The sequence below is a fragment of the Mirounga leonina genome, unplaced genomic scaffold (assembly GCF_011800145.1).
Source record: "Mirounga leonina isolate KUSES-001 unplaced genomic scaffold, KU_Mleo_1.0 Mir_170, whole genome shotgun sequence".
NCBI classification, from domain to species: Eukaryota; Metazoa; Chordata; class Mammalia; order Carnivora; family Phocidae; genus Mirounga; species Mirounga leonina.
Window position 1 is genome coordinate 19989463 of NW_023270433.1, and position 140963 is coordinate 20130425.

General features: G+C 45.1%; 7 protein-coding genes and 1 long non-coding RNA gene across 15 annotated transcripts in view; 4 read left to right on the top strand and 4 right to left on the bottom strand.

The window, feature by feature from the left end:
* Positions 1–494: 494 nt before the first annotated feature.
* Positions 495–4593, top strand: HDHD3 (haloacid dehalogenase like hydrolase domain containing 3). 3 transcript variants are annotated; one of them, XM_035016015.1, is made up of 2 exons: positions 495–759; positions 1849–4593. In XM_035016015.1, the coding sequence occupies exon 2, from the start codon at positions 2275–2277 to the stop codon at positions 3028–3030; it is 756 nt and encodes a 251-aa protein (XP_034871906.1). In that variant the 5' UTR covers positions 495–759; positions 1849–2274; the 3' UTR covers positions 3031–4593. The 3 variants fall into 3 exon arrangements, with proteins under 3 accessions (XP_034871906.1, XP_034871907.1, XP_034871908.1); XM_035016016.1 differs by having other exon boundaries at positions 2120–4593; XM_035016017.1 differs by having other exon boundaries at positions 2271–4593.
* A 348-nt stretch (positions 4594–4941) lies between these two features.
* BSPRY (B-box and SPRY domain containing) lies at positions 4942–57476 on the bottom strand. Its single transcript, XM_035016009.1, has 9 exons — positions 56637–57476; positions 51075–51244; positions 50332–50437; positions 45868–45968; positions 19781–19879; positions 12470–12700; positions 11341–11366; positions 7518–7642; positions 4942–6026 (listed from the first exon to the last, which is right to left on the bottom strand). The coding sequence occupies exons 1-9, from the start codon at positions 56782–56784 to the stop codon at positions 5500–5502; spliced, it is 1533 nt and encodes a 510-aa protein (XP_034871900.1). The 5' UTR covers positions 56785–57476; the 3' UTR covers positions 4942–5499.
* WDR31 (WD repeat domain 31) lies at positions 32450–50712 on the top strand. Of its 5 annotated transcripts, none has more exons than XM_035016014.1 (9): positions 32450–32495; positions 41172–41301; positions 42977–43051; positions 43870–44014; positions 44534–44634; positions 46098–46165; positions 47137–47278; positions 48906–49068; positions 50552–50712. In XM_035016014.1, exons 4-9 carry the CDS (start codon positions 43930–43932, stop codon positions 50710–50712), a joined length of 720 nt encoding a protein of 239 aa, XP_034871905.1. In that variant the 5' UTR covers positions 32450–32495; positions 41172–41301; positions 42977–43051; positions 43870–43929. The 5 variants fall into 5 exon arrangements, with proteins under 5 accessions (XP_034871905.1, XP_034871901.1, XP_034871902.1 ...); XM_035016010.1 differs by lacking the exon at positions 32450–32495 and adding an exon at positions 40231–40723 and having other exon boundaries at positions 41169–41301; XM_035016011.1 differs by lacking the exon at positions 32450–32495 and adding an exon at positions 40231–40723.
* A 46-nt stretch (positions 57477–57522) lies between the features above and the next one.
* On the bottom strand, positions 57523–62298 carry LOC118017794. Its single transcript, XR_004681239.1, has 4 exons — positions 62258–62298; positions 59468–59646; positions 58125–58251; positions 57523–57560 (listed from the first exon to the last, which is right to left on the bottom strand). It is a non-coding gene; the product is annotated as an uncharacterized LOC118017794 (long non-coding RNA).
* Positions 62299–68848: 6550 nt separating this feature from the next.
* Positions 68849–69588, top strand: RNF183 (ring finger protein 183). The gene has a single exon (XM_035016019.1). The coding sequence runs from the start codon at positions 68904–68906 to the stop codon at positions 69558–69560; it is 657 nt and encodes a 218-aa protein (XP_034871910.1). The 5' UTR covers positions 68849–68903; the 3' UTR covers positions 69561–69588.
* A 3488-nt stretch (positions 69589–73076) lies between these two features.
* Positions 73077–91320, bottom strand: PRPF4 (pre-mRNA processing factor 4). The gene is made up of 14 exons (XM_035016018.1): positions 91150–91320; positions 90210–90387; positions 87264–87450; positions 84179–84266; positions 83699–83778; positions 83440–83533; positions 82667–82761; positions 81461–81519; positions 80377–80500; positions 78646–78735; positions 75134–75256; positions 74917–75024; positions 74698–74816; positions 73077–74191 (listed from the first exon to the last, which is right to left on the bottom strand). The coding sequence occupies exons 1-14, from the start codon at positions 91174–91176 to the stop codon at positions 73998–74000; spliced, it is 1566 nt and encodes a 521-aa protein (XP_034871909.1). The 5' UTR covers positions 91177–91320; the 3' UTR covers positions 73077–73997.
* Positions 91321–91332: 12 nt separating this feature from the next.
* On the top strand, positions 91333–99294 carry CDC26 (cell division cycle 26). Of its 2 annotated transcripts, none has more exons than XM_035016020.1 (4): positions 91333–91517; positions 93775–93888; positions 94356–94477; positions 98863–99294. In XM_035016020.1, the coding sequence occupies exons 3-4, from the start codon at positions 94397–94399 to the stop codon at positions 99037–99039; spliced, it is 258 nt and encodes an 85-aa protein (XP_034871911.1). In that variant the 5' UTR covers positions 91333–91517; positions 93775–93888; positions 94356–94396; the 3' UTR covers positions 99040–99294. The 2 variants fall into 2 exon arrangements, with proteins under 2 accessions (XP_034871911.1, XP_034871912.1); XM_035016021.1 differs by having other exon boundaries at positions 91394–91517; positions 93775–93880.
* Positions 99295–102048: 2754 nt separating this feature from the next.
* SLC31A1 (solute carrier family 31 member 1) overlaps positions 102049–140963 on the bottom strand; it is a 40597-nt gene continuing 1682 nt past the window's right edge. The window contains exons 2-5 of the mRNA XM_035016023.1: positions 109529–109686; positions 108851–108923; positions 106574–106742; positions 102049–105413 (exon numbers count right to left, since the gene is read on the bottom strand). Coding sequence (XP_034871914.1) covers positions 105212–105413; positions 106574–106742; positions 108851–108923; positions 109529–109621 — 537 coding nt within the window. The 5' untranslated portion in view covers positions 109622–109686 and the 3' untranslated portion in view covers positions 102049–105211. The remainder of the gene's footprint in view (positions 105414–106573; positions 106743–108850; positions 108924–109528; positions 109687–140963) is intronic.

Here is a 140963-nt window from a genome sequence, read left to right on the forward strand (position 1 = left end):
TACCGACTGGAGACTCAAACCAGAGAGGGGCAGCGCCTGGCCCAAGTCCACACAGCACTCAGCAAGCCAGGCCGGGACCCAGATCCCCCTCTTCCCAAGTCAGCCTGGAGACCTCCCGGGAGTGTCTGGATCCGAGGAAGGCGGAGGGGTCTGCGAGAAGTGGAGGAGAGAGAAAGCGCCCAAAGGGGGAGAAGTCGGCGAGGGCGGGCAGGCAGAAAGGGAGGAGAGTGTGCAAGGTGACCCAGAGATGCGGGGAGCGGGGCGGAGGGGGCGGGACGGGTAATGAGAGGGAGACGGAAAGGAAGGGGCAGCCGGGTGACCGAGGGCGCCGGGGGCGGGGAGGCAGATGAGGGTGCGACGGGAGGGAGCGGAGAGGACTATGGCAGGGGAGAGGTGGGGGGAACCGCGGGCGGAGGAGAGGGGCGGGCAGAGGGCCGGGGGCGGGGCCAGGGGGTGGGGCGTGAGGAGGCGGGTCCCCGGCTCCGTGGGGGCCGCAGAGCGCCTGCGCAGCTCTCCGGAGGTGGCTGGCTGCCGGGCTTCCTAAGGACTGGCCTCCGTCCGGGTCCGCTGTGTCTGGATCCCGGGAGGCTGGGGACCGGGGGTCCGCCCCGAGCGGTCGGAGCGCGCCGGAGCCGGGAAGGGGCCCCCAGGAGGCCGGCCGCAGCCACGTCACGCCCAAGGTCACGCTGCAAATGGCAGCCGTGGAGATCTCGCTCTAACAGCGGGCTACCTGGACTTTGTCCCCATCGAGCCCTGGAGGTGAGGAGGAAGGCCGAGAAATTCAGGCTTGCAGCCCAGAGGCCTCAGCCCCGGCTTCCAGAAATGGAAGACGCTGTGGGTCGGGAGCCAGAGCTCTTTGTTCTAGTCTTAGCCGGGCCCGTGACTCCCGGCGTGGCTTTGCGCGAGTTCCCGCCCCTCACTGGGCCTCCATGTACCCACCAGTAAAGTGGGAGGGTTTTTGGAGGGCTCTCCCTAATTTCCAGATTGACTTAAATTCATTTCCTTGTCAGACTTCCGCTACGGCTTGCCCCCGGCTTCGCCAGCCACTGCCCTTCCTCAGCAGCAACTTGGCTGTACTCTGAAACTCTGGACCCTCAGGTTTCCCCCAGACCACCTGGGATTGTCTGGAATCGACTGTGTGGGGCAAGAAGCTGCACCCAGCCTCCCGACAGCAGGCTGAGGACTCGCTTCTTGGGCATGGAGTCAGTAATCCTTTTACTGGCTCCCCACCTAGGCAGACCTTGTTACCGCCAGTAAAGACGCATCGGAGGCTTAGAGACAGGACCTGGTTCTGTCTGCCTTTGGCTCTGTGCTGTGCCGATTCACCCAAATCAGATTGTTTTAAAATCCAAATTTGTCTAAGCATGATGCAGTAGAAGGGAGCACTGGCCAGAGTCTGGAAGTTTGGGTTCTGGTGCTGGCTGTGTACCTTAGGCTAGTATCTGCTCCTCTCTGACTCAGTCTTCCCTGATAAACAAGGGGTCTGTCACATGGTCTGCAAGGACCCTGTGTCTTTGGTATTGTTAACAATAGTAATAGCAATCATAATTGTTTCCTTACCTTGACCTACAAGGCCCTGCCACAGTGGGCCCTGTCTACCCAAAGCAGCAGACTTGCCGTTGACCTACCTCGGGCCTTTGCACTTGGTGTTTCCAGTGCCAGGAACACTTAACCACCTCCATTTCCTGCATAGTCATTCTTCAGATCTCCCCCGAAACTTGACTTACTTAGGAAGTTCAACACAGATGGGATCCCTGGGTGTATATCCTTATGGCACATGCTGACTTTGTTATACTTCAGTGTTTGTATAGTTCTTTGTCTAATATCTGTGTCTCGTATTCTTTAAAGCCTGTAAATGCCAGGAGGGCTGGAAACCTATCCTGTTCCCTAGCATCTAGCACATAGTAGGTGCCCAGAAATTTGTGGAATGAACGGATGATCTCATTTCATGCAACAGTCTCGTGAGGTTGGCACATCGTGCTCCTCTTCAGTCAGGAGACAGAGATTCAGAGAGTGACACTCCTAGGGTCACACAGTAAGTGGGAAGTGCCAGAATTTGAACCCAGTCTGGCTCTGACCCCAAGGTCTGAACTTCTACCTCACTGCCGTCTCATTCCAGGATCTTCTGCTGTGAGGACGTGCCACAACTCTGGCCCACAAGGCCCGGAGAGAGAAGACCTTTAGGTTGTGGCGGGGGGGGGGGGTCTTGTCCGGCTCAGTTTCTCTTTAACCCCTGGCGGACTTAGGGTGCACTTGCCCCCCTCCGACAGGCCCATGGCGCATCGGCTGCAGATACGACTGCTGACGTGGGACGTGAAGGACACACTGCTCAGGCTCCGCCATCCTGTGGGAGAGGAATACGCCACCAGGGCCCGGGCCCACGGGCTGGAGGTGGAGGCCGCCGCTCTGGGACACGCCTTCAGGCAGGCCTACAGGACTCAGAGCCACAGCTTCCCCAACTACGGCCTGAGCCAAGGCCTCACCTCCCGCCGGTGGTGGCTGGATGTGGTCTTGCACACCTTCCAGCTCGCGGGTGTTCGAGACGCGCAGGCTGTGGCCCCCATCGCTGAGCGGCTGTACGAGGACTTCTGTAAGCCGTGCACCTGGCAGCTGTTGGAGGGGGCCGAGGCCACCCTGAGACGGTGCCGAGAACGAGGTGTGAGGCTGGCAGTGGTCTCCAACTTTGACCGGCGGCTGGAGGACATCCTGAGGGGGCTGGGCCTGCGGGAACACTTTGACTTTGTGCTGACCTCTGAGGCTGCCGGCTGGCCCAAGCCTGACCCCCGGATTTTCCGCGAGGCCTTGCGGCTTGCTCGAGTGGACCCGGCAGGAGCAGCCCACATTGGGGACAGTTACCACTGTGATTACAAGGGGGCCCAGGCTGTAGGGATGCACAGCTTCCTGGTGGTTGGCCCAGAGCCCTTAGACCCTGCGGTCAAGGGTTCTGTACCCCAAGAATGCCTCCTCCCCTCACTGTCCCATCTCCTGCCTGCCCTTGACCGCCTGGAGGGCTCACCTCTGGAACTTTGAGTCTGACGAGGGAAGTCGAGGGAAGTCGAGGGGAGTGGCTCCAGCCAACTAGAAAGCTCCTTCCTTTCTGAGATCAGGCCTTTGCCTCTCTCCCTGCGGCGTCCACATGCGTTCTGACTATAAAGCGGTGAATGCAGGGCTTTGAGCCCGTCTCCACGCCTCTCAGGTGATTTATTTGTCACACCTGTGTCTTTCCCCACCCCACCCCCCACCCCCACCTACAAGATTCACTGAGGGCCCAACTAGCTTCAGAACCGGGCACATTCAAAAATTTGTTTTAGCAGCAGGGCCCTATTGTTATGGGAGATCTTACTGGAACCCCAATGTGCAAAACAGCAAAAGCAAGAAACTTCTAGGGTTGAAACAGGTTAGCCCCACAGTCGGGCCCTGAAGCCTCTATGACTCCCTGTGGGAAGCAGGAGATCGGAGGAGCTTAGTTTGGAAAACTGGGGTGCTAAGCTGTGCTGTAGGGACATGTCCTCTAGGACTATATAGTGTAAATAGGATCTCAGAGAAGGAGCACCCGAATTACATCATGAGAAGAAACTTCTTTCATGCTTGCCATGTGTTAGTCCTTTACATGCAGATAGAACCCTCAAAGCTACCTAATGGGCAGAGGTAGCGGGGCGTGCACTTTACAAATGAGAAACGTTCAGAAGTTAAGTAGCCTGCCTGACGTTGCAAGGAGAGCTGTGGCCCTCGAGACGGTGCAGTGGTGATCGTGGGAGAACAGGGAGGCTGTTCCACAGGAGGCCGGTTTTGAAGAGCACCCAAGTCACAGGTGTTAGCACGGAGGTAGGAGAGCACAGGGAACGGGGACAGGAGCTTGAGGTGGCAGGAGTGTAGGACACATGCGGGGAATGACTAGAGACTGAAGGAAGTAGGCTGGGTTTTAAAAATTCCATGTCCCTTCCTGCCTCTCCCCTCTTCACACTCCTTTCACACCTGCTTGGTACTTACCAGACGCTTGTATTCCTTGCCTACTGCCAGGCACACACACGGTGTTAGGTTCTGGTGCCAGCTGCTGGGGAGGGCTCCCGAGTGGCCCCGAACTGCGGTGACATTTAGGTGGGCAGAGGAGTAAGATGCTTTCCTGGCAGGTGGCCCATGAACTACGGACCGAGGGCTGCCATGGAGAGTTAGATTGGCAATTTGGGGGCATGGTGTGGGGGGTGCCTTCGGGTGCTGGGTAGAAAAGGTGGGCTCTGACCCAGGATTCTGGGCAGAGATTGTGCCCATGTGAGGGGAGGGAGGCTCTTCTCAGACTTGGCCAAACTTCCAGGTTGGTACGAAGCCCAGGTGACATTAATTCCCAAGTATCAGGCAGTGAGGACGTGGGTTGAGCTATACTCTCAGAGCTGCAAGGGCCTCAGAAGTACCTGAACCGAAAAAGTTGCCATTCGATCTGTGGACTGGATCTGATCTACCCAGTGTTTGGAGTAAATTATTGAGCAAACTTAAGAGTGGGGAGGGCTCTGGCCCCCATCTTTGAGCCCAGGGGCCTGAAGTTGAAGGTAAGATTGCCTCTGAACTGTGTTCCTAAATAAAACAGGAATGTGAGCACCACTGTTCTGATGTGACCTCAGAGAACAGGAAGGGACTCGGCCCGGGGTTCCAGCAATGCAGGGCCCAGAGCCGTCTCGGGGCTCGAGTGGCTGTGTGCGCTGAGCCGGGCGTGCGCATGAGGGTGAGGAAGATCTCTTTCCTAGCAGGCGTACCTCTTTAGATGTGAGCTGGCACTTGGGGGATGTGCCCAATTTCCCACAAAGAACATGGAAGAAACTTTTCAGTCTTCTAAAACCTTTAATAACAGACGTGTTCCCTACGTCTGGCCCTCCTACTCCCTCAGCTCTCTGGGGCTTGAGGCCCTCACTCCGGGTCTCCACATTATGTCGGGGGGGGGGGCCACGAGCTGCGGGGAGGGGGCAGTTTTGGGGGTGTTGCAGTCAGGTTTCCTCCGGACAGGATCCCCTCAGTCTCCTGAGCCGCCAGGCTGGACCTGGTGGGGGGACACAGCCCCCCCCAGGCCAGAGTCTTCTGGCCAAGAAGAGCCTCGCAGGAGTTCTGAATCAAAGCCAGGGACAGGGCTGGAAGGCAGTGCTTTTCCAGAAGAGTCTACCACACACACCCAGGCACCTTTCCATCCACCCGTTCGCTCGCCAAGTATTTCTTGCACAACCGGGCACCGGGCACCAGGCACCATGCTGGGTGCCAGACACGATGTGGTGAACAAGACACCCACGGAGGGCCAGATGCCTGGTGGATTTGGGAGACTAAGGCCCCGCGGGTAGCAGGCTCCCCACAGATACCCAGCATGTCACGGCTGAACCCAGACCTGAAATGGATCCCCCACCCTCCTAAAGCTGCCCATCGGGCAGAGGCAACATCGGGGGTGGGGGGGAGACACTGGGTAGGAACATGGCCTGGACGCGTGGTGGGGAGCAGACCGGGGCTCCCGGTGGTCGCGGATCAGCGGATGATGGAAATGGTCTGGTCGGCCACCGCAAAGACCGGGAAGAGGGGCCCCGAAAAGGGCACGTGGTGGGCGTGGAGCACCGTGCCCGAGGCCGGCTCGTAGAAGAGCAGTTCCTGCGCCTGCAAGTCTAGAAGCACGCCCAGCTGGGTGGGGCAGCGCAGCAGCCCCAGGGGCTCGTGCTGCCCGTCGTGGGAGAAACGGAACTCCTGGTCGTAGCGGGAGAAGACCCAGGAGAAGGTGTTGTGGCCCAGACGAGAGTCACTGCCGGAGCCCTTGCGGGGCAGCTGGCCCAGGGCCACGCCCACCTTATAGGCACAACTGTTCTGGACGTTCACCATCCAGGTGTGCAGCCCAGCCTGGAAGGAGGTGGCCGCGAGGGCATTGGGCCAGTGGTCAAAGCGCTCGGGGGCATCTGCACAGGCCTTGGACTTCTTGGCATTGAAGGTCAGGGTCCTTCGATCATCTGACAGTTGCAGGAAGGGGCTGACGGTCCTCTCGTCGATACGCACGTCCTCCGTGCCTGCCAGGACGAATTCTCAGAGTTGCCCAAGGCCCACCGTCAGCCCTGACCCGGTCCTGTCAGGCAGCAAAAGGCTGCCGCACCACCCACCAGTAACGTGACCTCACACAAGCCCTTTCCTCCCTCTGAGCCCCCAGCATCCTCATCGGTAAAATGGGGATCAGTCGGACTTATCACAGGGTGGACGTGAGGACCAAATGGGATGATACATCTAAAGTCCCTAGCATTAATTAAGTGCTCAATAAGTTGTGGCCATGACAACAATAGTTATTAATTATTAGTCTAGGACCCTCATCTGTAAACTAGAAAGAAGGCCCAGGGAGGAGAAGCAAGTTGCCCAAAGTCACACACCTAGTTGGTGGCAGGGCAAAATGAAGACCCAGCATTTTGCTCCCACATCTAGCACCCTGCACCGATCACAGCGCATTCCAGTTGAGGCCTGTCTGCGGCCTCCAGATCAGATCTGTCCGAGGGGCAAGGCCCCGGGAGCTAGGAAGCATCAGATCCGTACTTCCCGTACTTCCCAACAACTCACTGAATGGGACTGCCGGCAATCCGGCGCACTCTGATACGAGTGTGCAGAGCAGACAAGCTGGAGCTTGCGCCAAACATGGGAGGCTAACACCCAAGGAGGAGGGTTAAAACTGAGGAACAATTCGGGGCACCTGGGTGGCTCAGATGGTTGAGCGTCTGCCTTCGGCTCAGGTCATGGTCTCACGGTCCTGGGATCGAGTCCCACATCGGGCTCCTTGCTTAGTGGGGAGCCTGCTTCTCCCTCTGCCTGCCACTCCCCCTGCTTGTGTTCTCCCTCTCTCTCTCTGGCAAATAAATAAATAAGATCTTAAAAAAAAAAAGCTAAGATATTAAAAAATAAAACAAAAAACAAAACTGAGGAACAATTCAATCCATTACCCTAACCTCTTTGTGATTCATGCAAACACCACAACCAGGAGCACAGAAGCTTCCACCTAGCTTGGGAGATTCTGCTTGGGGAACTCCCGCACTAAGTGGGAATTCCCGCGGGAGAAGACCGTGTCGCGTTTACCTCCGTGGCCTTAGCACTCAGCACGAGGCCAGGCCACAGCCGGCCTGAGTTAGTGGTTAAGTAAGTGAGTCAAATCCAGGCAGCTCAATTCTTGCTCCAGATGCTCTCCAGCTGGCCAGCACTTGTATCTTCTTAAAGAGAAACTCAGTTTCCAAGAAATAATACTAAGCTGTCCCACTCGGGCAGGACAGAGCTGTGACTTACAGGAACAAGATTTTTCTTAGAGCCAACAGAGCAGGCTGGGCTGGAAACCGGAAGGACCTGACCCAGCCGCCCCAGGCCCGTCCAGACCTTGGCTTCACCGACAAGCCTGCATCTAGCATCACTGTTTGCTTTAGCTACCGTGCCAGATGTTCTGTTCCCCAGCGTGACCCAGCAGCACACCCCAGCCGTCCAGCCAGCCGCCCAGTTGTTCCCCCTGGTGCTGGGCTCTACCAGCTCCTAACCTGAGAGGGACCCGAGAACCGCTGTCACCCAGAGTTGGGTAAGTAGTGGGCTCCGAATGCACTTCTCATTAAAGTTTAACTTGTCCGATTCCTGGGGATCCAAAATGCCCTCTGCTTCCTCGGTCCTTGTGGAAGGGGAAAAAAAAAAAAAAGACAAATTCAGGAAGGTTCTGGAAATGGATCTGGATCAATATAGGGTGATGGGAAAGGGACAGAAGTAAAATCTTCTTCCCGTGAGGGTGACACCAAGATTGGCAGCCAGGCCCCACACAGGAGCCCCCTAAAAAGGCTTGAGCCAAACAGAAAGCAGGGCTTTCCCCTTGTGTCCCCCAGGAGTCTTAATTCCAGCAAGGCGGACAATTTGCAGGGAGGTAAATACTTGGTACCGGTATTGGAACTTGGAGTTGGTCTGCTCTGTAGGAGAAACAACCTGCTGCGTCTCTTAAGTTAGCAGCAGAACAGGGATGGCACCTGAGCCTCTTACGCACCAGTCTTTCCACTCCCCCGTCTTATGTGGAGAAAATCTTGCCTCCTTCCAAAACCTACTGCAGCAAAACCTATTGGTTCAGTAAGAAGGTACAGCCATTCCTCTGCTCTTAAAATGCAAATACCCTTGGGGCACCTGGGTGGCTCAGTTGGTTAAGCAACTGCCTTCGGCTCAGGTCATGATCCTGGAGTCCCAGGATCAAGTCCCATATCGGGCTCCCTGCTCAGCAGGGAATCTGCTTCTCCCTCTGACCCTCCCCCCTCTCATGCTCTCTCTCTCATTCTCTCTCAAATAAATAAATAAATAAATCTTTTTAAAAAATGCAAATACCCTTGAGGGATCCCACAAGAAGGGACTATCAGTTATCACCCCAACCATAAATTAGTTCTAGCGCTTTGCTCCCAGTAGCTACCTCTCCTCAGCTCACAGGGGCACTGGGTTTGGCTGGAGGGAACATGGGAACGTAAGATGCCTAGGAGGGGAGAATTACCATTTATTAAGTATCCAGTTTCCTTTATAGACTCTCATGTAATCTTTGCTATAACCTGGTAGATAGCTGTTATCCCATTTGACAGGAAAGAACAGAGATTCAGAGAAAGCACTCAGCTAAAAAGGGGAGCTGGGTTCAAGTCCTGCCTCCATGCAAAAACAGGACAAACCCAGTCTGGAGTCCAGGCACTGTTCAACATAATTTTCCCCTTGATCTAAAGTGAAAATGATCAACGGGGTGTAGGGCAAAGGAAGGGTTCGCCAGAGACCTGTGCAGACCTCTGAACTGGGTTCTGAGAAAGAGCTTTCCCACCGCCTGTGACCCTGAAGATGGCTTTGAGATCAGGCAGCAGTTCTGAGAGCACATTCTCTTCTCCAATTCTCTGGCTCTGCCCATAATGAAGGAGCAGGGAGGGACAGTGGGGCACAGCTCATGGGTGCAAGCTCTTTGCAAGACTTGTCACTGACTGTCCTGGCTTGGGAAGAGCAAGGTGACCAAAGCCCTAGAAAAGCTAAGAGCAGGCTCTGGTAACAAAGGCTCTTTGTGGTCAGGACAAGAGAGGGGCTGTTGCCATCTTCCCAAAGCACTGAAGCTGGGGCTGGGGGGGCCCCAACCATCAGACGGGGAGGAAAGAGGAACGAGCCCATGTCGGCCGTGCTGAGCCAACCCAAGGCAAATCTGAGGACAGTCATAGACACTAGAATCTAGACAACTAGCTGGTCCAGCACCTCATGATTCAGAAGGGAAAACTCATGGAGACGCCGGGGTGGCTCAGTCGGTTAAGGTACTGCGTTAAGCGTCTGCCTTCAGCTCAGGTCATGATCCCAGGGTCCTAGGATCGAGCCCCGCTGCTCGCCCTGCTTGTGCTGTTCACTCTCGCTTTCTCTCTCTGACAAATAAATAAATCTCTCTCTCTCTCTTTTAAAGTATTTTTTTGTTATTGTTGTTTTAAAAGCCTAGGGAATAAATTCCAGATTAAATCAGGAATTCTAGCGGGCTCCCTCCCTGCTCAGCAGGGAGTCTGCTTCTCCCTCTGACCCTCCCCCATCTCATGTGCACTCTCTTGAATGAATGAATAAATAAATAAATAAATAAATAAATAAATAAATAAATAAATAAATAAAATCTTTAATTAAAAAAAGAACTTTGTGGGCACAACTGGCAACATTTATTCAAATGGACTGTATATTAGATAATAGTGTTACATCAACATTAAATTTCCTGAGCTTAATAGTGACACGGTAGTTATGTAAGAGATTGTCTTTGTTCTTGAGAGAAAGATGCTGAAGTATTTAGACGTAAAAGGTCTCGCTTTCTGCAACTTACTCTCAAATAGGTCAGAAAAAGTAAGTGCCATATATTCACTTGTTAAATAGGTAGGAAGGAAGAGACAAACCGACCAAGAAAGAGAGCAGATGTGGCAAAATACTAACAATTAGGATTTCTAGCTGAAGCTCTTTATACTGTTTTTGCAACTTTTCTCCACATTTGAAATATTTCAAAACAAAAAAAAAATTTAAAGATCAATTTTTTTTTCACAAATCAGAGCAGCTTGAAATTGAAGACAGGATGGTTTTAGAGGAAGATGAAGAAGGTAAAGGAGAAAGAGAAGACTAGCAGAAGTGTGGAAATATTAAAAGAGGGAAAAAGCAGGAAGAAGCCAAGCGTTTAAAGGAGACCGTAAAATAAAGTTGGGGGCATCCGTACTGAGGGATGCCTTCACAGACTTGCCAAAGAGTGAGGTAAATCTATACGTACTGACATGGAGAGATCCAAGAGAGCCTAATAAGTTATAGAACAGCAAGTATTAAAACAATCCCAACTGTGTTAAAAATATATATTTTTAGAGGTAAACAAGCCCAGACATACTCTCGAGGACTCTATTTACATAGCAAAGTTCACAAGATACATATCTGACTGTTAAAGCTGATCACCTCCAGGGAATAGGATTGGGAAGGGGTGATGGAGACACACACACACAAAAGTTTTTTAAGTAGTCTCTATGCCCAATGTGGGGCTTGAACTCACAATCCTGAGATCAAGAGTCACATGCTCTACCGAATGAGCCAGCCAGGCACCCCGAGACATTTTAAATTTTCAATGGTTTTATATTGATGGCATTCTTTTCTCTTTCTCTCATGCACACGTATTACTGTTGAAATTTAAATATAAAAATAGTTAAGAAGAATGGGCTGTGCTCCCCCACATACAGCTCTGAAATCTCTCACAGAAGATGTAAGAATTTAATTTCTTTGCCTGGCAAATTACATCCTCTTGGCCACTTCCTCAGGCTCTTGGCTCTCAGTCTTTCAGAACCCAGGGAGAGCCTGGTGAAGGGCTTTTATTATTGCTTCATTAAAGTGCAAATTTTGAGTGGTGGTTAACACAGACTTAGGTTTCAAAGATCCCTTCATCAGAGAAAGGGGGACTGAGGCAGAGAAGACGGTGATGGGACAGGTGTTGGGTGTGGGTTCACACCCCAGCTGTGGGGCATAGGCAAGTCCCTGCCCCTCTCTGAGTCTCAGTATTTTCATCTGTAGATGGGGGTGTAAAATACTCCAATAGCGGGACTGGTTATTTTGTAGCAGGATAACATTTCAGAAAGCCCTTGGCAAGCCTCTGATTGCTAAGTGTTTCTTTCACTACCCTTGCAAGGGGATCTAAAGCAGTTCTCTAAGTCAGAGGCAGGAAGACCCCCGTCCAGGGAGCATGGATCCAGGGCAGCACTCGGTGGCACAGCACGCCTTGGGCTTTCGCCCTGGAGCAGAAGGACCTGAATGCGGACTAGTTACAGGCCTACAGGCAATGGTCTCCATTTGCCCAGGCAAATGACGGGCTATACTCACCTTTCAAAAATCTCCTGCTCCTTCTGCTGTGAGAAAAGAAAACAGAGTCAGGCTTGGTACCAGGAATTCAGCAGGTAGTCCAGATTTGAATATATTCAACTGGTATGGAGGGTGCCACACGGACAGACTCTAGCATAAAGCATTCTGTTCCTGCATTAAGACCCAAAACAAAGCTATCTGGGTTCTTCTTCGCACACCTCCACACCGCGCACTCACAATGACTCAGTCGCCCGTGCCTGGTGCCATCCTGCGTTTCGCCAAACCGCACTGCAGGACGACGTATTTACTAACACCTCACCCCCCACCAAGACTGCCAGCTCCTGGACGGCTGGGACTCTTTCTGAATCTTCCCTTGTGACCGTCCCAGCGTTTGGGACAGTATGTGCTCTGTCCGTGGAAGCTGAGTGACTCAGTCAATGCACAATCTAGGGCAGCGATGGAAATTGCCCTACTTGAACTGCAGAACAGCTCGGTTGTTCCACATTCAGATTTCTCTGCTTGGCATATTTACTCAGATGTCAGATTGTCCCGTTAAAACTGCAAGTATCTGCATCTCTACAGAAAGTACTTTGCAGGGATATGTACCAAAATATTACCACGGTAGTTTCTGGGTGGTGAGATTAAGGACCGCCCGGGGCCATTCCCTCCCTCTGCACACTTCCGAACCCTCTCTCTAGCTCTCCACTTCCTTTAACGTAGCTGTTCCCCTTTACCTTTCAGGCACCAGCTTTGAAGTTATTTCATCTGGGAAGCCTACCCTGACCACTGCCACCCGAAAGCCTGGACTGTGGGGTCTCTAGCTCCCAGTGATGTCCTCTACAGAAGACATAACCCTCCATTATCAGTTTACGGATTCGGCTCCGTAAGGCCACGAGGCACTAACAGCTGTGTCCTGTATCTCCACCCCGTGGCACAAGAGCACGTGGTAGACACTCAGTAGATATCTGCTCACTACTGACAGAACGGTTAGCAGGTGCAAAAAAAAATCCATTTAGTTTTATTCCCTTGCCTCATCCCTGCTCCCCAAATTATCCTTATCCACCCAACTCTTACCAATAAACATTCTCGATGTTTTAGACTTGGGGGGTGTCTGGTCCACTGGTTGTGTCCTCACCCCTGCCTGACTTACAATCAGCTGGAGATCATCCAGATGGGTGAGCATGCCCACCAGGCTGGTCCGGATGGCGTCGAGCTTCTGCAGCGCCTCAGTCCAGTGGACTCGCTGTGTCAGGATGCTCTGGTGGGCCCGCTCCTCTTCACCATGCACCTGTTCCAGCAAACGCTGCTCCTCGCTCTCACACAGACTCCTCACCACACCTAGCCTCTGGATGACCAGTTCCCGCGCCGCGCTGGCCGTGCTCTGATGAGGGGTAACACAGAGAATCGGGTCCTAGCAAAGCCCCAGTCAATATTAAGAGGATTTGGGCTCAGTGGGAAGGAGTGCTGGGGTTGATTAGCCATGTCTGCCACAGGCACAGTAATGGAAGAAACAGGTGCTTAAGCCATCCCAGCCTTAAGAGTTCCCAAATATGGTTTAGGGTAAAGAAATATAAGATTCAGACATCCAGGTCATATCTCATAGAGCCGGGATAACAGAATGGAAGAGCTGGGTTAAGGTTAGTGGGCATGGTCTAGAGATAACTAGAATCAATTATTTCATAGTTGAGAATACCAAGGTCAAGGGATCAGGGTCAGAGAATTACAGAATTGTAGAGCGAAAGAGCCTACAAAGTCATCCCCATCAACAGGATCCATGCCAACAGTAGTCCAGTTGATATTCTGACTAGGTTTGAGTGGAAAAAAATCTCATTCCTTCCTAAATCTGTCCATTCCAATGGCTTCCACGGTGGAATTCTTATTCATGCCAGGGGGCATGCCATCCACTCCAGTGAAGCTAATGTGTGTCTCCTAGTAATTAGCACGGGGCCTAGCACACAGTAGGTACTCAAATAGTTCCTGAATGACTGAGGAAGAAAGTTTCTTCTGACCAAGTCAAAAATCTCTTGGTAGCGCTCACAGGCCAAGTCAGGGACAGAGCTGGGACTAGAACCCAGTTCTTTCGACTCTCAGTCTAACACGATTCCCTTTCCCCCAGTGCCATCGGACAATCAGTCCTCCCAAAAGGCTGCATGGAACACCTGCACTCCTGCCAGACAAGGGAGAGTAGAACAGTCTCCTTCATGCCAGAACGTCAGGGATAGCCAGCAGCTTTCTCTGTGCCCTGCCTGTGCAAACCTGCTCTGTACAGGTAAGGACCCCTGCTTGACAGAAGAAACGTAGCCGTTCCTCTTTACCTTTCAGGCACCAGCTTTGAAGTTATTTCATCTGGGAAGCCTACCCTGACCACTGCCACCCGAAAGCCTGGACTGTGGGGTCTCTAGCTCCCAGTGATGTACTCTACAGAAGACATAACCCTCCATTATCAGTTTACGGATTCGGAGAAGAAGAAGAAGAAACTGAGACCCACAATTTGCCCAGGGGAGAGGAAGAGAGTGAATGGCCTAAGTGAACCCAGGAGTTAGTTCTGACTCCAACTTCAGTGTTCCCTGAGCCAACATAACACACTAGTTAGGAAGTTAGGCTTTATTTTATTTTAAAGATTTTATTTATTTATCTGTCAGAGAGAGACAGAGCACAAGCAGGGGGAGGGGCAGAGGGAGAGGGACAAGCAGGCTCCCCACTGAGCAGGGAGCCTAACGTCAGGCTCGATCCCGGGACCCTAAGATCATGACCTGAGCCGAAGGCAGATGCTTAACCGACTGAGCCACCCAGGCGTCCCAGGAAGTTAGGCTTTAGAGACAGACAGTGCCTAGATTTAAACCTTAGCTGATCCACTTACTCTCTGTAGAATGTTGAGCACATTACTGATCTTCCCTATGCCTCAGTTTTCTAATCTGCTAAATGAGGATAATAATAGTACCTACAGCATGAGGTTATTGTGGAAGATTAAATGAGTTAATACATACAAAGTACACAGAACGAAGCCCAGCACATAAGTGTTCAACACCATTAGCTATTGTTCTCTCTATCCCACCTTGCTGCCTTGCCCACAGGGGTGGGTGTCCGTAGCCATGTTTGTACTGTGTGATCAGGACCAAGAACAGACCCTGGCCCAAGATGCAGCAGACACTCTCTCACTGGAAGACTGTAATCAATTTCTTTTTTTTTTTTTTTTAAGATTTTATTTATTTATTTGACAGAGAGAGACACAGCGAGTGAGGGAACACAAGCAGGGGGAGTGAGAGAGGGAGAAGCAGGCTTCCCGTGGAGCAGGGAGCCCGATGCGGGGCTCGATCCCAAGACCCTGGGATCATGACCTGAGCCGAAGGCAGACACTTAACGACTGAGCCACCCAGGCGCCCCAAGACTGTAATCAATTTCAACACATTTCTCGATTCATTCCCAGAAAAGTGTAGCAGAGAAAAAAAATTTCCCTTTCCAAAGATATGCCAGAATAAACTAAACACTGTCCTAAAACAAAGCACAGAAATGCTGGAAAAATAGCCCAAAGCATCCTTTTAAAAGTCAAGCTGCTCTGGCAGCTAAGTAAAGGAAATCCCCTGGAGTCCAAGCGTATGTAGAAAGGAAATTGAAAACTGGTGTAATCAAGAGCGGAGACTCTATTGCCCTGAATGCAGCTTGTGATTTATTTTAGAATTTTACACTCCTCTAAACTTAAGAGCCCAGTAAAGACAGAATTATATGGAAAAATAGACAAATCCACAGCATGATATGAAACTATAAATGCTCCTTGCCAGCAATCAGTAAATATGGCAGATAAAAAATTAGTAAGTATAAAGAAGATTTGAATGTGAAACATTTACCTAAAGTGACCATGTTTTAGGGCATAGAGCAAGTCTCAACAAATTTCAAACAACTGATATGCAGACTACAATGAAGTGAGAAATTAGTGGAAAAAATAACAATGATAATTTTTAAAAGTAAAACCACACATCTGGAGATGTAGAGATTTAAAAACCTATTCCTAACAACACATAGTAAAATAAATCATTGTGGACATTTAAAAATACTTATAACTGAATAAAAATATTGCATCAGAAATTGTGAGAGCAATATGTAGAAGGAAATATAGGGCTTAAATGCTGACCTTGAGAAAGAAGACAGACTAAAATTAAGAGACTGTGTTCAGCTGAGGGAGTTAAATAACAATGGTGTATATCTCCCCCCTAAAAAAAATTAGAAGGAAAAAATTTATAAAGATAAGAGGAAGGGACACCTGGGGCACCTGGGTATGTCGGTTAAGCGTCTGCCTTCGTCTCAGGTCATGATCCCAGGGTCCTGGGATCTAGCCCCGCATCAGGCTCCCTGCTCAGCGGGGAGTCTGCTTCTCCCTCTCCCTCTGCCCCTCTGCCTGCTTGTGCTCTCTCTCTCTCTCAAATAAATAAATAAAATCTTAAAAAAAAAAAAAAAGGAATCATACAATATGCACTCCCATGCCTGGCTTCTTAAAAAAAAAAAAAAAAAAGAGGAAGGGACGCCCGGGTGGCTCAGTCAGGTTAAGTGTCTGCCTTCGGCTCAGGTCCAGCATCAGGCTCCTAGCTCAGTGGGGAGCCTGCTGCTCCCCCTGCTCGTGCTCTTTCTTTCTCTCTCTCTGACAAATAAATAAATAAAATAATAAAAAAAAAGATAAGAGGAAATAATAATAAGTTGTTTTTTTTTTTTAAGATACAAAAGAGGGGCTCCTGGCTGGCTGAGTCGGAAGAGCATGTGACTCTTGATCTCGGTGTTGTGAGTTCGAGCCCCACGGTATAGAGATCACTAGAAAAAAATAAACTTTGAAAAAAAAAGATCCAAAAGAGAGGATCAAAATACTAAAAGCTGGTTCTTTGAAAAGACTAACAAAATAGACAAACCAGTGGCAACTTTAATCAAGATTAAGAACAACTTGGAGGGGCACTTGGGTGGCTCAGTCGGTTAAGCATCTGCCTTTGGTTCGGGTCATGATCTCAGGGTCCTGGGATCGAGCCCCATGTCGGCTCCCTGCTCAGTGGGGAGCATGCTTCTCCCTCTCCCTCTACCTCTCCCCGCCCCGACTTGTACTCTCACTCTCAAATAAATAAATATCTAAAAAAATAATTTAAGAACTTTATGCCATTACATTTAAAAAGAGACAAAGTACATAATTTATCTAGAAAAAATTTACTAAAACCAAAGAAAAAGAATGAATCCTTTACTCATGGTGGGAAATGAATCAGTAGTTAAAATCCACCTGCAAAAAATAACACCAAGCCCAGATAGTTTTACAGGGGGTGTCACCAAATATTCAAGGCACAGATAATTCCAATCTTTTTTTTTTTTAAGATTTTATTTATTTATTTGAGAGAGAGAGAGAGAATGAGAGAGAGAGAGCATGAGGGGGGGAGGGTCAGAGGGAGAAGCAGACTCCCTGCCGAGCAGGGAGCCTGATGTGGGACTTGATCCCGGGACTCCAGGATCATGACCTGAGCCGAAGGCAGTCACTTAACCAACTGAGCCACCCAGGCGCCCAATAATTCCAATCTTAACACAAATACCTCCGGTGAAAACAGAGAGTTCCCAACTCATCTAATAAGATTTATAGAACCTCAATACCAAAATCTGATAAGGACTATACAAGAAATGAAATTCATAGGCTAATCTCACTCCTGAGTATAGACACAAAAATCCTTAAACACATACACACAAAACCCCAAACTAAGATTAGCAATCCAACCTCAGAAATTTTGTATAACGATACAAGGAGAAGGAGAGGAGGGGGTCTTGGTGATAAAAGGGTAGCACAAGGGATCCTTATGATAGGACTGCTCTGTATCTTGGTTGTGGGAGAAGTCACACAAATCTACACATGTGATAAAACCGCACAGAACTAAATACACACACACAAATGAGCGCATGTTAAACTGGTGAAATGTGCATAAGGTAGGTTGTATGGATGTCAATGTCCTGGCTATGATACTGTACTATATAGTTAGGTAACATGTTATCATTGGGGGAAACTGGACGAAGGGTACAGGGGATATGGCTCTATGATTATTTCTTACAACTATACGTGAATCTACAATTATCTCAAAATTTAAAGTAAAAAAAAAAAATACATATGATCAAGCTTACTTGGTTTTCCCCAGGAATTCAGGATGGTTTAGCATTAGAAACTTTTTTTTTTTTAGATTTTATTTATTTATTTGACATAGAGAAAGATAGAGAACACAAGCAGGGGGTGCGGCAGGCAGAGGGAGAGGGAGAGGGAGAAGCAGGCTCCCTGCTGAGCATGGAGCCTGACCTGGGACTCGATCCCAGGCCCCTGGAATCATGACCCGAGCCGAAGGCAGATGCTTAACCGACTGAGCCACCCAGGTGTCCCTAGCATTAGAAACTCTTATTAATGTATTACCATGTTAACAGATTGATAGGGGACAAAGCATATCTATAAACTGACAAACGGCATCATTAAGAACCTACAGCAAATGTGATAAATAATGGAAAATAGAAGCAATCAGAAGAGAATTACACAAGCTCTGTCCATCACCTACGCATCCACCTGCACCTGTGCCCCATACTCTGCCTTCCCTGTTTCTGCGGATGAAAGCTCATGCTCTTACCTATGGCTAACTTTCCATTTGTTAGCCTATACCCCACCTTGCTATACCTGGTTACCCCCATTTCTCCCTCACCATTAATTTTCCCCTCTCTACCAGATAATGCCTACCAGCATACAGAGAGTAATTTCTGCATCTTAAAAATAAAATACCCTCTTGATCTCATATCCCCCTCCACTATCAACCCATTTCTCAGCTCCCTTCTTACAGCAGAGGTCCTCAAGGGTTGGCTGAGCCAACTCTCCCAAATTACTCTTCTGTTCTCTCTGAAACCCACTCTGATCAGGCTTCCACCTCACCACTCTACAAAACACTCCCCATCCCATCACAGTCTCCAGTGATGAACATGTTACTAAATCCAATGGCCCACTCTCATTTCTCACCTTACTTAACCTCTGCAACATTTGACATCCCACCTCTTTGAAACCTCTTATGTGGACACAACACTCAGTTTGACTCCTATCTCATTCACTGCTCCTACCTTAGGGCTTTTGCACTTGCCATTCCCTCTTTCTAGAACTCTTCCCCCAGATATCTGGTCCATTCCCTCACCTTCTGTAAATTTTGTGCAAATATCAATACTTAATTAGGTCATTCCTGACCACAGCATATGCAATTGCAACACCCCCCCCCGCCCCCGTTCTCAACAAAGGAACGTCCTCCTTCCTGTGTTAAACTTCTCCATAGCACCTTTGACCTTATGACATAGGGTGTATTTAATTATTGGCCTTCCCCCCAACCCCCCCCCACCCCCTGGCCAATGATGTAATTTTCACGGAAACAGGAATTTCCATATGTTTTGTTCACTGTGGAATCTCTAGCACATAGAACAATGGTGCTTGGCATGTGATGGGTACTCAACAGATTTGTTAAATACATACATAAATGGTGAAATGCTGTGAGTACGCTCCTTGCAGTCAGCATCTGCTACACTTGCTTCTATTCAACACTGTACTGAGGTCCTAGCCAGTGCAGTCAAGATGAGAAAATAAAAAGGATAAAGAAAAAGAGAGAGAGAGAGAGACAGAGGAACCATCATGCTAAGAGAGGCAGGAACGGACACAGAATAGCTGCCTGGCCTCCTGGCAGCATCTTCTTTCCTGGTTCTCGTTCCCTTCAGGTTCTGAGAGGCTTCTGTATCCTGCTGGGAAATTCCGTTTTTGCGCAAACTAGTTCAACTGGGTTTCGTTCTACACAATCAAAAGAACCTTGACTAAGACCATGCAAAGCCTGCTCCATTGTCCATGTTGATGAAGGAAGGAGGGGATGTACAGAAAGAAATTCATAGCCCCGACCCGTGAGGGGCACACCTGCGAGCATCGGCAATGGGGGCAACTGGCTAAAGGATCAGCAGTGGCGGGTAGCCGAAGGAGCACTGGCCTGGGAGTCAGAAGATCCAGGTCCTGGATCTGATTCTGGCAGGAGGCTGTGGACCTTGGGCAAGTCAATCACCCTCTAGGCGACCCACTTCCCCATCTGTAAACAGGGATAAGATTGTCATAAAGAACACTCCACGTCAAAGTCCAGAGGTTATTTTATAATTCAGGGGCTGACCACGAAATACTTAGATGGTGGAAGAATGCTACCCTTTCTGATCCTTTACCCCAAGAAGTCATTTTCCAGCAGTATTTGCCCCAGTGTGGTACTGGGAATAGTCCTCTCTGCCCAGATGGTAAAACTCCCAGCTCCGAGAGATGGGAAACCGTCCTTCCTGGGCATCTGCCTTTGCTAGGAGCACTGTGAGTCTGTGAGGTTGGGAAGGGATCCCAGACTGGTCCATGCTCCTAAGGCTGGAGTCTTGTCCTAGGAGGGGTCCAGAGCAGAGAGGAAGGAGAGCTACCTACCACTGCTCTCTGGTTCTTCCCTGGCAGGACCTCAGCCACATATCTGGTGATGCTGGCACTGTGGAACTGCAGCCGCTCACACTGGTCCACAATCTTGTTCTGCAATATAAAGGACACCTATGGCGTCTCGATCCACGTTGATCCATTCACTCCATCCCCATGATATCCCCCCTCAGCCACTCACATCCCAGACCTCGTTATTACTGAAAACTATAGCATCTCCCAAATCTTCATTTCAAGGGGCCCACACCCTGTCCACCACTTCCATCCTTCCAGATTACTAACTCTAGATTCTCCAGTCCAACTGTTCTTCGGCTCAGCTGAAGCCGCTCATACACTAGTCTTACCACTTTTCCGTGTCTATCACCCACTTTGTGGCCTCAGTTCCCTCCTTCTCCTAAATTCGGTGGCCCATCATCATAATCACCTTCCTGCATATGCTCTCAGCGTTCCCTCTGACCCAGCTCCCTGGCTCTCCACACCTGAGTGGAAAGAACACGGCTTCTCAAACTGCCCTTCCCTCAGTTATCCCCATTCATTAAACAGTACCAGCAATCATCAACCTCATTACCCCAACCCAAACCCCCGGGGTTACTCTCCAACCCCGCATGTATCTAATCCCTCAGTGAGTCCTATCAGCCCTGACTCCAAAGTCTCTCTCTCTCTCCTCTGGCCACTTCTGGTCACCTGCACTCTTGCTATTCGCCCCTACAGTGAGCCACGACCACCTTGTGTCAGGAGGTTAGGTCAGCTCACGTCCCTGCTCAAACTCCTCCAACAGCTTTCCAGCACACGCACAGGGAGATCAAGCTTCCCACTTCAGCCAACAAGGGACTGTCTGATGGGACTCTGCCTATTGCTCCGAAGCCACCTCCTAGCACTCTCCACTCTGGCCTTCTTTCTGTCCCATAAACACACCAAACTCGTCCTGACAACAGCGGCTTTGCACCTGTTCCTTCCTCTGCGGCCAGCCGTACAAGTCCCCTCCCCCACTACATTCAGGGTCACCGCCTCAGAAGCCCTCCCCGACCATCCCCACAGCCCATTCTCTTACTTTGCTTTATTTTTCTCCCTTGCATTTGTCACTCCTCTGCCTGTACATTCTGGGTGTGTTTACTTGTTTTGTATCTCTCCCCCCACCACTGGAACATGAGCACCATGACTTTGACTTGTTCGCTATGGGCCACTACCTAGAAGAAAGTTCCTCCTACACATAGAGGCCCTGGATAAATATTTGTTCAATGAGTGAACATCTACTTCTGTGACCATAAGAGGTTCAGTGGTTCACATCGGCCAGAGCTATGAGCGTCCCCCAGGAGAGCAGCGGAGACTTTTAGAAATGAAGAACTGAAGCCCACGGAGAAGTGACCTGCCAGGCCCCTGCTTTTCCACTCCATTTCTCCAGGTACTTGGACTCCTTCCTAGCCAACAGCTCCTGCATTGCTTCAGCTCTGCCCCAGTTCCATCTGCCCAAAGGCAACTCGGCCTCTTCCAGGAAGCCCTTGCAAATCCTTCCCGCCCCACAGTCAGGAATTCATCTGACGCTTTGCTGGTCCAAATACTAAGTGAAAGAACTGAGCTGGCTGGGATGAAGCTGTGATCAGCACACACCAGAGGCCTGAGGAAACCGAGCCTAACTTCCAAAAAGCTACAGGACAAGAACCCGGAAGGTAAGAGAGAAGTTGTTGAATGGTAACCATCTTGCCCTGGGCCAAAATTTCTTTCCTGGCTAGAGGGATAGTGGAAGGAGTGTGTAAATGCCATAATATACTCAAAATTGGAGGGAGAAGGCAAGAAACCCCTCCCTCCAGGCAAAGGAGATGAACGTGCTTAGGGCATCAGTAGGGTTCAGGGAAGGCGCCCTGGGCAGACTGCATTCCAAACCAAGCACCAGGCCTGCCACCCTGCCCCAGCCTTCACCTCCTTCCACCACTCAGATTCAGCTCTGATGGCAACTTTTTTTCTTCTTTTTTTAAGGTTTTTATTTAATTCTCACACCCATTAGCACCCCTTCCTCCCTCCACTGAGGCTAAGAGGTGGTTTTCTCTGAGCAAGTCAATGACTCCCTTGGTCCAGCTCCTGAATATTAGAAACCTCGGAGGAGTTACCGCCCTGTTTTGGGCCTCAGTTTGCTCATCTGTAAAACGGAAGTTGCCTATCACTTCAAAAGTTTGGTCTGGATGGAGTGAGATGATGGATATTGAAGTGCTTTGGCGCTCACAAAGTTTCCATCCATTATGAAAGTTTATTACACCACATTACCCAAGTTATTTTCATCGCCACTACTGATGATGGATAGTGGTGACAGGTAGGGCCAATCAGGAGCTTTCAGGTGTCACTGAGTAAGTGAATCCCTCTGGACCAGTCACGTGTGTTTATTCCCCTGCAGTCTGAGTCCCTAGCCAGAGCCCTCAAGCCTCACAGGTGGGCAGAGCACTCGGTGAGGTTGGGGAAATAAAGCGGCTTAATCAAATGGCAAGGAAATCCCCCGGGGACCACAACTAGGGTGGAAGGAGGGAGGAAAACCCAGGGCAACTTCGACTCCCCAGTTTCAGACCAGGGGCGGGTGGTGATGAAGGTGACCAGCGTGGAGCTAAACTGGCGTGGAGATGGGGAGGAACTCTAGGTGAAGAGATCCAGCAGGAACCTCTTGAGATCCTACCCGCCCCCTCCGTTTACCCAGGTGGAACCAGTTTGGAGTACAGTCAGGGCCAACCCCAAAGGGAAAAGAAATCACCTCACCAGGAAGCCCGAAGGGTGGACGAGGGGAGGGGCTTTGAGCCCAGGGGTTGAGGAGGGAGGAGGGCCAGCTTTTATCTCGGGCCAGCTTCCATGGGGCGGGACGTGGGACACGGAGTCCCCGGCAACTGGAGCAGTGTGGCCGCATACTGCCCAAGGCCAGGCCCGGCTCTCACCCCGCCCCCAACAAAGCAACGAAGGAAGAGTGGGCAGCTCGAGCCGCCACTGTGTGGTAGACTAAAGAGCATTTCGCCCATTATCTTACGTCTCTCGCACAACACCCCCAATAAACGCGCGCTAGTGTTGCCCTCAAACCACAGATGAGGGCGCCGAGGCCCAGAGACGAGACTGCGAGGCAGGTGGGGAGGAGGCGGGATTCGAACTCAGGTCCCCACGACTCCGAGGGCCACACCCTTAACCGCCTAGTTCCACGGCCAGTGCCACCGCCGAGCCCGGGCTCCTGGACCGGCCGCCAGGTCCCCGCCGGGTCCCTCTCGGCACGCCACCCCGGTGTCCCCTCCCCCCGGCGCCCCCCCGCCTTCCGGCGCCCCCGGCCGCTCACCCGCAGCTCTTCCGCGCGCTCCTCCGCCCGGCGGATGCGGTGCCCCCGGCAGCGGCCGCCCAGCCCCGCGCAGGCGGCGCACACGGGCCGTCGCTCGGAGCAGCAGAACCAGCTCAGAGCCTGGCCGTGCTCGGGGCACAGCGGCGCCGACCCCGGCCCTGCGCTCTCCGCAGACATGGCCGAGCGCCCGGCGCCGCGCGCTCCACCTGCCGCAGGTGACCGCTGGGCGGAGCCTCCCCGCCCCCGCCCCCGGGCCCCGACGGGCGGCCCCGCGCGCCGGCCACCCCGGCTTCCCGCCCGCCTGCCCTCGCCGCGGGGGGGCGCCCGCTCGGCGCCCCGGTCCGCGTCCCGCCCCGACCCCCGCGCAGGGTCCGCCGGCTTCAGGCGGCTCTGTGATTTTCTGCGGAATTAAGTCGCCTTGTATGCGTGTTAGTTTTATGACAAACGTAAAACACCGAATATTAATGTGACCGCAGGAAACTTAAGTGAGCACTTACTAAGTGCCAGGCTTTTGCTAAGCACCTTAAAGCGTTTTACCATGTACCACAACAGCCCTTTCCGAGGGGCAGCTCTAGACAAGCAGCTTGAAGGTAGCTTCTGGCGTTCGGCTGCCTGGGCTCAAATCCCATTTATCTGTTCGCAGGCAGAGCACCCTCAGTGGCCCCAGCTGTAAAATGGGGATAGCGTCGGTACCTGCCCGCACAGACTTGTGCTGAGGCTTAAGTGATTAAACAGGACCCCCGGAGCACAGACAGCGGCTGCAACTGCAAAGCGTCTGTTAATAGTACAAGGAAAGTACTACTATGATCCCCGTTTTTATGGAGGTTAAGTAACTTGCGAGGAGTCACAGTTACTAACTGGTAGCAAGGAGATTGGAATTCAGGCGGTTTGATTTGTGGCTAGTATGGGTAATAATTTTTTAAATTGCATGTCCAATGAGGGACATCTGTATTAGGCTGATTTCCCCAAAGTATTTACAACCAAATTTTCCTCATTTGAAACTTTTCTTATAACTAGTATTGAAAAAAACTAATGCATGTTTATTGAAGAAAAGAGAATATGCAGATAAACACATGGATGAAACACCCATCCTCAGAAAAAGCCACGGCTGATATGTGCTGGAGCTGCCTTGGGGCTTTTTTTCTTAGGATCTCATCAATCAGTCTAAGTCCAGACTAAACCCTCTACTGGGGCTCCAGTCCAGCCAGCCTGGGCGTACAAGGAGGGTGCTGGTCCCCAGCCCCCAAACTCCATTTTAAGAGGTCTTGGCAGAGGGCTGAGGAGAGAACTCAGCCAAAGGGAGAAGGGGCCAGACTTGGGGCTCAGGGGTTATTCTGAATTCATCGGGACTGGACACTTGTGAAAGCCAAACCCTGAAGAGAAGAAGCATCACTACATCCTGCAGCACTTAGGGGCTGAGGCACCTCTACCCCGAGGCCCCTCTAAGTGACAACAGCACAGAGGGAAGAGAAAGATTCCCTTCTGTCAGCCCCTTCAGCTTCAGCCCCTGAGGGCGAGGACAGCTGACAGCCCCAGAGCTCCGCCACTTAAAACTATGGGACCTGGATCAGATCGTTTAGGCCCTCTGGGCCTCAGTTTCCTCATGTCTAAAACGGGGGTGAGAATACTATCTACCTCTGAGGGCTGCTTCGAGAATTAAATGAGATCTTGTCGGGCGCCTGGGTGGCTCAGTCGGTTGGGCGACTGCCTTCGGCTCAGGTCATGATCCTGGAGTCCCTGGATCGAGTCCCACATCGGGCTCCCTGCTCGGCGGGGAGTCTGCTTCTCCCTCTGACCCTCCTCCCTCTCATGCTCTCTGTCTCTCATTCTCTCTCTCTCAAATAAATAAATAAAAAATCTTAAAAAAAAAATGAGATCTTGTCTGAAAGTGCTGAGCTTGGGTGTATCGTATACAGTAGGGGCTACAAAATGTTTTGTTTTTTTTTTTAAGATTTTTTATTTATTTATTTGACAGAGAGAGACACAGCGAGAGAGGGAACACAAGCAGGGGGAGTGGGAGAGGGAGAAGCAGGCTCCCCGCAGAGGAGGGAGCCCGATGCGGGACTCGATCCCAGGACCCTGGGATCATGACCTGAGCCGAAGGCAGTCGCTTAACCGACTGAGCCACCCAGGCGCCCGCTACAAAATGTTTTGTTGTTTTTTTTTTTTAAATTTTTTATTTATTTATTTGACGGAGAGACACAGCGAGAGAGGGAACACAAGCAGGGGGAGTGGGAGAGGGAGAAGCAGGGGGAGTGGGAGAGGGAGAAGCAGGCTTCCCACAGAGCAGGGAGCCCGATGCGGGACTCGATCCCAGGACCCCGGGATCATGACCTGAGCCGAAGGTTGTCGCTTAACCAACTGAGCCACCCAGGCGCCCGCTACAAAATGTTTTATTGGACGTGTGAGGCTCTGGAAATACACTTGTAGCAGGGTTTCAGAATGTAAACTGTGTAAGGTAAGGTCCTTTGGCGAGGGGAGTGCAGCGTTCCTGGCATCAAAAGTTGTTTCTAGTGGGAGGGTGGAGGCTTCATAAGGGCATTTACCCTCTTCTGGGGGTGGGGCTGGAAATGGGCCACCATAACTAGAGACTGTGGTTAGAATTTTTTTGTTCTAAGGGCCGGGGGTGGGGAGGGCTCTTAAACCTTCTGGTAAGAAAGAAAACAGAAGTGATTTTGTGTGAAGGAAAAGAGACTGTGGAGGGCAGGGGGAGGAAATAAGGGTTAAGGTCCTTGGGGAAAGTGGGGCCCCTTCACTGGGTGTGGCCCTGGAGCAGTCAGTGGCCCTCCGACGGCTGGAGTCTGGGAAGCGGTAGCAAAATCACCAGAAGTACTTCCGGGCAGAGGACTAGGAATTGCTAGGGGCTTAGGTGGCAACGGGTTTGTTTTTATAAAGTGGGGATCATCGGGCGCCTAGGTCGTTCAGTGGGTGGGTTAAGCATCTGCCTTCAGCTCAGTTCATGATGCCAGGGTCCTGGGATCCAGTCCTGTATTGGGAATCCCTGCTCAGTGGGGAGTCTGCTCCTCCCTCTGGCGCCCCCCCCAACCTCCTGTTCCTGCTCGTGTGGGCTTTCTCTCTCTCTCTCAAAAATAAATAAAATCTTTAAAAAAATAAAGTGGGGATCATCTGTTCTGCCACTCGTGCTGAGCCGGACTGGAACTGAAAATTCAGCCCCTTCCCTTAATGTGCATGTGCCCGATGCCAAGTCCCCACCAGAGGCCTCTGGATATTCGGAAACTCCCAAGTGACCGCTCTCAGGCCTTATCAGGTCTCAGAATCACCCGGGACGGTTGGGGGAGAGGGGTTGTTAAGCATTCAAACTTTCCGATAAGATTCTCACTCACTAAATCTGGGGTGTAGCCAGGAATCTGCATTTGTAGCAGTTGCCCTGAGGCTGGACTACAAAAGAGCTCTCTGACCACTCCTACGAACACTGCTCTAAGGCAATGGTGACCCTTTAGCAGGTGGTGAAATCTATTCAAGAAGCGGAGACCAGCATTAAACAAAAAAAAGGAAAGAAAAAATAGAACACATTGCTCCTAGTGCAGGGTTTTTTTGGTTTATTTCCGTTACATAAACATGTACATGTGTGAGCATTGGGGATTGTATTTCCTATTGAGAGTCAGGGTCAAGAAGTTTGAAAGCCGCTGCTCTAAAGTGACCTGGGGAGCCTTGGTGGGAGCCGGTAGGGCTGTACTTGAACTTCAGGGCTTGCTTAGGCAGAACACCCGGAGCTAGGGACAGAGAAGAATGGACACTTCTTTTTCTTTTATTTTTTATTTTTTAAAGATTTTATTTATTTATTTGACAGAGAGAGAGAGACAGTGAGAGAGGGAACACAAGCAGGGAGAGTGGGAGAGGGAGAAGCAGGCTTCCCGCCGAGCAGGGAGCCCGATGCGGGGCTCGATCCCAGGACCCTGGGATCATGACCTGAGCCGAAGGCAGCCGCTTAACCGGCTGAGCCACCCAGGCGCCCCACTTCTTTTTCTTTTAAAGATTTTATTTATTTATTTGACAGAGAGAGCGAGAGAGGGAACACAAGCAGGGGGAGTGGGGGAGGGAGAAGCAGGCTTCCCGCCGAGCAGGGAGCCCGATGCGGGGCTCAATCCCAGGACCCTGGCATCATGACCTGAGCCGAAGGCAGACGCTTAACGACTGAGCCACCCAGGCACCCAAGAATGGACACTTTTGTTACATTTTAGTCATTCAGTAGATTTATTGACCATCTACCTATGCACCGGGCCATATTTAAGACGCCGAGAATACAACCGTAAAGAAGAGCAAAGTCTACTCTCTTGAGCAAACAAAATAAACAGACATGTCATATAATGTTGGTGAGTGAGAAGAGCTGTATGAAAAATGCTCAGGCATATAGATAGAGGGCTTGAGGGAGGTGCTGATCTAGAAAGGGCGATGGAGGAGGTCTCTGGGAGGAGGAGCACTACGACTGGTTAGAGACAGCCCGCAGACCGTGAGAAATCTGGGGAAGGAGTTTCCAAGCAGAGGAACTAGCAAGGGCAAAATTTCTTTTTATGCCATGAGCTCTACTCCCCCCCTCACCAAGGAACCTTACACAATTTGCATTCTGAAAAAGGCACTACAAATATATTTACAGATCCTCACACACATGGTAGAGGATCCGTTAGCCCCTACTGTATGATCTAGGCGGGGACACGTCGAGGCGGCTTTTAGGCAGCAGGCTTGAGCAATGGAAACCCGAGTAAGGCAGAAGGGCCCACAGTGACCACCAGCTGAATGCAAGCAGGCTCCCTACGCGACCCACCTCAGAAGACCCATAGGCCCTAGCTGACCAATGGGCTACTCACAACTGGGCCCAGGTACCAAAGCAGGAAAATTCCATATGGTCCCATACCTCCTCACGCCCCGTGTAGCTGTAGCCCCCCACCCCTGCCTCCTGGCAGACAGTCTCTCCTGTGCTGTCCTGCCTGCTATTCTCTTGCAGTGTACTCAAAAAACTCCTATCTCCTTTGTTCGGCCCCGGGTGAACCCTTTCACCACTAGCCTCCACCCAATCGGTCGCCCCACAGAACGTATGTATGTATGTAGGTATGTATGTAGGTATTTATTTTTAAGATTGTATTTATTTATTTGACAGAGAGAGAGATGCAGCGAGAGAGGGAACACAGGCAGGGCGAGTGGGAGAGGGAGAAGCAGGCTTCCCGCGGAGCAGGGAGCCCGATGCGGGGTTCGATCCCAGGACCCCGGGATCATGACCTGAGCCGAAGGCAGACGCCCAACAACTGAGCCACCCAGGCGCCCCCAGGACGTATTTATTTTTATAAAATTGGGACTATCTGTACATTCTTCCCTGTAACCGGACTTCTCACTTGTCTGCTTATGCTATTTGGTTTGGGTTGTCTTTTTTTTTTTTTAACTTTTTTGTAATGAATATTTGGGAAAGTCTATTGGAAAGGACTGTACCTCCCTGGCCTTTACTGTCTGTCAGGCCTACTCTTCCACCACAGACCCAGCCCTCCTCTGCCTGTCTGGTAGGAGGCCCTGGCCTATCGCTGATCCCACCTCACCCTGTCCCCATGCCTCCTTCCTCCTCAGACCCTGAGGCCACCAAAGTCTCTGGTGTCCGGGCTGGAAATGATCTGACCAGGGCTTGTACAGTTTCTTGTAAGGAGTAGCAAGACTATCAGCCCTGTGGCTTCTTTTCTGTGTGACTTTTTTATAGCGGAAACAGCCTCAACTGTCACCTCTAAGAGGGGCTTGGCAGCCTGCCAGTGTAGAGAAACTTAGACCACATGGTTCCCACATGATTAAGTCCAGGCCCCCAAGGAGAGAGTCCTCTCTGCTTGGGCCTGACCAGTCTGGACCGAATGGGATTAGTCTCCAGGAGGCACTTAGGACCAGCCCATTTCACAGGAGGGACAATATCAAACTGGGCAGGTTCAGGAGAGAATAACCAGCTCAGGCAGTAAAGAGCCAAGAATTAAGATTATACAAGGCAGGGTTGGAAGTATTGACAATGTTAGGGATGAACGAATGAAAAGTGAGGGTTATGTTGCTTACCTCCCTTGCATTCTACCTTGTGTCTTCATTGGCTGTCTATGATTGTCATCCTTTTCGCTGTTTATTCAAAAATATTCAATGTGGGGCACTTGGCTGGCTCAGTCGGTAGAGCATACGACTCTTGATCTTGGGGTTATGATTTGGAGGCCCATACTGGGTGTAGAGACTACTTTAAAAAAATAAAATATTAAAAAAAAAAAACCAACGAGCATCTACTGTGTACTAGACCTGTGTTGCCCAACACCATAGTCACTAGCTACAGGTGGCTGCTAAAGTTACATTCAAATTAAATACAATTTAGGGGCGCCTGGGTGGCTCAGTCGGTTGAGAGTCTGCCTTCAGCTCAGGTCATGATCTCAGGGTCCTGGGATGGAGCCCCTCATTGGGCTCTCTGCTCAGCAGGGAGTCTGCTTCTCCCTCTGCCTCTCCTTCTGCTCCGCAACCTCCCCCCCCCCCACTTGGTGCTGGCTCTCTATCTCACGCTCACTCTCAAATAAACAAATAAGTCTTTTAAAAAATTTACAATTTAAAATTCAGTCCTTCAATTGCACTAGCCACACTTCAGGTGCTCAATAGCCACACGTGACTTGGGGCCAGCGTATCTATAGATAGCGCAGACATAGAACATTTCCATCATAGCAGAAATTTCTATTGCAGTGCTGTGCTAGACCTTGTATTAGACACCAGCAATAAATACAGGTATAAATGAGACTCTGTCACTGCCCTTATGGAACTCCGAATCAAGGGAGAGAAACCGGTAAATGGAAAATCACACTGTGGTAGGGAAAGTGTGGGGGGCCTTGGAAGCGCAAAGGAAGGGTAGCTAACTCAATCTGGAGGAAGAGGGGAATGGTTAGGGAAGACTTGAGGGTAGAGAGGGAGATGGCGTCTAAGCTGAGGATAAATAGTTAGCCAGACAGATAGGTGAGGGGATGTAGGGGAGATGCCCTGGGCAGAGGAAACACCATGTACAAGGATTCAAAGGCAACAGCAAGGTGAGCCAAGAAGCTGCAAGTAGTTTAGACCATTGGAACCTATAGTGTGGGTGCCAGAGGTGGAAGCTGAGGCTAAAGAGACATGGACCAAGCCTTACCGACCGAGGGAAGGAGCTTGGACTTTATCTTGAATATGAATTATCTATTGTCTATAACGAACCGCCCCAAAGCTGAGCGGATTAAAACAACAACTGTTTATTTGCTCACAATTCTGTGGGTTGGCCAATTGGGCAGGGTTCGTTCGGGTGGGCTCTTCTTCTGATGGTTACTCGTGGTTTGCAGTCATCTGATGGCTCATTTAGGACTGGATGGTCTAAGATATTCTCACTCACATGTCTGCCATGTGGTGTTAGCTACGGGATGCGCCATGTGTCTTAAACAGACTAGACTGGGCTTCTTCCCCTGGCAGCAGTGTTTCAAGAAGATGAGAGCAGAGACTACAAAGCTCTCTGAGGCTTAAACTCGGAAGTAGCCAATGTCACTCCCACCACATTCTGTTGGTCAAAATAAGTTACAAGACCAGCCCTGATGACAGAAGCTACAAAGAATTTGTGGCCATTTGTAATCCATCACACTCTGGCATGATCTTGGCCTGAACCAAGGTGGTGAGTAGAGAGAAGTGGACAGATTTTTTTTTTTTAAGGATATTTCAGGGGCAGAATTAAGTCTTGGGGTTTGTTCTGGAGCAAGGAAGAGAGAGTGAAGTTACAGATGACTCCAAGATCCTTGGCGTGGGTGACTGGTGAGTGGTACTGCTCAACACTCAGAGGGAAAAGAGGAAGAACAGGTTTAGGGGGGAAGATGATGTCTTCAGTATGAGTCACAGCCAGGTGGAGATGGGCAGAAAGCAGGTGGATATACAGGTGTAAGGAGAAGTCTGGCTAGAGATACCAGTTGGGGAGTCTCATGTGCCTCAAGCCTAAAGCATCTTCCAGAAGAGCTGCATCCTCAGAGCTGGAAGATCTTGAGGGCAGGGATCAGGCAAGTCAACTCTTTAGCTGCACTGAGCCTGGCCCAGTGTCTCAGGGCAAAACAATCAGTCTCTCCTGGTTGAAGGTTGCCAGGTTGTGGTGGGCAAAAGGGATTAAGCTTGTAGGGAGAGCCCTTGGCTCTGAACTAAGATCAGTGTTGTGTGGGGATAGATCCCAGCTCCTGTCAGGAACAACAGGACACTGACTCAGAAAGTAATGAGTGCATCATCACCGAGGGAAATCAATAGGGGCTAAAGGAACCTCCATCAGGAATGCTGTGGAGGGTATTGCCTCTTTACATTGGAAGATAGAACCAATGGCCAGCCCTAATAGTCCGTGAAGGTAATTTTCTCTTACCACCCCTACTCCTGTTCCCACAGGCACTCAACTTTCAGAAACTCCACAAGTCTTCATTGAAAGCAGCTTTGCTGGGAGATCAGCACTACAGCAGGTCCCTTCTGGGTGCAAGAGAAATGTTGGCTCGGATCCCATTCATTCATTCATTCATTCATTCATTCATTCATTCAAACATTCAACATTCAACATTCAACAAACCCTTACTCTACACCAAACCCTGTGCACTAGAAATACAGAAATGAATAGACTCTAGCCTGGAAGCAATGTACCTGCAGCTGCTGTTAGTTTCTGGAACTGTCTTCCCATTGGATCTCAAGAAGGTATTGAGGGGTCTCTTTGCTGTGGTGCTGGTTTGATGAAAGAAAAAAAGAAGAGGACTGTTGGGGGCGGGGGGACCTGGGGAAGTGTCCAAAAGAGGGATCACGGGGTGGAATCACAGAAAACTCCGAAGAAATATAACACCATCTCCATCTGGGCGAATAGTTATTATTTAAAAGATGACATTTAGGGCGCCTGGGTGGCTCAGTCGTTAAGCGTCTGCCTTCGGCTCAGGTCATGATCCCAGGATCCTGGGATCGAGTCCCGCATCGGGCTCCCTGCTCCTTGGGAGCCTGCCTCTCCCTCTCCTTCTCTCTCTCTCTGTCTCTCATGAATAAATAAAATAAAATCTTAAAAAAAAAAAAAAGATGACATTTATTCAGTACTTCCTCGATGACTGTTACGGTGGTACCGCTTTTCTTGCATTATATAGATTCCCTGGTGGCGCGGTCTTTGGGCACAACCGTCCCCCTCTCTGAAACCTCACCACCTCATTGTTCCAGGCAGAAAACAGGGCGCGGCGCCCTGGGCCCGGTCTCCGGGAGACGTCCGGCGAGCGGAACTGGGGTTCGGGGGCGGGGAGAGCGCTCGGAGGCTTTTCGCGGGGACGCCTGCCCTAGCGACGCGCGCCTCGTTGCTAGGGGCGGAGGCGCGGGAGGCGTGGAGCGTGGTGGCTGCGGACGCCCTCCGTTTTGCGCCCCGCGGCCTCAGCTCCCGGCCCCGCCAGCCTGCGGGTGGGTATGCAGCGCGAGGCGGGGGCGGGCAGGGGTGCGGCGGGGGTGGGGGGCGGGCAGGGAGGTGGGGGCCCTCGCGCTTCGCAGGCTGCAGCCGCCCACCTGGTCAGAGCGGAGCGTTCGAGGGCCGGCCTTGGGTTGGGTGGTGCTACACCCCCCTGTCGTGGGTGCACCACGCAGCGCATCCTGCTCCCTCTCCCCCCACCCCCCCACACATCAAAAATAAGCTTTGGTAGTGCACATGGATGGAGCGGGGGACGTCTGTGATCTAAGAGACTGGAAGGAAAAACTGTACACAGGGTGTCCCCCAAATTTGGGGCAACCTTGGAAGTTCTGACCTAGTGCTGACTGTCTGGGAGACTCTGGGCCTCAGTTTCCCCTATCTGTACCATTAGAGTGTCGACTCAGACCATCTTCCGGTGCTTCCACTGGGGCTTTGTTTGTATTTGAGCTTTCGGTTTGATGCCTTGTGCGCACAAGATTTGGGGAGAGGGAGGGAGATACGAAATCAGCATTTCCGTGAACACTGATTGGACCAGGAGTCCAGGGAAATAAGGTCTGGTGCCCTAGCTCTGCCTCGTGTGACTTTTAGCAAGTCACAACCCTCTGAGTCCCTCTTTCTTCGTGGAAAATAACAACTGGATAAATGCTGGAGTATATCGACGAATACAGTTAAAAGAGAATTCTCTGAGTTATGTTTAGAGTGACCACTGGGTATCTTAAGGTCTATGGGAAGCAAATTGGGGCAGAGCCATAATTGAATTTATGGCTTTTCCAAGTCCTCTCCAGCCTTTCCTGCCCTGAAATCTGGGACAGAGCCCAGGTAACTGTTCCCTGAATGATTTGTTGTTGGGCAATTTTGAAGGACCCTTATGTTGTTGGGTCCTTAAAAAGCTTCTTGCAGGGCGCCTGGCTGGCTCAGTCAGTAGAGCATGTGACTCCTGAGCTCAGGGTAGCTTGAGTTAAAGCCCGACGTTGGGCATGGAGCCTACTTTATTGTTATTTTTTAAAGGTTTATTTATTTGTTGAGGAGAGAGAACATGAATGGGGAGGGGAGGGTTTTGAGGAGCAGAGGGAGAAGGACAAGCTGACTCCACGCTGGGCATAGAGCCAGACCCAGGAGGCCCCACTTGGGCCCGATCTCAGGACCCTGAGATCATGACTTGAGCCAAAACCAAGAGTCCGATGCTTAACTGACTGAGCCACCCAGGTGCCCCTGAAGCCTACGTTAAAAAAAAAAAAAAAGCTTCTTGCCAAACAGACTCTTCACCTTAGTATGCCATCCGTTCACTCATTCCACAGATATTTGCCTTGCATCCATTCTCCCAGACTACGCTTAAAGCTCAGATAAAAAAATGAACAAGACACTGTCCCTCCTCTCAAGCATATTACATGTTCACAGTATAAATAGAAGATAACGGAATAGAATTTCACTGCTTAGATTAGTCTGCTCATAATAAATCACAACTGCATGGACATTATCCAAGGACGTGTACTTGTTGTTGAGATTTTAAATTGCCTTGGTATATGATATATAACTTAATGAATTCTTAGCCTTAGTGTGATCAATCACTCTGGCCAGGACACATAATTGGCTTCAATTTAATATCCTTCAGACTCATATACCCATTTGTGTATATTCTCTGTGTATATTTGTTACGTATGTTTAATATGTGTGTGTTAACCGTAGTATTAGGTGAAGGGTGAAGTTGGCAGAAATTGCTCCTTTCAGTTGCTAATACTGTTGTTAATCTAGCAATCATGCCAATAGCCAGGTTCAGCTGAGGGCTGTCAATGCACTAGCCTTTATAGAGATGCAGTATACTATGCTGATCAAGAGCAAGGCCTCTGGAGACTGCCTACATTCAAGTTTCAGCTCTGCCACTTATTGGCAATTTATTTGTAAATTTGGGCAAGTTATGTTAACATCTCTGCACCTCACTTTTCTCATCTGCAAAATGAAGATAGTAACAGCATCTAGCTCAGAGGCTTGTGGAATAAATCAAAAGAGTTAATAAATATAAAGCATTTAGAATAGTCCTTGGCACATTGTAAGTGCTATCTTTAATCTTTACAGAAGCCCAGTGAGAGAGATTATTCCATTTTACGTATATGAAACGGACTCCATGAGGTTCAGCAATTTGCCCAAGACGGCAGTGAACTGTAATTCAGACCTAAGTCTGTCCAGTTCCCATGCTGATGCACTGAATCAGATGTTATTCTGACTCTTCTGTATTGCTCTTCATTTTTAGAATAAGCTACACTGTCAATTGGTGATTAGAATTTATTAAGTTTTTAAAATAGAGTTGTTAAAATGCAATAAAACTGTGTTTCTTCTTTGTAGATGTTTATAAGGGAAACTCTAGACTAGAGGTCGGGAAACCTACCTAGTTAGAATTTTGAGCAGATAATGTTTCTGCCCTGATTCTTCAGATCTTTAAATAAAGGGTTTATATGTGATGATTTTGAAAGCTCTTCCATCTCAAATTCTATGATTCATACTTATTGAAGTATTTTAAATATATATATATATATATATATATATTTAATTTATTTGACAGAGAGAGCACAAGTAGGCAGAGCAGCAGGGAGTGGGAGAGGGAGAAGCAGGCTTCCTGTGGAGCAGGGAGCCCGATGCGGGGCTCGATCCCAGGACCCTGGGATCATGACCCGAGCCAAAGGCAGCTGCTTAACTGACTGAGCCACCCAGGCGCCCCTGAAGTATTATTTTAAACAGGAGAAATTGCCTTTCTTGCAGAAACAGTAGCAGTCAACTCTGAAAATTTTTGAACAGAAGTACTATGAGTAAAATAAAAATGTTTAATGATGTATTTAAGTATTTAAATATATCCTACTTTGTGGGCACCTGGCTGGCTCAGTCAGTGGAGCATGTGACTCTTGATCTTGGAGTTGTAGGTTTGAGTCCCACATTGGTGTAGAGATTACTTAAAATAAAATATATATTTTTTAAAGATTTTATTTATTTACTTGAGAGAGACAGAGAGAGTGACAGAGAGCATGAGTGGGGAGGAGAGGGAGAAGCAGACTCCCCGCTGAGCAGGGAGCCCGATGCGGGGCTCGATCCCAGGACCCCAGGATCATGACCTGAGCCAAAGGCAGACAGTCAACTGAATGAGCCACCCAGGCACCCCTAAAATAAAATCTTTAAAAATAATAATAATAAAAGGGACCCCTTCGGCTGGGGTCATGATCCCAGGGTCCTGGGATCAAGCCCTGCTTCATCATCGGGGCTCCCTGTTCAGCAGGGAGTCTGCTTCTCCCTCTACCCCTCCCCCCAGCTCATGCATGCTCTCTCTCTCTCTCTAGCTCTGCCCTCTCTCAAATTAAAAAAAAATAAAGTAGGGGATATATATGTGTGTGTGTGTGTGTGTATATATATATTTTAAGATTTTCTTTTTAATAGGGATGTCTGGGTGGCTTAGTCGGTTAAGTGCCTACCTTTGGTTCAGGTCATGATCCCAGGGTCCTGGGATCGAGTCCCGCACTGGGCTCCCTGCTGAGCAGGAAGCCTGCTTCTCCCTCTGCCTGCCACTCTCCCTGCTTGTGCTCTCTTTCTCTCTCTCTGGCAAATAAATAAACAAAATCTTTTAAAAATATATTTTCTTTTTAATAATCTCTACACCCAGTGTGGGGCTTGAACTCACACCCCCAATATCAAGGGTCGCATGCTCTGATGACCGAGCCAGCCAGGTGCCCCCTTACTTTGTATATCTAAAAATAGATATATCTGGGCACCTCGCTGGCTCAGTTGGTAGAGTACGCAACTCTTGATCTCGGGCATAAGTTCAAGCCCCACGTTGGGTGTAGAACTTACTTAAATAAATGAAAATAAAAATAGATGTATAATTAACATTATGGTATATTTTCCATAATTGTTGGAAATGTGCCACTTATATGATCTTGGAATTTTGTAAGATATTTATTTCTTTGTGAGGGAAAACTACACTTAACAATCTTTTTCATTAAACAAGGTCTGGGGTGCCTGGGTGGCTTAGATGGTTGAGCATCTGCCTTCGGCTCAGGTCATGATCCTAGGGTCCTGGGATCGAGTTCCGCATTGGGCTCCCTGCTGGGCGGGGAGCCTCCTTCTCCCTCTGCCTCTGCCTCTCTCTCTCTCTCTGACTCTCATGAATAAATAAATAAAACATTTTAAAAAAATAAATAAACAAGGTCTTTATTTACCATGTGAATCTCCTTTCAGTACAAACATAATCTTAGGGAAGAGATTAATTTAAGCGTCTTTTCAGTAATTACAGAGATTAGGAAGTTGCTGCCTGAACTATTTTCCAAAGGATAAACATTACAAAGCATTGAATGTGGCAGCTCACCAAAAAAATCCAATTGGTTTGGGGAGTAAGTAATTCTAAAAGTTATCTTTTGCTTAGAATGTCCTGTGAGTGCTCTTCAGATGGGAAATATGGCTCTCTGAAGATATCAGCTAAGAATCCAATCAGTGTTAAGCAAAGCCAATCCATTTATAGCATCTGCTGTTTCTGGTGACCTAGATCTATGGATGGCATCTGTCCTTGGTTTGATGACAATGTTGAAAAACGGGCTATGCTTGCAGATAGGAAGCCCTGCAACCTCTATCTGTCTATAAGCAATACAACATCCCAAGGTTTTTGAAAATTATCCTGGAGTTTTTTCTGGTAGCATATGGTATACTTATTATAGAGAATCCTGGAATGTCTGAACTAGAAGGGACCTTAGATTCACACTACTTAACAAGAAATGTTTTTGCCACACTGTGCAAGCCACTTGAGGTACAAAGATGAATATGGTAGACTTCTTCCTCTCATGGAACACACAGTCTACTAAAAATGATTTAATCTGGTGTCCTCACTTACAGATGGGGAAGCTGAGGTGCAGAGCAGGGAATGGAGGAACTCAAAGACACACAGTGGAATGAGGTAGAGTTGGGGCTGGAGCCCAGGGTTCTTGGTGTCACACACAACGTTCCTGTCACTGCGCTCTGCTTCTGTACAGTTACCTATCTTGTCCGGAGGTCAATTCTGACAGCTTTTCAAAATGTAGGCTGAAATTCTTCTGGAACACTGTTTTTTAATGGTATCATTGACAATATTTGGTGAATTTTAGCTGCTGTTCTTCCTGTAGACCATTCTTCCTAGAGCTGGGCTGGTCATGCCTATAAGAAACTCATTTCCTAGGGGCACCTGGGTGGCTCAGTCTGTTAAAGCGTCCATCTCTGATTTCAGCTCAGTCATGATATCAGGGTCATGAGATGGAGCCCCGTGTCTGGCTCTGTGTTGGATTCAGAGCCTGCTTAGGATTCTCTCTCTTGGGGAGTCTGGGTTGCTCAGTTGATTGTCTGCCGTCGGCTTAGGTCATGATCTCAGGGTCCTGGAATCAAGCCCCGCATCCAGCTCCCCACTCGGCGGGGAGTCTGCTTCTCCCTCTCCCTCTGCCCCACTGTCCCCCCACCCCTGCCCGTGCTCTCTCTAATAAATAAATAAATAAATTGTTTATTAAAAAAGGATTCTCGGGGTGCCTGGGTGGCTCAGTCGTTAAGCGTCTGCCTTTGGCTCAGGTCATGATCTCAGGCTCCTGGGATTGAGCCCCGCATCGGGCTCCCTGCTCGGTGGGAAGCCTGCTTCTCTCTCTCCCGCTCCCCCTGCTTGTGTTCCTGCTCTCGCTATCTCTGTCTGTTAAATAAATAAATAAAATCTTTAAAAATAAAAAAATAGGGCGCCTGGGTGGCTCAGTCGGTTAAGCGGCTGCCTTCGGCTCAGGTCATGATCCTGGAGTCCCAGGATCGAGTCCCGCACGGGGCTCCCTGCTTGGCGGGGAGTCTGCTTCTCCCTCTGACCATCCCCCCTCTCATGTGCTCTCTCTCTCTCTCAAATAAATAAATAAAATCTTTAAAAAAAAAAATAAATAAATAAAAAATAAAAAAATAAAAAAGGATTCTCTCTCTCTCCCCCTTCCTCCCCCCAAATAATAATTTTATTTTTTTAAGATTGTATTTATTGGGGTGCCTGGGTGGCTCAGTCGTTAAGCGTCTGCCTTCGGCTCAGGTCATGATCCCAGGGTCCTGGGATCGAGCCCCACATCAGGCTCCCTGCTCAGTGGGGAGCCTGCTTCTCCCTCTGCTGCTCCCCCTGCTTGTGTTCCCTCTCTCACTGTGTCTCTCTGTCAAATAAATAAATAAAATCTTTAAAAAAAAAAAAGGATTTTATTTATTTATCTGAGAGAGAGCACACACACACAAGAGAGGTTGAGTTGGGGAGGTAGGGAGGAGGGGCAGAGGGAGAGGCAGATGCCTTGAAAAGGTCGCAGGAATCCCCATCAGTCCTCAGATCACATTAAGAACTACTGGTCTAGGTCATTACCTGTATTGTCTCATTTAGTGTCATCAGCTCTCACATCTTTTTTTTTTTTAAAGTAGGCTCCATGCCCAACATGGGGTTTGAACGAACTCGTGACTCTGAGATCAAGAGTTGCATACTCTACCGACTGAGCTAGCCAAGTGCCCCTTGTATCTCATTGTTACTACATAATAACCTCATGACCTGGCACACTGATTTAGACAAGTGTCACATGAAATTATTTAAAAACAAATCAGCAAGCTAGGAAGGTTATGACCTTTTAGAATAACTAAGGCTCTTTTCAAGAAGCTTCACTGGTAAAAACTATTAGTTTCAAATACACGTTCCTAGTATTTATTATGGTAGAATATGTATAACATAAAATTTATTCTTATTTAGTACATAGACAATGTTATGGAACCATCACCACTGTCTAGTTCCAGAACATTTTCGTTATCCAAAAAGGAAACTCTGTACCTATTAAAGTAGTCACTCCCTGTTCCCCCATCATTCCAACCCTTGGCAACCACTCATCTGCTTTCTTTCTAGATTCTGACTAGGGATATTTCATATAAATGGTATCATACAATATGTGGCCTTTTGTGTCTAGCTTCTTCTGCTTAGTATGATCTTTTCAAGGTTCATTTATGTTATACTATATTTCAGTACATTATTCCTTTTTTATGGCTGAATAATATTCATTGTACAGATACACCACATTTTGTTTGTTCATTCATCCATTGATGGACATTTGGGTTGTTTTCCCTTCTTGGCCATTGTAAATCGGTGCTGCCATGAACATTCATGTATAAATTTTGTTTGAACACCTGCTTTCAATTCTTTTGGCTATCTTCCCAGGAGCAGAATTATTGGATCATATGGTAATTCTATGTTTAACTTGTTGAGAAACCTCTTTGTATGTTTTTTTTAAAGATTTTATTTATTTGACAGAGAGAGACACAGCGAGAGAGGGAACACAAGCAGGGGGAGCGGGAGAGGGAGAAGCAGGCTTCCCACCGAGCAGGGAGCCCAATGCGGGGCTCAATCCCAGGACCCTGGGATCATGACCTGAGCCGAAGGCAGACACTTAATGACTGAGCCATCCAGGCGCCCCAGCCTCTTTGTATTTTTAAAAAAGATTTTACTTATTTATTTGACAGAGAGAGTGAGTGCACAAGCAGGGGGAGCGGCAGGCAGAGGGAGAGGGAGAAGCAGTCCCGCTGCTGAGCAGAGAGCCCCACGCGGGGCTCGATCACAGACCCTGGGATCATGACCTGAGCCAAAGGCAGATGCTTAACCTACTGAGCCACCCAGGTGCCCCAAGAAACCTCTTTGTATTTTTAAAATTAATTTTGTTTCTGTTTTTGCTGATCTGCTAATGCTTTATGGGAGGGTGCATTCCCAGGGCCGTAAGAAGAGGCAAGGGAAAGAAGAAAAGCAAATGAGAGCAATGAATTAGTCTTTAAAAAAAGAAGGCTTGGGTGCCTGGGTGGCTCAGTTGGGTGAGCACCTGCCTTCGGCTCAGGTCATGATCCCAGGGTCCTGGGATCGAGTCCCACACTGGGCTCCCTGCTCAGGGGGGAGTCTGCTTGTTCCTCTCCCTCTGCCACTCCCCCTGCTTGTGCGCTCTCACTTTCTGTCAAATAAATAAATAAAATAGGCTTTGTTTTTACATCACCAGACTACCATCATCATGCCTAACAACATTAACAGTATGCATTCTTTCCACCAAGCAGGGAGGACAACGTCCAGCAGCCACAAGGGATGCTGCTGGCTCAGCGGCCATCTGAAACGAGCTCCTTCTCACAAGGTTTTGGGGCGGTTCTGTGCAGGGATGGGGAAACTGCAAAGCAAGCTCAAACACAGCACTTATAAATACAGGTACAGCAATACTACATTGGGATCCCAAGTTTTATCATGTCGCATTAAAATTCTCTCCTAAAGAAAGAGAAGGCCCAGAGCGATTGCTGATGACCTTCCCTGAACAGTTAGTTTGGTCTGTTTTCTTTTGGATGAGAAGCAGCTGATTAGCTAGTGTCTGCAGCCACTCAGAGACAGGCCTGGCATCTTTGGGAATAAGCTCTAGGTGAGCAAAGACTCCTGGCTTCTTGGCTTCAGGTTTCCTCTTTATCGGATTCTAGTCCTTCGGTTGTTCTGAGCATGCTCAGCATTAATAATCCCATTTCTGGCAATGACCGTGGGTCTCCTTCTGTACTCCTTTCCCAGATGTTTTCCTCAGCCTGGCCTCTCCCGTAGCCCACGCCTTCCCCATGCCGTGCTGCACACTCCGTAACAGAGGGCCTCTCATTTGCCATCCTGTCTTTAGCAGGCCCGACGGGATTATAGAAGAGAGAACTCAAACTAAATCTTGTCTGGAGTATAGCCCAGCTCACGTGGATAGTGTCTCTGTCGTTGCTGCTCTGAACTCAGACCTGTGTGTCTCTGGAGGAAAAGATAAGGTGGGTTTGTGGCGCTTCCCAGGGAACCAGCTTATTGTGGAGAAGGGAAGAGATTTGGGAAGGAAGCGTTGGTTCTGCGTTTCTGGCAACAATGTTGAGTAGTGTAAAACCATAGGCTTTAGACTAAGGAAGACTGGCTTTAAGTCCCCGCTCTTCCCCTTCCGGTTCCTCTGAGGAGGTCATTTACTGTTCGTGAGCTTCAGTCTCCACATCCATGGAATGAGGGTGATAATGCCAGCCTCACAGGACACAGGACAGTTGTGAGGATTAGGTGGCAAGATCTTCAGTGATGTGCCAGATCGCCCATATGCTTTTTATAAATGGCAAGTATTATTCTGACCAAGCCATTTTCTTTCTTTTTTTTTTTTTTTAAAGATTTTATTTATTTGACAGAGAGAGACACAGCGAGAGAGGGAACAGAAGCAGGGGGAGTGGGAGAGGGAGAAGCAGGCTTCCCGCTGAGCAGAGAGCCCAACGTGGGGCTCGATTCCAGGACCCTGGGATCATGCCCTGAGCCGAAGGCAGACGCTTAATGACTGAGCCACCCAGGCGCCCCGACCAAGCCATTTTCATACCCACACACTGACACAGGAGCTATTTGTCATCAAAAGGAAACTTCCTTGGGGTTCCCTGGGTGGCTCAGTCGGTTAAACAGCCAACTGTTGATTTCGGCTCAGTTCATGATCTCAAGGTCGTAAGATCGAGCCCTGCCATCAGGCTTCACGCTCAGTGGGGAGCTGGAGCCTGCTTGAGATTCTCTCCCCCTCTCCTTTTGCCCCCACCCCTTGTGTGCTCGCTCTCTCTGTTTTTCTCCCTCTCTAATAAATAAATAAATATTTTTTTAAAAAGGAGACTTCCAGTCTCTTTTATGCTGCTCTTTTGTCAAAATCTCTACACTGGTGAGCATTATGATTCTTCCCTTCTGTTTCTGTCCTTTCCCCCACTGTCACTGAATCTGGTTGCTTCTCCCCCCATATTTGCATCTATCATAGGACTCACAGCTAAGACATTGACAGCAAAAATGTAGATTCTTTTAATTCCTCTCATTTTCATACTGTATTTCACAGATTCTTTTTTTTTTTTTAAGATTTAATTTATTTGAGAGAGAGAGAGCGGGGTGGGGGAGGGAAGAGGAGAGGCAGAGGGAGAAGCAGATTCCCTGCTGAGCGCGGAGCCCATCGTGGGGCTCGATCCCATGAGCCAAGAGATCATGACCTGAGCTGAAACCAAGAGTGGGATGCTCAACTGACTGTGCCACCCAGGCACCCAGTAAATTTTTTTTTTAAGATAGCAAATTTTTTTAAATATACTAAAATAAAAGTACAAAACAATTAGGGGAAAAAACTCTAACCCCATGTAGAATTCTACTTCAGCATCTATGACCAGAACCTCAGGTTGAGTCCGTTCCCCTTGTGGGGTGTCCTCCCGAACCCGTCAGTAAGGCCCAGAGCAGTGGTCCATTGCCTTGCAGAGAGACAGCGCCCCGGTCAGGAGGAAAGAAAAGGAAGTCAATGTAGGGGGACAGGATGAAGGTTATAACAATAAAGCCCTAATACAAGACCCTTGACAGAGAGCGATAAATTAGGTAGATAATGAAGTAAAGGCTTGCTTCAGTTAAATAGAAATTCACATAAAATATTACAGAGATTCTAATGACCCTAATGACTCTCTGCAGACAGTGGTGGCCTATAACTGGAAAAGTGGAAATGTGGTGAAAAGGTTCAGAGGACATGAACGAGAGATCACTAAGGTAATTATCAAATGATCATTATCGTGGAGGGAATTTGGAACTGAATAAAGGAGTATCTAATAGCTCTAGTTAGTAAGAGGGATGGGATATTCAGTCTTAAGAAAATGTAAGAGCTTCATTTGATGCCGTGAAGCCCTACTCGAGGAAAAGCAGAGCAAACCATTCCCTTAGCTATGGTTACAAGCATATTAGACATGATTTAGTTTGTCACTAAGCCCTTAATAGCTCAGGTGGTAAATAGAGAATTCTCCCTGCCTATCCTAACTCAACAGGGACAGGTACTGAAGGTTGCCTGTGTGTTTACTGTAGCTAGAAAAATAAATAAATAATACATGATAAAATTTATTCATTTATAACTTATGTATAAATAATTTATTATATATAATAATAATTTATCATACAATATATAATAATATAATGATAATTTTAAATAAATTAATGATAAAATCTCTATACTCAGGAAACTTCTAGTTGGGGAAATTTTTAAAAAGCCAAGAACAGTTAAATAAAAATTAATTTGCTAAAAAAGCATTACAGGGCAGCGTAAGCTTCCAGCAAAGATGATAGAGAATGCCAGTCTCTACAATGCCCTTCCCTGAAATCCCCCTCAATGAACTGAAAATCGGAATTGAGATGCAGACTCCATCATCTGCTCAGCTCACAGCGCAGAGTAGGGTACTGACACCCAGATGCAATGTATTCCCACCCCAACAGGGACGGGGGAGAGCCTCGGGCTCTGACACCTGCAGCCCCAGGCCTGTTGCCCATTTCCAAGGCCAATCAAACAAGCACACTGGGACTTTTTTTCTCTTGAGCAGATAGCCTGTATTCCCAGATCCAGCCAGTTCTTCAGCGGCTCTCGTGACAGGACAGTCACAATGTGGGACTTGCGTGGCCCTTCCCAGCCAAGGCAGCAGTTCTCTGGCCACGCCATGGTGGTCACTGGATTGGCTGTGAGTCCAGGTAAAGTCAAACAGACCTCTCCCCAACACCGTTGTACTTTCTTTCTCTCTCTTTTTTTTAAAGAGTTATTTATTTATTAGAGGGAGAGAGCACAAGCAGGGGGAGAGACAGAGGGAGAAGCAGACTCCTGTGGACCAGGGAGCCTGACACGGGGCTCGATCCCAGGACCCTGGGATCATGACCTGAGCCGAAGGCAGATGCTTAACCAACTGAGCCACCCAGTCGCCCCTCCTTTTTTTCCAAAATTTATTTATTTATTTTTAGAAAGAGTGTGCGTGAGCAGGGGTGGAGGGAAGGGCAGTGGGACAGGGAGAGAAGCAGAGTCCCATTCTCTGTCCCAGGGAGAGAATCCTATGACCCGACTTGGGGCTTGATCTCATGACCCTGAGCTCATGACCTGAGCTGAAACCAAGAGTCGGATGCTCAACCGACTGAGCCACCTGGGCGCTCCCTGTTGTACCTTCTGAAAAGCCCCGTGCCAGGCCCATTTCATGGACCATCTCTCCCTTGCTCCCCCAGACTCGTCACAGCTGTGCACTGGCTCTCGGGACAACACCCTGCTTCTCTGGGACGTTGGGACCGGACGGTGTGTGGAGAGAGCTTCCATCTCAAGGAACCTGGTAGGGACTCAAAGTTGGTAGAGAGTGGGACAGCAGAAGGGAGCATGGGGTGAGGCAAAGAGCCTGGGAGAGAGATCAGGAGATACACCAGGCAGTAGAGGTTGGGGCCTCATTACTACTCACCCTGAACTCTCTGTCAGACCCTGGCCTCTCAGGGTTATCAGGCTGGATGATCTCTTTAAAGTCTTCTGTTCCAGGGATGCCTGGGTGGCTCAGTCGGTTAAGCATCTGCCTTCAGCTCAGGTCATGATCCCAGCTTCCTGGGATTGAGCCCCGCATCGGGCTCCTTGCTCCGCGGGAAGCCTGCCACTCCCCCTACTTGTGCTTGCTTTCTCTATCTCTCTGACAAATAAATAAATAAAATCTTTAAAACAAATAAAAGATAAATAAAGTCTTCTGCTCCAGAGAACACCTCCACTAGTTCATATTGGAATTTTAAGTGTGTCCTCATTTATTCCCTCAAAATGTGTTATTCCATATCTGCTCTGCTAGGAGCAGGGTTAGTGGCCTAGGACACAGCCCCTGTCCTCCAGGATCTCACAGCTTATGCACAGAGAAACAAGCATGACCCTTTGCTTTATGTATAATTTGCCGTGTTTATGAAGACCAATGTTATATACCAGCAGACTGGTATATAAACTCCACAGCCTCTGAGGTCAGTCATACCTGAGTTCAAATTATGGATCCATCACCTTTTTATTTTTTTTTAAGTGATCTCTACACCCAACATGGGGCTTGAACTCACAACCCTGAGATCAAGAGTCACACGCTCTACCAACTGAACCAGCCAGGCACCCCAAGATCCATCACATTTTAGCTGTGTTACTCCAAGAAAGTCACTTAGAGTGTCAATGTCTTCATTTATGAAATGGAGAGAATCCTATGACCTGACATGATAGATGTTCCTTTAGTGATCATTAAATATCACTCATGGTCATCTTTTCCAATTTTGAAGACAACTGTCCATGGCAAGGTATGCTCACCCTATGCCCTCCATATTTGTGGAGGTTGCTAGAAGAAAATCCTGTCATCTTGGGTTGTTTTGAAACCTCTTTTGTGCCTATCCAGGAGGGGGCTACAGGGATGAGAAGAAAGAACATGCCCTGAACCCTGTGAGGCCTTAGACTAGGGTTTCAGTGGTCCCATATAGAACGGGGGGCTGCTCTCCTTAGCTGCCACCCACCAGCAGTTCCCCACCACGTGTGTGCGTGCCTGCATGCATTCTGTACTCACGACTGGCCCGGCTGCTACCATTTTGCTGCTGCTGATCCAGGGCACACCGGTGGGCATGACTGGTGGGCATGACTGGTGGGTATCTGCAGAACACACACTCCCTGCAAGTCAAACGTACGCGTCAGCATCCTTGAGAAGTGGTGAGGAGATGCTATTTAGCACAGTTTACAGGAACTGCCATAGAAGAATGCCTTGGCAGTGAGAAGTTTTGAAAATTTTGCTTTTTCCAGGTCACTCACCTGCGCTGGGTCCCCCACCAACCATATGTACTACAGACTTCTGAAGATAAAACCATCAGGTGGGCTTACTGAGCAGCTGTGAAGGTGTTTCTGGTGAAGGTTTGTGGTTCCCGTGCTCATATGACTCCTTTCCCCCTCTGCTTCTCCACACTGCTGTGCCTGCCCAGGGCCTTCTGCCCCTTTGCCCCTTGCTGGGGCTGGGGTCTCTCTGACCTGGCCTCCTGGACCATCTGGGTAGAGGTTGAATGGCAAGAGGTGGGGCCAGGAAAAAGCGCCTGTCCTGGATGGTTCTGAAGCAGCTGACTCTGTCTGGCCCCACCCTCGCCCCCTGTGTGAAAATATTCAGATTGACCTCGGACCTGGTCACTTGCTTGTCCCCCTGCTTTGAGCTGCCTGGCTCCACTTGCCACCCTTGCTTGGCGCCGGATGTTCTCAATCACTCAGGCCTCAGGTGAAGCCTTGTCTGGGGAAATGGGGTCAGAATCTGCATCAAGAGAGTCAAATGAAGTAAATCGTTCTTGAGTAGAAAGCACAACGAGAAAGTCTGGATCTCATAAGAGATTCATTCTACTTAGAAAATAGGAAGAATGAGGTAAAGAGGTGAAAATGAGATGAGAGGCCGAATAAAACACTCCCCCGGGGACCTCGTGGCCCAGTAGGCCAAGGACTGCAGTCTATTCTATCTGATTCTGGAATGGTGACTGCTCCTCTGGATCATAATAACTATCTTTTAAAAAAATTAAGTCACAGGCACAGAAATATCCTCTTGTCCCTTGAAAGTAGTATCCCAAAGGGCCAAATTAACAAATTAACTTATACAGTTAAGATGCTTGGTCTAAATTCCTATTAACTGTATCTCAAACTAGAAAGGACTCAGATGTCATTCAGTTTGGTTATTTCCTGGCAGCTTTGGGGTCTCCAAGGTTGATCTGGTTCATACTCCTGATTGTACGTAAATCATGACATTCTATCAGACTGGCTGAAGCAGCAAAGAGCCGACAGATTCATATCCTGCGGTCATTTCTTGCAGATTATGGGACAGCCGGGGGCTGCAGGTAGCTCATATATTTCCCACAAAGCAGCATATTCAGACCTACTGCGAGGTCAGTGAGGACGGACACAAGTGTATCTCCTGCAGCAGCGGCTTTGGAGGGGAAGGCTGTGAAGCCACGGTAAGAGATTCTGGGGGTCTGGGGGTCTGGTTGCTGATGAGCAAAGTACTTCCTCCGACCTCCCGTCTGTACTGGGCTACACAGGTCAGCTCTATTAATGGCTCAGGCCTATTCCAAGTGCATACTGTAAGTGAGCCTTTGCATTCCAGATGCATCTCTCAAGAAACCTCCATTAGCCTTGGGCTCTCTGAATTGGTAGTAGACAAAGGGATGGGATGAGAGTCAAGATAGGAAGGTGCTCAACACAGAACCAGCTTGCTAATGTCCCTGCTCCCAGCAGAGCTTAGAAAGGGGAGGGACTATTTGAAGAGCCAAGTGTATTCCCACTGTACCTGTGGTCACAGTAAAGGAGGCTCAAGCTCTTCAGGGAGTTTGAGGCCCCAGTGTTGGTCAACGGCCCATCCCAACCCTTACCCATATACCTTTCCTCGCAAGTCATTTTGGATTAGATTGCATTGGCTCCTCCAAAGTACCTTGGATTCCTCATTGTAGAATATAGGTTAAAAGGGGCATCTAGTCCAAATAGAACAATTAGAGCTCCCATTGTACCGAACATCACATACTAGGCACTGGCCTGAGCACATTACATGCATTATCTCATTTAATCCTTACAACAACCTCATGAGTTAGGTTCTATTATAATTCCCATTTTACACATGAGCAAATAGAGGCATGGCAAGTTGAAATCTCTTGCACAAGACCACACTTCTAGTAAGTGGTACTTTGAGGTATTGAATCCCAGGCTATTGATGTAGCATCTCTTCACCAAGCTAAGCATTTCCAGCCCCTACAACTGACACGGTGTCCTGTGATTTCATTATTTTTCGGACACAATTCAGATCACTGTCCTCTCTGAATGTTGTTTTCCTGAATTACATGGTGTCCAGTGACTTCATTATTTTTTGGACACAATTCGGTTTGCTCTCCTCCCTGAACCTTGTTCTCTAGCTATGGTCTGATCGTGTCAACAAGAGTGGGATTGGCAGGACTGCCACCTCCTTTGTTGGAGAGTCTCATCTTCATATCCCAAGGTTCAGCATGCAGGCAATAAATCAGAAGGTCTGCACCTCTGTGTACTTATGAGAAGGTGCCCCTAACTGTGGGGTCTCCACAGAAGCCACAGACACCAAGAGGCTGATGTCAGGTAGCTCTTGAACTGTCGTAGAAAGTAGGCAACCCTGGGGCACCTGGCTGGCTCAGTCAGAAGAGCACGAGACTCTCGATCTTGGGGTCGTGAGTTTGAGCCCCACATGGGGCGTAGACATTACTTAAATAAATAAAAGAACTTAAAAAAAAAAAAAGTAGGCAACCCCATGCTGTCCCATCATGCTGTAGGACTTGGAGCTTTCACTTCCCTAACCATGACATTAATGAGGAAGGCAGGGACCCTTCTGGCACATCCTTACCCATGGTTGTCTGAGATCGGTGATGTTTAAAATAATCACTGGATGGATGGATGATTTCATATGTGGATGGGATGGATGAAGATGAGGGGTAGCTACATGAGTAGGTAAGTAGGGGGATAGGTGGGTGATGAGAAGGTGGGGAGGTGGAGATCAGTGAAGGTAGCATGTATGAAGCTAGAGAAATATGTATGTATGAGCTAGCCTATGTCATTACTCTGCAGCTGTGGGACCTAAGGCAGACTCGGAACAGAATATGTGAATATAAGGGGCATTTCCAGACTGTTGCATCCTGCGTCTTTCTACCAAGAGCACTGGCCTCGATGCCTATAATTGCTACCTCATCGCATGACTGTAAAGTGAAGATTTGGAACCAAGATACTGGAGGTAAGGAGCCTGCTGGTGGTGCTTCTCAAAGACACATGGAGTCTTAAAAGCTTCCTTGAAACTCTTTCTTTCTGAGGCTCAGCAAATAAAAAAACAGCCCTGTCCTGCCACTATCCAGTCCCCTAGTGGTTAAGAGATGACACTAAGATACCAGGATTCTGTTGAACCCCTGGCTGGAAGCCATCACTGCATGAGCCCTGGTACCACGTTGTAGAGACTTGTTCCTGAGAGCTCAAATATACTTGGCTCTTAGTTTTCTTTCTACTTGAAGTTCTTCCATCAGGTTTTAACACGTGATACTCAAAATGTCTGGCAAAGAAAACAAGGATTGTCATTTTCAGATTCACTTTTTAAGGACTAAAATGAGAGTCTCAGCTCATGGTGGGGGTGACGTAGAGCAAGACTGCCCTGTTTTGATGCTGCAGCTAAGATTTGAGATGACAGTCAGGTCATAACACTTCAGAGCACCAGAGAAAAAGATGTTTTAGGGAACGCAGCTCCCCACAGTCCTCAGTGAAATATGCCACAGCCCACTGCTACTGGCTGATTGTTAAATATTCAGGAGTATTTAATATGGTCATAGTGGGAGTATTTGCACCACAAAGCGTGGCATATGCTATGAGTAGAGGTGGCTGTTTTTTTTTCTTCCTTATCAGTACCCCAGTGCCTCCAGACTATTTTGTGCTGGACCCGGGGTTCTGTCAGACACAGGAATAGTGTTAACTTAGAGAATCTCACAACCAGTCCCTCCTACAGTAATGTTCTAGAAACTCAGCTCCCAGCAGGGGAGGATAAGATAGCCCCCTCAGAGAAAAGATGTGAGATCACGTCTAGTGGTAGGTGAGCCAAACCTGGAGGTGCCCTCACCAGCTGCCCCGTGTGACAGCTCTGGGAGGTTGGGGGGGCAGCTGCTGCCAGGTTCAATGCTCATAAACCTGACACCGGGGAGAACAAGGTCTGGAAGTGCTGCCCTGCCCCCCAGATGTGCACCTATAGTTCTCAGAAGAGCAGCCCCCGAGACGGGGACGGAGGCAGACCGGGTCAGCTGGAGGCCCGCAGATTCCCCTTCAGGTCCCAATCTCCTTGGTCTTGAAGGGAGCAAGACCCCAGAAGCCAGCAGCTGAAGATCAGCATCGCCTCTGTTTTCCTCTGCCCTGGCCCCCTGCTCTGTTCTCTGGGTGGGTGGGAACTGAGGGCAGTGTATTCACACGTCCTTGCAGGCGAGGCCCTGACTGTCTGAACGGTTATCTCAGGGATCCCCACCTTGTTTGGTCCATGTGCCATTCTCTGGAGTTGAAGCCTTGCGGCCGATCTGAGTCTGACCTCCGCGCGGGTGCACGGTCCTCTGGAGCAGGGATGCGGCTCTTACCTGGGTTAGACATGGAGAGCACACGCTTTGTTTACACGGGTTTCTCACAGAGACCTCGCGTCCCATGATGCTGCGCCCTTGGCCTGAGCTGCTGGTTCCCTCTTCCTCCCCCAGCCTGCCTGTTCACCTTGTCCCTGGATGGATCAGGACCTTTGACTTCCCTGGCTGTTGGCGACACCGTCTCCTTACTGTGTGCAAGTTTCAGCAGAGGAATTCACCTGCTCAGAGTGGAGCACAGCCGAGGGCTGGAGCTGCGAGAAGTGGCAGTATTCTGAGGCCAGGAGACACTCACTGGACAATATCAAACTGTGGCCCGTCCTTTCTTGGTGTGGCTTTGTGTTTCCCGGTGATCTCGCGGGGAGGGTGATGTGCGATTCTCTGCTTACGTTCACTCAGAAGGTGTATCAGGGTTAGAAGCCAATTTAAGCCCAGGTGCCGTTTAGAAACATGATAGGCCTCTGTGAGTCGGAACACGGGGTGGAGTGTATCAGACTGACCTATTCTATGTCTCCACAGAAGGAAAAGCCGCAGGGGGAGCGACACCGTTCAGGTGGCCTCACAGTTACCCAGACGGGAGAGGGGAGCGCAGCTCCGTAGAGGACCTGGGTTGTAGACATGACATTCAGCTCCAGCTCACCATGCTCCTCAGCAAGGTGAAGAAGTCTGGGCTTCCACTCGGAAGAGCAGCAGAGTGCAGGTGGCGGGTCCGAGACCAGTGCTCAGGCGGCATGAAAATTAGACCCCAGGTGGCTTGAAAAGGCTGACGACCGCAGGGCCTTGCCCCGAATCCTAGCTGTCTGACCTGTTCTGTGCACAAAGAAATGGAGAGTTTCCAGAAATGAAGGCTAAAAAAATTTGTACATTTTAATATTTTTATTTCATTTTATATAAACTCTTAGGGATGACCAGTGTGAGGTGAAGGAGAGTCTGCAACAGCAGTAGAATATAGAGGGGCGCGTGGGTGGCTCAGGCAGCTGAGCGTCCGACTCTTCGATTTCAGCTTGATCCATGATCTTGGGGTGATGGGATCAAGCCCCATGTCATGCTCCATGCTCAGCAGGGAGTCTGCTGGAGATTCTCTCTAAAATAAATAAATAAACTCTTAAAAAAAAAAAAAGAACATAGAACAGAGGGATGGACTCAACTGTAGGCCAGCCACTGAGTCCCCCTCGTTGAGGAGGGACTTGGTGCTCAGGCCAGCCTGTGTGGCCCCCGGAGATCCATTCCCAGCATGGCGCTCACAAGCCCATTTTCCTTCCGGGAAGGTAGAGTCCCTCCTGCCTTCAGGAGAGCCCCCACATAAAGGAACGGAGTCCGAGACAAAGAAAGACTGCGCTTGTCTTCTCTGGTCCCTGCCTGTCCCTGATACCAGTGACTTACAGCCATTGTCTTTGTGTCCCTCCTGCTTCTTATAGGGCTGGCTTCCCCGTGGGAGGATCTGAGTTTGAATCTCCACTTCTGCACTCAGCTGAATGATCTTGGGTGTTATAAAATCTCAGTTTCCTCACTAACTAAATCGTACGTTCCTCACAGTGCTGTCCCGAGGACCGGGTAAAACTGTATTAAATGCCCAGCAAGGTAGCGGGTGCTTACAGAGGGTGGCCATAGTTATTTATTGTTCTCTGTCTGGACTAAACACTCTTCTTTCCCTCACTAAACACATCCCTTCACCCGTTCTCCTTAGATCTTACTTGTAAAGCTTCAGTCCTTGTTTGGCTTCCCTTTGATTCCTTAGGTTACAGATCTTTGAGCTCTGGGAGGACAAGGGGGTAGTGGGAGAGGAGCTACTTTCCTGAGCACCTGCAGCTCGCTGAATATGCTTATTCTCACTACAGGCCTCGTTACTCCCGTGTCACAGAGCCGGCGGCTGAGGCCCAGGGACACTCAGTCCTTTGCCCCAGGTTACACACGGAGGTAGGAAGGGGAAGAACGGAGATTTGACAGGCAGGGATACCACTGTACTAATGAGGAGGAAAAACTGAGATTTGAACTGGGGACTGCCCAACTCAAAGCCAGAATACTTTCCTTTCCACTCCTTTGTCTTTGCATGATGTTACAAAGTTCATTTTAGAAATTCATAGACCATGACACTTGTATTTTCTAGACCATTATTAACTTTTTGGTTCCAAGGAGATCCTCCTGGCCAGGTGCCCAGGAACAGTACACAGATATCTCAGGGCAAATCCTAGCATATCCTGAACTGTTAGTGCTACAGCTGACCCTTCTAGAAAGAAGGCCGGCGGTAAGTCAGAAAATCCAAGGGAGTGGGTTGGGAGGGGGTCCCAAAGAAAGGGAACGGAGGGAATGTACATGTGAGAAAATCGAATGAATTAGCAGGGTTCTATTAACAATAAATTATTTCCTTAAACTCTACACATTTGTTTGATGTAAAAATTCCCTATCTGTGCATTTTCAGTTTTACGTGCCCTAATCAGGTACTCTCAGCACATAAGATACAAGCTACTAAAATGCATTAATTTGCTCATTGGACATTCATTGCACACTTCATGATGCCCCTGTAAAATCATATAAAGGAATTTTCCAAAGGCAGTTGACCTTTTTTTCCAGGAAAATATATAATCCCTTGGAATCTGGCCAATTATATATTTAAAATTTGAAGAAATTTATGTATTTCCTTATATAAGTTAAATATGTTTATTTCAGGAGGGGCACCTGGCTGGCTCAGTTGGTGGAGTGTGCAACTCTTGATCTTGGGGTTGTGAGTTCAAGCCCTACACTGGGTGTAGAAATTACCTAAAAAAAAAAAAAATATATATATATTTTTTTTTTTGGGAAAATGAGTCATGATTATTAACACCTTTTTTTTTTTTTTGGTAGCTGAAACTATCTTACAAGAGGATCTTTGTTTTTACTGAAAGGTTAAAAATGATCCAGAAAAGATACAATTTTGAGTGCTATTCTTCACACATAATCTAGACTGTCTATAATTTAAGTCCCAATTTGTATTCAAAATATTGTTTTCTTGAAAATACTACCAGCTGGGGCACCTGGCTGGCTCAGTCAGAAGAGCATGTGACTTGATCACAGGGTCATGAGTTTGAGTCCCACACGGGGTGCAGAGATTACTTAAATAACTAAGACTTTAAAAAATAGGGGCACCTGGGTGACTCAGTCAGTTGAGCATCTGCCTTCAGCACAGGTCATGATCCCGGGGCTCCTGGGATCGAATCCCGCATCGGGCTCCCTGCTCAGTGGGGAGTCTGCTTCTCCTTCTCCCTCTGCCCCTCTCTTGTGCTCTTTCTGTTTTCTCTCAAATAAATCAATAAAATCTTTTAAAAAAACTTAAAAAAATAAAATAGCTATGAGCTATTAAAGTATTGTGATACAGTGGATATCACTGGTAGCACAAAAGTATCAGACAAGTCCCCATTATCACTATCTTCCTGAACCATGATTTAAAAAAATTTTTTTAAATTTAAATTCTAGTTAACATCCAGTGCAATATTGGTTCCAGGAATAGAATTCAGTGATTCATCACTTAACATCTGAGCAATGATTATAAAAGAAACTTCCCCTGGAGTTTTGAGTTCACAGTCACTAAAGAAATACTTCTGGATCTTCCATTTGGCCGCAGCAGAAATTTAATGTTTTCAACACTGGTATCAAGAGACATGTTTCCAGTCTGTAACACCCTTGACTTTGACACAGGAATTACAAGTATAGAACTCAGGTTATTTGGTGTTTTTAATCTTTTAACACTGTGAAAAAGGAACTTAGCTATTTCTGGGTAGCCTTGTGAAAACAGAATGAGTGAAGAAAAGCTTCATCGTGAAAAATGCAGCAGAGTGCTGGCTGTTTCCTGAAGTTGGCACCTCTTGGCCCAGGCTGCCCCCGTAAGCCTCCATTCCCAGCTAGGCACGGCCATGAGCATAAATTCTTGTCAGTGGATTGTGAGTGGAAGTGATGTGTGTAACTTCTCCTTTATTAGCTCCAAAGGAAGTGTTTGTCTGGGATTAGCCCTGTGGGTCCCTTCCCACTAGCTGGAACTCAGACTGCAAGTAACAGCTTCAGCTATTCAGATAAGGACAAGATGATGGAAAAGCAAGAGAGGAGCCCCGAATTACCGTGAAATGCTGACCAGCTAGACTGTGACCTGAAAGAGAAATGAACTTCATTTTTTTTTTTTTTATTAAAGATTTTATTTATTTGAGAGCGCTCGAGCACAAGCAGGGGGAGGGGCAGAGGGAGAGGGACAAGCAGACTTCCCACTGAGCAGGGAGCCCCACCAAGGCTCAATCCCAGGACCCTGCGATCATGACCTGAGCCAAAGGCAGACACCCAACCAACTGAGCCAACCACGCACACCTGAATGTCATTCTTTTTAGGCCACTGTATATATTTTTACTTTTCATTCAACTATTGCAATCATAAACAATTTCAGATGCCTTAAGTTTAGAGCTTGCTGATTTTCCATAAGCTGAACACACTCTAGTAACCAGAACCTAGATGAGGAGGTGTAATACATCCCAGAGCCTGGATGGTCTCCCTCATCTTCCCCTAGAGGTCTAGCTGCTAAGGAATCTATAACAGCATAAATTGATTTTGTCTGCTTTTCTGCTTTACATACATGGAATCATACTGTACTGTGGCACATGGGAAACAGGGCCATAAATTTCTCCCCTCCCTATATGTGTGGCCCTTTGCAAGGTGATTTCTCATCACTAGGTATGGCCTATTTTCCCACTCCTTGAATCTGCAGATCTGCAAGGTCTGACTTAGTTTGACCAATATAAATGCAGAGGAACAGAGGTGCCTGGGTGGCTCAGTCAGTTAAGCATCCGACTCTTGATTTCAGCTCAGGTCTTGATCTCAGGGTCGTGAGATCAAGCCCCATGTTGGGCTCCATGCTCATCGTGGAGTCTGCTTGAGATTCTCTCTCTCCCTCTGCCCTTCCCCAACCCCCACTCACGCTTGCTCTCTCAAATAAAATCTTTTTTTTTTTTTAAAGATTTTATTTATTTATTTGTGTGAGAGAGAATGAGAGAGAGCACATGAGAGGGGGGAGGGTCAGAGGGAGAAGCAGACTCCCCGCCGAGCAGGGAGCCCGATGCAGGACTCGATCCAGGGACTCCGGGATCATGACCCGAGCCGAAGGCAGTCGCTTAACCAACTGAGCCACCCAGGCGCCCTCAAATAAAATCTTAAAAATAAATAAATAAATGCAGAGAAACAAATGCTGTGAACTTGTAGGTGGGGCCTCGGCAGGACTATGTCTTCACTTGGACTGTCTTGGAAAGCTGCTGCATGTCAGGGAGTGACCCGGGCCACGTGTAGAAGAGCTGAGCACCGCCAGGTGTGTGATGAAGGTCACCTTGAACCTTTGCAGCCTGCCAAACGCACAGCTGAATGCCGCCGCAGATGAAATCAGAAGAGAAACTGCACGGCTGTCCCATGCCATCATGAAAAATAGCAAATTGGTGCTTGAAGACACTAAGTTTTGGGGTAGTCTGTTATGCAGCAATAGATCTAAGTAAAACAAGTCCTGTGCTCTTATTCTGGCTCCGGCTTCTTTCGCTCAGCATGTTTGTGGGATGGAGCCACCCTGTCCTCTGTCGTTGACGACCTCTCCTGTGCATTGCCGGACAGCATTCGAACGTGTGCCAATGTTACAATTCACCCATTAACTGTGGATGGGCACAAGGGTGGCTGCTAGTTTGGGGCTCTTACGAACAGGGCTGCTTGAAACATTCTAACTGCCGTTTGGTGAATGCCGGCGTGCATATGTGTGCATTATGTAACTAGAGAGGCCTTTCTGGGCCCCAGGGTAACCTGCTTGAGTAGATACCAGCTCTTCTTCAAAAAGGTGGTTTCCGTCCCCATTCCCACCCACTGTGTGGGGCGCTGGCAGAGTCTCAGTCGTTCCATACCCTTGCCACACTGTGTTCTTATACTTTGCAACCCTTGGTTTGAAAGATGAGTGTGTACAATGTTGGAAGGTGTGTTCGCTCCTTAGCACAGGAGTGTTAGCTCCACTAGCCAGCATTAGGAAGAAGCTGGACCAACTGGTTTTGATGTCTACAGTTCTTCTCGACAGCTCCGGTTCAGAGGCCACAGTTTCATAATAGAAGCTTGTATGTATACAGTGTTCTAGATCTTACATACTACTTTTGCAATCGTAACTTCATCAGAGTCTTCCAATGAAATAACACTGTGAAATGGGCAGCGTGGAGGTTATTACCTTTGTCCTGCAGAGAAGGAAAGGGACTTGCCCAAGAGCACACAGCATGCGGCACAGCCCAGGTGGGAACGCAGGTCCTTGGACATGCCAACTGGTTCTTCCCACCAGAGCCCTCTACTTTCACTGGTGTCTCGGCGGTGGGGGGCATGAAGGCCGAGGGGCAGGGGCAGGTAGGAAGTACTTGTACCTATGGAGTAAGTGACATCGTTTAAACATCACAAACAGAAAGTAGGTCCAGTCCTTTCCCAGATGTGATCTCTCCAGGGTCTGGAACACAGCAAATTAAAAAGCCCAGGTTTGGGGTGATAGGAATTGGTGTCAGCTAGCACGTATGTCCAGATGCTGGACTCTCTCAGTTCAGCCAGAAATAATCTTTTGGAAACTGGCCAACTTCACATGACTTAAAAACCATGCAGACATTTAAAATGAGGCTGCCTGGAATGTGGTCCATGATTTGCCCTAAGGGAAAAACACAGGTAACAGAACAGCACCACACAGCGTCGTCCCATTTTGGTAAAAATCAATCTGCATGTGTCTGTATATTCATCCATAAAGGTCTGGAAAAAATAGAGCAAAAATGTTAGCAGTGTTATCTCTGGGTCTTGAGTTTTTTAAAGATGAATTTATTTCCTACTTTATGCCTTTCTATATTGTTTGATTTTTTGGGGGGGGGGGCAATGAGAATGAATCAGTCTTATTTTTAAAACTTACTTATTTTTGGAAATAGGCACTACATTCGCAAGTTCAATCAAGAGTGCAGAAATTTATACGATAGGGGCACCTGGGTGGCTCAGTCGGTTAAGCGGCTGCCTTCGGCTCGGGTCGTGATCCCAGGGTCCTGGGATCGAGTCCCACGTCCAGCTCCCTGCTCAGCGGAGAGCCTGCTTCTCCCTCTCCCTCTGCCTGCCACTCTGCCTACTTGTGCTGTCAAATAAATAAATAAAATATTAAAAAAAAAAAAAAAAGAAATTTATACGATAAAACACCTCCCTCTCATCCGTGTCTGCCTTCCATCTGGCTCCCTCCGGAGGTAAGCAGTGTTACCAGCATCTGGTGTAACCCTGCACAGACACTTTATGCACAGACAAGGAAATACGTAAATTTATTTCCTTTATCACTTTTACAACCAAAAAGCAGGACTACTTCCATTTTGAAGGAAAGGTTGTAGAAGACTATTTTATGATGTCGAAAGATGATAAATGGGAGAAAGACCACCAAAGAGTTCGAGTATCACATATCTTTATAATAAAGAAAAAAATTTACATTAAAAATATTTATAAAGGGGTGCCTGGGTGGCTCAGTCATTAAGCGTCTGCCTTCGGCTCAGGTCATGATCCCAGGGTCCTGGGATCAAGTCCTGCATTGGGCTCCCTGCTCAGCGGGGAGCCTGCTTCTCCCTTTGCCTGCCGCTTCCCCTGCTTGTACTCCCTCTCTTGCTGTGTCTCAAATAAATAAAATCTTTTAAAAAATAAAAAATAAAATAATTACGAAGAGGCGTGGTGGTTAAGGGTGTGGACTCCCGACACCACACTGCTTGGTTCAAATCCCAGGCTGCCACCTCTTTGCCCAGCTCCTGGGGCAAGTGACTTCCTCTCTCTGTGTTTTGTGCCTTCATCTGTAGAACAGGAATGATACAATAATAGAACCGCCCCACAGGGCTGTCATAGGGAATGGTACAGGATTCAGGCAGAGCCCCTAGAATAACGCCTCGCTTTGTTCCCAAGTGTCAGGATGATTACGTTCATCTCAGTTTCCTCCTTTTCCTGCACTGGACACGTATTACAAAAAGTTAAAGAATAAACCCCCGCAAGAGAAGGGAAACAGCACAGACACAGACTGCAGCACAGACGAGAGTGAGAGACCGTGGGGCCCAAGGACAAGCAGAAATGATGCCTGCAACCCCAGAGACAAGGGAGGCCTCTGGTTTCCTGATTTTTTTTAAAGGTTTATTTAGGGGCGCCTGGGTGGCTCAGATGCTTAAGCATCTGCCTTCGGCTCAGGTCATGGTCCCAGGGTCCTGGGATCGAGCCCTGCATCAGGCTCCCTGCTCTGCGGGAACTTGCTTCTTCCTCTCCCTCTACTACTCCTCCCTGCTTGTACTCTCTCACTCTCTCTGTCGAATAAATAAATAAAATCTTAAAAAAAAAAAAAAGGGAGCCCGATGCGGGGCTCAATCCTAGGACCCTGAGATCATGACCTGAGCTGAAGGCAGATGCTTAGCCGACTGAGCCACCCAGGCGCCCCTCCTGATTTTTTAAAAATATTTTTGAATAATCCCTACACCCAACGTGGGGCTCGAACTTACAACCCCAAGATCAAGAGTTGCGTGCTCCACCGACTGAGCCAGCCAGGCGCCCCTAGTTTCCTGATTTTGATACTCGAAAGCCCATGAGGGTCCCTCTGCCAGTTTCAGCAGAGCATCATCCCAAGAGCAGAGATGGACTCTGGCCCAGGAGCTTTCTCTTCTGGCCTTTGAGACTTTCCTAGAAACTCCTTGGACCTTTGCTGTACCAAGAGCCTCCAGCAAACTCTTTTTTGCCACTGTCTTCCTGGCAGGGCTTACCTGGAGAAAGGCTTCAGAACAAGTGCAAGGACTTGACTCACACCAAGGACTTTCTAAGGACCAATTAGCACCACCCTGACGTGGCTGAAAGTCTGGCGGGTGGAAAGATGAGATGTGTCATCACAGCCCAGCTGGGGAAAGAACGGTCCAATCTCAGTTCCGTGTTTGTACACACAGCAGGTGGAATGTGTTATTCTCATCCTTCAGCCGGAGCCTGTCTCCTCCGTGGGGACTCAGGGGAGGAAAGTGCCCAGGAGTACATGCTCACCTTGCACACTGTCCGCAGGGGGAGGAAAGCACAGGGCAGGAACTTGGTGGCCCTGGGTTCCCGCCACCGCTCTGACATTTCACCTCGAAGTTAGCTGGGATCAACTCTTCACTTCACCAAAATCCAACTGCTCTTCACAGAACCCCGTGGGTTCTGGGAATCACCACGCCAGGTGTGACCTGCTTGATGAGAGGAAGTATGGGGACTACTTTATAGTTGAAAGAATTGCTAGATCTTGTAGTTCCTGCTAAGTCTGAGGTTAACTAGAACTGGGAGATGGTACCATTCAGTGTTTCTAACCGCTTGATACATTCTAAACGTAAAATAATAATATAGTTCATAATGCTTATCCATGATTCTTTAAAATCCCTGCACCCTGAGGGCATGTGGCTGGCTCCGTTGGTAGAGCACGTGACTCTGATTTCAGGGTTGTGAGTTCAAGCATTGGGCATGGAGCCTACTTAAAAAAAATAACTAAATAAAAGATTTAAAAAAATAAATAAAATCCCTGCCCTCTGAAGACAAAGTTTTTTCATTAAATTTGGCACCAAAATTGACCTGGCCTTATCATGTTTAATATTTTGGTATAATAAACTGCAGAATATTAGGGCACCTGGGTGGCTCAATCGTTAAGCATCTGCCTTCAGCTCAGATCATGATCCCAGGGTCCTGGGATCGAGCCCTGCATCGGGCTCCCTGCTCTGTGGGAAGCCTGCTTCTCCCTCTCCCACTCCCCTGCTTGTGTTCCCTCTCTTGCTGTCTCTCTCTCTCTGTTGAAAAATAAATAAAATCTTTTAAAAAAATAAATAAATAAATTGCAGAATATTAAAGCATTTGATCCCAGGGTACTACCTCAGATCCCACTGGGAGAGTTACTTAATATATTAGTAAATGCCCCATATCACGGTCCTAAAATATGAAAAAGTCTGAATTCTAGGGGTGCCTGGGTGGCTCAGGTATTAAGCATCTGCCTTCGGCTCAGGTCATGGTCCCAGGGTCCTGGATTGAGCCCCACATCAGGCTCCCTGCTCTGCGAGGGGCCTGCTTCTCCCTCCCCCCGCTCCCTGCTGTGTTCCCTCTCTTTCTGTGTCTCTCTCTGTCAAATAAATAAATAAAATCCTTAAAAAAAAAAGAAAAAGAAAAAGTCTGAATTCTGAAACACATCTGGCCACAGGGTTTTGTATAAGGGATTGTGACCTTATAAAACAGATTCACATGCTGCCTAAGGCAGAGGCAGGGGAATGCCTGTTCACGGGTAGGGATTCATCCAGCCCTGTCTGTCTAGGACATTTTCCTCCTGGCCTCACATCCTTGCGAAGTCTTCATTAAGCTGAACGTAATGAATCATGCATGTAATCAGGATGAGCCAAGGAGCATATATTGGGGATATTTCTCCTAAATTCGGACTCTTCATACTTTCACATGTCCCCGAATCTCCTAAGGATCTTGTAAAAACGCAAATTACGACATAGTAGGTGTGGACTCAGCATTCCGAACAATCTGCAGGTGATGCCTTTGCCGATGGGACTGTTCTCAACTCTGGACAGGCCTGAGGCAAGGCTCTGAGTAATGACAATGTGGTGCCCCCAGGGAGAGGTGCCTCTTGCCCTTGCCATACACTGATCATTACCTGGCTAAAACCTGCCTTTTCTCCATCCTCCACTGCCCTTCTACTGCCTTCTGCTGCCTCTTCCTCCCCAGATGGGTTCATGCCGCCCGGGGCCTCCACTCCACACCTTGGCTGGGCTCCACCAAGTCTCATGACTCCTCACTCACCCGGCTCCCAGGTACTGCTTAGATGAGGTGCTTTTCCGGTTGGCTAACCTCATCCCCCCCAAGCATGAACTAAATTAGTTCAACTCAAATTCCTGAGATGCCTCACTATATCTCCTGGGTATCTTCCCGAAAAAATTTTCCACTGTTTGCAAAGTACTCCCTAGCCTTGACCACCCGGAGACATTGTGATAATGCATTTGCTCACTAAACAATCAGTGACCCGGAAAAGGGCCAGGGTTTATTTCATTTTTATTTCAATGCTTGCAACACTCTGATTACTTACATGCCCTCCCTGCTTTCCTTTTTGAGTTCTGGCTTTCCTGAACTCAAAAGTTCCACAGAAAGCTCACACTGACTGACTTTCCAAGTGAATTTTCCTATTATGAAAGTTCACAATACATATTCATTGATACAAATTTAGAATAATATAAATGAAAAGAAAATGACAATACCAGCGAGCTTATCACCCAGAGATGCAACGTTTTGCCTCGTGGTCTTTCAGTCTTTATGTATAAATGTTGTTTTACAAAATCTGGCTCACACAACACACCCCATTTTGTAAACTGCTTTCCCTTGTCCATTTACAATATGTTGCGGTCATTTTCTCAAGTCAAAAGTTCTTCTGCAACATCATTTTAAATGATTAGGTAGTTTTCCACTTAATTGATGTGCCATAGCTGGGCTCTTATAGTTGTTTCAATCTTTTTTTTTTTTTGCTTAAAACTTCAATGAACATCCTCACTTAACCAAAAGATACAAGCACATTCTGATTGTGAGCCCAATTCCAGTGCGTGTGTATCTTTCACCACCACCAAGTAACTCAATTCTGACACTACCTCGGAGATAGCACCAGATCCCACAGGTTAAGTGCTCAGTTCCACAAGACATCCCCAGCACCACCTCCACACACACTTCAGACACCGATCACAAGTCCAGGTTGTCTCCTGTACGTCCGATCAACTGCCTCTAGATCAAAGGTCCCCACGACCCACTCCTTAGGTTTGATTAATTTACCAAGGTGGCTGGGGTGCCGGGGTGGCTCAGTTGGTTAAGCGTCTGCCTTCGGCTCAGGTCATGATCCCTCTTCTTCTCCCTTTGCCTGCTGCTCCCCCCACTTGTGCGCGCACTCTCTCTCTCTTTCTCTCTCCCTGACAAATAAATAAAATAAAATCTTAATAATAAATAAAAATAAAAATGAAAAATAATTAAAAAAAACATAAAATGATGGGACTAGGGCAATTGATCAGATCACCAAATACATTTATTTACTTATTCATTCTACAAACCCCATTTAAAAGGTCAGTAAAAGAATGAAAGAAGGGGTCCCTGAATACAGAGAATGAGGGAGGGAACAGAAAATGGGCCGTGTAGGGACGCCTGGGTGGCTCAGTCGGTTAAGCGGCTGCCTTCAGCCCAGGTCATGATCCCAGGGTTCTGCGATCGAGTCCCACATTGGGCTCCTTGCTCAGCAGGGAGCCTGCTTCTCCCTCTCTCTCCTTCTGCTTGTGCTCTGTCAAATAAAATCTTAAAAAAAAAAAAAAAAAGAAAATGGGCCGTATAGACACACTTTGGGGAGAGGGCAAATAAATCCCTTATTTGCTTTGAGCTTCGGATTCCTTATCTGGGAAAGAGGAAGGAAAAATCACTGATTTTCAGTATTCCATATTATGCTAGGCACTGTACTTCCTGGGATTGTTGGGAGCATTCACTGTAATAGATCAGAAGCATTTAGTAAAGCACACAGAAAACTGCCATTATTACTTTTAGTAATAGTGGCGGTTTTTTTGCCTATCAGACTGACAAGTATCGAAATAAGTGTCTTTACTTATTTAGAGAGTGCATATGTGTGAGTGGTGTGGGGGTGGGATGGGAGAGGGAGAGAGAGAATCCCAAGCAGACTCCGCCCAGCGAGCCTGATGCGCAGATGCGGGGCTGGATCCCACAACCCTGAGATGATCACCTGAGCCAAAAGCAGGAGTCAGATGCCCAACCAACTGAGCCACTCAGGTGCCCCTAAAAGAAATGTCTTTAAAAATCAGTGTCTTGGGCTCCTGGGTGGCTCAGAGGGTTAAGCATCTGCCTTTGGTTCAGGTCATGATCCCAGGGTCCTGGGATCCAGTCCTGCATAGGGCTGCTTGTTCAGCGGGGAGCCTGTTTCTCCCTCTCCCGCTCCCCCTGCTTGTGCTTTCTGTCAAATAATTAAAAAAAAAAAAAAAAAAGAATCAGTGTCTTATTCAAATTTGAGTTTCTCTAATCATAAATGAAGTGGTGCAATTACGTATATGTTCTGTTTGTACTTCTTTTCTTTTTGGTGATTTGCTTGATCACATCATCGTAATAGTCGTAGTTAACATTTACTGCGTGCTATACCGTGTACCAGGCACCGTGCTGTGATCTCTACAAGTGCTATTTCATTTAATCAGATCAAGTAGATAAAATTACGATGCCAATTTTCAGGGGAGGGAACCGAGGCTTAGAGAAGTCAATTTGCTCATCTCCATCACTAGTCAATGAGTAGTGTCTGGATTCTGAGCAAGGACTTGACTCTGACCCCAAAGTCTGACTTGATTGACCCAGGCTCTTCACACTTATGCTTAAATAACTCTCCCGATTGTTTTTCTGTTGGACAATTTGCCTTTTTCTTAATATTTTGCAAGAGCCCTTTGTATTTTGGTTGTGGGGGCTCAGAGTAGGGAAGGAGCTAACTAGGTTGAGGGCCAGAAGTGGCTTCAGAGATGCCCGGCCTTCCATCAAAGTAAGGCTGGGCGTGAGTCAAAGTGGTGCAGTCAGACATAGCAGGAAACCAACTGAATACCGAACCGAGGTCTGCAAGGATGAGAGACTTTGACCCCCTTCGAGAACAAGCAAGAATGACTCACAGGAGGAAGAGGAAACCAGAGCTCCTGGGCTGTCCCCCGTGAGCATAGACTGCCCAAAGTCATCAGAAGGAAGAGAAAAACCTGCAATAGAGCTGTGGCGAGGAGCGGCCAGAAGACCCATGCAATTAAGACCCACCCACAACTGCCTGGAAACCAGGCCAAAGGAGTTAGAGCACAGAGTACATGCCGCATGGCCACCCTGCGGACTGGAGCAGACTCTGAGGAAGCAGGTAAGGAGCCACAGAGGGTCATGGGGGGATGGATGGGACACAGAACCCCAGGGTCCTGAGGGGCAATGCTGTCAGCCAGCATGAACACTGGCCTGGGAGGCAGGGCTCCTGGGACCAGTTTTCAAGCTTAGCAGTTCGTTAGCTATGAAGCCTTAAGCAAGCCACTTCACATGCTGAGCCTCAGCGTCCCCATCTATAAAATGGGTATAAAACTATCATGCCAACCGTGTACTAAGCACCTGCTGTGCTCTGCAGGGCATGTTACAGATACTATCCCTTCCTCACAGCAAGCCTCTAAGGTGGGGGATTATTAGCCTATTTTACAAAGAAAAATGATAAGCCATTTATCTAAGACCACTCAGCAAATAAGTCTGGTTCCAAAGCCTGCATACTTTCAACTCCCTATCCTGCTTCCTTCACGGGGTGGTTTTAAGGAATCAAATGGCCTTGGGGCACCTGACTGGCTCAGTTGGTAGAGCATGTGACTCTTGATCTCAGGGTTGTGAGTTCAAGCCCCACACTGGGTGTGCAGATTACTTAAAAACAACAACCACAATAAATAACTGGACACAAAAAACAAATGGCCTTATGCAGATGGGAAAAAATTGTAAAAGGCAATCATCAAATGTAGATGTGAGTTGCCTCACTTTAGATCCTAGCCAGGAGGGGGACCCTTTGGTAAACTGTGAAGTCCTATAAAAATGCTAGCTCTTGGGGCGCCTCGGGGGGGCTCAGTTGAGCCACTGGATCTTGGTTTCAGCTCAGGTCATGATCTCAGGGTCGTGGGATCGAGCCCCGTGTCGGGCTCCGTACTCAGTGTGGAGTCTGCTTGGGACTCTCTCTGCCTCTCCCTCTGCCCCTCCCCCCTGCTCACTCTCCCTCTCAAATAAATACATCTTTTTAAAAAAATGCTAGTTCCTCATCTCTCTCGAGGGTAAAAACTTTGGGGTGATGCTATAGACAATATTTGGCTGACTTGGTCACAGACAAAGGTGATACCTTTGGGGTGGTGTCTAGGACTTACTGCAGCTGCGACAGCGTGGGGGGTGAGTGGTGGAGGGAGGGTACGTGGTCAGAGTCTCTCCTGGAGAGAATGGACTCTGCCCTGCTGCACCGGAAACAGCAGTCGATGTCTATGGGGATCCTGGCAGATAAGGGCCCAGGTGCTGAGGCAAGAATGATTATTCCTCCTCCTGAACGGGGCCCTTTACAGCTTCGGCCATGGAACTTCAGAAAATGTGAGGTCTGCTTTTGGCGGGGAGAGGGAGGTTTTTAAGGGCAGTAATACAAGTTTATTGGACTACAGTAAAGTTAGAGGATTTTCAGACAAGAGAATTTAAAACAAACAAACAAAAAAAATCCACCTATAATCTTACTCCCAGAGATAACCACTGTTGACATTTTGGTGTTTGCTTTTCCAGACATTTTTTCCATGGCACACATATGCAGGATAATTGAATAATATCATGATATGGTTTTATTACTGGTTCTTTTTGCTTAATTGCATATCACAAACATATTTCCATATTAATAGATGTTTTAGCATATCATTTTAGAAAAAGATTTATTTATTTATTTGAGAGAGAGGGAGGGGGAGGGGCAGAGGAAGAAGGAGAGAGAATCTCAAGCAGATTCCCTGCTGAGCGAGGAGCCTGACACAGGGCTCAATCTCATGACCATGAACTGAGCCAAAACCAAGAGCTGGACATTCAACCGTGTCACCCAGGTGCCCCTTATCACATCATTTTAAAGACTGCAGAATGTCTCTTCATGTGGTTGGAGTAGAATGTCTTTAATTAACGTCCCACTGTTGACGGAGTATGTAGTTTTCCATACTTCACTGGTAGAGCCGCGCTTCTATGGGCATCCCTACAATCAAGCCTTTGCACAGGTCCTTGATTATTTCCATGGGACAGATTCCCAGCAGGGGAACTGCTGGATCAAGGCTATTACCTTTCAAGGCTTTTGGTAGGTACTCAAGGTCTGCTTTGGACACACTCTGGAATTCAGAGCTCCTTAAAGCTCAACGCAGAGAACTTTCTCATGGCTTCAAGGTCAACCTTGATCTTTCCTGTCTCTCAAATCCATTTGCAGGGATAATGGCCCATCTCATAGGTAGTCTTTGCTGGGCGCCAGGCTCTAAGAGCTTTACCTTCAGACATACTACTTTCCTCTTCAGAAGACACTGAGGCACAGGCTAAGCAATTCAACTGGGATCACAGCCCTGATAAGCAGTGCATTTGGGGTCATGAGCCTCAACAACATGGTTCCAGAACCTATGTTGTTCACTGCTTTTTGGGAAGTGCTTTTGATTTAATCTCCAGAGATGGTTTTTATTCCATCCCTTTGATCTTCTCTGCCATGGCCTTGTCTAAGTCAAGCACCACCATCCCAGCCTGAATAATAAAGTCCCTCATGGTCTTTTACTTCCACTCTGTCCTTTTTAGTCATTCTCTGCTCTGGAATGGTGTTGTTGTTGTTATTAAAGATTTTATTTATTTGAGAGAGTGAGAGAGTGCATGAGAGGGGGTGGGGTCACAGGGAGAAGGAGACTTCCCACTGAACAGGAAGTCTGACGCGGAACTCGATCCTGGGACTCCAGGCTTAACCAACTGAGCCACCCAGGCACCCTAAAGATTTTTTTTTTTAAGCAATCTCTACACCCAACATGGGGCCCGAACCCACAACCCAGAGATCAAGAGCCGCTCTAGCTCTATTGACTGAGCCAGCCAAGCACCCCTGAAATGGTGCTTTTAAAATGGAATGTTTAAAAAAAAAAAAAAAAAAGGTGATGAGCCCCACCCCCATCCCTAGAATCCAATCCCGATTTGCTCCCCAGCTTCTAGGGCCTGCCTCCACCCTCGCTGGCTCGCTCCTGAGCCACTTTCCTGCTCCAGCCCCACCCACTGCACCTCAGGCTTCTTTCACTTCCAGAATCTGGCAGAGCCTTTTTTCACCTTGGGGCTTTGGTACATGTCGTTCCCCCCTCAGCAGCTCAACTCTTCAACTTAATTCAAGTGATGGATAGGAGAAAAGCTAGGTGTTTCTGGTTGACAAGGGTAAGTGGGGCTGGAACTCTCCTTCCTGACTCCCTCTTTTAAGTCCCCAAGGGTGGGGAGATGGCCAACCTTTGGCCATCTAAGACCTCAGGGGTCACTGCCTGCCAGGTTGATTGTCCATGTTCTAAGAACAAAGATGGCAGCAAGACTTGCGTGGTTACAGCTACTTGGGCACATTAAAGGATTAGAAAGGGAGGGTGCCTGGCTGGCTCAGAGGACCATGTGACTCTAGATCTCATGGTAGTGAGTTCGAGCCCCACGCTGGGTGTAGATGTCACTTAAAAATAAACAAATTTGCTGAGTCTGCGGTGCAGAGATTTTAGGCTGTGTAGCAGAAAAACTTCACAGCAATTGAAGTGCAGGGTGGACCGCCCCTTTGTGTTAGGAGGAGGTTTTAGCCATCTTAGAAATGAGGGCCCAGGAGAGATGCCCAGAGGCTCACTTACCCCCTCCACAATCTAGAAAAAGGAAATTGCCACCCCTACCTTCCTAGGCCATGGATCCCAGGTCTTGAAGAGACCGCCCACAATCTTGCAGATGTTTGGCTTCCATGGTTGGTTGTTTGCCACACCCTGGGGGAACTCTGGTCCCCACCTCCCCACCCCCTGCCACCCAGGCAGCTCTGTGGCCTGTGCAGCAGGCAGGTGTGCTCAAGAGGCTGCAGACCGGGCCACCTGGCAGCTCCAGGTGCTCTGTGTGTGCTGCCATGGAGACAGGCCCCGGGGCTGGTGGCTGGTGGAGAGAAGCTGTGTGGATTCAGGAGAGGGAGAGACTGGAGCCTCGGGTCCTTCAGGTAGTCTGCCTGACCACCCTAGTACCAAGGAAGCCCAGGTGAGTGCCCTGGGGTTTCCGGGGACAAAGGGAGGGAGGAGGAGCCAGGGGAGGCCAAATATTGGGAGGTTCTGGAAGGGCTGACCTGGGGACCTGGGCAGGAGAACCTCTCTAAGCTTCCAGGTCAAGGAGAAAAGCCTTGCCAAGCCAGTGAAGTGCCCTCCACAAAGACTGGGCAAATGAGCTCTGGAGGGTTGGCCCTATAGCCCAATGGGAGGAGGGAAAGAGGGCCTGGCATTTGTCCCAGAGGAGGGACAGACCAGGGAATTCACAAAGGCCATCTCTGCATTAGTCAGGGACTTGAGGCAGCAGAGAAGGAGGTATTTGTCTTATAGCACAAACCACTGACGGGCTCCCCTCCCTCTCCCTGGAGTCTGAGAAGTCAAGGGCAGTCGCATGGAGCAGGAGCAGTTTTTTTTCCACTTCCCAAGTGGGGGTACAGTCCCCTCCAGTGCCAGTTCATTAATGGTGGGGTGACTCAGGCCTTTGCCCTGATAGGGGGGATGCTGCAGGAGCACCAGACTTAACTCTACAGCTTAGGAACTTGGTGATCTGGAACAAGTTGCTTCATCTTTTGAATCTAAGTTTTTCATCTGTGAAATATGGGTGACAGTATGTTTTGACAAGGCACAGAACCCTTAGTCTAGGACCAAGCACAAGGATGGAGCTCAACGGGTTATCCCTTTGCTCCTTTTCCCCTTCTGCCAGGACATTCCTGCCAGGCCTCCCGGTGTCTCATCTGAGGATGGCGGAGCGGCAGGGCCGGGAGCCTGAGTGCCCTGTCTGCTGGAACCCCTTCAACAACACATTTCACACTCCCAAAGTGCTGGACTGTTGTCACTCCTTCTGTGTGGAGTGCCTGGCCCACCTCAGCCTGGTAACTCCAGCCCGGCGCCAGTTGCTGTGCCCACTCTGTCGCCAGCCCACTGTGCTGGCCTCTGGGCAGCCGGTCACCGACTTGCCCACAGATACCGCCATGCTCACCCTGCTTCGCCTGGAGCCCCACCACGTCATCCTGGAAGGCCACCAGCTCTGTCTCAAGGACCAGCCCAAGAGCCGCTACTTCCTGCGCCAGCCCCGGGTCTATACGCTGCACCTAGGCCCTGAGCCCGGGAGCCAAACGGGGCCCCCCCAGGACATGGGCCCTACCACCAGGTCTCTGCCCATTCCCATCCCCAGCCACTACTCTCTGAGGGAGTGTTTCCGCAACCCTCAGTTCCGGATCTTTTCTTACCTGATGGCTGTTATCCTCAGTGTCACTCTGTTGCTCATCTTCTCCATCTTTTGGACCAAGCAATTCCTTTGGGGTGTGGGGTGAGCACTGTTTCTGGACAAGGAACCAAGCCTTTAAAAAAAATTTTTTTTTTTAATTCTTATTATTTGAAGTAGGCTCCATGCCCAGCGTGGAGCCCAACATGGGACCTGAACTCACAACCCCGTGATCAAGACCTGAGCAATCGAGAGTCACACACTTAACTGACTGAGCCACCCAAGAGCCCTGGATCTAAGCCTTTCTTGACTGCTGCTGGGGATGGGGACTGCACAGCCTCATTTGGGGTTGTCTTCCTTTGTAGTATTGTTCATTTTTAGTCTATCAGTTAGTCCACGTGTTTGCTTCTGCAAACAGATCCCTACTATGATGAGAACCTCTGAAAGCTAAAAGGCTGGGAAAAGATGTGAAGAGACCTCTAGGTGTGAGCCACGGGGCCAAGAAGGGCAGAGAAGCAGATCTTTGATTATAGGGCTACGGAACAAATTGTGCCAAAGGGCTGAACCACGGTATCCAGGAGCCCGACTAGCCCAAGAGAAAGTTGCGTTTCTCAATGGAGTTGCTTCGAACTCAGTTCACATTTGAGCTGCTCTTTTTAATAGGTGTTGCTAAAATTTTGCGAAGTGAGCTTCAATTCTGTGAGCAAATGTGCATACCTTCTTTGTTTTCTCTTTGGAAGTCTTGCCACCAGTCCCAGGAAAAAATGGTCTGCATTCATGAATTCATGCACTTACTCATTCTACCACCACTTACTTGGCCCACATTATGTCAGAACTAGGGGAAGAGAAGGGTGGGATTATCCATGGGTGACAGAGAGCCTTTACCAGCAAGGAGGGCTGCTTCTTGTACAAGAAACCTCTTGTCAGTATGTGGTTTATGGAGTGTTGAGAATATAAAAGTTTAAAGGTGCAAAGAAACCAGGGTCAGTCAATCAAAAGAAATCTGAGATTTGGAGAAAAGGTGTAGGTAGGTGCAGAGGCCTCAAGTAAGCCTGGATGTTGGGTAGAGTCAACTCCCCTCCTCCAGGCAATGGAATTCTGTCTGACCTTGAGAGATAAAGCAGAAGCCCTGGACAGAGGAAAAGCCTTAGCTTCCATCCCAGGCCATGCAGACAGGGGACCCTGGTCTTCATTTTACAAGACAGAATCTTAGAACCAAGGCAAACTAGATGCTTCAGCTGTTCGGCTACAAGTTGCTACCTCTGCACTGTCTAAAACCCCTTCTGCTTCCCCAGTTTTAATACTGCCCTGTGGCCCACGGTGGTTAAAATACCATCAGAATGATGAAAGGATCTTGATTTGTGGAATAAACTTTCAGAGGTCAGAAACGGGAGTTGGTTTTATTTGTTCTAAAAATTTTGTGCTTAACGGAACTAGCTTCTATAAATTCTTAAGGGATCTTAATGTACAAAATATTCCAAAATAGCCAAGACCTATATTTCATGTTTCTTAAGACCAAATGGTGTTAAGCACCAATGTGAAGAAAATTCTCCATTACAAAACTGGAATGCCACCCTATGTATCCCGCCAGGGGACTGACACCTACCTCTCCATTTGCGCCATCGAAGATAATTACACTAAAGCTGGGACTCAAACTCTTCCTGTTGACTTCCATTTCTTTACACATCCTTGCTCCTTAACATCATGGCAAGTAAATTAGGCAATGATCTCCCCATGTTCTCTGGGCCATGAGGAGAGAGAGAGGAGCCGGGGGAAGCTCAGGAAGAAACACCTGCCGCTGCACTAGAGCATACTGCTCTGAGTTAAGGAAATTTCATCCGTGTTCTGCAGGTGAACCTGAGGCTCCACAGGTTTTGCTGTCTCATTCCAGCTCACCAGCCAGTAAGCGGTGGGGGCCTTTTAGTCCAAGTAGAATTGAGGAGTGGCTCTTGGAGTGGCTAGTATACCATCCAAATAAGGAAAGATACAGGTTTGAGTTTTTTGGGGGGTAGGGCAGGATATGCTCAACAGTAGGGTGTCTTCTATTTTCACCTTCAGTAGTTCTAACCTTGGGGCATGCAGAAATGTCTGGAAGCATCTTTGGTATTCCAGTGTAAGGGGTGGGTTGTGCTTCTGGCTTTTAGTACTCTACAGGTCAGGGATGGTGAGACATGCTGCAATGCTTAGGACAGTTCCACACAACAAAACATCCATCCCAAGACGCGAAGTTTCCTGCTGAGTGACCGTACAGGCGCCTTACTAGTTCATGGGGTAGAGGTGGTGAAGTCCCGGGACCCCCTCTGGCATGAAGTCAGACTGAGATGCAGACTCATCACAACGGAGGGGTCACAGGCAGAGGGGCTAAAAAGCTCTGGCTTTGTATGGGTAACAGGCCACACTGGCTGGACTGGTCATTCTGTCTGGCCAGTGCTGCCAACATACTCAGTAAATCCCTATGAAATCTCTTCCTAAGGTCACAGACACACAGACAGACCAGGCTCCATCACTCACTGACAGGGTAGCCCTGAGCAAGTTACTTAACTTCTCTGAGCTTCGATTTTGTCTGTAAAAAGGGAATACGACTTAACTCAGAAGACTGGGAGGATTAGATGAAGTGTCTGAACATGCCTGGCAAAGTCTGTAGGCAGGAAGTGTCCTTTTAAGTGGTGGCTCTGATTCTCACTATTATTATGAAATGCTATATTTGGTTTATGCTTCTCAGCTAACTGCCTCCTTACAATGAAGTAATGTATATTTCACAAGGGAACTGTTTTGCCAAAAGCTTACATGAAATGTGTTCACCTGATTGCTACCTCTAAATCTCTTGGAACAACCACAAAAAAAAAAAAAAAAAAAGTTTAACGGAACTAATAGTAAAATTTAAACTTGAAAAACTTAAAACCTTTGTTAATACACTATATGCAGATTGCATGCTAATACACTAATGTTAACTATTACTTTACACATACTACAAAAGTTAGTAATGAAAAATTATTTTTCACAGCCAACTATGGAGGAAATAAAACCCATTAATACTTAAACAATAACGAAGTGCCAAATGCCCAACAGGGGGCAGAGCCGATAATTCAGAAGCTTAACCGGGACTCAAAATATGCAACTATTTGGTTATAATTAAAATTAGACAAAAGAGTTTAGCTATATTATCACACATTCATAGTTTGTAGAATAGAGTTATTAGACAAAGCCACTGTCAGCCTCTCTGGATCAGCAAATGAAGTGTTTTGAACATTCAAGGAAAAGCCATCATATAAGCCCTTCTCCACTTCTCTATATGCAATCCTTCTTCCAAATTCCTGTATTTTTGTCAGAATTTACTGTGTACTTCATGTTCAGTGGTTGTGTATTTTGGGTGGAAAGAGATGAAGGTGACTGCTGCACAGCCAATGAGTATGAATTACAGAGCCCAGACCCAGTTTGCTAATAGTCTGGCCCACAAGGCAGTAGTCTCTACAAAAAAAAAAAAAAACCAAAAACCTATTAGCGGAGTGCTTATTAAAGAGAGAAAAACTGGAATAAGCCGTATCTGGTATCAACCGTTATATCTCAAACAAAAAAAAGGGGGCGGGAACCTCTATGGACCAATGGCTGGGATTCAGAAAATGCCTAACTATACAAAGTAAGTCTTTAAAGGACATTTTTTTTATAATAGGATTTTACTCTGTAGCAAGTGCGTAATAAAGAAAAAAAGAAAGTTGACGTTGACGAATACCCATGAGGGATTTTTCCCGGTTACCTTGCCATGAAAGGTACATCCTCTTAATAACCAATACAAAGGAGGTGGCACAACAGAGACTTCATGTTTGCTTTCTAGAAATTTCATTGCCTCTTGACACAATGGCCTAGCTTTGGGGTAACACAAAGGATGCCAAACTTCAAAGCAAAATGGAAGACATTTTCAGACAGGGCAAACGTTCAGTTCTGAGCTTCCTGATGCAGTTAGCATTCCAAGCAAACTCGACAGGAAGAGGTAAAATCTTCTTTACTGCATAACCCTGAGCATAGCTGTAGTATACCTCTTCATCTCCTGTTCTAAAGGCAGAGGAAAGGTTCGCACTCTGTCAAGGCACTGGTTAACCAGGTGTGTGGTGAGAAATGCCTCTTTACTTGAGGGCTTCCAGACTATAGTGCAGCTGCTTGCTCTGTGGGTCACATGCAGTCCTGAAGCACGTACCACGTAATGGAAAGCCAAGTTTCAAAAGTAAAAATGGAGCCAGTCACAATCCTGAGTGCTGTGAAGGAGGCAACAGGGCATTCAAACAAAAGATTAATAAAAACAATGTCTACACAGTCCGTGGCAGGGCTTGAAGATGAAAATAAAAATTTCAACTACAAAAGGGGTTCATCAACACCCAGAGACTGGGCTGCCTACCTGGAGTGGGAGCTGACATGGAAATCCAATTCTTTTGAGGGTCTATACATGGTAATTGGCAAAAAACATGACAGAACGAAACATATCAATTCCTTTCTTTTGAAAATGGCTCTTACGGAAGAGCTTGAGGTTAGAGTCCTTTTTCCATGGCCCTGCCTATTCAGCCATCCAGAGCTTGAAGGTCCTGTCATATGAGCAAGTGGCTATGAGCTGCCCATCGGAAGAAATGTCTAGGCCCATCACTTTGCCTTCATGGCCAGCCAGAGTCTTCAGTGGCGACCAGCCTGGGTGGGTCCAGATCTTGGCGGTGTTATCATAAGCACCAGTGAGCAAGAAATTCCCATGGATAGCTTTAAGAGAAAAGAAGGGGAGCTGCTTGAGGAATTCAAGTATCAAAAGAGGAAAGAAAATGAAAGCACAAAAATCTGCTAGAATATATGATTTCAAAAAAGAAGATACTTCTCCATTTGGAAAAGCCCAATATTCTCATCTACATTCCTACGAGACCTCCAGGAAAAAGGGACTACACGCTTAGGGAAACGAATAACATTATTAAGGTCTTCTGGCTCTTTCCCTGACAGTTTTTTTAGAATAACATTAAGGATTCAGTGCTTACAACTTCCAGGAGAAAAAAGCACTTATGGAAGTCTTCTTTACTTCCTAAAACAAGAAGCATGCTGTGCCATAGCTCTATGTGAAAATATGGTAGAGGGAAAGAACTTATAATGTGCTCCTTTTTCAACAGAGACCAAATTCTCTCTTGTTCCACTTGTAAGTTAACCTAAAGCCTGGCCTGCATTCCATGGAAGTTCAATCTATCTGTCCTGTGATTAGGCAAAACAGGAGGAAAGCTTACGCTCAAACTTGACACCAGTCACTAAGTTCTGATGGGCAGGGATGGTATAGACACAACGCCGTTGTCGAAGGTCCCACACTTTGCACGTGTTGTCACCACTGCCAGTTGCAATGTGGTACCTGTGGATCAGATATAGTGTCCAAATTAGAAACAAAGATATATTCTTTTTATCTCTGACCAATAACCCTTCCCACCCCTTAATCAATGAGTTCATTTTACCCATTGGGGGAGAAATTTATTCCATAGATTTCCTTCAGGTGGCCTTCTAAGAACATGATACACCGTCCTGTGCGCAGGTCCCAAACACGACCAAATGCATCCAGTCCCCTGACAAAGTAATTTATAAATGAACATTCTGAATCCATTTCTCCTGGAAGCAGGGATACATAACAGGTGAACTACTGAGCTGCCCCTGGCTAGGTGGAAGAAGGCTTACCCAGTGCCAGCCAAAGAGCCATCTTGATGGAAGGCAATGTCATACACACCCATGCTGTGGCCTTCCTGATGCAGGATCTCCTCTTGAGCCTCCAAATCCCATAAGCGCCATGAGCGGTCATAGCTACAAAAAAAATCAAACCAACAATTAGCCAGCAGATATTCAGTTCCTACAATGTGTAAAGTACTATAAACACGTGTAGCTTGTATTATGCTTCTGCTGAGGCGCCTGGGTGGCTCAGCCGATTAAGTGTCTGCCTTCAACTCAGGTCATGATCCCAGGGTCCCGGGATTGAGCCCTGGATCGGGCTCCCCGCTCCAAGGGGAGCTTGCTTCTCCCTCTCCCTCTACCTGCCGCTCCCCCTGCTTGTGCTCGCTCTGTCAAATAAATAAATAAAATCTTTTAAAAAAAAATTATGCTTCTGAAACTATTCATACAATCATACTATCAAATTCTTTTCTGGCATAAAAAAATACCTCAACAACTAAGCATATCTGTCTTGAGTGCTACCTGGAAAACCATGGACTTCCTATAAATTTATTTCAGTGGCTATTTTAAGAATACAGTTCTCTCAGAATGGGCCAGCAGAGACTGTTGCCTTCTTTCTTTCTCAATTCCACTGTTAAGTCCTTTCACTCACTGAGTATTTGTTGGGCCTTCAAACTGGATGTTGGGGATACAAAAATCAGTCATGAGCAAATAGATAAATGCAACAGATGAAGAGAGTATAGGAAGAGACCCACACATTTTTGGTCAAATTATTTTTAATGAGGCCACTAAAGCAATTTCAACAGGGAAAACGAAGTCTCTTCAATAACCGGTGGTAGAGGGACGCCTGGCTGGCTCAGCTGGTGGAGCATGAGGCTGATCTCATGGTCGTGAGTTTGAGCTCCATGTTGGGTGTAGAGATTACTTAAATAAATAAAACTTACATTTTATTTATTTACTTATTTAAAGAGGAAAAAGTATGAGGGGGAGAGAGAGAATTTTTTTTTTTTTTTTTTTTAAGATTTATTTGAGAGAGAGAGAGAACACAGCAGGAGAAGGAGAGATAAACTCCAGCAGACTCCTCCATGAGCCTGACTTGGGGCTCAATCCCATAACCCCAAGATCACGACCTGAGCCAAAACCAAGAGTCGGACATTCAACCGACTGCACTGCCCAGGGGCCCAGGGAAAGAATCTTCAGCAAACTCCACGCTGAGCATGGAGCCCGTTATGGGGCTCAATCTCACAACCCTGAGATCATGACCTGAGCTAAAATCAAGAGTCGGATGCTCAACTGACTGAGCCACCTAGGCATCCCTTAAATAAAAACAAACAAAAAACCCCACCTCAATAAACCTCAAATAAACAAACAAACAAATAAATACATGGTGGTAGAACTGTGTGTGAGAATAAAGGGAAAAAAAAAAACCTCAATTAAAAAAAATAGGTAAAGCATCCGGACACCGCACAAAAGAGGATTTACAAATGGTCAATGGTCAATAAGCAGAGGATAAAATACTCAATACCAAGAGAGTCATAAGAGTAATAAAAATTGAAACTATGAAATTTCACCATGCACTTGATAGAATAGGCAGAATGATAAAACGGACACCATCAAATGCTGGCATGGATGTGAAGCAAGCAGAATTCTGGGAATGTAAAACTTACAACCAATCTGAAAAACCATACGGAAGTTTTAAAAAAGTTAAAAATACATTTACTCTATGACCTAGCAACTGCATTCCTGGGTATTCATTCAAGAGAAAGTAAAGAAAAACATGTCTGCAAAAAGCATCGTACAAGGGGCGCCTGGGTGGCTTGGTCGTTAAGCGTCTGCCTTCGGCTCAGGTCATGATCCCAGGGTCCTGGGATCGAGCCCCACATCGGGATCCCTGCTCCGCAGGAAGCCTGCTTCTCCCTCTCCCGCTCCCCCTGCTTGTGTTCCCTCTCTTGCTGTGTCTCTGTCAAATAAATAAATAATCTTTAAAAAAAATAAAAGCATTGTGCAAGAGTATTTATAGCACCTTTATTCTGACTGACCCAAACCTGGAAACAGCCCAAATGTCTATCAAAGGAGAATGGATAAACTGTGGCAGAGCCATACAACTGAATACTCAGCAATAAAAAAGAACTACTGATACATGCAACAACATAAATGAACCCTTTTTTTTCTTCTTTCAGAGAGAGGGGGAAAGAGAGAGAGTGTTAGAGAATCTTAGGCAGGCTCCACGTCCGGCATGGAGCCCGATGCGGGGGCTCAGTCTCATGACCCTGAGATCATGACCTGAGCCAAAAGGAAGAGTCAGATGCTCAACCGACTGAGCCACCCAGGTGCCCCGAATGAATCTTAAAAACATTATGCTGAGCAAAAGAAGTTAGGCACAAACAAGTTCACACAGTATGAACAGACAGAATTAATTTACAGTGATAGAAATCATATCAGTGGTTGCTTTGGAAGGGGGAGTCCCCTGTGAAGGGGCATGACGGAACATTCCAGGGTGATGGAAATATTCTATTGATAGGGATGTGGGTTATGAGTGTATGCATTTGAATTGTACACTGAAATCTATTCCACTGCATGTAAATTGTATCTCAGTTAAAGAGTTCTTTAACAGGGTGCCTACGTGGCTCAGTCAGATAAGCATCTGACTCTTGGTTTCCGCTCAGTTGACGATCTCAGGGTCTTGAGATCAGGCCCCGCATTGGGCTCTGCACTCAGCGGGAAGTCTGCTTGTCCCTCTCCCTCTGCTCCTTCCCCCACCTGCGCTCTCTCAAATAAATACAATCTTAAAAAAAAAAAAAATTCTTGGGGCACTGGGGGGCTCAGTTCTTTTAAGAGTCTGCCTTCGGCTCAGGTCATGATCCCAGCGTCCTAAGATCAAGCCCCAGGTCAGGCTCCCTGCTTAGTGGGGAGTCTGCTTCTCACTCTCCCTCTGCCTCTCCCCTTGCTTGTGCTCTCTTCTCTCAAATAAATAAAATCTTTTACCAAAAAAAAAAAATCTTTAACAGCTTCTGGCCTTAATGAGCTTACAGAACCGGAAGGGGAGACCGATTTGGTTTTTTATTTTTTTAAAGATTTTATTTTTAAGTAATCTCTACACCCAAGGTGGGCCTTGAACTTAACAACCCCAAGATCAAGAGCTGCAGGCTCTATTGAATGAACCAGCCAGGTGCCCCAGAAAGGGAGACCAACTTGTAAGCAGAGAGATTAAAATACAATGTGCGGTGGAAAAAAACAAAAACCAAAAAAAGCACAAAACACCACTAGTATTGGTCAAGAAAGAGAAGAGTGAAAATTCTAGTTTTCTGGCAATTAGTAACTGAAATTTCAGATTAACTGCAGTTTAAAAGCAAATACAGTTGGCCCAAACTTTATCATATACTCTCTTCTGATTCTGATTCATTGCAGCCCAAGAAAATCCTACTTGAAGATCTCTGTTCTTAAAATTTCCTTGGCCGTCAGTCATAAGGGGTTAACAAGATGCCACAGGCCTGTATGGATAGAACAATAAGAGGATGGCTTACCAGGTGGTGCCCAAGAAACGCCCCGATGGATGCCACATTACACGGGCCACACGCACTGTATGGCCTTCAATATCCGCCACTGGTTCATCACTGAAAAAGAACCAAATAGAAAGGAGTAAACTATTTTATAGTCATAAATATTCATTGAATTTATTAACTATTGTGACAGATGCACCCGTTCTGTAGGATTTAAAAGGCCAAATCCTAACTAAACTCACTGTTAAAAATGCAGCGTTAACAATTTGTTACTTCCCAAAGTTTTAAAAGAGCGTTGGTGGTATACTGGTGAGCACAGCTGCCTTCCAAAGTCTTAAAAGATTTGGGACTATTTCATGTGCTCACAGGGCAAAACTGCCCACAGCACTTCAATACACACTATCTTGCTATATCTAAATTCAGTATGTTAATCAATGCTTAATGCTATTATCATTTAGGATTAGAGAAAAATAAAAGATAATTCGGCCTGACAAGCAAAATATACACCAAAGGAGTGCTGAGATTCTAGAAAGAAAACATATTTTAATAGGGATGTGAAGTTACAGAAATCAAATAGTTTTGGTACAGGGTGCCTGGGTGGCTCAGTTGGTTAAGCAACTGCCTTCGGCTCAGGTCATGATCCCAGGGTCCTGGGATCGAGTCCCACATCGGGCTCCCGGCTCAGCGGGGAGCCTGCTTCTCCCTCTGACCCTCTCCTCTCTCATGCTGTTTCTCTCTCGCTCGCTCTCTAATAAATAAATAAATAAAATCTTAAAAAAAACAAACAAACAAATAGTTTTGGTACAAGTGGATTACAGATAAATTTATCTCAAACTTTAGCTTGTTGAAGGATGCACACGAAAAAAGGAACTCCTAAACAGAGGCTTAGTTTCCTTTGGTGGCCATAAATTCTACTCCCCAGCAACCACAGAAAAAAGAATTGAAACACCGTGAAAGGAAGTAAACACGAACCCTAAAGAGGGCAATTAAAAAGGGAACTTTGTCAATGTGCATACATAGAGCTAATCAAAGTCCTAGGGGAACAAATATTGCTAAGTGATACCAAAGCCAATTAAAACTTGCTGTGCTCAGAGGTAAGACCCTGTCTGGCAAAGAGTACAGACGCTAATTAGCTCTGTACAAAAACCTGGCAGAAAAGTCGCATGTGCTTTCCCAAAGAAAGAAAACTAAGCAACTGAATTTAGATTTCTTTTAGCCAACAAAGAGCTTTCACAAATTTCCTGGAAAACAATAATCACAAACACATTAAAAACCCTCAAACTGCTGTAATGGGAAAATATGTTCTAGGTAAAGGAGGAAGCTGTTGGGAGGAGACATCATATCCTTAGCAATATTGCCTCAGAACTTCACTGTCCTCTCCCCTGTGGCCGTTTGCTAGGAGCCAATGTGCTGCCAAGAATATTATCTTTACTCAATCTACCAACTAGGGCTTTTCTCCAAGTCAGTGTATTGCACAGGAAGTGTAAATAGATCTTTCCAGAATAACTGGACTGGGAAAACAATGGCTACTATGTTAGAGGCAAAAATCAAGGTCCAAAGTTAAAAAATAAGAAAAACCTAACATAACTCCTCTGTCGAGAAAAGGTCAAAGAAAGAAATCCTACATTCTATGGTCACACCAAGTTCCCTTGACTCTTACACCATCTCTGGGGTTAGATGCCAGATTCTCAGGTCCCAAGGACCAACCAAGCAACTCTTTAGTGACCGCAGTATGGGCAGAAGAGTCATGTTCACCTGTCAAGGCTCCAAAGCTTCACAGAACCATCTGCAGCACAAGAGGCCAGATTGACATCTTTCTGGTCCAAGGAGACAGTGGATTTTGGATGGAATACAATTGCTCCTACATTTGTGTTATGGCCTGAAGGAGTGTAAGAAATCAAAGTTAAAGGTTTCCCACCCCTTACAATTTATGTGCAAAACAGACTATGATGAATTAACACAATATATATTAGGGAACATGTGGACAGATAGGGTATTAAAGTGACTGCTGAACTATTAAAAAAAAAAAGAGCTATTTTAAATTAATATTTAAATTACAGGGGCGCCTGGGTGGCTCAGATGGTTAAGCGTCTGCCTTCGGCTCAGGTCATGATCCCAGTCCTGGGATCGAGTCCCGCATTGGGCTCCCTGCTCTGCGGGAAGTCTGCTTCTCCCTCTGCTTCTCTCTCTCCCTCTCTCATGAATAAATAAAAACTTAAAAAAAAAAAAAAATTTTAATTACATTAAAAAGAGCAAAACACAAACCACCTTTACTTTTTTTGGTTCAGAGATTGCACAATGCCAGAATGGGGCTGGACATGAGAGAAAAGTGATTTGTATATAAACTCACTGTCTTCCAGCTTTGTGGTGAGAACCAAACCAAGACAATTTGAATCAAGAATTAATCTTGTGTTGGGGCAACCTGGGTGGCTCAGTCGGTTAAGCGTCTGCCTTTGGCTCAGGTTATGATCCTGGAGTTCCAGGATCAAGTCCTGCATCAGGCTCCCTGCTCAGCAGGGAGTCTGCTTCTCCCTCTGCCCTTCACCCTGCTTGTGCTCTCTCTCTTTCTCTCTCTCCCTCAAATAAATAAAATCTTAAAAAAAAAAAAAAAAAAAGAAGAAGAATTAATCTTGTGTGTACTGGGTCTGAGTGTCAGGCAGATTAGTATAGTTTTGCTGTTTGACAGGGTTCACACTGGGAAAATGAGATTTATTATTTATTTATTTGTGAGTAAAGCAATAGAAGTTTATTAAGTGAAGATACAGAAAAAGCTCTCAAGGGTGAGAGGAGTCCCGACAGGGTTGCCCACGAGTGAGATTTAAACAAGATTCTAACTCACCTCGGAGAGTGTGAAGGAGGTTGCAATCAGGAACAGACCAGAGCTTGCAAAGCCCACTCCTATCAAATACAAAGGAAAGCATCTAAGCCAGGGTTGGTCTGGGAAGGAAAAGGTACCTTGATAACATTCCTAAAGGACAATCTCTTCTCACCCCAATAAACTTTACAGTGGTACACAGAAAAAGAAAACTAAAGGGCTTATGATTTGATGGTTTATAGAAGAAAGCTGCACCCACATCTCATGCAACCAGATGCCTCTACAGGACTACAGTTAATATAGTACAAGTTGTTATTCTCCCTAACGTTTGGATTGATTGGTGAAAGAAGGTAGGACGAATTAAACTATCCAAGAATAATATTATCTCCTTAAATAGGAATAGCATTTTCTGCTTACAAAGTAAATTTTTTTAAAAAGACTTTTTATTTCAGAAAATTTCCAACAAATTACTTTTATATCTAACAATTCAAATGATCCTTATAGGAGATCTGGGAGGTAAATATGTAGGAACGACCATTTCTACGGCTTGCAGAGGTGGAAGGATTTGAGTAGGTCCTTGGCTTTCTCCTGACCCAATCTCAATTTCTACCCAGTCAAGTAGTTCCTGTGCATACAACATAAAGAAGCTTCCCTTGTCACTAGATGGCCATGTCCCACAAAAATAACTAAATAGAGCAAAACAACAAAGTTATCACATCCTAAGAGCTTTCTGCATATGTGGTGGTAACTAGTAAAGAAAATAAAAGATAAAAACAATAGTTCATGCTTACTGAGTCCTTAAACCACATACCACGCACTGTTAAGGCAAAATGGTTTACAACATTATCTCACCCTACTTTACAGATAAGGAAACTGAAGCTTACAGAGTATCTTGTCTGGGTTACCTAACTAAAAAAGAAAAGCCGTATTGAGGTGTGGAAACTGGTCAGTCAATAAACTATGTATCTGCTCCAAAATGCTAGTGTCCAGAACATGACTGACATGTCATGGATCTCTGGGGTCCCTTATGAATAGAAAGAACTGCTAAGCGCAGACTATCTTGTATAATATAACGGGTGTATAATATAACTGGCATCTCTAGTTTGGTGCGATCATGAGAACCAGAGAAAGGACACAGAAATGAGCATCTAAGACAAAAGCTGGTTTTTTCTTTTTACCCTGAACCTGTCCTCCACTTAGAAAAAATATCACTGTAAAAACAGGACTTACCAACAAGCTGTGGCCAGCATTTTGGAATTAGGACTAAAGTGGCAGTAGGAGATAGGCCGATCATCCCCAATCTGACTGCAGAAATTATTCAAAGACTTAAAAAAAGGAAAAAAGGGACAAATAGTAATCATTAATAGGCTAATCCCAAAAAGACCCAACTTTCTAGTTTTAGCCCACCCCCCAAGATTCTTCTATACTTCTCGTTTTTTTTTTTTTTTTTAAAGATTTTATTTATTCATCTGACAGAGAGAGACACAGCGAGAGAGGGAACACAAGCAGGGGGAGTGGGAGAGGGAGAAGCAGGCTTCCCGCGGAGCAGGGAGCTCGATGCGGGGCTCGATCCCAGGACCCTGGGATCATGACCTGAGCCGAAGGCAGACGCTTAACGACTGAGCCACCCAGGCGCCCCTATACTTCTCTTGTTGTTAAGAGACACTTATGTTCATGAATGGAACTCCAGCATGCTGTCTTTTACACTAGTAGTATCATTACTTTTGCTGTCAACTCAACTTACACAGGAAAGCCACGGAGAGAGCTAAAGTACAGCTTTGACATATTAAAAGGGAATTAAAAAGCAGAACCAAAGGCCTCTGCTGAGTACCAACCACAGTAGGTTCCTGCCACCCTAAATGATGGCTCTTCTCAAACAGCAAGTGTAAGCAGGGAGGGATAATCATAGCTGCCTTTACCTTCCAAGAGGCAGGCCAAAGTAGGAAATCTAATGACTATTTAAAAGCCCTTACTATATTGGACAATCACTGAGAGCATCTTACCCGGAGAGATTTGTGCAGCTCTTGCATCTGGGAGGTCCTGGTTGTCTCAGGAATCTCTTTATGGAGACGAGCCTCTTCCAAGCGTTTCATTGCCCTGTGACACAGATGATTACCATGAGCAAACAGGTTGAGAAAAAGGTCCATAGAGTATCCCTAATACTCAATTTTCATTTAACCAGTCTTTCTAAAACAGATCCTCAGTCCTCGAGAGAAAACAAGAAAAAATATGCTTCTTTCTCCTTCTAGAGGCTCTCTTTACCTGGGCAGTGAATAATTAGCAATCCATAGTCTAGCGACCTTCAGGCTGTTTGGTCCTTCATGGTACCAGGTTTGCTGATACTGAAAGTGAAATTAAGAGCAGAAATGTTAAGTCTGAAGCATTCCTGCCCCTCTCATAGCTGTCAACTCTCTATTGTAACTGCCCAGAAAAAAAGGTGAAATAGTTCAGTAATAGGATGAAATCAGCCATGTGTGCTTTCTACTGTTCTTATGAACTCTTATTGGATGGCTTCCTGTTCCTTGTTAAAAGTTACACCAGGAACCCTATGTTTTTTTTCCTGAATGGGAAACCCACTTACACCTACATAGGAACCACAAACTATTCCCAACAACTCTTCCTGAATGGTGGAATCCTCAAACACATTCCCTTCCCCCTGGCAAAGCAAAACCTGGCAAAAGAAAATGAGAGCACCCCTCATTTCCTTCACTTTCATACTGTGAAACCAAAGACATATTTTACCTCTTCTTTGGACTTCTTAGATTTCTCATCATCTTTTTTGGTCTTTTTTAAGGCATCAGTACCAACCACTGAGAGGATATTTCTTAACCTGTAACAAAAAAGATTATAATTTAAATGGAGTCGAGATTAGACTGTGAAGTGTGTCTAAGAAGAGAAAGCTTGTCCTATTCTCTCACCATTTAAACGCCAAGCAACCTTCTTTAAGAGTCAAGTTGTCATGCCTAAACTCCCACTGTGATTTCTTATTTTTTTTAATTTCTTTTTTTTTTTTTTTTTTTAAGTAACCTCTACACTCAGTGTGAGGCTGGAACTCACAACCCTAAGATCAAGAGTCATATGCTCTTCTGACTGAACCAGCCAGGTGCACCTCCAGTGTGATTTCATTCACTCAGTCTTATTTGAAGATTCCCTAATTAGAACTATAAGCAATTATCCTATTCAATTTAGAGTCAACTAGTCCCAACACTACTACCACCTGGTCTGTGAATACAGCCAATCTTTGTTCAATGCCACTATGTGCCGGATACTGACTGAGGTGCTAGGTGTACGAAAATGACTAAGAAGCAGTTCTTGATCCCAAGTTAGCATAATCCTGGTAGAGGGGAGGAGGGCGGTGGAGAAGGTGGGTGGACAGAAAGTACCAGGGAACCACAATACATTATACTAAGTATTATGACAATGGTATGTACTGGGCACTAAGGGGGAACATAAAAAAAATACCTAACCTAGGCTTGCAGGGAGGACCAGGGAAGGTTTCACAGAGGAGGTGTTTCCTGAACTGAGTCCTCATTTAGTAAGGTTGATAGATCAAGAATGGAGAAGGACAGCTGAAGCAGAGGGTTCAACAGATGTAAAGGTCTGAAAGTCAGAAAAGCATGGTGAGCTTGGAATCGCAAATATTTCAATGTGGCTGGAGCCTGGAGCACCAGAGAAGGGCTGGTGAGAGAGAGGGCTGCAAATGTAAGTAGGGGCCAGGTCATAAAGAGTAGTCAGGAGTAGTAGTAGTAGTAAGGAGGGTTTACATTTGAGAAAGATACCCTGGGGAAGTAGAGAGAGACAATGGATTGAAGAGGGAATAATAAAAGTAGGGAAATCAACCTACTATTTAGGAATCGTCTCTTTTTTTTTTAAGATTTATTTATTTGAGAGAAAGAGACACAGCGAGAGAGGGAACACAAGCAGGGGGAGTGGGAGAGGGAGAAGCAGACTCCCTACTGAGCAGGGATGATAAAAGTCTTCTTTGAGAAGGTGGTATTTATGCTGAAACCAAAAGAATAAAAAGGCTTTAAAGGCAAGAGAGGGGAACAAAAAGAGAAAAAAATTAAATGGAAAAAACAGAAAAAGAGTTTTACTATTCCAGGAAGACCCTTAAGGGTACTAAGTCTAGTAAATTGGGAAAGAGTGACATAAGAGGTTGAAGAGCATGATCAACAGTTTTTTACTCTATGTTTAATAAGAAGACACTGATGGATTTTAAGCAAGCAATTAACACAACGTGTCTGGGGCTATTACAACAATCTAGGTGTGAAAGCAATTAAGGCAGAGAAAAGAGGACACACCGGAGGTACATTTCGGTACAAATCTAGAAACAGATTTTGCTGATGGATTACAAAGGAGGTGAGGCAACTGAAACCTGTGAATGGTAGTGTTATTTGCAAGGAGAATAGAAGGTGGGAAACAGATGAGTTCAATCTAGACATGTCCAGTTTGAAGTACCTACAGGATATCTAGGCCACAGAGATCTGGGAGTCAACAGAATATACACAGTAAATGATGCCATCGGAGTGGATCTGATTGCCCAGGATGAGTGCGGAATAAGGGCAAAAACTACAATTTATATAAAGGTTGGGCAGGGGAAAAATGGGGCTCAGAAGAATTAGCCAGAGAAATAGGAGTGAAATTTAGACTTGGTTTTATGAAAGGGAGTGTTTTCAAGGAGGGAGTGGCTGACAGGGCCATTCTTAGTAAAGAGGAGTTAGTGACCTTAATAAAGAGCAATTTCGATGTGGCAGTGGTCAGTTTGCAGCAGGCTGAAGAGCAAATGAGGGGTAAGGGCCCGAAGAGAGTCAGTGCACTAAGTGAGGAGTAGATGATCCTCAAGGAAAAGGGGACCATGGCAGGAGGGGCAGGCTGTCATTCATGTCTCAGAGGGGCTCGTCATGCCCAGGGCTCATGGGTCACTGTTCTCCAACTGCCAGGGTTAGGCAGACGGTGGCATGGAGCACCTCCTCCAACACTGTGCTCTGGTGGAGAAAGCACTGACCTGTCCACTCCCCAAGTTCCACTCTTCTGAAGTACCTTTTGCACCCCACCCCTATTAGGACAACCAGTCCCCTCCCATCTGGGAGCCCCCTTTTCTTTCTGTCCTTTAGCCCTTCCTGCCACCCAGCCACTGCCCAGGGGTGCCCCCTCCTCTCCTACCCTCCCCAAGCCTTGTGGCCAGCCAGGCTGGGTTTGTAAGATACTAGGTTGGTACAGTGGTTTTTTTTTTCTTGTAATTTAAACAGGCCCAGCATTACTGGTTCTACTTAATGGACATGAGATATGGTAGAGGTTTTAAAGTGATTAAATGTGCAGACTATGCAAATAAGGAAAAAAATGATGAAAGGGAGAGATGGGACTGTGGACAGAAAGACAAAGGAGGTCCTCATCACTGTGTATGATTAGCCGTCACTAAGAGACTCTGAAACCATAAAATCACAAGAGGAGTATCATCTGAGGAAAGTGCCCCTTTTCGGTAATAACCCCAAATACTTATCATTATGTTTTATGACACTGACAAGGGGAACGTGTGTGTTGTCTAAATTTTCAAAGTTCGACAACACATATTTACTCAACTCACAATTCCATATTGGGGAGAGAGGGTTCTCATGTTAACACCCTATTCATAGTTTATAAAGAAAAATTAGTAGTGGAGTAAAAAATTGGTCTACTCAGATCATGGGCTAAACTATATAAAAACAACTTAGATATTCTATTAACATTACCTGAGACATTCCATTAAAGTCTTAGCTACAAGTATCAACAGAAATTTGAAAGTAGAACTTTGTGATTAAAAAAAAGATCAAATATTTAGAAAGGACACCTTTCTCTTCTTTCAGCAGGACCCTCTCCAAAAAGTGTGATGGGCTCTCCCAAGGCTCTAAGGCAAGCCTTGACCTCTGAGTCATCAGTGGAAACATTGATTTGCCGGGCTCGCTTTCTTCTCTCAAACTCGGCTAACACTTCAGCCTGTCGTTCACTGATGTGCTCTTCAATTTCAAACACCTCTCCTATAAAAAGAACAGGCAATATCAGCATAATCACCAGATCTTCTTCAAATAAGGGGAAAAAATAATTTCTTATAATTCCAGTCTGCATGTCCTCTAGAAACTAGTCCATTATATACTTCAGAGTTTACTGTTTCTCAGTTTATTAAATTGTGCCAAACACAAAAAACTAAATTACATAGCTTTAAAAGGCAGGAAAACTGCACACCATCTTACTTATTTTTTTATTTTAAAGATTTTATTTATTTATTTAAGAGAGAGCGTGCATGTATGAGTGGGGGGAAGAGCGGAGAAGCAGACTCCCCACTGAGTGGGGAGCCCCATGCAGGGCTCAGATCCCATGACCCTGAGATGATGATCTGAGCCAAAATCAAGAGTCAGATGCTTAACTGACTGAGCCATGAAGGTGCCCCCATGCCATCTTATTCTGACAACCTTACACCTATATAAACACATAACTTAGATGAAAAAGAGTATGAAGCACCTTCAGCAAATGAATTAAGTAGACACCTTCTATCCAGAAGATAAAATAGACACACTATTTTAACACTTGCCAAAGCTATTCTCTAAAACAGTCCCAGTCTGTGGACATCTACAAATGTAACTACTAAACTGGAGATAATTTCCATGAAAATGCTATCCCTTGATTATAGGCTTTTTTTTTATGTTCAGTTAGCCAACATATAGTACATCGTTTTTGATGTAGTGTTAAACGATTCATTAGTTGCATATAACACCCAGTGCTCATCACAACACCTGCCCTCCTCCCATCACCCGGTTACTCTGTCCCCCCACCCCTCCCTTCTGTAACCCTCAGTTTGTTTCCCAGAGTCCAGAGTCTCTCATGGTTTGTCTCCTCCTCTGATTTCTTCCCAGTTTTCCCTCCCTTCCCCTGTGGTCCTCCGTGATTCCTTATGTTCCACATGAGTGAAACCATGTAATTGTCTTTCTCTGCTTGACTTATTTCACTTAGCATAATCCCCTCCAGTTCTACCCATGTCTTGACTAAAGGCTTTCTGAATAATCTAGCAGGTTTTTAAAATTTTTTTAAATATATATTTTGAAGATTTTATTTATTTGACAGAGAGAGAGAGAGAGTACAAGCAGGGGGAGCGGCAGACAGAAGGAAAGGGAGAAGCAGGCTCCCGCTGGCAGAGAGCCTGATGTGGGGCTCCATCCCAGAACACTGGGATCATGACCTGAGTTGAAGGCAGTCGCTTAACCGACTGAGCCACCCAGGCGCCCCCTCTAGCGATTAGTTTTAAAACCCACACTAAATACAAGGATTTTTAAATTTTATTTATTTTTTTTTTAGGATTTTATTTATTTACTTGACAGAAGACAGCGAGAAAGGGAACACAAACAGGTGGAGTGGGAGAGGGAGAAGTAGGCATCCCGCTGAGGAGAGAGCCCCACAGGCTCGATCCCAGAATCCTGGGATCATGACCTGAGCCGAAGGCGGATGCTTAACGACTGAGCAACCCAGGCGCCCCGATTTTTTTTTTTTTTTAAGTAGGCTCCACACCCAGCGTGGAGCCCAACGTGGGTCTTGAACTCACACCCCTGACATCAAGACCTGAGCTGAGATCAAGAGTCAGATGCTTAACTGACTGAGCCACCCAAGCGCCCCTGAATACAAGGATTTTGATGAAAAAGTGAGAATTACAGTGGTGATGCAACCTAAAACAGTCTGAACAGTTAAAAAAAGTCATTAAAGTGCATGTATATAGAAAAGAAAATGTGTGGGAAGATCAATGAGAAACTTAAGTCCTTTCTGTAGAAAAGTCTCTTCACTTTTTACCCTCTGTACTGTTTGAATTTCTTATGACAAACATGTATAACTTTAGAGAAGATCTCAGGTCACAAGATCGAGCCTCACATTGGGCTCCTTGCTGAGCGTGGAACTTGCATGGGGTTCTCTCTCTCCCTCTGTTTCCCCCTCCCCGCCCATGCACATGTGCGGTTGCGTGCTCTCTCTCTAAATAAATAAATAAAGATATAGAGGACCATTAGTTATTGACGTGGAAAGCTATCCCCAACAGTGTATCAGTGAAAAATGCAAGTTATAAAACAATTTGTATATGTTTCATTTGTGAAAAAAATGACAAATTTTTACAGCTTTATTAAATTGGAAAGATATAGAGCCAATTAATAAGGATTACAGGATTTTCTACTTTACACATTTCTACACTTTGATTTTAAGATTTTATTTATTTATCTATTTGAGAGAGAGAGCGCACGCACACACGTGCACAGAGGGAGAGTGAGAGGGAGAAGGAGACTCCCTCATGAACGGAGAGCCCAATGTGGGGCTTGATCCCAAGGCCCCGAGATCATGACCTGAGCTGAAGGCAGACACTTAACCGACTGAGCCACCCAGGCGCCCTAACACTTTGATTTCTTTCAAAATAAAAATATTACTTTTATGATTTAAAACAGATATTTCATTTAGCGTGAAAAATTAGAAAATTAAAAAGGAGAGAATGTTACAAACCATAGTAGCTTCAAACCAATGCCAGAACTATACTAGATCTCTGGAAGACAAATGGAATCAACTTGAATCCAAATACACACTGAATAAATTCCTGGTAAGATTACTAACAATTCAATGGAAGAAAAATTGTATAAAAGGTTTTAAGAGAAAGGCTCTTTGGATGATGCTAACCAGTGTAGGCAAAGGATGGCCTTACATAAATCCAAGTTTCATTGAAATTTCTGAGTATAATACAAAGATAAAGAGAGACTCGCTATTTGCATCTTACCAGAGGTTATGTTAATATTTCCTGCTTCAATTCCAGCTTTAAGTCCTTCTTTTCCCAAAATCCCAGACTCTCCTTTGGCCAGACGCTCCCTCTCCTTCTCTTCCAAACTTCCATAATAGATGTGTGGTTTCTTCACAACAGGAGCAACTAAGTCATCAGGTGCCTTAGTTTTGGCTGCCTGATAAATCGAAGACATGGATCAACCTGAGGCTTAATCTTAGTCATTTATTAGGCTTCCCCAAAGGATGGAGCTCATCCTGAGCTTCAACCCTACTTCTTCCCCAAAGGAAAGGACAAGTTGGTCATCATTTAAGATATCTCCACTGACTGGGGGCGGGGGCGTGTGTGTCTCTCAATTAGGTTTTGCAGATAGGAAAAAGCTAATAAAACTAGTGAATTACTCTTGGTAATTTTTCTATCAAAGATTTGCTTTGGAACATATTTACCTCGTTCCGTTGCAATCTCTTCTTGGGTTTTATGAAACTTCCAAGGCTACTGCTCATCACAGGGGAAACATCAAGGATCACGAATAACCAACGCAATACTGAGGGGGACTAGTTAGTTGTTGGTCTACACGTTTCAAACGTATTCAGACGTAAGGCAATATATATGAAGTTAGGAGGCCTTACTACAATTAAGAAATCTGACGTAGACCTAAATCTGAGCCAAGATACTACTCCCTTCCAGAGCTCCATTTTTGGACCAGTTGGAAGAGGTATTTACAGTTTGGGGCTGTAGTGAGAGGTGCAAATGAACTAAAACACAGGAACGCACTTAGGGATCAGGAAAACGCGGCTCCTCTAAGACAGGACCGAGTCTCGCAGCCTTTCACCTCAGTCCTCCACCACCTTAGGCCGTTCCCGAGCGGCCCCATCTCGCAGGAACCGCTTGTCCCCCAACCCCTTCCGCGTTCCTCGCCAGAGTGAGCGGAGATCCGTACCGTGGAGGAGCCTCGTGAGGTAGCCATGCTGAGCTCCCGAGCCGCGAAGTCCCAGCGAAAGCCGAGCTACGTTTCAGACCGTCCACCGCGCGCCCAGCAAAGCGGAACTACGTCACTGGCCGGAAGTGGGCCGAGGGCCGACGCAACGTCCTGGGTGGCGTGGAGCATGATGGGAGTTGTAGTACGGAGGAGTCGTGGCGCGAAGAGTAGCGTGAACCGTGGAAAACCTCTGAGAAAAGCACGCGGAAGACGAGGTTCTGCAGGAGAGAATCTCAGAGCAGTCTGGGAAGTGTAGTCCAGTTCGCTTAGCAGAAGATTCGCGGTGGGCGCCGGGGTTCCGGGAAAACGCTGAGCAGGCTTGAAAAGAGGTAGGTTCGTCGAGTCGCGCGGCCTGGGGCTGAACTCCGGAGCAAATGGAGGGTTTCCGAGGCCTCACGTCGCTCCTGGCTCTACGAGAGGCTTCAGTCGTCCTGGAGCGGAGGGCCATGTTGCCATGGAAACCCTCGCTCTGGACCCGGGAGTGCCCCTCTGGAGCAGCGGAGGGAGTGCTGTTCTCCTCCTCTGCTGTCGGGAAGTTTTCCCAAGGGTCTTCTGAGCTGGGTGAATTTTGGGGGATTTGGGCATTGGCGACAGATTAAGCTCGAAGAGCCCTCTAGCGCCAAAGTAAAATAAAGACCCGGAGGAGGAGCCGTGGCCTTCTTTTGTTGTTTGTCTTCAGCCCGGTCTTTGTATCTGATTCAGAGTGAGAAGATGCCTGTGAAGGCGTCAGGTAAAGTGCACACCGGCAACTCTGCGTGGCCCTGTGTTCTGCTCGGGGCTGGGGCAGCGGAGATGAACAAGACGAGGACTTGGCCCCCGTGTCGGGGGTGGAGGTACTTAAAATATTGGTGTTCCTCGAGCTGGACAGAGCCGCCCCTAACCTCGCCAAGGACAATTACAGTAATAATAACTATTGTTTATTGGGCGTTTACCAAATGCCAAATTATGTTCCAGAAACTTACACTGCCTTACCTCGTTCAATCTAAGCAACAGAGTACAGAACACGAGGAAACTAAGGTCTAGTGAAAGATGAAGCTAATTGTCCAAGATCAGTGGCGTGTGGGATTAAATTCTCTGTCCTCTGCCCTTTTTCTTGAGCGAGAACTTTTGCCCTTTACTCTGTACTACTTCCTAGTGGCGAGCTTTACAGTTTGCAGAAAACTAAAGAAAAATACAAGAAAATGTACAGCAGAGCTTTTTTCTTTGAAATATTCTTTCCTCCCTTACTCTCCCTTGGAACTTTGGCTTCCTCTACCATTTGTTTACATTGGCTTTAAGATAGTATCTGATTTATTTATTTATTTTAGGTTTTTTTTTTTTTTTTTTAAGATTTTATTTTTAATTCTACACCCAACGTTGGGCTCGAACTCACAACCCGGAAATAAAGAGTCCCATGCTCCACCGACTGAGCCAGCCAGGCGCCCCAAGATAATATCTGAAACAATGTAAAACAATATGAAATGTATGTGCCACTGTTTGTGTTGAGAATATCCCCTGTTCTGTTCCAAGCTTCACAGAAGGATATGTTTCTTCTTTTGTATACTTAAGTCTCTAGCTACATACTAAATAGATGTAATAATAGTTTATACCTGTACATACTTTTTTTTGTTAAAGATTTTATTTATTTATTTAAAAGAGAGAGAGTGGGCTGTGCATGTGCGCATGAGCCAGGTTAGGGGCAGAGTAGCAGACTCCCCGCTGAGCAGGGAGCCTATGTGGGACTGGATCCCAGGACTCCATCTCAGGACTCTGGGATCATGACCTGATCCAAAGGCAGACACCGAACCAACTGAGCCACCCAGGCGTCCACTTTTTTTTTTTTTTTTTAAGTAGGCAGCACACCCAATGTGGGGCTTGAACTCATGACCCTGAGATCAAGAGTCTGATGCACTATTGACTGAGCCAACCTGGCACCCCTATAGCTGCACATACTTTAAAGGAGCTTTTGTTTACATCATTCTCATTTAATCCTCACCATGTGACCTATGTATAAGTTTTATAGGAGGCTGACATTTATTAACCAAACTGAAGAGTTTCAACTTCATTTATAAAATAGAGGTAATTTTGCCAGCATCACAGGGTTTCTGTGTTCAAATAAAAATGTAAAGAATGGGAATGGAAAAGTGTAGCACAGTGCTCAAGAAAAGTTCATTTAACTTTATTTGGGTTTCTCAGTTTATTCAACAGCACATGTACTGAGTGGTTATTATAGATACACTCTGCTGGATGCTATGGAGAATATAAAGATGATGCCATTAACAGGTATTAAACTGACTTGGGGAGTTTCACTGTCTTTAAAAAAAATTGTTTTTTGTTAGCATAAGCATTACCTTAGGCTTTCAGCCTCAGGATTGTTCTTTTGAGCCTCTTTGTGTTCTTGTTCTCTCTACCTTACTCCCCTTTCTCTGCCTGCCCTTCACAAGTCAGCTAAGACATCTCCTCCAGAAGGCCTTCCATGTCCCTGTTTATCCCACACTCCACCCAGACTGGATTGGGTGCCTGTGTGGTGCCATTGCATTGTCCTCCATCAGAGTCCTTATTAGAATATGTTGCAATTTTTTGTTTACGTGTTTGTTTTCCCCACAGGCTGTGGCTATGCCTTTTAACTCTGGAGAGGGAGCATAAGAAGTGTTTGTTTAATGAATGAATGACCTATCCATTTAGGACCTGTTTAGACCCTGAGGATAACCCTGTGAGTTGGTGAGTTATACGGAGTTTTCATGAGATTTAGTAAGCCGATTTCAGTATTCAGGAGTGATAACAAATCTGTCACAGTTCTTATGCAGAGTCGATCAAATTTAATGGCTTATGTACTCTCCCAGTAATTATACTGAATTAAGATATGTTATTTTAGCTTTATTCTCTGAGCTAGAGTATTTCTTTGAATGTGACTGGAGTGTAAGATTAAAGTGATTGTTGCTTAGAATCCTCTTTTATAGGCAGCTTGCTCTTTTTTTCTTGAAGAAGACTGGGTTTTTTTTGGAATTGGAGAGTTATGGATCTTCATCATGTAATAATCATACATCTGATGACTTAGAAGTCTATGTGTGAACCCAAATGAGTCTTTTGTATCACCATTCCTTTAACATGCATGCTGACAAATTGATCTTGTATTTGTAGCTGAGGTTTATCCCCTCCGGTTTTTCCTCCTCTGCTATTTCTAACAGCTGATAGTTCACTGGGTCTGGCCCTCAGTGTTGATCTCAGTATGCTGCGGCGAAAACCAACCCGCCTGGAGCTGAAGCTTGATGACATTGAGGAGTTTGAGAGCATTCGAAAGGACCTGGAGGTAAGAGTACAACTTTCGAATCCTTAGGGATATTTAAAACAATAACTTTAACTTTTGGACTCCAGACTCTTTTACCAACAGCTTATTTGAAACCTCTATTTGGATGCTGGAAGGCATCTCAAACTTAATGTGTTCAGTTTCCTGTGGCTTGCCGTAACAAATTACCACAAACTTGGTGGTTTAAAAAAAACAGAAATGTATTCCTTTACCATTCTGTAGGCCAGAAATCTGAAATCAGTATCACTGGTCCCAAATCGAGGTGTCAGCAGGACCACGCTCCTTCCAGAGGCTGTAGAGGAGAATCTGTTTCTTGACTCTTTCAGCTTCTGGTGGCCACTGGCATTCCTTGATTTGTGGCCACATTGCTCCAGTCTCTGCATCCGCGATCACATTGCTTTCGCCTGTTGTGTCTGTGAAATCTCCCTTTGCCTTCTCTTACAAGGATACATGGAATGGCATTTTAGGGCCCACCCATGTAATCCAGGATAGTGTCTCCATCTCAAGATCCTTATCACATCTGCAAAGACCCTTTTCCATATAAGGCAACATTTAGAGGTTCAGGGATTTGGACCTGAGAGCCTTGGGAGTCACTGTTCAGTCTCCTGCACTTAACGTGTTAAAACAAAAGACCTCTTGATTTCTTCCTCAAGCCAGTTTCAGGTGTTCCCTATGTCAGTATCTCTGCAGCTGCTCGAGCCAGAAACCTAGGAGTCACTCTTGAGTTCTCCCTTTTCCTACCCTTTGGATTCACCCCGTGCATCTCCATGGTTACTACCTTAGTCCAAGTTACCATCACCTCTCTCTCTACAATCTTGGTTGCGTCCTCAGTGGTCTTCCTACTTCCATTTTTATCTCGTTAATCTATTCTATGTCAGGTTTCTAGAATGCTCTTTAAAAATTTTCAGATCATGTCATTCCCCTGGAATTCAATGGTTTCTTGCACTTAGAATAAAATCCCAGTTTCTTATCATGACCTCCAAGTTTTGTATGTTCTGGCTCCTCAGGTTTCAGCTCCTGCCATTCTTTGCCCTGGCTTCTGTATCCCAGGCACATTGGCTTTCTTTCATTTCCTTGAACACACCAAGCTGTTTATCGTGCATGGCCTTTGTACATGTTATTTTCCTCTTCCCCTGTCTTCATGTCTGTTGAAACGTTGCTTCTTTAGTCTGAGAGGCTGCTTCTGACCCTATTCAAATTAGGGGTGTCATTCCCGTCCATGCTATCCCTCCTCAGGGTCTCTCAAAGCACTTTATTTTAATTTTTTTTTTTTTGTAGTAATCTATGCCCACCGTGGGTCTTGAACTCACAACCCCAAGCTCAAGAGTCACATGCTCTACCAGCTAAGCTAGCCAGGCGCCCCAGAGCACTTTATCCTTTTATTTTATAGCATTTATTATAATTTACAATGATTTGTTTATTGTAGCATTTACATTAGGAACCTTGATTGTAGATACCACGTTTGTCTTCTCCACTGGAGAGCTCCCAGCATTTGGGAAGGAGCTCATCCCTGCATCATGGTGGGAGCTCAATATGTATTTTTTTTAAGATTATTTATTTATTTATTTGAGAGTGAGACAGAGAGAGCACAAGTGGGAGTTGGAGCAGAGGGAGAGGAAAGAGAATCAGACTCCCTGCTGAGTGTGGAGCCCAACGTGGGGCTCGATCCCAGGACCGTGAGATCATGACCGAGCCAAAAGCAGATGCTTAACCGACTGAGCTACCCAGGCACCCCATCAATATGTATTTTTAAGTGTAGCTTATCCCACAGTATTAAATGATGTCCATTAATAAGACTTAAATTCTTCAATGGCTCTGAGAATAAAGTCTAGATTCCTTAGGATGGCATACAAGGTCCTTTGTGGCCTAGTCCTTGCTCATTTATCTTTATCTTTACTTTATCTTCACTGTCAAGTTATCTTTAACTTTGATCTTTTTTTTAAATTTTTTTATTCTTATATTATCCCCATACATTGCATCATTAGTTTTAGATGTAGTGTTCCATGATTCATTGTTTGTGCATAACACCCAGTGCTCCATGCAGAACGTGCCCTCCTCAATACCCATCACCAGGCTAACCCATCCTCCCACCCCCCCTCCCCTCTAGAACCCTCAGTTTGTTTTTCAGAGTCCATCATCTCTCATGGTTCGTCTTTTTAACTTTGATCTTGGTGCCTCTGCACACTTGGTTGCCTTCCACTGAAAAGTCCTTTCAGTATGATTTAAACTTCAGTTGTAATGAGTCTCATAAAGTGTTGGCATACTGAACTTTGATTCTGCAGAATCAGCTCACTGTTGAGTTAGTGTTTCTGCTAAAGGCAATTATCCAATGGGTTTGACCTGTTTTAGAGCAACTTAGGGATAGATTTGCCCTAAACTAAAATAAAATGAAACCAGTAGAAACTGGTATTTCATTTGATACTGAAATGAGTTTAACTATATTTTGATGACTCTGGATTCTGAAACAGTCAGTAGTTGTTCATGGTGGGAAGCCTTATAAGTGATTTCATACCATTTGGACATTCTCAGTTTCTCATGGCTTATAAAATGATAGTATCCTTTGCCTTTTAACCTGTTTTCACTAAGTTATTTGTAATGTTACTTATTGGTAGTGTAGACTAGAGAGTAACTCAAAAAGGTCATTTTATATACACACACACACATATAAAGTAATACCCTATTTGATTTAGTATGATACTGTGACATTGGCATTTAATGCTGAGTTCATTAGTAAGTGGTGAAGAATGGTGGCGATTCCAGTGGTTAGAGTAGTCAAGCCATTCTTCCAAGGAATGCTAGATAAAACATTTGTTCACTCTCTCAGAGAATATTATTATCTAATATCATCTTATAGTCAGGTAGTAGTAGTTAAGGGATAAGTGTTAATCTCTCTTTTCAAAAATATCAAACTGAGGGGTGCCTGGCTGCCTCAGTTGGTGGATTGTGCAACTCTTGATCTTGAGGTTGTGAGTTCAAGCCCCACGTTGGGTGTAGAGATTACTTAAAAATCAAATCTTTAAAAAAAATGATCAAACTTAGGGGCGCCTGGGTGGCTCAGTTGGTTAAGCGACTGCCTTCGGCTCAGGTCATGATCCTGGAGTCCTGGGATCGAGTCCCACATCAGGCTCCCTGCTCAGCAGGGAGTCTGCTTCTCCCTCTGACCCTCCTCCCTCTCATGCTCTCTGTCTCTCATTCTCTCTCTCGCAAATAAATAAAAAATTAAAAAAAAAATATAAAAAAAAGAAAAATGATCAAACTGAGATACCGACTTGGTGAATTCTGCAGTCACTTGTGACTTAAGAGCCAAACTTTTTTTTTTAAGATTTAATTAATTTACTTATTTGAGAGAGAGAGTGTGTGCAAGCAGGGGGAGGAGCAGCAGGAGGGGGAAAGAATCTCAAGCAGACTCTGTGCTGAGCACGGAGCCCCATGCAGGGCCAGATCTCACAACCCTGAGATCATGACCTGAGCTGAAATCAAGAGGTGGATGCTCAACTGACTGAGCTACCCAGGCACCCCAAGAGCCAAACCTTTTACCTGAAAACAAAATGAAACCTCAAAATTCAGGCATTTTGATAAGATAGGACAAAACCTTGTATTCCTGTGTTACATTTAATTTCATGGTGTCAGTGAAGTTGTTAATTTCTGGTGGTTATTGCTTTATCAGTCCCTTAATTTTTCCATCTCTTCTCTTGAATAATACATTTACTGAAACACCCTTTTCTGGGTGCCTGGCTGGTGCAGTCGGTAGAGCATGGGACTCTTGATCTCGGGGTTGTGGGTTTGAACCCCATGTTGGGTGTAGAGATTACTTAAAATAAAATCTTGAAAGGAAAAAAAGAAACACCCTTCTCTTTCCCTTGTCTGCCAACTTATTTTTTTTTTTTCTAGTTTTATTGAGAAATAACTGACATATACCACTGTGTAAGTTTAAGGCATAGAGCATGATGGTGTAATTTACATATATTGTGAAATGACCACAGTAGTTTCAGCTAACATCCATCTTCTCGTATATTATTTATCTTTCTAATTGCAGCTTCCTGCTCTGAAGCTCTGCCACGACACACCCAACTCCTTATCTCTTCTTTATGTCTCTTTAGCAGTGTGGACTTTCCTGTCATAGCTGTGATCACCCTGTTGTCCTTGTCTCTTTACCTATTTCCTTGTTAGACTGTGACATCCTGGAGGGTAGGGGTTACATCTTTTCTCGCCATGTCCCTGTATCCCCGCTTGTACCCTTACTATCCATTTAAACCTAGGATTTCAGCTTATCATTTTGTAGGCCCTAACCCTAGCCTTCACCCTATGCCTGGTGCATGGCAGGTGCCAAATAAATGTTTGCTAATGGAAAGAACATTGTCTTAATCCTAAGACTTTTATACTTCCAGACCCGTAAGAAACAAAAGGAAGAAGTGGACGTCGTAGGAATCAGTGATGGAGAAGGTGCCATTGGGCTGAGCAGTGACCCCAAGAGCCGGGAACAAATGATTAATGATCGAATTGGTTATAAACCCCAACCCAAGCCCAATAATCGTTCATCTCAATTTGGAAGTTTCGAATTTTAGAGGCAGATTGTCTGGCATGCCAGAGCCCTGGAATGGAGTAAAATGATGGCAGAAGTACAAACAAGCTTTAGAGAATTGAGTGCATGCAGTCAAGCAGAATGTTTTACCTCCTGCAGAGAAACACTTCTGCATGAGATTACTGATGCTTAACTTTTGCTCTAAGTGGAAATCTAAACTCTAGTTTGTCTCTGGAAAATTTGACTCTATAAAACTTGTCTGATTTTTGTTTTTAAAAATAAATATATTTTTGGAAAAGCGTGCGACGCCTTTAATGAAGCATAATCATAGCACTGTTAACCCCCCAGACTTTAAAAGGTAATTGCTACAAGAGGTAACATCATTCTTCCCACCTTTATTGAGAGACGTGAAGCACAGAACACTTCAGTTGATCCCTGGCACTGACTTTCAACTCATCTATTCAGCAAGTATTTTATTGAGTTCGTGTTATGTGCCAGATACTGTTCTGGGCACTTAGTAACATCAGTGAACAAAATCAAAGATCCCTGCCCTGGTGGAGATGAGATTCTAATGATTTTGTGTAAAGGTGGTCATGCTGTGGGTTTCCAGAATCTGTTTACAGAATGGCTTTGTAGCTAGTCTGAGTGTAATTTGGGGAGGGGGACAGACAGTGGAGGGAAACACAGTAATAGGAATGCTCCTAACAGAATTACCATCATTCCAGTTTTCCTTTCTTTCCCAACTTGCCTAAGAATTTTTCCCACCAAGAGCCAGTCGAGAGGGTGATTGAGAATCATGTTGGCGCCTGGCTGGCTCAGTTGGAGGAGTATGCGACTCGTGATCTCGGGGTCATGAGTTTGAGGCCCACTTTGGGTGTAGAGATTACTAAAAAAATAAAGTTTAAAAAAAATCATGTCCTGTTGTTTTTACCATTTAATTCAACTACAGGGAACTGCCAACTGTGGTAGAAGGAACCTCTGGGGTCATCAGTTCTGAAGAGACCCCTTAGCAAGATTTTGCCCAATTTTTCTAGGGGTAGCTTAAGGCTGGGTATTAAGAATGTGGAGGAAGGGCACCTGGACGGCTCAGTCGGTTAAGTGTGATTTTGGCTCAGGTCATGATCTCGGGGTCCTGGGGAGTCAGCTTCTCCTCCCTCTGCCCCTCTCCCTGCTCCTGTGCTCTCTTCGCTCTCGAAGATGGATAAAATCTTTAAAAAAAATAAAAAGAATGTGGGAGAGGCAGGGAAAGGAGGATATATAGTTTCTCTTCTTCCTCCAACCATTCTTAGAAAACCTTTATTCTGTAATGTATGGGGATTACGATAATAAAAAAAAAAAAGAAAACCTTTATTCTTCCAGTTTGATTTAGGTCCTTCCATTCTGTTATTTTAATGGTCTTAGAGACACAGCAAGTCAGGCTCTAGATGGGAAAACTGAGTTACATCACCTTGAAGCTTACAAAGGCCAATATGGAAGGGCAAAAAACGGGAGAAACAAGCCTCTGCCTAAGCTCCGTCACTAGCTTCCCAGCACAAATAGGCACAAAAGCATAAAACATTGTGCCTCCTGAATTTCTGCTTCCCTCCTGATGAGCCAACACTCGGAGGCACTATACTGAGTGCTTTCCACAGATTATCTCAATCTTTAACTCCAATGAGGAGAGTACTAGATACTAATTTTATAAAAGGTGAAACTAATGCTCAGCTAATTAAGGGGTAGAGCTGCGATTTGAACCAGGCATACTGATCTCTGAACCCAAGTTTCTAAACTGTGTTGCTACACTGCTTTCCCAGTCTCCCCCTGCTGGGTCTAGAAGGTGGGGTTCTCAGGGGTGGAGGGAGGGGATGCTGTTTCAGTTCTCATGAAATTTTATCTATCTTATGCTATTTTATCTATAAAGAATGAGGCATTCACCAGATTAATAGCTTCTTTATTGCCTATTGCAGCTATAAATCCTTTTAGACACAACTGAAATTACATGCATTGGTTCTCTTATTCCTTAGGTCCTAGGGTTCATTCCTAGATTATAGTCAAGTGCTTGTGAAGAGATATTAAACTCATCCAGAAGAGCTTACCTTTAATTTCATGAAAGCTGGAGTAAAAATAATCAAAAAGTTACTATGGTTTGGTTGCCTATTAAGTGCTAGGTGCTTTATATATATTGCTCCTAAATTGAAATGGTACTGTTATTGCCTTTTTTATAAATGAGAACAAAATTAAAATTTTGTCTTTTTTTTAAGGACTTTATTTATTTATTTGACAGAACAAGCAGGGGGAGCGGCAGGCAGAGGGAGAAGCAGGCTCCCCGCTCAGCAGGGAGCCCAATGCGGGACTCGATCCCAGGACCCTGGGACCATGACCTGAGCTGAAGGCAGACGCTTAACGACTGAGCCACCCAGGCACCCCCTATCATTTTTATTTATTTATTTATGTGCAAAAAGGTGGTTTTATTAAAGCACAGGGACAGAACCTGTGGGCAGAAAGCTGCTGCTTGTCATTTTATTTTTATTTTTTAATATTTATTTGACAGAGAAAGACACAGCAAGAGAGGGAACACAAGCGGGGTGAGTGGGAGAGGGAGAAGCAGGCTCCCGCTGAGCAGGCAGCCCGATGCGGGGCTCGATGCCAGGACCTGGGATCATGACCTGAGCCGAGGGCAGACGCTTAACAACTAAGCCACCCAGGCGCCCCTATTTTTATTTTTATATATTTTTAAGATTTATTTAAAAGAGAAAGAGGGTGAGCAGGGGGAGGGGCAGAGGGAGAGGGAGAGAGAATCTTCAAGCAGACTTTCCGCTGAGCACGGAGCCCCACACCAGGCTTGACCCCTGAGATCATGACCTGAGCTGAAACCAAAAGTCGGACGCTCAACCGACTGAGCCACCCAGGTGTCCCAAGCTTGTCATTTTAAGTAGAGTAAGAGGAGAGGAGAGTGAGATGAAAACTATAAAGGGATCTTGCCACTTAAAAGACTGACATCTTAAAAACTTACGGTAATGGCCAATGGAGAGACCACTTATCCTGATAATCACTCTGGGTAGAAAGACATGCATAGAATCACAAAATCAAAGTATTTATTTTGTTCTTTCACATATGACACTGTTAACACATTCCTACTACAGCAATACTGCTCTCCAGGAGCTTACAATCTAAAACAGTCAACATTAATTGTAGACTCAGTGATTAAGGCATTATATCAAATGCAGACTTTGTATCTTTAGATGTATCTTCTGAAAGAAACATGGAGAGAGCAGGATCAAAATGAAATGACATGAACGTGTAACCCCTGCCCCCTCCCCTTCCAGCTCCTTATAAGAAACCCCTTGTGGCTAAGATTCCAAGCCCAGAGCCTCACAGTCTGAAACAGAATTCCAGACAGCCCTACCATAGAAGTAGTGAAGAAACCTTAATTTCTAATTCCCTGGTGGACACAGAGGATTCCCTGTTTGCAGGCAATGAGGGGCTGCGTGTTCCTCCAAGTTCCTCCTTAGCACCTAAGATTCTGTAATTCTGCTGATGGTGCCAGTAGGTAGCCCTTCTAGCAATTCCAACAGGACAATTTCTCATCAAAATGTGCGTCAGGTCTCTACTAAGTTTTACAACTTCTGGTTGGTATCTCCACTGCCTCAGGAGGGCTAGGGAGATTTCATAAACTGGATACATGGGATTAAAGACTGAAAGAAAGGGAAAGGAAAGCAGAATAGGGGGCCAAAGAAATGGGGATACCAGCTTCTCAGAGATGTGAACAGGGAAGGAGGAAAAGAGAAATTTGGATCCAAAAGAACAAAAGTCAGGCACTAAATTCCAGATCAACAGGGATACAGAAATGAAAGTCAATGAGATCATTATCACAATCTAAAAGCTCAAGAAAGATGGAATTTAAGCTTTCCATTTTTTCTCCTTCACTACCTTCCTCCTTTGGCAACCTAATCTAAGAATTGCTGGAATTCAGGTTTTTCATGACACTCTATCTTGAATACCTGAAGACCTATCCCAGACTGATGTTTCTCCATTGAGTTTCAAATTCACAGCACTTTGCCTTAACTGGCCTTGATTTTTCTTACCTTACTGATAAGGTCTTATTTCTGAAAGGGTATTTTATAGCAGCTCAGGCCAAGATTTCTAGAGAGCACCAGGGTCACTTTTACATTGAGTCGTATTTTATTTCTCACAGTTTTATTATTCCTTGGCTACTGAGACAATAATTGGCTATTTACACCTTCATTTTGGACTCTGTCACTACCTGTCATTCACTCCGCTCATGCGAAAGATCAGTACTACAAGGGGTTGGAATGAGAGAAAAGCACAAAACTCTAAATGTTGGTTCTCAGATTTTACCCTCGATCCAGTAAGCTTGTAACCTTCTCTTGGTTTAAAGCCAGGGAAGTACACATTCCTCGCTCTCCAATATTTAACTGGCACCCACAGAGAAAGTACAAACTTCAAAACCACAACAGAGGCCAACAGAAGAGTTATGTGCTTTCTCGTGTGCCCTGAGGCACGACTGGAGTCTAGCACCAAGGAGGGCAGGATTTAACAGACCAGCATGGGAAGAGTCACTTCACACAGGTAGTCTGGATTGAGGACCAGGCTGTGGTGTAAACTAACTGAACAGAATAAAAGTCCAATATGATTCTTCATTGAGAAAAAGAGGTTTTGGCCACATGTGATCTATCGAAACCCCCAAGAGTAACAAAGACAGTCACATAGAGAATGAGGATCTGCTTGGTGTGGACATGGATATTGGGGGCTGAGGAAAATCTGGTCATCAGCAGACCATACCCTAAACCTCTCCGAAGAGAGGGCTGGGCTTTTGCCCTCCTGACCCATGACTGGCTGATTTTACACTACAGATCAAAGGTCTTCCTTAATCTTTGAGCTACTTCCAAGAAACCACAGACCTTTAAAAATAAAGACTAGTGATTTCATACATACTGATAAAAGTTACTTTAGCTACAGTCCTTGGGCACACGTACACACAGCTGGAGATGAATACATGTTTGTGGAATGATTAAGTATTGACCAGCAGCATTTAGTACACGAATTAAGCTTAGATATACTACCTACCAATTGTCAATTCAAATTCCTGTGCCCAGTACCAGGTAGCTCACCCCACCAGGTGACACTTCCTTAGTTTAAAGCAGAGATTCTCAAAGCATGGTCCCCTGACCATCAGCAGGGACATCACCTGGGAACTTGTTAGAAATGCCAATTTTGGGGCTCCGGGTTGAGGCCCAGAAACTAGTGTTTTAACACTAGTTTTAACACTTGTTTTAACAAGCCCTCCAGGTGATTCTGATGCAGGCTAAAGTTTGAAAACTGGTTCAGAGGCCAACACCTGAAAACAATAACAAAAGAAAACAATTCACATTCTTTTGCTTCATTCAGCTGTGACAATCCAAGGTACCGAAAGTAAAATATCAATGGTTTTATTTTAAAATATCTATTTCTATTTTTCTCAAATTGATTGTCCTCTTCTTTTTTTGATTGACAAGTTCATTCTGATCAAAATGTTAAGTAGGAATACAAGTTGATGAGTCAGCCACCCAAGAATGCACACACACTTCTGCAAGCTCCAGGCCCATATTTAGTCTCAAACCACCTTTCTGCAAACTACCGAGATTTCGGTACCACACATCACACTGAAAGGCACAATGTACTTCATACTCCTCGCATCCAAAGACTGGAGCTCACTTTTCAATGTTAAGTTTGTGTTCTGGGTTTAGTTGGGCGAGAATTTCCCTCAGCTGCCATCAATCCTAGCTGAAGTGAATCTCTCTCCATCACTGGCCCAGGAAAAACCCACCAAATTCACATACTGTCTGTTAACCAAATAAAAACAGAAGAGTAAAAAAGGAAGCAGTGATCAAGTCATTGAACAGAAAGCGACCTGACTTGGACAAGAACATATAATTTGGATCTAGGATGATGGGGGAGGAGAGGACATCTCCTGAGGGAATCTCAGCTCATTAGAACAAACAGGGAGGTTCTCACTTCACTCAGAGACTGTAGGCTAAACCTCTGTTGAGGGTGGGGTGGGGTGTGTGTGTGTGTGTCTGTGTGTAAGGAGATAAGGAGCTAAACCTCTGTTGAGCAGGGGTGTATGTGTGTAAGGAGATAAGGAGCAAGAAGGGAAGGTTGGAGTAGGAATCACGTCTTTCAGTCTTGAACTGCTTCCTACTGCAATAGATAAGGCCGCACCATGGAGTTTAACGTTAATGGCAATGCTCTGTGATGTCCACGACCACGGCCTTCTTCCAGCTGAAGAGGAAATATCCAGTGCCGGCCCCAGCAGCTACTGCAATGCAGAGGTAGCCGTTGTAGGTCATGAAGATGAGCATGAGGAAGTAGCTGATGACCACTTGGATGATATGCAGCACTGTTTGCAGGAGGTGAGGAAAGCTCAGCATCTGTTGCCTGGAGAGTAAACAGGGACACAACCATCAGGGACCCTTAGGAGTGTTCAGGCAGCTCTGCAGATCAGGATAAAGGGGGAGCAGTTGTGGTTGGGAGCTCAGCTTGAACTGCACTCCTTCACAGCCATCCCGGCAACTCATGGCTACTTGTGTGTATGTAGGTTGTTTACGGTCCCTGGAAATGAAACACGATAGGGCTGCCTGGATAATCAGCATTGGCCAGATACAGTTATATGTCAGCAGGAGGAACCCTCTTTGGGAGGAGAGGAGACAAAGGAGGACTAATCCCCTAACTTACTCTACCTTGGCTCCTATAAAAGGGAAGCCCTAAACCCTCCCCTACTTATTTAAACATGTTCAGGCCTTCCACCTTGGCAACGTTCACATTCTAAAGAATGGAAATAGAATTGAGGGTTGGGTAGTAGAGTACAAAGTACTTAACCAGGAGTCAGGAGCCTTGGCTAGCCCCTCTGTCGCTCACTAGTTCTGTCACCTTAGGTAAGTCACAACATGTTTGGGCTTTAATAAGCTCATCAGTTACAATGGGAATAAATAACATTGTGGTTACTTGAAAGTAGCATATTGATTTATAGGATTCCTTGAACTCTAATTTAGTTTAAGACCTACATTTCTATTAAAACTCAAAAATCTCAAAAAGCATTTGCCAATCTGTGGGAAAGCCAGTAGTCATCCAAATACTTGCATTGACAGAATACAGACATCTGTACATCTTCTATTATAAAACAAAATGAAAATAGAGCTGGGGGCATACAATTTGTTATAGGAAAGAATCAATTGGATTCTGTCATTCTTCTATACCTGACATGAATTTCTTTTAATCTGCATATTACTATTTTGGCAAACATATTTTTTTCCTTTTTCAATTTGGGCAAATATTTTAAAATATAGATTCCTTACCTTCTTCCACAGTGACCAAGGCTTACAATTCAGAACAAATGTTCATGCTCAGAAGGGTTCCTATCATTCCTTCTTTGGCCTGCTCATGATTCACAACCTTAACCTCCAGAGACAGTTTTCATCAAGGTCATACAGAATCACTACTAACTCAAGAAGAGGACTGTTGCTAATAAAATAGCTGTTTTGCTGCTTAACTCATCCAGCTCTCCAGAACGTCTGTCTGGATCTGTTCAGTCTTCTTACCCAACAGTTTTATGTGTCTCCATGAGGATGGTTCCATTTGGTCCTGGGACGGGCATGGAATTGTAGCGGATGCTGACTTGTGACTTGCGCAGCAGGCTTTCTCGGGCTATCTTGAGTCCTTCATAGAACATTGCTAGTAAAAACACTGCCACAAAAGCTCCAGCCATTTCTAAGTAGAGAAGGAAAAGATGGTGGTACAGTCACACATGCAAAATCACTAGCTGGTGTGCTGTCCAAGCTAGAGAGACAACATAGAAGAGAGCTACTCTCAATTTCCAAATACATTATATTGCTACCTCTCTATTTGCACAGGCAGGCAGACAGACAGGGAAAAGAGTGAAGATGGTTTTCAATTAGTGAAAACCATTGCCTCCACTGGAGAACATACTCATTTTCTGATTATGACACAAAAAATCATCTGAACAACAATCACCTGCAGGTCTGGCTACCTGGTGTCATAAATCAGCTTGTTATGACACAATGTAGAATATGCAAAAGGGGAATAAAACAACCTTTTTGTTTGTTTTTATTTTTTTGTGACTGTGGTGATAGATAGATATATGTATTTTTAAAGATTTTATTTATTTGACAGATAGAGAGCACAGTAGGGGGAGTGGCAGGCAGAGGGAAAGGGAGAAGCAGGCTCCTCACTGAGCAGGGAGTCCTATGTGGGGCTTGACCCCAGGACCCTGGGATCATGCCCTGGGCCGAAGGCAGACGCTTAATGACTGAGCCACCCAGGTGCCCATAAAACAACATTTTAAAGTGTTGACTACTTCCTTGAGCAAAGGGGAAAAAACTAGAGAGATAAATCAAGAACCACTCTTAATTACAGAGAACACACTGATGGTTCCCAGAGGGGAGGGGAGGGGGGGGGATGAGTGAAATAGGTGATGGGGATTAAGGAGGGCACTTGTGATAAGCACAGGGTAATGTATGGAATTGTTAAATCACTATATGTTAAATCACTAAATACACCGGAAACTAATACACACTATGTTAACTAACTAAAAATAAAAACTTAAAAAAAATAAAGTGCTATTTCTTGAAAAGACATTTCAGTTCTTTTTTTTTTTTTTTTTAAGATTTATTTTTATTTGAGGGAGAGAAAGAGCATGAGCAGGAGTGGGGAGCAGCCAGGGGGAAGGAGAGAATCCTCAAGCCGACTCCAATGCAGCGCTCAGGCCTAGGACCCTGAGATCATGACCTGAGCCGAAATCAAGAGTTGGATGCTTAACCGACTGCACCACCCAGACGTCCCCAGACATTTCAGTTCTAAGTCTTTCACACTGTGAAGTGTTGGCAATGATACAAATATACTCAAACTGCTGATTTAACACACTACCGGAATTAAAAGCTCCCCTCTTTCCCCAAATTGATTTTTGTGGCTCCAGAGATATACCTGATGCTTAAAGCAGTCCAACTGACCACTGAGCTTGTGCAATTTGAATTTAAGGCATGCCCATTCAACATTACAGACACACAAAAATGGGTATTAGTTACCCCCAAAGTAGGACGGACACTAAGATGAGCCATGCGAAGAATCAGGAATGATGTAGACCAGTTTGATACGCTAGAAACAGCACTGGAGTAGGCAGCTCTAGAACGTCTGGGTCCCTGTCCAATCTCTGACACACTCACACTGTGTGATTTAGGGCTAACCATTTCCGTATTTGAGACTTAATTTATCTGTAAAATGGAAGGACTGTACTGGATGATTAGCTCTCCACCTAGGGTTATTTTGTGGTCTGTTTACAAAATGCTTCTTATGTCATTTTAACTTGACTTAGAGCCTTATGTCCAGGATCAGTAACTTACCAAATAAGGAAGCACTCTGGAAAAGGATGAAAGGAAATGGATTTGCGGAAGACTCCTATCTGGTTTCTAAATTATTTTTCAGAAACTCTAAAACACACGCAAGTTGTTATTATTGTTTAAGTAGGCCCCACACCCAGCATGGAGCGCAATGTGGGGCTTGAACTCAACGACCCTGAGATCAAGACCTGAGCTGAGATCAAGGGTCAGATGCTTAACCGACTGAGCCACCCAGGCGCCCCGTAACATACACATGTTATTGAAGGGAGGTTTCCTGTAGGACCAAAGTAAGCATTGTGTATCCTTACCTTGTAGGTAGTTAAGAGGAAGATGATTATGTATCATAACCATAACCATTCAGTGCTTACAGCAGGAAGAGGTGCTGGGTTTCCAGATTCTTTGTCACTGTCTCTCATGTGAGTGTCACCTCTGAATACCACCTGGTGAGGGTGGCTTACTCACCTCCAGCAGTATTGATGACCAAACCAGAAAACAATAGCTCCACATTCTTGAAGCCGAAGTAGAAGGTCATATGCTGCCAGTAAACCAAAAACAAGTCAGTTAGACAGGATTGAAGATTCTAAATGAGAATTTCAGGTAAAGAAGCTGAGAGCATTTAAAAGTATCAGATCTGGATAATAAGAGACATTCATTGAAGTGGCAGACTTTCTCCTTCATTACTACCACAGACACTCCACAAGTACTCTCCCTTGCTTTCCCTCCAACCTTCTCTCTCTCTCTTTTTAATTTTAATTCCAATATAGTCAACATACAGTGTTAATGTAAATTTCAGGTGCACAATGTAGCAATTCAACGATTCTATACATTCCTCAGTGCGTATCATGGTAAGTGTACTGTCTTTTTTTCTTTTCTATACAAAGCATGAATACCAGAACTTAATTCAGAAAAGGGTCAATTCTGAAAGGAAGGAAGACAGAAGAGTCCTAGAAATCCTGGTTCTGGTGTGACTCTGAAATTAACCTGCCACATGATCTTGGGCAAATCACTTGTCTTGTCTTTGTCTGCGCTTTTCTTCCTGGGTAAACTGACCTTTAAAGATAATAACCTGCCAGACCTAAAACTCGATTATTTCTATTACCCAAGTGGGTGGAAAAGGGTAGCCTCTCCTGTAGCACTCACCATCATCATGTTGCCCATTCCCCCGCCATGGGAGTGGGAGGCCAAAGTGGTTGGATGATGGTGATGAGGTACTGTTGTACTGTTGTAAGCCATGTGGCTTGTCTCCTTATGGTGGGAATGGTCCAGGTTTCCAGGAAAAGTTGAGTCAGCAGGAGATTCTTTTAAGAAAAAGAATTATACATAATAACTTCACTATATAAAACCTTGATTCTTTTTGAAAAACATTTTTTAAGTAAGCTCTATGCCCAACATGGGGCTTGAACTCATGACCCCGAGATCAAGAGTCACATGATCTACCAACTGAGCCAGCCAGGTGCCCCTAAAATCTTGATTCTTTTTTTTTTTTTTAAGATTTTATTTATTTATTTATTTGACAGAGTGAGAGAGAGCGAGAGCAGGAACACAAGCAGGGAGAGTGGGAGAGGGAGAAGCAAGCTTCCCGCCGAGCAGGGAGCCCGATGTGGGGCTCAATCCCAGGACCCTGGGATCATGACCTGAGCCGAAGACAGACGCTTAACGACTGAGCCACCCAGGCGCCCCTAAAATCTTGATTCTTGATAACTATTTATTTATGTGGAATTTCATCCAATACGATTACCTCTGGAGATTGTGGCACAAGGGATTTGCACCTAGGGTTTCAGAGACCTAAGCCTTATTCTGCAAAGTAGTTCCTTTAATAGATATGTTCAATGTATGTTCAAATTTAAATCTAAGATGAGGAGAAGAAAAGTAGTTTCTCTGGGTTGCAGGTTTCGAAACAGACAATTTGTAACAGTGGACAAATTGATGCCATTAATGAAATTTAACTGCTCTAAGGCTTTCTAATCATAAATGTCAGTAGATAAAATGCAAGTGCTTCAAATAATTGACCTAATTGGATGGCCTGTGTTCAATCAAGATATTAAGAATACATTTTCACATACAGGACAACCAGCCTACCGCTAATTTAAACTTGAAGAAAAGGTCTATTACTGCCCTGGGCAAGCAGTGTGCTCAGAAGATACAATTTCAATCCCAGCTCAGCATTAGCGCTAAGGACACTGAAAACAAGGTATAAATTGAATGTTCTATATTAAATTAAGTCTAGACAACTGTACATTCAGCCTTGTGTCTTTACTACCACATCACTGCTTTACTGCAAAAGTCCATCTGGGACATAAACCAAGGAGCAAAAACTCCTGTAGCTGGGGTGGGGGTGGGGAGTGGGAAGCTGAAAATAGAGGTGTTGGTGGATTCTCTTTATGTGTCCCTTGACTCCAGTTTGTGGCGGAAAGAGTGCTTTAGAAATTCCCAGTAGGGGGGTGCCTGGGTGGCTAGCTGGTTAAGCTTCTGACTCTTGATCTCAGCTCAGGTCTTGATCTCAGGGTCGTGAGTTCAAGCCCTGAGTTGGGACTCCATGCTGGGTATACAGTCTACTTAAAAAAGAAAAAAAAAAAAAATTCCAAGTAGGTATTCATGTTCATGAGCCTGAGTGTGCCTCTCACTCAATCAATCAATATTTATCAAGCTCCTACTATGTGCCAAACTCTGAGCTAAGTGCTAGTAATTCAGAGAGTAAGACAAACAAGGTACCTCATGGAAAGAGAAACAAGGAAGTAGAGTAAACAGAACAATTTCGTGGTGTATGATTAGTGGGATGAAGGAAACAAACAGGGTAAAATGGCAACATTACTAAGAGGTGGAGAAAAGGCATACCTTAGGTAGGAAATCTATATAGATCCAAGGAGGCATGTATAACTTAAAAGCACAATTACTCAGCCATCTATTTTTCCCTCTTCAAACTCCCATCTCATGATTCTATGAGAGGAAGCTCAAGAAATAGGCTTGAATTTCCAGCAAAGGATCAAGGCAAAGCATCAGTTAGGGATAATCAAAGTTCAACTGTGAATATAAATAACTTTCATGCCAGACACTATATTACTTTGTAATTATAGAGCTTGACAATCTGGCATTATTAATACCATGGGCATAAAGGACATATATAATAGGGTCCTTGTCCATAAAGTTTTTATAGCAAAGGATAAAAAACAACACACAAAAATAATCAACACGACAGCACCCATAAAATTTCAATGATGGGAAAAATGGTTAAGTGGGCAGTTTTCAGTTAAAGAATCATGGTAGAATGGAGACATCCCTGGTATCTGAGTGATGATAGATTATGGTTTTTGAGCTAAGCAAATGCAGCGAAATAAGAATAAAAAGACTTTTGCCAGCCAGGAAGACTGAGAACACATCCTCATGAAGAGACTCAAGTAGAAGTCACAATTTGTTCTCTTCCAGTAAGAGTTTGGAAAGTGATTATAGCAAAAGAAAACCATAAGGATAACTTTATTTCACATTATCAACCTGAATCCTCGCCATAAATTCAGTGATTACTTGCAGTGTCTTCTGGTGTAAAAGACTGAGGGAGATACAGAGATGAACTAGACAGAGTCTTTCCCCAAGAAGCCTCAAGGCTAAAACCTAAAAGGGGAAACCGAACAGCAATTTTTCATTTTGGGCATAAGAAGACATGTAAAGGGCAGTTTAAAAAGCAAGATCTTAGCACCACAAATTACTTAAGATTTGTAGCCTTAAATATCCTTGATTAATTTTCACATATTCTTCCCATTGACAGTATTGGTTTTTTTTTTAAGATTTTATTTATTTATTTGAGAGAGAGAGAATGAGAGAGCACATGAGAGGGGTTAGGGTCAGAGGGAGAAGCTGACTCCCTGCTCAGCAGGGAGCCCGATGCGGGACTCGATCCAGGGACTCCAGGATCATGACCTGAGCCAAAGGCAGTTGCTTAACCAGGCACCCCCCATCGACAGTTTTTAAGACCTATAGTTTCCTAATTGTTCAGGTACTTCATTACCAGTTAGAGACACCTGCTAAATGGAGGCATGTAATCAAATCTCTTCAGACATATCGCTGGCCCAATAATTCATTTGTACAAATCTTAAGAACACCTTTCAAAGTATGCACCTGTTCTGAAGTGTCATCTTTATAGGATAAATTTCACATTCAAATATACTAGGAAATAGAGCAAGAATAGAATCTACTTCTTTTCATTGTGAGTGGACAATGGTTTTCTTGTAATGGAATCCTATGCAAGGCTTGCCCAATAGTATATGAATAGGAAGGTACACATCTGGTGGATTAATGTGCAAACATGTACCATAGGCACATATTCAAACCAATTCTGCCAAGTCCTTAGGCTTACTAAAAGTCTGTTCCAGGAAAGATGCCATGGGAATATGCCAAACTCAAATGAAATATATACACAACTTGTTATTAAAGCATAAAAATAAAAGCAATTATATTCTTTTCTCTTCCTACTTGACTTTCCAGTGATGTGCCCTATGTATTTGGAAAACTGATCTTCTATAGCAATCAAACACCCCTAACTCATTCTCTCTAGAAGAGAAATTCTACTTACAGGAGGTAATCTGGCAGTTGGTTAGTGTTAGTCTGCTTCCCTTGATAGCTTTAATCTAAGAAGATCCAAGCTCAGCTTCTTCCAGAATAAAAATGGGTATTGAAGTGAAAATAAATCAGAAACAGCGACATGGCAATACCATTTGCTGTTTCAATTTATAATCTGAAAAAAAATGGTTTGATCATGAGCTGTGCTCTTTTTTTTTTAAGATTCTGTTTATTTGACAGAGAGAGACACAGCGAGAGAGGGAACACAAGCAGGGGGAGTGGGAGAGGGAGAAGCAGGCTCCCTGCGGAGCAGGGAGCCCGATGCAGGGCTCGATCCCAGGACCCTGGGATCATGACTTGAGCCGAAGGCAGATGCTGAATGACTGAGCCACCCAGGCGCCACCATGAGCTGTGCTCTTTTGTCTTTGCTTTACTCAAGCCTCTCTAGACTCCACAGCCAACTTTAACCACTTGCTGCTGTCCAAGTACTGTTTTCTCTAACGTAGCTCCACGTTATTGTCTCTAAGAACTGGGGTCAAGGTCTATAAAGTAGCTGTACTATACTTTTTATGTAATCAAGTTTCCTGATTTGTAAAGCAACTGCAATTAATGGAACCTGTGAATGAGTAAGTAATGATGAGTGACAGGTGGAACCTCAGCAAAATTTTTATATTTACTGATTCACTGGATTTCTGGTTTTAGGACAAACTATGTGCACATGTTAATTCCAGGCTAATCTTCCTGTTTTTGTTTAAAACCTCCACTGTTCACTTCTCTTCTTATCCTTAGCCTTCTACTTCATCAAATTTACAAATTATTTATAAAGAAGAATACGAACCAAAAAAAATCTGAATATATCACTCAGGGATAAAACTGAAAAGCAACAACAACAAAAAATCTTAGAATTCCTGACTTTCAATCTACCAATAAAATCCACCCCCAATATTTAGTTACCAAGTTGAGTTTAGAGCTACGTGGAAAAATTAGGAATATGGTATTTTCATTTACATTTTTGCCAGTTCAGGCAAACTCGTTCTCTCTAACAGAATTTAAGAGGGACCCATACTGGAGAAGCACCTTTATATTGGAGAATGGAGTGAGGAGCTCAACAACATAGCTGGAAAACATCTGTCGAGGACTTTTGAAGGTGCTCCAGTTGTACAACCCGGGAAAGTCCCTCACCCTCTGTGGAGCTAGTAGATCATGGAGGATGCTGGGAGCATGAAGGAGATAAAAGGCTAAAGAAGCATCTAGCAGAGTGCCTGGCAAATGGTAGTGTTATTATGTGGAATATGAGGGGATAAAAGACCTTAGATAAGGAAATTCCAATGAATAAACCCTGTGGGAGAAGACGTAATCAAAATATTAGCTGTTTGCTTCTCTCCCACAAAGTCTTCAAGCCAAGACCATTTTCAGGGCCCTTTCCACTTATCCTGTCTCCGAGACCACAAAGTGGCTATGGACACTCACAGGACAGCTCTAGGTCATAATAGCTCCTTCTTCTAGCATAGGAAACTCTCTGGAAATACAAGAGAAATAGTCTAGGAATTGATTACAGAAAAAAAAAAAAAAATCAAGCACAAGTGTCTTTTTTTTTTTTTTTTTAAGATTTTATTTTATTTATTTGACAGAGAGAACTCAAGAGAGGGAACACAAGCAGGGGGAGTGGGAGAGGGAGGAGCAGGCTTCCCGTGGAGCAGGGAGCCCGAGGCGGGGCTCGATCCCAGGACCCTGGGATCATGACCTGAGCCGAAGGCGCAGACCCTTAACGACTGAGCCACCCAGGTGTCCCTCAAGCTTGAGTTTCTATGGAATTTAGTTCACATAGAATAGCTAAGAAGTTGATTTCTCAGGAAGGCTTTACACTCTTCAGTTCCTAGGGAATAATTTATCTCATCTTCAGTTGGGTACTTAAGTCGGCTACATGTCAAGTTGTTTCTCTCGCCCTGAACATTATTAGATCTGGAAAACGAGATGGCACATTCCACAGTGCATGCCATGTAGCTTTGCATTTCATTCTCTCTCCCCCCTTCCCCTCACTTAGTAAGAATTGTGCAGCATTTATACAAATAGGTTCCAAAACCTCCCTGTATTAAAGGGTCTAATTCCTTCTCCGCTTACTTCTGAGGCTCATCAAAAAAGAAGTTTCCTCTATTCCTGTCCACCTCCCACCTCCCAACACAGGCACGCTATAAAGCTTAACTAGAGGACCGGATTGTTTGCAAAGTCTAGCATCTTTACCAAAATAAACATGAGTTTATGAACAGAAGTTAGGAAATTGGCAAGAAGGCTGAATGCTGATGACCATCCTGAGTCTTAACACTGACCTTACTTTTAATAGTTTATTCTAAACGTCCAATTCTTTTTTATTTTCCTGGTGTTGCACAATGATGGATAAGAAATGGTAATCCATAGGGACTATGGAGATTAGACCCCCACAAAAAGACTACACAGAAGTGGTCAGACATCTGCCATGTGGTCCCTCTTCTCTAGCACAGACAGATAAAATCTAGAGCTTTACACAATTCTTTTGGAGACTACCTACAGTTTCCTGATAAGGAAGATTAGGAAGAAAGTTTTTCTTCTTACAACGATTAAGGTCAGGTTCCTTTTTAGATTTGTAAAACCATTAAACAAAGGCAAATCTGGGGGTGCCTGGGTGGCTCAGTCCTTGAACGTTTGCCTTCGGCTCAGGCTCAGGTCATGACCCCAGGGTCCTGGGATTGAGCCCTGTGTCAGGCTCCCTGCTCTGCGGGAAGCCTGCTTCTCCCTCTCTCACTCCCCCCCACTTGTGTGTTCTCTCTCTCGTTATGTCTCTCTCTGTCGGATAAATAAATAAAATCTTTAAAAAAAAAAAGAGGCAAATCTGTCTGGTTGCTCTTCTGCTCTCTGCAGTCATTACTTTTTTTTAAAAAATATTTTATTTATTTATTTCACAGAGAGAGACACAGTGAGAGAGTGAACACAAGCAGAGGGAGTGGGAGAAGGAGAAGCAGGCTTCCCGCTGAGCAGGGAGCCCGATGCGGGGCTCGGTCCCAGGACCCTGGGATCATGACCTGAGCCGAAGGCAGACGCTTAACCATCTGAGCCACCCAGGCACCCCTGCAGTCATTACTTTTATTGGTGACTTATAAGCTTTAGGCAGGCACAGATAGGCAAAATTCAAGGTCACAGACAGTATACTACCATAAACAGGGATTCATGCTTATGGACTATGTTCTCATGATCAAGCAACCAGTTCAACTGGACTAATCCTGCCTTTTGATGACCTGCGCAGGGTCAGCAGATATTCTGAGAAATAGCTCTGGCCTTGTTTCAAGTGTCCCTGTAGGTGAACTTTAAAATTCTCTTGATGGCTTTATGAATTCCACATTTATATTGTCCTTTGGGGAGGGAGGCAGTAAAGGAGATGAAGAAGTAAAGAGATATAATGCATTAATAAAATAGGGCTTAGGTATCCCTCCATCACTTGGCATTCCAACCCAATATACTTGAGTTGTTTTGGAAAAAAAAAAAAAAAAAGTAGTAGCTCCCGGTAAATGGGAAGGGGAATATAATATGATGAATATATAGGGGGTAGACCCTTCCCCTTGAAGGCTATGATGTTGTTCCATTCAACCCCTCTGCCCTGGCCTCACTCTGGTACTCCAAACTGACTGGCAGAAATTTGGTAATAATTGTATGAATGTAACCACACAACTCTTTGGATATTGTAGCTGCCCTTCTTTGGCCTGTGTCTTTCTTGAGGTACAGTGATCATAAAGATACGTAGTGTTACCAACTGTATTTACAAAAGGTAGTAGGCTTAGGCTTACACAGGTTCTCAGCCAGAATTGTCAAAAACTGATGAGGTTCCGCCCCATTGAGGTACTAAACAGTCAGTAAAATGATGCACTAGAGGTAGAGAGAAAATAGGTCAGGTCAGTAAGAAAAAGAAGTGTAAAAGACCCTAAAATCACACACACACACACACACACACACACACACACTTCCCCCCAGATTAACTTTGGCAGGTGATGGGAGATGACTGTAAACATTAAACAAACCATTAAACAAACAAACTTGCTATGACTGTAGGTTTATAAAGACAGTCAGAATTTAGGAGTGTGGCCAGAACCCCACCACCATCACTACTATAACTACCACGACAAAAACTAAAACACTTAGATTTTTATCCTTTTCAAAATTCTTCGGAGTGCCTGGGTGGCTCAGTTAAGTGTCTGCCTTCAGCTCAGGTCATGATCCTGAGGTTCTGGGATCGAGCCCCAAGTCCGGCTTCCCTGCTCATTGGGGAGTTTGCCTCTCCCTTTCCCTTCTGCCCCTCTCCCAGCACGTTCTCTCTCTCTCTCGCAAATAAATAAATAAAAATCTTAAAAAAAAAAAATTCTTCAATAAAACAAAGGCCACTGTTTTCCCTTCTAACTTTTTGCCTTTGTTGATAATAAAAATAACTCCCAGGGATCATCCACAATGAATTCTCACTTGTTTTTCTTCACGGCCATGGAGGGGCTGATACGAGAAAATGTTGATAGAACTGGCGAAGAATTAATGTTGTGATTATTTGCTGATTTCAATATTATTTTCTTTTTCTTCACCATCTACCAAAGTGAGCTCTACTGCTTCGGATAGTCTGAGCACGATTCCCTGAAAGCACTTTTCATGGAAAGAAACCAAACTAGGCACAGTCTACATCCTCAAACAACAGCAGAGTCTATGTGACTGACTTACTCATGTATCAGACTGATGGGCTCCACCACAAGTAGCCAACAGTCATAAAGGGGAAAACTACTTCAAACAATTACATTTAAAACTTAAAGAGCCTTCATTTATGAGTGGCCAGTGATCTAGGCAAACAAGAAATGTGGCATGGACTGACAAGTTTTTAGAAAAATAAAAGAGCAGCTATGAATTAGTGAGTAGTTCTTTCACTGAGAAGTTCCTGACTAAGAATATCTGCATTAGTAAGAAAGGATGGTAACTCAGGAGCTGCCCTGAGTTCATTCTAACTATCCACAGAAAAGACAGACAGCAAACTTGTAATTTGATTCTAATCAGATTAAGACAAGCACTTTGTTTCCAGATACGGGTTCAAGGTCACCCCTATCATATATTTCATCTTTCCACGTGTCCAGTCCACCTCATTAAGCTGCTCAGATTGAGCAAGGTAGATAAGAAGCCGATGGGGCAAGACAGGTCCTGGAGGAACCCATTACATGGAGAATTATCCAGGCAGGGAGGCCTATCATTTTCAAGAGAGAGCATGCTAAAGACAAACTTAATTTTAATTTTTTAAAAAGATTATTTATTTATTTAACAGAGAGAGAGAGAGAGAGCGAGCGAGAGAGAGCACAAGCAGGGGGAGCTGCCGGCAGAGGGAGAGGGGGAAGCAGACTCCCCTGCTGAGCAGAGAGCCTGATGCGGGGCTCAATCCCAGGACCCTGGGATCATGACCTGAGCCGAAGGCAGATGCTTCACCAACTAAGCCACCCAGATGCCCCAACAAACTTAATTTTTAAAATGCCATTGTCTAATCTCTAGATCACTTATGCCTCTGGGCAAACATGAATGGACAATGCTATTACCATGTAAGCAACAAAATATAAAGGAAAGAGAACAAGTTTAAACGTGAAAGGGATACAGGTGATAAATGCTATATTGGGCAAGTAATTTTATATTTTATAGCTTCATTTTCCTTAACTGTATAAACACTGAATTATATGATTAGTCAAGTTTCACCCAGAGCTAAAACTTAATTCTACCTTTTTTCAGGTCAGGTTCCAGGAGAATAGAATGCTTCTCTATCCTTATCCTTACTACTGGATTGTAAGTTCTAAGTTTTAAGATGTTATTTATTCATTTGAGAGAGAGCAAGCAAGAGCACAGGGGAGGGGAGAGGCAGATGGAGAGGGAGAAGCAGACTCCCCACTGAGCAGGGAGACCGAGGTGGGGCTTGATCCCAGGAACCTGAGATCATGACCTGAGCTGAAGGCAGATGCTTAACCATTTGAGCCCCCCACACGCCTTGACCCTGTCTTACTTATCCATGAATCACCTGCATTTTCTAACATCCTGCACACAATAGTAAGTGCTTGCTGAAATGAATTGTTTTTCTCTGCATAGACATAAAACAGACAAATCAATTCCTTAATCTGTTAATGAGACACTGGACAAACCTCAATTTTCTCTCTGCCACCTTAGTGAGTCTAAAATGCTATATAATATTTGATGGATATGCTTAGAAATTATTCAATAGCTCTATATTAGAAGTAGCAAAATGCAGTTGATGTAGATAACATAGACAAGTTGAACTTTTTAAGACTTGGAAGGGAATTACAAATTCATCTAGTTCTATTTATTCATTTCACGGAAGCCTAGAGTATGAAACCACAGGTGCTTGGGAGAATCTAACATTTACATGTTCTGGCCTCATTTGCCTTCATAAATACTTTCATGAAATATTTGTTTGGTGATGAGTGTGAAGAGATTGTAAACAAAACACACCTGTTTTAAAAATGGACGAAAGGAAAAAAATATGGAAGAAAGGAATACACTGTTGACCCTCAAGTGACCTGAAATGCCAAATCTAGATCCTTTATATGAATCAAGTCTCTAGGGCACTGAACCTGGTTAAGTGCCACTTTCTAGAAAGGGACAGTAGAGAAAACAGACCAAACTAAGATAAGCCCAATGTGAAAATAATTTTACTCTGCACATCTACCCAATGAATAACTGTGTGGGAACTGAACAAATGATGGGGGATGAAGCAATGGCGCTTCCTTCCTATAAACCCAGCTCTGTTATCTTTTTTTTTGTAAGATTTTTATTTATTTATTTGACAGAGAGAGCACAAGCAGGGGGAGTGGCAGAGGGAGAGGGAGAAGCAGGCTCCCTGCTGAGCAGGGAGCCCGATATGGGACTCGATCCCAGGACCCTGGGATCATGAAGGACTCTGGGATCATGACCTGAGCTGAAGGCAGACGCTTAACCCACTGAGCCACCCAGGCATCCCTACAAACATGGGTTTTCCTAACAGTATCCTCTACCCCATTTATCCCATGTGATACACCTAAGACAAATTAACCTACTGAAGACATGGCTCTACTTATCTGTTCAAAAAATACCACTGTTTACCAACCTCTCCCTTGTCTATTAACTTCCTTGTTCTGAGATCACAGATCTCTAAAATAAAGGCCTCAACCTACCTTCCTGCCTGCACATACTTGGAGTTCCAGTCAAACGAGTCCAATAGCCAAAACTTGAACTGGACAAACCCCACGCTTTTCTGTCTGGTATCTTTGCTTACATTGTTTCTTCAGGCTGGAATGCCCATCCTTACCATCTCTGATGCAACAAACCCTTTATCTTCCAAGGTCTCCTGCTAAGCCCTCCGAACATTCAGAGCACACTGTGCCTTTCCCAATAACCCCAGCTTGGATTAGGTCTCACAAAATATCCTGAAATGTTGTTATGATCTTTTCATTTGGGGCCTATTTCGGTCATCACATTGATAGAATGGTATTGAGAAAAGGTAGGAGAAACACAATTAGGCCTGGAAAGAGATGCATGAGCCATTTCTTCAACTATATGCAGACCACCTGAAATGGAAACCTGAGTGCACTGTCCCTTAATTGGTGGGTCATAGAAATCTCACTAAGAATTGGAAGGACCTCAGAACGCACTGCATGGAGCTCTTCAGTGATATACAAATTCCGTAATAATTGTTTGAACATGCCCAGGGATTTGTCAGGCTAGTGTGTTGCTTTCTTCTAGAAATATAAGGAAGCAAACACTCTCTTTCCAGACAAGCCAAGTACAGAAGATGTTCTGCAGGAATCTGAATCTTCCTATTTGATGGTGATGATGTTGATAATGGAACCAGTGCTCAAAGCTAAACCAGTATTTGTACTCCAGGTACTATTTACATACATTCCTGAAGCTGTAATTTGCATTTTAGGCTCTACTCCCCTGAACTAACAACTGTCTGCAAAGAGAAACCTAAGTTATCTTAAAAAAAAAAGACTTATTTACCTATTTTAGAGAGAGAGTGAACGAGCGAGTTGGGGGAGGAATAGAGGGAGAGAATCTTCAAACAGACTCCCCACAGAGCATGGAGCTTGATGCAGGGCTCGATCCCATGCCCATGAAGATGATGATCTGAGCTGAAACCAAGAGTCGGACACTCAACCGACTAAGCTACCCAGGCGCCCCAAGAAACCTAAGTATCTTTTTTTTTTAAGGATTTTATTTATTTATTTGAGAAAGTGAGAGAGAGAGAGAGCATGAGCAGGGGCCAGAGGGAGTGGGAGAAGCAGACTCCCTGCTGAGCAGGGAGCCTGACACAGGGCCCCAGGATCCTGGGATCATGACCTGAGCCAAAGGCAGACACTTAAACGACTGAGCCACCCAGGCGCTCCATGAAACCTGAGTATCTTTATATCTTTTTTTTTTTTAAGATTTTATTTATTTGAGAGAAACAGAGAGACAGAGAATGAGGAGAGGGGAGAAAGAGAAGCAGGCTCCCCTCTGAGCAGGGAGCCCGACGCGGGGCTCAATCCCAGGACCCTGAAATCATGACCTGAGCTGAAGGCAGATGCTTAACCAACTGAGCCGCCCAGGTGCCCCTGAGTATCTTTATATCCAACTTTTTATATCAGTTATGCTTACTTTATCCTATCTGGCATTTATGTCTATCTGTTACTGACTTACCTTCCAGCCTATTTCAAACTAATCCTTTTTGCAAGTATCCCATTGAAACTGACCTACTCATTTTCCTGAATAAATTGGGCACTTTGACACCTGTATGTCTTTTTGGCTTGTGTAATTCCCTGTAATGCCTCCCCCTGCTTTCCCCCATTTCCCGAGCATGTGCAAGTTCTCCCATTATTTAGTCAACATTTATCATGCACTTAAAATGTGTCAGAATTAGAGTCAAGTTAAAACATGGCCCTTGCTCTTTTGAGTTTACAATCTAGCTCATTCTTTAAGGCTTATTTTTTTTTTTTTAAGATTTTATTTATTCATCTGAGACAGAGATACAGAGAGAGAGAGAGAGAGCATGAGGAGGGGGAGAGGCAGAGGCAGAGGGAGAGGGAGAGGGAGAGGGAGAGGGAGAAGCAGGCTCCCCACTGAGCCAGGAGCCTGATGTGGGGCTCAATCCCAGGACCCTGGGATCATGACCTGAGCCGAAGGCAGACGCTTAACCATCTGGGCCACCCAGGCGCCCCTCTTTAAGGCTTATTTAATATGCCATCTCTTCCATTAGGTTTTCCTTGGATTCTTGACAGAAGAAATGTCTTTTCTGAATTTCCCCGGCAATCTTTTCTTATGGAAAATTTGACTTACAGTTCTTAAAATACAAGATAAAAAATACCATTTTTACACAGCAAGTTCCCTGAGGACAAGTAAACATTCTAATTTCTACCTCCTTACTACATCTGGAAGAACATTCAATAAGCATTTATTCATTAGAAAAGTATTTAATTCTTTTTAAAAATTTTTATTATTATTATTGCTTTTAAAGATTTTATTTATTTAGGGGCGCCTGGGTGGCTCAGTTGGTTAAGCGACTGCCTTCGGCTCAGGTCATGATCCTGGAGTCCCTGGATCGAGTCCCGCATCGGGCTCCCTGCTCGGCAGGGAGTCTGCTTCTCCCTCTGACCCTCCTCCCTCTCATGCTCTCTGTATCTCATTCTCTCTGTCTCAAATAAATAAAATAAAATAAAAAATCTTAAAAAAAAAGATTTTATTTATTTATTTGAGAGAGAGAGAGCGTACAAGCAGGCGGAGGGGCAGAGGGAGAGGGAGAAGCAGACTCCCTGCTGAGCAAGGAGCCCAATGTGGGACTCGATCCCAGGACCCTGAAATCATGACCTGAGCTGAAGGCAGACGCTTAACTGACTGTGCCACCAGGTACCCGAAAAGTATTTAATTCTTACAAAATCCATAGGTTTCAATATCTACCTCCAAGGAGCCAGGTACAAAAGGGCAAGATTCTTGCCTTTGTGGGGCTTATTCTAAGAAGAGGAAGCCCTCATTAAGTATATAAACAAATAAATATGTGTAAGTATATACAACTACCAATCGTGATAAGTGGTATGAAGGAAGTAAACATGGTACTGTGGCAGAGAATAACAGAGAAATAACTAATTTAGATTGGGGGGGAGGAAGAAGAAAGAAGCACTCTAAGGAGGTAACTTTTTTTTTTTTTTAAGATTTTATTTATTTATTTGACAGAGAGAGAGAGACACAGCGAGAGAGGGAACACAAGTAGGGGGAGTGGGAGAGGGAGAAGCAGGCTTCCCGCTGCGCAAGGAGCCCGATGGAGGGCTCGATCCCAGGACCTGAGATCATGACCCAAGACAAAGGCAGACGCTTAATGACTGAGCCACCCAGGTGCCCCTTAGGAGGTAACTTCAAACAGACTGATGAATTATTGGAGTTGGGTAGAAAGGTAAGGGAACAGCATACCTAGGCAAGAAAAGAACCAAGGGCATTCAAGGTCAGTATGAATAGAACACATTGAGTCATTTTAAGGAGACTAAATTTTATTCTAAGGGCAACTGGCAGCTATTTAAGGGTAAGAAGCAGGGAAGTGATATGATCAGATTTATCTTTTAGTAAGTACTTTTGTTGCTATATAGAGTGGCCTTTATTTGCTCTTCTGCGAGGCATTCACAGAAAAAAAAAATCCTTATGGAACCATGGGCTATAGTCCTTTAATTTGCCAGAAACCATAAAGATATCTGTTAAAACTTTAGAAGGAAAAGAACCTTCTAATTTCTGGGTTATAAAGTGGTTTGAGGGGCAAAACTGAAGAATATTCTACAAGAACTATCCTGGATTGTAAGAGCTTTTCAAATCCCATGGCACCCTTTGTAGGTGAGAGTTAAGCTTACAGAATACTGCTAAGAGCATGAGTTTGGAGTCAGATGGTATTCAAATCCTGGCTCTGCTAATTTCCAGCTGAGTGTCCTGGTGACATTTCCTGTAAAAATTCTATGGGTTTTGGGCGCCTGGGTGGCTCAGTTGGTTGGGCGACTGCCTTCGGCTCAGGTCATGATCCTGGAGTCCCGCATCGGGCTCCCTGCTCGGCGGGGAGTCTGCTTCTCCCTCTCCCACTCCCCGTTTGTGTTCCCTCTCTCGCTGTGTCTTTCTCTGTCAAATAAATAAATAAAATCTTTAAAAAAAAAAATTCTATGGGTCTTTAGGTTATCAGTAGGTACTGTGCATAGAGACTGCTAAAGGGGCTGTGTCCAGATTTCAAAAGTATCTGGATAAATGATTCAAATTTGGTATTTACTCAATAAATAGAAAAATATGATAAAGGTAGACTAAGCTCCCTGAAGGACAAGAACAGCAGACTGTGAGACACATGGCAAGTGCTTAGATTTTTACTGGATTATGCAATCTGCACTGTGGAAACCTTCAACAGTGATATAAACAAACCCCACTTCTCACTTGTACCTCCTCAAAACAGTAGCAACAAAATCCAGAATTTATGTGACTCTAGTCTTTATTCTCAAGTGTTTTGAGGACAGTGGAGAACACATTAGACTGAGTCTAAGATCTGGATTCTGGTTCATCCAACTCTTTCACCTTGTGTTCTTGTGGATAAAACACCTATCTCAGAGTTTCTCAATTTTGGCATTACTGCCATTTGAAGCTGAATAATTCGTTGTTGTATGAGCTGTCCTGTCCACTGTAGTGTATTTAACAATACCCGTAGCCTTTACCCGCCAAATGCCAGTAGCACCGTCCCAGTTGTGACAATTAAAAATGTCTCCAGACATTGCCAAAAGTCCCCTGGACGGCAAAAACCACCCTACCTCTTTGAGAACTACTTTTGGTCTTTGAGTTTCAGTGTCTCATCTAAAACTCAGGGAAAGAGAGAGATAACATCAGTCTTACTCTCCTTCACGGTCATTATATGATTCAAATGAAATAATGAATGGGAAGAAATACTGAGGGAAAAAAAGACCACATAACATATGTAAAAGCATTATTACTCAGTGAGTTATCATTTAAAGAGTTTATTTATTTATTTGAGAAAGAGAGAGAGAGCACAATAATGAGCGGGGGGGGGGGGGGTAGGCAGAGGGAGAAGCACACTCCCTGCTGAGCAGGGAGCCCGATGGGGACTTGATCCCAGGGTCCTGGGATCATGAACTGACCTGAAGGCAGCTGCTTAACCGACTGAGCCACCCAGGCGCCCCTCACTGAGTTATAATTATTATTATTTAAAATTTTTAATTTATATCCCACTCAGTTAACATACTGTGTAATACCAATTCAGATGCACAATTCAGCAACTCAGCACCTACACAGGACACCGGTGCTCCTCACAGCAAGGGCCCTTCTTAATCCCCATCACCCACTTAACCCATCCTCCCACCCACCTCCCCTTTGGCATCAGTGAGTTATTATTATGTTCTGTGAGTGCTCAATAATGAGGCTGAAGAAAACTACTCACATCTTGTTTATAGAATGCATCGTAAGCCTTAAGTTAAGGCTAAGTGCAGCCTAATATACCTTTCAGGCATTCAATATTTGTGATTCTAAGTCTGGGCCCAGTAATTACCCCATTCACTTTTGTGGCATGTTCTCAGGCTATTTTCTGCTGAGCTACAACAATGTCGTGTGTTTCCAAACTTAATGGCACTTGAAAGATGGGCCTGGGTTAAACAGGAATGGCTACTCATTTTACAGACGGAAAATTGAGGTACACAAGGTTAACAGACAAGCTAAGGTCATGTTGCAGTTAGCCTAGTGGCAGTCTGCAATTAGAATCCAGATTCTGACCTCAAGTCTAGTGCTCTTTCTATTACTTGTATCATGGTACTTTCATCGAACTATCTTGTGTCCCTGTCTCTTAGCACAAAGTCAGATATTTTGCTTTCTGGGTGCAATCCAGGAAAGCTGAGATAAGGAAATGGAGAGTGGCTTAGAAAGAAATGTGGACCTATTTCTATGGGGAGGCACACGTGGCTATTCCCTACTTTTGGGGTAAACTGATGTCCAGTTATCCAAGGGCCCTGCCAAGTCTTGAAGTCCTTGCCCACTAAGCTGTCCAGGAGGAACTAAGTCTAGCTATTACCTACCTGCAGAGCAGGTGTGTCTTCTGATGCTTTCTACCGTGCTGTGGCATACAATTTGGGCTAAAATGGTTACCTTCTTTTATTATATATATATATTTTTAAGATGTATTTATTTGACAGAGAGAGAGAGAGATCACAAGTAGGCAGACAGGCAGGCAGAGGTAGCGGGAGAAGCAGGCTCCCTGCTGAGCATGGAGCCCGATGCAGGGCTCGATCCCAGGACGCCGGGATCATGACCTGAGCCAAAGGCAGCCGCCTAACCGACTAAGCCACCCAAGCGCCCCTACCTGCAGTATTCTTGACTCCTCGACCTCTACATGGCTCTAAGTAAGGTGAGAAAACACTCCACGCGGCCCGAGCTCCAGGCCCCATTTAGCAATCTGTTCAAATTCACAAAATCCCAAAATGCCATTCTACTATATATTTTCAGACTTCTAAAAATGTCATCATTTATTCTACTCCTTTGAGATACCAGGTCACCTCTGATTATTATGTCTCTGTGCAAACTTTCAAATGCTCAATGTTGTCACAAGGAGCCATCACTCCTAACCATTGACTCCACAGTTCTTTGGATAATTCTCTGGCAGCATATGGGTTGCAGCTGCCCTTAGCCCTTACTGTGATTACGATTTGAAAGAATGTTAAAGAGTAAAGTGAGGAAATTTTGGTTTTGAGCCCCGGTTTTTCCATTACATCAGGTAATTTAATCTTTATGGTCACAGTTTCCTCGGTAAAGAAAATAACTCATCTTTAGGTGTACATGATATTTTTCATGAGAAACAATGCTTACCTATCTTTTCTAGATATGCTGTGAATATTAACTGATATGCTTTAGACATTCTAACATCTCAGTGGCTTTATCAAACACATTTCAGAGCATACTGTTCATATCGCTCTGTCACATTTTCCAATTCACCAATCTTTTTTTTTTTTTTTTTAAGTTTTATTTAAGTAACCTCTACACCCAATATGGGGCTTGAACTCATAACCCCAAGACCAAGCGTCAGATGCTCTTCTGACTGAGCCAGCCAGGTAGCCCTCCAAACCACCAATCTTAATCATCTCTTCTGAGAGATAACTTGCTGAAGCAGAAACAGTGAGAGCAAGAGCCCTCCTGGTCTGGGAGTCAGACTGCTGTCATAAGGCTATGTCATCTTTGAAGCTCAGAACAAGTTACTAAAACTTTGTGGGATAATACATCCATATAAAACTAGGAAACAAAATCTCCCAATATTCTGAACATCAAAATGTAAAAATACGTATGAAAGTGACTGATACATTAATAACATACACAGTAAATAATAAATGTTAATTACTTCCTAATTCAAGGATTTCTTAAAGTGTGGTCCCAGGACTGCCTGAATCAGAATCACTTGAGATGTTTGGTGAAAAATGAAAATTACAGACCCCACTCCAGACCAGTGAATCTCCTTGCAGGGAAGGGGCCTCAGAATCTAGCTATTTATCAAGCTATATAGGCAATTCTTACACACTCTAAACTTTGAGACCATAGTTCTGAATTATAGAGATGTACAACATAGATATACAGTACACAGAATCTAAAGATTCGATGTTTAACAAGTGAGAGCTTAAAAAAAAAGAAAAAAAGTCAAGATTCAGCCAGGAACTAAAATAAAGCATTTGTTTATTGTGATATTCCAAAAGGGCAGAGAGCTAACCTAGCCTCACTTAAAATTTGTCACCTGATAATCAAAGAACCTTCTGGGCTGACACTGAATTTAATACCAAACAGCTCATCTTTGGGATCTGAGGGTTTGTTTGGTTTTTTTTTTTACCTACTATGTAAATAAAATCTCTGAGTTCCAGATGAAGGGGAATGTATACATCTCCTGTAGTCTTACTTTTCTAGACTAGTTATGAACTACAGTAACTGAACTACCAGGAAGATAGACCTCAAATAGGAAATGCATTAACAAAAAAACCAAACTACTGTATGAAGAAATTGTTGGATATATTTCCCAACATGATTAATGAAAGTGGATTTGCTCCCAGGGTCTGTCCCTAACCATTAACTCCTGCATTTCTGAGATCGAAAGGTCTGTCTGAGATCCTGAACAATCCACCAAAAGCAAACAAAAAGCCACAAGTAGGAAGCTGTGGGCAGAAAAGGTATTTTCTCTTTCTTTTTTATGGCGGCTCTCCAAGTACGCCAGGCAGTATATTCATTCTCTAACTGGTAAAACTGTACCTACTGGTTGTAGGCTCTTGGGCAAATTACTTAATTTATCTCTGTGCCTCAGCTCTAAAAATCAGAGTAATAAAAGTAGCTACCTCATAGGATTGTTTTCAGGACTGTTATGAGGAGCTCACTAAGGTGATAGCATAGTAGCTAAGAGGGCAAGTTAGTTTCCTCAAAGCTAGGGCTGCCTATAGCACCAATCTCATGATGGTGTATGCAAATACAGTGACCCTGGAATGCCGTAGTGCATTGTTACTTCTTCATCTACTGTTCTCTCTAAACTTCAGTTCTCTGTCTTTGATTTGTCTTTCACTGCCTGCTCCACAGCTAACCTTTCTTTCTAACCTTTGCTGTTCTCATTTTGGGAGGGTTTGGGGTGAGCTAGCGAATCCCAGCCACTTAACTTCACCCACAGGGACGTCCTTCACCTATGTTGAATCGGGTGGTCAGTAATTTGCTTTAATTGGATTCCAATCTGCATCCATATTCTTTGAGATGTCTCAAAAGTTTCAGGCTTCTCTCTCCCTCTCTTCTAATTATAAAAATTGCATTTTATGGGTGGTTTCCCCACCACCAAGAAATTCTCCAAGACCAGCTTGGTGTCGTACAGTTCAACTGAATTCTGACACTATCCAGAGACAGCAGCAGAGTCCATAGGTTAAGCTGAGTCCTAGAAGGCTGCCCTCCACTTCAGCTGCTAATTACAGACTCAGGTTATTACCTGCACTTCTAACTGGATATAAAATCAGAAGTCTCCACAACCCCTTCTCTTTGGGTTCAAGCAATTTGTTAGAGCAGCTCACACAACTAAGGAAACCCACTTACTCAATAGATTACTTACTTACTTACTTATTTATTTATTTATTATTATTATTTTTAGATTTTATTTATTTGAGAGAGAGAGAATGAGAGAGAGCAAGCACATGAGAGGGGGGAGGGTCAGAGGGAGAAGCAGACTCCCCGCCGAGCAGGGAGCCCGATGCGGGACTCGATCCAGGGACTCCAGGATCATGACCTGAGCCGAAGGCAGTCGCCCAACCAACTGAGCCACCCAGGCGCCCCAGATTACTGATTTATTACAAAGTATATTAAACAGTATGAATTAATAGCCTGATGAAGAGAGGGCAAGGTCCTGAATGAACAAAGGAGTTTCTGTCCTGGTGTTTGGGACTTGGCACAGTGGTACATGGAAGTGTTCTGGTTCCCCAAGCTGAAAGCTCTTTTTTTTTTTTTTAATGGAGGTTCCATTACATAGGCACAATTGATTAAATTATTGGCCATTGGTGACTGAACTCAATCTTAAGCCCCATTCTCCTCCTGGGAGGCTGGGTACTGAAAGTTCCAATTCACATTGGTTGGCTTTACTGGCAACCAACCTTAGAGGACGTCGGGGCTTTCTAAAAGCACCTTATTATAGTTGGATAGAGGCCATGGAGGAAAGGGCAGGCAGGCTCACTGGCTAGGATATGAAGGTGGAGAGAGTATAATATAAAGTATGGTGGATCATTGAGGCCCCAGGCATGTTTAGTGTTTGATTTCACAACTGAAGAAAAATTAAATAAGATGACATAATTTATTATAAAAATTTTCAAATATATACAAAAGTAGACCGAATGTACTTATTGCTCAACTTCTACAATTATCAACTCAAGGCCAGCCTTGTCTTGTCTATACCCCATTCATTCCCATGGCCTGCCTAATTTTAATGCAAATTTCAGATATTAAAACATTTTATTTGTATACATGTCTGTATCTCTAAAAGAAGAGGACTTTATGGGGCACCTGGGTGGCTCAGTCGTTAAGCGTCTGCCTTCGGCTCAGGTCATGATCCCAGGGTCCTGGGATCGAGCCCCGCATCTGGGCTCCCTGCCCTGTGGGAAGTCTGCTTCTCCCTCTCCCACTCCCCTGCTTGTGTTCCTGCGCTCGCTAACTCTCTCTCTCTGTGTCAAATAAATAAATAAAATGAAAAAAAAAAAAAAAGAAGGGGACTTTAGAAGAAACAAAACAAAATACAATACCATTAACTCACCTGAAAAATTAACAATAATTCCTTAATATCTTCAAGCATCCAGTTTGTGTTTGCATTTCCCTTGAGTGTCTTATACATTTTTTAAGAATATAAACTTTACTTAGAAGGTTAATTGACTCAGGTTTACGTTCTTGATTTCCAACTAAATTAACAGATGCTAAAAAAAAAAGTCACCTCATTATAACATAACAAAAGACACCTTTAGGGCGCCTGGGTGGCTCAGTTGGTTAAGCAACTGCCTTCAGCTCAGGTCATGATCCTGGAGTCCTGGGATCGAGTCCCGCGTCGGGCTCCCTGCTCAGCGGGGGGTCTGCTTCTCCCTCTGACCCTCTTCTCTCTCGTGCTCTCTGTCTCTCATTCTCTCTCTCTCAAATAAATAAATAAAATCTTTAAAAAAAAAAAAAGACACCTTTATAGCTCACATCAATTAGGAAATCTCAAAGGTTTTACGAGTTCTATGCCAGAAACGGGATGCAGACCAAATATATATTTATTATAAATCACAATATCACACTTAAAAAATGTTTAGATTTCTATAGTCATTTTACTAGGATTTTGGAAAGGAAAAGGGATTTGCTCAAAACACCATCTTGAGGGGCACCTGGGTGGCTCAGTTGGTTAAGCGTCTGCCTTCAGCTCAGGACATGAGCCCAGGGTCTTGGGATGGAGCCCTGAGTCCAGCTCCCTGGTGGGCTGGGAGTCTGCTTCTCCCTCTCCCTCTGTCCCTCTCCCCCAACTCATGCATGCATGCGCTCTCTCTCTCTCAAATAAATAAAATCTTAAAAAAAAAACCCACCATCTTGAAATGGAAATATGATACATTATGCTTTTGCCTATCCCATCTTTTCTACATCCTCGTTTATTAAGAGTAGGGAAGGGGTATTAATTCTGCCCCTTAATTCTAAGCTATAACATAGCACCATACACCCTGTGGTATTTCTGAAACCATAATAAAGGAAACTCTCTTCATGGTTAATTGCTAGAAAGCTTATGGCCCTTTTACAAGTTGTCCAAATAACAGGCAGAAAGAAGCCTAGTGAAGCATCTACCTTAAGCTATCCAAAAGTAATTTTCCTTGGGAGCCTGGCATTAAAGTTTATATTTGAAAAGATGGGACCTACCTGATTAAGCTGCATGTGAGGACCTGTCATCCTCTTACTGTGTAACTTTAGGAGTTATAGTGCACAAGGGAGCCATACAATCTCCTATCCCACAGAGTGTCTAAGTGCTTAAAGCATGGCCCATAGACAAGTTTCTTTATTCTAAAATTAGAAAAGTCAACACTAATCCAATGGTCTCTTCTAAATGTACAACTTTATTTATAAGCCAGAGTTTGTATTCATCTAGTTTTCCCTTTTATCTTTATGATTTCATATACATGAGATTTGAGGGAATAAAAAGATACATATTTATTTTGAGCTGAATATTCCTGGGTTATTCCTACTGAATATGTCTAACTCCACAGCTACCACTAGCATGTAGCTAAGTGAGGTCCAAATTTTTTCTTTTTTTAAGATTTTATTTATTTTTGAGAGAGACAATGAGAGACAGAGAGCATGAGAGGGAGGAGGGTCAGAGGGAGAAGCAGACTCCCTCCCGAGGAGGGAGCCCAATGTGGGACTCGATCCAGGGACTCCAGGATCATGACCTGAGCCGAAGGCAGTCGCTTAACCAACTGAGCCACCCAGGCGCCCAGTGAGGTCCAAATTTTTAACTGCAGCACAAAGAATGGCAGTGGGAGCCAAAAGGAATGTGCGTGTACACTTACTTAAACACACCCACACACACCCACACACACCCCCTTCTTCAAGGCAGTTTACTTGGCCTTTTGTCCCTTCCTGCATTGTATTAGGGGTGCAGAGGAGTGGGTTGGAGGGTGTTCACACTATACCGGGAAAAGGAAAGATATGGTACCTTGAGAGGGTAGCCAAATAGAGGCCAGATCACTCTGACATCTACCCAATCTCAATTCAACGAGTATTTATTAAATACCCTCTACCCCAGGTGCTAGAGGAAATTTAGAGATGAAGAGGATAGAGGCTCTGATTGAAAGCTATTTACAGAACAAATTTCACAAATGGCTTAAGGCACCTACAGAGAGAATGATGGAGGTGAGAAATGGAAGGAAGGAAGGTTAGTAGGTCTGGTCAAGAGGTACGAGGGGATGACAGAATTCTGATCTGCTTTGTGGTCCCTAGCTCCTCAGAAAGACATCTGATTGTTGTGGTACCACTCATTTCACAAAATCATCACATTCCACAATCATCAAAAACCTGGGAAGCCAGTGAAAGACACACACAAACAGACATCTCAGTTATGCTCTCTTTCTTGATTTTTCCACTTTTATTCCCTACATGGATGGACTGAATCCTCTATGTGGTAAAAGTAGTTAGGAGCCAGTCCCATTTTGTCCTGAGTTTATAACATTCACCTTACAAATTAACTCCTGAGTGACAGCACACTGAACAGCACTAGAAACATCTACAGGATAGTGACGTAGTAGGTGACTTATCAAATTTTCAATTCAACAGCATTTTGGTGAGGTTGCCTATACTTGGCCCTCACTTAAGATGTAGTTTCCGAATAACAAGAGATAAAAATGAAGATGTTTCAGGGGTGCCCGGGTGGCTCAGTTGGTTAAGTGTCTTACTCTTGATTTTGGCTCAGGTTATGATCTCAGGGTCATGGGGTCGAGCCCTAGGTTGGGCTCTGCACTCAGTGGGGAGTCTCCTTGAGATTCTCTCTCTCCTTCTCCCTCTGCCTCTCCCACACTCTCTCTCTCAAATAAATTTAAAAAATTAAGATGTTTCAAGAAAATGATACCTTCTCATCTCTTTTGCTGTTCATTCACAATTAAAATCTCATAGAATACCAGAACTAGAAGAGTGTTTAATTATCCGTCTGATGTACATACCCTTTGAGCCAGTAATTCCACCTCTAAATACAGCTGACCCTTGAACAACACCGAGGTTGGGGAACCGATCTCCAAGCAGTCAAAAATCTGCGTAGAACTTTTGACTCCCCAAAACTTAACTACTATTAAGCCTACTGTTGACCGGAAACCTTGCTGATGACATAGGTCAATTAACGTGCTTTGTATCTTATATGTATTATATGCTATATCCTTACAATAAAGTAAGCTAGAGGGACGCCTGGGTGGCTCAGTCGGTTAAGCATCCACCTTTGGCTCAGGGCATGATCTCAGGGTCCTGGGATCGAGTCCTGCATTGGGCTCCCTGCTCAGTGGGGAGCCTGCCTCTCCCTCTACCCCTCCCCCTGCTGGTGCTTGTGCTCGCTCTCTCTCTCAAAAATAAATAAATAAACTCTTAAAAAAAGTAAGCTAGAGAAAATAAAATGTTATTAAGAAGATCATAAAGAAGAGAAAATACATTTACAGTGCTGTACTGTAAAGAATCCGCCTATAAGTGGACTCACACAGTTCAAGCCCATGTTGTTCAAGGATCAGATGTATCTATCCTAAAGATACACTGACACATATGTCAAATGTTATATGAACAAAGTTATTTGTCACAGGACTGTCTGTGATAGCCAAATATTGAAAATACAACATAAATATTCACTGATTGGGCATGGATTAAATAAATTATCATATTTCCATAAAATGGAATACTTTGCAACCATAAATAAGAATGAGGAAACTCTTTATATACTTATATAGAATGATCTCCAAGTTCTGAGATGAAAAAAAGCAGGTGTACTGTATGCTAGCATTTGTAAAAAAAAATTCAATAGGGTTAAAAGTATATACATATTATTTATAAACACCTATACTATCTCTAGGGGTCAGGGCATAAGAAAGAGGTAACACTATGATCCCTAGGAGGGGAACTGGTCAGATGTGGGTAGGAGCAGAAGGAACATTTTTCACTAAATATCCTTTTGTATCTTTTGAATTGTGAACCATGTGAATATATTTCTTACTTTAAAAAATTACATTATCAAATACAACTCCCCTATTTTACAGGTGAAGAAACTGAGGCCCACATTATTAAACAATGGCACTAACATACTCTTTAGTCAACTGAACCCATAACATCTACTTTTCATATAAGGCTTCTGTAACAGTGGTCTAACCACTTACCCCAAACCTCCCATTTCTCCAGATGGTTTGCTGGGAAGCAGCTAAGCAGGGGGTGTTTCTGAGCTTTACATATCCTGTTTTAGTGACAAATACCATAAAAGTTCCTGTTTCTCTTGCCCACTCTCACCTTTCTGTACAAGATCAAGTATACAACTACATTCTTCACAAAGGCCTTTAGCAAAGCTTTTATTTGCCTAGTTTGAATAGGACAACTCAAATTTGATATGTCAAGCAAACAAACTGAAAAGGTCTTTTAGTTATGCAATGATAGAAGGGCCTAAGTCCAATGGGGAGTGGATCTCCCAGCTACTATGCTCCATTTCTTGGATACCTTTGTTGTTGGCTAAGCCATATTCTGAAATCCAGCAATCACGAGATACACCCTTTCGTACCCTCTTACTGGATCCTTTTGTAGTCTTGATACATTTCCAACATGCTAACCACGAATGCTTTAGTATGATTTTTGTAGATTTCAGTGTTTTGTAGACAGTGTGATAAAAGTAGAAAAAAGCACTGGACTAGACATGAGAAGCTCTGAGCTATAGACACAAGTGCCATATATGAGCCACACGACATTAAGCAAATCACTTAAACCCAACAAGTACTAGTCTCTTTACTGCAAAATGGATATAAAAATACCTACACTCTGTCAATATCATAGGGTTGTAAGGATCAAATATGTCAAAATACTTTCTAATTCTAAGGTACAGAAAGGATGAAATATAATTAGTAATGGTTTGCTTACTCATTAGATGACAAAATTAATCTCTGAAAGGAGATGTCCAAGTCACACATAGGGCTCACTTTCATGTCACTTAAAGTATACAGTCTCTTACAGTTTGATTTAAAGAAAACAAGCTAATCAGATAAACATACATCAGCAAAGCATTGCTTTAACTGCCTTCCTGTTATAATCAAAGGCAAAGGTTCCCCTTGCTTAAAATTTCCTTTTTTTTTTAAATAGGTTCCACGCCAATGTAGGGTTTGAACTCACGACCCTGAGATCAAGAGTTGCATGCTCTACCGACTGAGCCAGCCAGGCGTCCCTAAATTCTCCTTTAGTTACATTATACAGGATTTTAATAATCTAGATCATAATGTTATTGGTTTGCCTGTGAATGCTGGGAATTAATTTGCACTAGAAACATCTACAGAATAGTGACGTAGGAATTAATTTGGTGTGAGGCAGAAACTAGAAAACATTTTAACTGCTATTTTACTCCTCCCTCCCCCCTTTTAAAAAAAGATTTATTTATTTATTGGAGAGTGTGCACATGCAGGTGGAGGGGCAGAGGAAGAGGGAAAGAGGGAGAATCTCAAGTAGATTCCCCACCCAGCTTGGGCACAACATGGGGCTCGATCTCATAACCCTGAGATCATGACCTCAGCCGAAATCAAGAGTCTGATGCTTAAGTGACTGAGCCACCCAGGCGCCCCGCCTCCCTCCCTTTAATTAACAAAGGATGACTTAATGAAAACACACTGAAAGAATATACACAAAAATGAGAAAAGTTGTTTAATACCTCAGATTGAGGTTGCACAGTGTGTGGAAAACTACTGGGCTAGGAATCAGAAACCCTGGGTTCTAGATCTGGCTCTTGGGACTTACTATCTTTGTGACCCTGAGGAACTCACTCTCTTCATTCATTCACTCAAATGTACTGTGTACGTATGGAGTGATGGAACGATGATGAACCCCTATCCTCAAGAAGCCCAGTCTGGAGAAGGGATACATACAAATAATGAAAAACAGTATAAGATGTACTAAGATATAGATCATGCACAGGGTTGTGTGGGAGCTGATAAAAAGTCATCCGAAAAGGTAGGGAGGAAAAAGGTAGGAGAGAGGAATGGGGGCCTGTGGGTACATAGTTAGCAGCATGCCTTTGCCTTTGATTTTGAAAACCAAAAGACTAAGTTCTAGGTGCTCTAAACTGCTTCAAAATTGTGTCAACACTCAGCACAGTCTCATTAACACCTCTACTACCTATTTAGAGAAAGACTCAACCTGGCTGAAAAGGTCCTCTAATATTTCACTGGTTGCTAGATTTGCTCTCTATAATGTATAGATTCCCTCCAAATCATTTCTCCTTGTAATGCAGGTATCCATCTCATTACACTGTACTGCATAATGTTCTCAACCTACAAAAGCAGGTTGTATACAAAAGCCTAGGGCCTTTGTGTAAAGGAAGAGGTAGGGTGGACCCTCCTCAACCCTTTCCTTTTCCGCAGCGCTTTGCATTCCTAAGGATGGGCCCCTCCTCTGCTTGGGAATGTTACCTAAATCTGAAATGATACCACTCAAAGCATGGAACTTCAAAAGCATTTCCTTCCCAGTCCCTACTGTAAGCTTTCTTTTGGCATAAAAGGTTCGTTTTAATGTATAAAGTATCAGATTCCTGATGACTTCTCACAGCAAACTACAGAAAACTTTTGATTTCCTAAATGGCTGTATTATGCTAAAAGCTGCATGTGGGAGTACCCGCATCAACAACCTGCCCTGTCTTCTCCCCTCTCTTTCCCCCCAGTCATTCCTGGCTTGCCATTTTTTTTTTTTTTTAAGCGGGCTCAAGGAGCCCACCACAGGGCTCGAACTCACGACCCTGAGATCAAAATCTGCGCTGCTTTACCAGCTGAGCCACCCACACGCCCCCTGGCTTGCCAACTTTAAATGGCAGAATTATCTGGGGGATGCCTGGTGACTGACTTATCTGATGTCTTCCACTAGTTAGTCATCTTGTCATTGTAAACACTTGCTTTTCCAGTGATAATTACGCCATCTCTTCTTTTGTAGCACTTCTGGTGAGGAAGGCACAAAGAGGAATCCACAGCAGAGCCAAACTGAAAGTAGGAGGGGTAAAGACTCAAAGTTCAGAGACTCCACAGAGTATGGCATAAATTGTTTTATTCACATTCAGCCTAGAACCTTTATTTTTTTCTCAATTCAAAATTGAGATTATAATCCAAAGAAAAACTGGATCAAGGTTTTCAAGGGCTAATACCTGTTTCACAAGTAGTGTTTACCATACCTTATCTCATTCAATCCTCACAACAACTCCCCATTCTAAGGACTATTAGGAAAATGAAGTGAAGGTGCACCTGGCTGGCTCAGTCAGTGGAGAATGTGACTCTTGGTCTTGGGGTTGTGAGTTTGAGCCCCATGCTGGGTGTGAAGATTAAACATAAAACTAAAAAAAAAAAAGAAAGAAAGAAAAAGAAAAATGAAGCAGATACTTACACGGGAAGCTTTTACTTTTTTGTCATATACTCCTAAACCACTTGAATTTTTTCCTATCAATCATGTCCTTTAGAATAAATAATCCCATTTCCTACATGGCTAAGTACAAACTTATCCCCTTGGCTTTCAAGGTGTTAGACAAATACGGCTCTGGTCTCCTTTTCAATTTTAATCCACTACTTCCCTATCTGTTCTGTTGTCTTATACTCTTAGCAAACAATCCCAGAGAATTCTCTTACCTGACTTAAATGATAACACACTAACAAGGCTAGTCTCTAATATTATGGGATCAACACTTTTTTCTCTCCCTCAGGGAAGTTGTGTCCTTAATCAAGTGTCAGGTAGGTTTATTCATAAATTAACTTATGCCAGTTGTGCTTATTAATGTAAGAATATAATTTAATAAAGTATTACATAAAGCAATTAACTGTAAATGACAAGAGGAAAACAGCAGCAGCTAATATTGAGTACTTGCTACCTGCCAGATGCTGTTCTAAGTGCTTTACATGAACTGACTCCTATAATCTTCACAAGAACCCTAGAAACTAGGTACTATCATTGTCCCTATTTTCCGAAGGAGAAAACTGAGCAACGTGCCCAAGACCTGTATAACTAATAAACGGCAAAACAATTTGGCTCCAGAGCTTAAGAATTTAGCTACTATACTACATGGACTGTCTGGTAGTTGTTTCCATGAAAACCAAGTTGAAAGCTTTGGAAAGACTAGATAAAAATGAGTCACACAGATACATACAACTACTCAACTTTACCTTGTACATCAAAGTAGTAGCCATAAATAATATGTCAACAAATGAGCATGGCTGTGTTCCAATAAAACTATTTACAGAAATAGGCAAAAGGCTAGGACAAGGTTTGGCCCTCATGCTGTAGTTTACAGATTCCTGGGGTCCACAACCCAAGAAAAGCCTTATTTTAAAGAATGGCAAAAAGATGTTTATGCTTTAAGTTAAGATCAAATGGTTAAGGTCTGTGTGTAACTAGTATCTGTAGGATTCTCTGTTTTAACTTATTTTTTTAGTTGGCCAACTATTGGCCCTAATTGCATCAAATAAGAGGGCAACTCTGGTCTTGTAAGAAATTTGTGCCATCTCTCCTGTCTTTGTGCTTTTGCCAAAGCCACCCCCTCAACCTGGAGAACCATACTTCCTCATTTCCATTTGGAATCCCACTCATCCTCAAAGCCTATTATCTAACCACACATACTCTTTCAAACTAGATATCATCTCTTCTTCCTTTGAAAACCTACAATAATTAATTTCTACTTATGGGACTTACTTTGCTATGTTTTCTAGTATAATTATTTGTATACTTCAACTATCCCTACTGTTCAAGTACAAGCAGTTTGAGGACAAGAACAATGATTTACTCATTTTCCTATTCCAGGCAACACCCAGCACAGTACCTTACACATAGAAGGTTTTCAGATATTTCTTGAATTGTGTTCTGACATTCTTCTGTTTTCAGTGACTGAACAGAAAGAACACTATACCAACTCCCCCAAACCTATATTCAATTCATATTGCTATCACCACACCTATCATCTAACTTGGTTATGACTTTAAACTTTAATTATAGTTTAATATTTGCAATGCATTCACTAGTACAGATTAGTATGGGTGTACCTGTATATAAAAATTATCATCTCTACAGCAAAATTGCTGATAATTTTTTTGTTTTTAAGATTTATCTGACAGAGAGAGCGCACGCGCGCATGCACAAGGCAGGGAGTGGCAGGCAGAGGCGAGGGAGAAGCAGACTCCCTGGGAGCAGAGGCCCAATGGGGGCTCGATCCCAGGACCCTGAGATCATGACCTGAGCCGAAGGCAGATGATTAACCGACTGAGCCACCCAGTGCCCCCAAAATTGCTGATAATTTGAAAGGAATTGTTAAAATTGCCACTTACTGGTTAATCTTGGGTAATCTTTATATTTATTTAAATATAAAATATATTTTATAAATACATTTAAAAACTGTGTATTTAAGCAAAACAAACAAACAAAAATGCTTAATTCAAACTTGAGATCAGGATTGTGCTTTCCTTATCTCCGTATTCCCAGCAGTACTTAATAGATACCTGGGTCTAAATCACTCCTTTCACAAAGTGTTTAGGAAGCATGGCCTAAGCTCAGAGCGAGTTAGAAGGGCTGGGATGGGAATTCAGATTTCCTGATTCCTGCTCCAATATTCTAATTCAGGAAGACAGTGCCTTTTTACTTATTTGTTTAAAAATTTTTTTCCATTAAAAAAAAATTTATTTATTTATTTATTTATTTATTTACTTTTTAGACAGAGAGAGAGAGAGAGAGACAGCACGAGTGGAGGGAGGGGCAGAGGCAGAGGCAGAGGGAGAGAATCTCAAGCTGACTTCCCCCTGAGCATGGAGCCTGAGATCATGATCTGAGCTGAAATCAAGAGTCAGATGCTTAACCAACTGAGCCACCCGGGCACCCCGACAGTGGCTTTTTATCTTTTTTTTTTTTTAAGGTTTTATTTATTTGACAGAGAGAGACACAGCAAGAGAGGGAACACAAGCAGGGGGAGTGGGAGAGGGAGAAGCAGGCTTCCCGCTGAGCAGGGAGCCCGGATGTGGGGTTCGATCCCAGGACCCTGGGATCATGACCTGAGCGGAATGCAGATGCTTAATGACTGAGCCACCCAGGCGGCCCAGACAGTGGCTTTTTAGATGTATACCTAATCCTGCAGTTCAAATGCTGCAGGACTTAGGGAGCCTCACCACTGTCTTCCCCTTTTTCATACTGCTGATCAGAACTAGCAGCTGTGTTCCCACAGTGGTGACCTGGGCATGCATATTTGTGGTGTCCCAATTGCCAAAAATGCTGATCCAGATTTTACGTGCCTGCCTATCTAAAAAGGCTACTTAAATACACTGGATGAAAACATCCCCAACTCAAGAATTCAGGATAAGCACTCAAATGATCTTTTAGCATTTTTTAAAAGGTACTATTCAGATGTTTCAGTGCTGGAATGACGATGACCAGTATTGGGGAAAGGGGTTAGAAAAAGTGATGTCACTTAGGCAGTTCATTCTCCCTCTCCCTGAGAGGTAGCCAAGTTCATATTCTAAACAGAGCTACTGCAAAGGATTCCAGTTCTAGTGCTTAGATTCCAGTTGCATCACTGTTTTCACACTGTCAGCCTTCACTGCTTTAACCATCTTAATCTGTAAAATGTACACAGGAAGCAGACAACAGCCCTGTCTCTCAGTTTAATAGAGAGATACTTTACCAACAAAAATCAGTTCCATATACTATTTCTAGCTATTCTATCCCCCTCTTCCCCCTCCCCTAGAGCTTTATTTATTTATTTATTTTTAAAGAT

What these genes read in the sequence shown, in the direction of transcription:
- HDHD3 (XM_035016015.1), top strand. Translation starts at nt 2,275, where the DNA reads ATGGCGCATCGGCTGCAGATACGACTGCTGACGTGGGACGTGAAGGAC.
- WDR31 (XM_035016010.1), top strand. Translation starts at nt 40,536, where the DNA reads ATGCCTAACAACATTAACAGTATGCATTCTTTCCACCAAGCAGGGAGG. An exon ending in CACAGCACTTATAAATACAG is followed by an intron (nt 40,724 to 41,168) that starts GTACAGCAATAC and finishes TCCTGTCTTTAG; the next exon opens with CAGGCCCGACGGGATTATAG. An exon ending in CTTCCATCTCAAGGAACCTG is followed by an intron (nt 44,635 to 46,097) that starts GTAGGGACTCAA and finishes TGCTTTTTCCAG; the next exon opens with GTCACTCACCTGCGCTGGGT.
- BSPRY (XM_035016009.1), bottom strand. Translation starts at nt 56,784, where the DNA reads ATGCCCCCCACCGCCGAGACACCAGTGAAAGTAGAGGGCTCTGGTGGG. An exon ending in TGGTAGCAGCCGGGCCAGTC is followed by an intron (nt 19,880 to 45,867) that starts GTGAGTACAGAA and finishes TTTATATTGCAG; the next exon opens with AACAAGATTGTGGACCAGTG. An exon ending in GAGCAGGAGATTTTTGAAAG is followed by an intron (nt 7,643 to 11,340) that starts GTGAGTATAGCC and finishes CCCTTCCACAAG; the next exon opens with GACCGAGGAAGCAGAGGGCA.
- RNF183 (XM_035016019.1), top strand. Translation starts at nt 68,904, where the DNA reads ATGGAGCTCAACGGGTTATCCCTTTGCTCCTTTTCCCCTTCTGCCAGG.
- PRPF4 (XM_035016018.1), bottom strand. Translation starts at nt 91,176, where the DNA reads ATGGCTACCTCACGAGGCTCCTCCACG. An exon ending in CCTCCTTCACACTCTCCGAG is followed by an intron (nt 80,501 to 81,460) that starts GTGAGTTAGAAT and finishes ACACTCCTTCAG; the next exon opens with GCCATAACACAAATGTAGGA. An exon ending in CGTTTCTTGGGCACCACCTG is followed by an intron (nt 75,257 to 78,645) that starts GTAAGCCATCCT and finishes TTTTTTTTGTAG; the next exon opens with CTATGACCGCTCATGGCGCT.
- CDC26 (XM_035016020.1), top strand. Translation starts at nt 94,397, where the DNA reads ATGCTGCGGCGAAAACCAACCCGCCTGGAGCTGAAGCTTGATGACATT. An exon ending in GCATTCGAAAGGACCTGGAG is followed by an intron (nt 94,478 to 98,862) that starts GTAAGAGTACAA and finishes TTATACTTCCAG; the next exon opens with ACCCGTAAGAAACAAAAGGA.